The 144,179-nt window shown below is 42.9% G+C and overlaps 1 protein-coding gene and 1 long non-coding RNA gene across 2 annotated transcripts; both read right to left on the bottom strand.

The window, feature by feature from the left end:
• Window positions 1-14,268: 14,268 nt before the first annotated feature.
• LOC122466270 lies at window positions 14,269-36,597 on the bottom strand. Its single transcript, XR_006291661.1, has 3 exons — window positions 36,288-36,597; window positions 16,342-16,346; window positions 14,269-14,279 (listed from the first exon to the last, which is right to left on the bottom strand). It is a non-coding gene; the product is annotated as an uncharacterized LOC122466270 (long non-coding RNA).
• Window positions 36,598-76,915: 40,318 nt separating this feature from the next.
• LOC102931633 (mucin-5B) lies at window positions 76,916-143,720 on the bottom strand. Its single transcript, XM_043549058.1, has 48 exons — window positions 143,619-143,720; window positions 141,713-141,968; window positions 138,612-138,726; window positions 136,070-136,157; window positions 132,270-132,412; window positions 131,568-131,796; window positions 130,884-131,009; window positions 129,738-129,855; window positions 126,472-126,610; window positions 125,775-125,876; window positions 124,217-124,286; window positions 123,868-124,005; window positions 123,019-123,183; window positions 119,336-119,430; window positions 113,761-113,887; window positions 109,876-110,125; window positions 108,592-108,644; window positions 106,603-106,703; window positions 106,013-106,164; window positions 104,041-104,179; window positions 102,080-102,190; window positions 101,174-101,353; window positions 100,370-100,606; window positions 99,473-99,629; window positions 99,161-99,289; window positions 98,591-98,675; window positions 98,332-98,369; window positions 97,122-97,292; window positions 96,113-96,178; window positions 95,782-95,883; window positions 94,674-94,933; window positions 94,055-94,232; window positions 93,104-93,354; window positions 91,684-91,867; window positions 89,533-89,737; window positions 88,304-88,482; window positions 87,154-87,223; window positions 86,849-86,961; window positions 86,335-86,366; window positions 84,909-85,086; window positions 83,180-83,284; window positions 82,642-82,682; window positions 81,641-81,763; window positions 80,025-80,120; window positions 78,931-79,059; window positions 78,706-78,745; window positions 77,873-77,996; window positions 76,916-77,281 (listed from the first exon to the last, which is right to left on the bottom strand). Exons 1-48 carry the CDS (start codon window positions 143,698-143,700, stop codon window positions 77,107-77,109), a joined length of 6,447 nt encoding a protein of 2,148 aa, XP_043404993.1. The 5' UTR covers window positions 143,701-143,720; the 3' UTR covers window positions 76,916-77,106.
• Window positions 143,721-144,179: the final 459 nt, after the last annotated feature.

Below are 144,179 nucleotides of genomic sequence, written 5' to 3'. Positions count from 1 at the left end.
CCACGCAAGAGGAAACATTCCCGAACACACCACCCAGCCCATTGTCAGAAGGGCCCAACCAGCCATCCTATACACAGCAACTATAGCATGACCCGGCTACCATCAATGCTGCTGCTGGTCATATTGACTGCCAGTTAGCAGAGCTACCTAGAGGAGCCTCAGAGAGTTTCTAAGAGAGGGAGACATGGTGAGTTAAGAGGTACTGGACCAGGAGTGAGGGTGGAAGAATAATCAGGAGGACAAATCTGTTTAGGAGAAAGTGGTGGAAAGATTAATGAATTTGAGGTGGAGTGATGGAAAGAATGATGGATTTGCTGGGCGGACATATATGGAATTGATGGATTTTAGGGGTGAGATGGAAGGATGGTTGTCACATGTATCGCTGACTGGGGCAGAACATTGTTTAAGAAACCCTTGTTAAAATTTTGGTAGCACATCCTTCATTGTCTCTCTTCTAATAGTGTCAAATCCAAGTGACTGGTTTGAAGGCAAGGCTGGTCATCCTCTCTCATTCTCAGCACCTATGGAGCCTGACAGCAAATTAGTTAAATACAACCATTCAAAACTGAACACGTTTGTGAGAATCCTTCCAGATTTCTGACCAAGAGGTTCTCAGTAGAACCTGTCAGGAAATGGATTACCCATCCCTTCAAAAATTTCAAAAAACCAAAAATTTGACATTTTTTGCAAACCAAAAATCCTAAAAAAATTGTTTTGTGTCAGTTGTAATGGTTTGTTTGGATAAATGTTAAACATTCTGTTTCTACATCAGCCTTTTAATTTTTTCCAGTATTTTTCAATGTAAATGCCATAAATTTAAAAACAAAGGCAATTATAAACAGAAAATCAAAATGTTTTGATTCACCAATGCTACTACGTGCACACATAGTACCAAAGAGTCTTTGCAAAAATGGCTCTGGCCCCCACTTGGAGTGCTGTTGGCAGGACCCTCTCCTCTCCCAGATCCAAAAATGTCCAAACAAAACATTTCAACATTTTCAAAACTTCTTTTCCAATATTTTTCTGAAACAACAAAACTGTGGAAATGGACATGTTCCCATGGGAAATTTCAGTTTCAATGAGTCAGCATTCGCCGATGGAAAAACATTTAATAATAATAAAAAAATTCTTCACCAACTCAAGTTCCAAGTCTTGTTAGAACGTCACTAGATCCAGTTATCTCTGTATGACCCTTAACAATGGGAACCATAATGGACTCTAGGCATGTAATCAAATCTCTGAGCTGCCCTGTGGCTGTATACAAACATGTTAGGTCAAATGCATCTGTATGTTAGTGTAAATGGGCTTTTATCAGTTTGTTTAAATGCTGGCTCTTAGCTTGTGAACTCTTTTATTTTTTATATAATAAGTTTGGCTTTGAGAAACTACATGTAATTGTAAATATACATTTCTGGTGATTCAGATAAGCGTCAAAGCCGCAGACCACTCTTATTTCCATATCAAATCCAGTGGCCTAAAGAGAGAACTGATTAGCAAAAGAGGTAATTGTTCTTTACAAATAAGAGTTTCCTTTAACATTTAGTAGTACACGAATGTCTGAGATAAATGCTGATAGCTTCTGATACCTGCTATAAAGCACCAGAGAAAATGGAACGGTAAGTGCAAAGCCCCGTGTTGCCTTGTCTCACTGGATTAAAAGTAAGTGTTATTCCTTTCAGAACTGACTGTAGAATCTAGAAGCCCTTGTTTCTTTGTCTGTAGCTGGAAGAGCCATGGTAATGGCTTGGCAAATCCTGTTCTTTCCCACCTCATTAATGCAGAAGGTCCAAAAGCAGAAAGAACCAGTGCATTTCTACTGCACCAGGAGGCAAGCTGGGGATGAGGGAGCAAGCCATTGGGAGTTATGATTGCTCTGTGCACTACAAGGGGATTTAAGGGGCAAGGCAGGGATAGACCTGGGAGGGGGCTGTCACTCTGCCCTCATGCCTACCCACCATAAGCCCTCTCCTTCTTATATCTCCTTCCATCTTATCCCCATGCCATCTTATCACCCTCTGCTACCAGACAGGCAATGATTTTAGTGGGTGCTGAGGAGCATCTTAGTGGTTTAGAAGGAGGAGACAAGAAAGTTCCTCCCTTTGTCCACCTGCCAAATCTCTTGTGCTTCACAGTCTGATCAGCCACAGGACATTCATGTGCCAGTGTGTCACCCCTACCATCCCAGACTGCCCAGCCCCCAGAATTCCTTAACTCACCCATGTTTTGACCATTTAAAAACAACCACTGCACCCTGCCCCTGCACCCTGCACCAAAGCACTGTTCAGGTAAAATTAAAGTTGTGGGCACCTATCAGTCATTTGGGTACATGTCACTAGATCTTGGTAGGAAGTGGATTTTTCATTTTGTGGGAGATTCATGATTTTGAATTTTTTCCCATAGTGAAGCAGAACAAAACAAAACAAAAATTGAAATTTCTCACAAAACAAATATCCAGAAAAAATAGTGTTGGATCAGTTGAAAGGCTTCATTTTGATAAAATCGAAATGTTTCATTCCGATTGGATCGATTTAAGATTTTTGTATTTAATAGATAAGTTAAAAAATGAACTGAAAAGTCATTTTAAAACAGAACATTGAAATGTTCCATTCTGACACAAAGTGTCTTTGACCTTATTGAAACGCGTCTTTTCCAATTTTTCTTTCGAAATTACCTTCCATCAAAATGGACACATTTTCTCAAAACATTTCGCTTTTGATGAAGCAGCCCCTCCAGCCCCAAGGAACACAATAAAATATAAAGCCTTATCCATCCATAAGAGACAGCTCCATGTCACCAGTAAGCAAACAAACTAGAGTGCATTGATTTTAATCATATAGTTGTTGGCCTGCTTCACACCTTTCTTTACATAGAACTGTACAAAATAATTTTTCAAATTCCTAATTACACAAATAGTGCAAGTAAGTCAGTCATTCCCAAATCTGCAGAGCTCTTAGCACCGGAGCTGCTCAACAGTATACAGGATTGGGTCCTATGATTCCAAGTGACATCAAATTATCTCAGTTTCATTAGACACAGAGCTACTTTGTCTCCATATAGACAGCCAGATTAGAGCTACTCCAATTTTCACCAGCTCAGGAGCCAACCCATAAGCCTCAGCTGTCATGCTACTAGAACAATTGCACGAAAAGCCCAAAGTTAATGTAGTGTGATATCATTTGACATACTATTGAAGATATTACATATGAAACATTAATAAAACCAATGTTTGGTGGTCCATGTTTTCATCATGTCACCTGCACGGCTGGGCCGATGGTAGGCTTAGGCTGGCATCTCTAATAGGTCAGAAATAAAGCAGTTTGGGTGCCCTGTTTGAGAAATGCAACTTTAATTCTACAATTCCTGGATTTAGTAACATTTGAAGCTTTTTTTGAAGTCTAATATTCTTGAAGGGTCAAGTGCTTTGAAACCATGATATGCGCCTTCAATCTTAGTTTCACCTTAAAAAAATTAATTTGTGTGGGTATTCTATTCATAATTGCATTATTTTTGCATATACAGGTTATACTGTACATTTAACAATGAATGAATAACAATTTTTAAAAGTTTGTATTCTAACAAGCCATTGTCATGAAAACTGTAGACCTCTCAACTTTATAGTCCTGGAAGCACAGGTTTTACTGTTTTAACCTTTCACATATTGTGTGTGCGTTGTTTTCAAGTTAGCAAGAGTGGGAAAAGAATGCTCCCCAGTGCTGTCATCACAAGCATGGTAGAAAATATCCAAAGCAATATGTGGAAATTGCAAAAGAATATTGGGCCAGAGGGTCAGTAATGGTATTGGTTAGAGCCTCCTTTTCTTGCCTGTGTCTCCTCCATTCCTGTTACTAAAATAGGAACATGCAGCAAGGTCCTGAGCTGGTGTAAACTGGGATAGCTACAGTGGAGTCCATGGAGGTACACTGAATAACACTAACGGAGGAGCTGCCCTGTGATGTTTATAATCCCATAAGTACGGCAAGCAGTGACTTGTTTCTTCTTTTATTTGTAGTCTGGTAGCAGCTGCAGTTCAAGCTTTACTTTAGTTATATTTGTTGAAAAGTACAGAAAAGCTGTAAAACGAGAAACAATTTCACTGTAAACTGCATAAATGTTTCACCCATAAATGGACAGAAATATCTAAATGATCAAGTCATATTTTATCAGGCTTTGTCTTGATCCTTTCTTTGAGGTCCTCCCTGACTGCCACTCTGAGAGTTCTGTCGCTCAAAAAATATTGCCCTTTACCTCATGATTTTGTTTTCTGTAATTCTTGGTGGAGAGGAATCACACCAAAGGTTTGATCAGAACTGTAGCAATGACCACCTGGCTTGGGTGAGGTTCATTCTTAACATTGGCAAAGTGACCATTTAGAGTGTTTAAAATGCTTTCACTAAAGGAAAAAATTGCTGCTTGCCGATTGTGTGGTGATACACAATTTGGCTAGGGCATTATAGAGTGTTTTTTATTGACTAAAAATTCCCCGTCTCTCCATTTTTAGTAACTATATTTATACTATCCAGCAATGTCTCTGTAGCTAAGAGGTACCACGTCTATGCAGTATATTAAGTTAGATCCTCAGATGCAGCTGAGTTTATTGAAGCCTAGGACCCAAAGTGAGAGGGTGGCAAAGGTAGCTTTACAGCATCTTTATACCTCCACTTCCTAGGGCTAGTCATTAGCAGTTGAGTCCCCAGTGCAAATTAGAGAAGCCTTGTGTATGAAAGAGATTAACCTCGAAGAACCCAGGTTCAAAGGTTGGTCTGTATCAGGGTTTCAGTAACTGAAGTCTGCCAGGGGATAGGTGAAAGTGGCACAAAGTGGTGCTCAGATACTAGGATGATGAGTATTGTATAAGAATACAGATAGCCTGATTACTTTAATTAGTGGGTGGGTATAACCCAGCATGTGGATGGTGCTGTCTGGGAAAGAGGTGTGGCAAGAGGATGCACTGAATTAGCATATCTCCACAGTGGTCTGCAGTGACAGTGCTCCAGTGGTAGACTAAAGTTGCCCCCACTTTGGCAGAAACTCTTAGAGAATGTAGAGATGGTGGCCCAGATGAGAGTTAGGTGCCTAAATATCTTGGAGGATCTGGATCAGTAACACCATCAGCTCTACTGGGATGACTCTCCTGAGATTTAGCAGGCCTAATCATTTAAAATATTACTTTCAGTAGGATTGGACAAGGGTAACTGAGGGCAGAATTAGGCCACTTATCTGTCATTTTCTGCAGCTGTTCATTTGTCTACACTCAAGAAATTTTCAGCAGATTTAACTAATATGGTGATGTAAACACTGGAAGCCATCAGAGCCTTCTCCCTGGACTGCAGGAGTGGAGTTTTTGTAAATTTTCCCAATACACATATGGCCTTAGTTAGCTGCTGCCCATTTTGGGTACTTTCCTCCAACAGTTCCTAAGTATTTCAGTGACTACTACAACCTGTTCCACAGCAAACTGCAAGATGGTTCATCTATCACTCTAGGGAAGTGGGTTAATTGTCAGGGCCGGCCCACAACATTTTGGCACCTGAGGCAGGGAGCTCAAATGACGCCCCGATGCCCCCTCGCTTGGGCCAGAACTTCGAAAGGTCTCAATTCTGCCTTCTTCCTGTTCTACTCCTCTCATGGTACTGCTCTGCTACCTACCCCAATAAAGGAGAACTAACAACTTCTCCTCCTGAGGTCCCTTCCAACCCTGATATTCTATGATTCTAACTTAAAATGTCTTGTTCAAAAATTTTAAGTAACACCTAGCTTTCAAATGCCTGAAGAGCAAATGTAACTTTTCTTGTCTGCATAGTAAACACTGGCATTTGTATTTGTTTGAATAATCAAAGCGGTGCTTTCCGTGCCTTCTTGGTTGCAAAGATTTGAACTGCTTCCTGAAGGTCCACAGTCTGGGCCAGCTCATGCTCTATTAACATGATTGCAAGGCCGACCAGCCTCTCCTGTGTCATTGTGGTGCATAGATGTGTTTTTATTAACTTCAGCTTGGAGAAGCTGTGTTCTCCACTAGCAACTGTTACAGGAAGTGTTAGAAGCATGTGCAGAGCAACAAAAGGATTTGGAAAGAGGGTGGTCATCTTATTTGTGTACATATATTCCAGAACAGCCTTTGGGGTTGATCCTGCTGAAATGTATCCTGAAAGGGCTTTCAGTTCATCACCTAAATCACTCGCATCAATATTGCACATGTCATCATGTGTCACCACTGTCTCTAGTGCCCTGCATTGCTGGTGTAGGTCTTCTTCAGGTATAGTGAGGAGTTTTGGAATATCATACAACATCCCAAATATACTGCTGTGTTCTTTGAGCTGCATGAAACGTTCTTCAACTGACTGTATTGCACAATCTAGCACCTGGTTAAAGAATTCAACTTGGAATTTTTGTTTGGGGTCTCTTATGGGATTATCTCATGCCTCGTAATCAAAATGTCTTCATCTTCAGTGACTCTTGTATTCTTGAATGGGTGGGAAAAATAGCTTCAGTGTGAAGTTCCTCTGCCAACTTCTGTGCACTCTTCAGAACGTTTTGAAATCCCTCATCTGACCGGTAAGACTGTAGGTATGACTTTGCTTTGTCTAATTGTTCCATTGCTCCAGATATATCAAGGCCAACACCTTGGAGTCTCTTGCTTACAACATTTATTTCAAACAGTATGTCATGCCACAACACTAAGCCACACAGAAATTTGAGGTTATGTATGTTTCTGGTGATTTCATTTTCCTCTGCCCTGTTCTCCCACAAACAGTTCCTGTCATAGCATTATCCTCCATAATGGCAACTATGGCTTCATCTATCTTCCCAATTTGGTGTTTGATAGGCTTTATCGCCTCCATTCGACTTTCCCATCATGTGGCACTCAGTGGTTTCAGTGTCTGAGAGGATGTTCCCAGATGTTGCTTCAAAATTTGCCATTGATGAGTTGATGCAGAGAAAAATACATAGATGCTTTGAATTACATTAAAAAATTCAGCAGCCTCAGTCGAAGCTGATGCTGTGTCATTGACCACCAAGTTCAATGAATGAGAACTGCATGGGACAAAAAAAGCTTGAGGGTTTAACTCTCGGATCCATGTCTGCACTCCTCTGTTCTTTCCTTTCATGTTGGCACCATTATCGTAGCCCTGATCTCTCATGTCAGCTATTGTAATTCCTGTATCTTCCAGCTTTTTAAGAAGCACATTTGTCATACCAGCTCCTGTAGTATCATCAATGTCAATAAATTCTAGAAAATGCTCTCTGGCAGTCACCATTGCAGGGACATTTTCACTAGGTTCTGTTGTTACAAAACGCACCATTAAAATCATTTGTTCCATATGGCTGATGTCAGGTGTGCAGTCCAGAATAACAGAGTAATATCTTGCTGACTTCAGATCTGCCACAATCTTCTGTTTGACTTTTGTTGCCAGTAACTGTATGATCTCATTTTGAATACTTTCCCCAAGTTAGTGGTGTGTGTACTGTGACAAAGTTCCTGCTCTACCTTGGTGGATCTTATGCTTATTGGCAGATTTGCTCGCCTTGGAGCTTCATGGCAGCCCTCAGCCTGGCTGTTTTTCTGAACCCACAGTCCAGGTCGACGACTCCTGTGTCTGATCAGGAGTTGGGAGGATTTGGGGGGAACCCTCTACTCCAGGTTCCAGCCCAGGACCCTGTGGAATGCAGCTGTCTAGAGTGCCTCCTGGAACAGCTGTGTGACAGCTACAACTCCCTGGGCTACTTCCCCATGGCCTCTTCCCAACACCTTCTTTATCCTCACGATAGGACCTTCCTTCTGGTGTCTGATAATGCTTGTACACCTCAGTCCTCCAACAGTCCGCATTCTCACTCTCAGCTCCTAGTGCCTCTTGCTCCCAGCTCCTCACACGTGCACCACAAACTGAAGTGAGCTCCTTTTTAAAACCCAGGTGCCCTGATTAGCCTGCCTTAATTGATTCTAGCAGCTTCTTGACTGGCTGCAGGTGTTCTAATCAGCCTGTCTTAATTGTCTCCAGAAGGTTCCTGATTGTTCTGGAACATTCCCTGATCCCTTACCCAGGGAAAAGGGACCTCCTTCGCTTGCTTCTCAGCTATCTGCTTTCTATGCTCTCCTAAAGCCCCCTGGCCTGGGCTTTTCTTACTTTTTGACCCTGCTTCAGTCCTCCCCCCCCGCCCCCGATCGGGCCAGATGCCTTTTCTTCGTTTTGTTTTTTTTGTAGTTTTTTTGCTGCCGTTTGAGTGCTGGTCGGCTGCCAACTTGCTGCCAAGCCCCCCCATGCCTGCCCTCGGACGCTGCAATTGCTTCAGCTGAAACCCCCGGAGGAGGGGGGGAGGACTGGTGACCCGCTCCCCGGAGGAGGGAAGTGGATGCCCCCAGACCCAACCGTTCTGCTGTTTGTTTGTGGACCCGTAATTAACCGACAAGTTATTTTTTTTTCTTCTTATCTGCTTGGCACTTTTGCAATGCTCCACAAAGCCCGGGAGAGAAGACAGCTGACAGAGAAATCGCCCAGGAAAGCTACAAATCATCGTGGAGGGGGCCGTAAGACTGAGTAACTTTTGAACTGTACTCTCGTGTGGGGGGAATTTGACTGTGTCTTAACTGCGTTTGTAGCGGCACAGGGGCTGTGGCACAGAGCTGCTCCCCGATCCATCAGTGCCCCCCCCAACACTACTTCAACCGTCACAGCCACCCCACCGTCCGTCCCTGCTGGCAACTTGCCATCTGTCTCTGGATTCAGCTGCTTACTCTGAATTTCGTCATCTGGACCAGACACAACAGCCGACCAAACGAGACTCTTTGGACAAATGCATGTGGGTCCATGTTCCCGCCCCCGGACTGCCCACCCCACAGTTTGCCCCTACTACCTGACCCCAACTCCTGTTTCCTCCCCTGTCCAGTCCGACCCATTTGGCCCCCCTTCCCCTGCCTGCAGCCCAGCAGGAGAAGTGGTTAATCTGCTTCCCCCTCCCCCCTCCTCCTTCTGGTGTCTCCCCGCCTCTTCCTGCTCACGATGGTGGGGAATGAGAGGGGTGAGGCCCCTCTCACAACCTCAGCTGCCCCCCCCCACCTACCCCCTGCCCAACCCCCAAGCCTCCCCCCCCCACTGCTGCCAAAACACCTGCCACCTCCCCCTCTGGGGCATCGGCAGCAGGCTCTCCAGCTATGGGGGGACTTTGATCAACTCCTCCAGGCCACAAGGGTCCTTATAAAGGAGGGTAGAGGGAAAGGAAGGCACGGTGCCGCAGCCTACGGGCGGGCCCACAGCTTCCGTGATGATTTACTCACTTACGGGATTGGTCACGGATTGTTGCGCAACCCGCCGGGGGCCGCAAACACCCCCGCCAACAAGGAACCCCCACCCCCCCAGCCCTCTGCATGACGCCTCTCATTATCGCAACTTTGAACACCTGGGGCTGTAGGATGGCTCTCCGCAGGTCCCAGGTGCTCTCTTTCCTTCGGGGAGGGTACTCTGTGGTTTTCCTGCAGGAGACCCATACGGATCTGACTGCCGAGGAGAGCTGATGGCTGGAGTCGGGGGACGGGATCTACTTTAGCCATTTCACGATTCGACAGGCTGGAGTGACGACCCTGTTCTCCCCTGACCTACAGCCTGAGGTACTAAGGGTCACTGAGGCCGTGCCAGGCCACCTGCTGCATCTCCAGGTCCGTATGGAGGGGCTCGTGATCAACCTCGTTAACATCTATGCCCCTACAACGAGCCCAAAGCGGCCGCAATTAAAGGTATTTAGCCTCGGCTAGCCCTATAGCACACTTGGCTGGGTTGGCTGTGAGGCCAGCCTGTCTTAGCGTGTCCAGAACCGCTTCCACCTTTCCTAAGTGGGTTTCCCAGTCGTGGGTGTGAATAATCACATCATCCAGGTATGCCGCTACATAACTGGTATGGGGCCATAGGAGCTTGTCCATAAGAAGCTGGAAGGTGGCAGGTGCCCCATGCAGTCCAAAAGGAAGAACAGTATATTGAAACAGACCCTCTGGTGTAGAGAATGCCGTCTTTTCTTTCTCATCTTTGGCAAGGGGAATCTGCCAGTATCCCTTTGTTAAATCAAGGGTGGTCAAAAATCGGGCATTGCCCAGGCGGTCAACTAACTCATCGATACGGGGTATGGGGTATGCATCGAATTTGGATATCTCATTCAGCCGGTGAAAGTCATTACAAAACCTAGCGGTGCAATCGGGTTTGGGCACCAACACAATTGGCCTTGACCACTGACTGTGGGACTCTTCGATGACTTCCAGCTCCAACATCCTTTTTACCTCTACCTTGATCTCCTCCCTTTTTGCTGCTGGGACCCGATAGGGCCTTAAAGTTACCTTTGCCCCAGGGTCTGTGATAATGTGGTGATATGCTTCGGTGGTGCGGCCTGGTTTGGTTGAAAACACGTCCTGGTATTGGTTGATCATCTCAGTTACCGCCTTCTTCTGGTTTGATGTCAGATCAGTGGATATCCTGATCTGCTCCTACATATTATTTCCCTGGATCGGGGTCTCTTGGGCCACTACACATGCCTCTCGTTGGTGCCAAGGCTTTAAGACGTTAATGTAATAAATTTGTTCTTGTTTCCGGCGTCCTTGCGGGTTCAACCACCTCATAGGGCCCCTGCCATTGGGCCAAAAGCTTGCTTTCTGCCGTGGGTACCAACACCATCACCCGATCCCCTGGTTGGAACTGTCGGACTTTTGCCTGGCGATTGTAATGAGTTTGCTGGGCCTCCTGCGCCTTTTCCAAATGTTCCCGTACAATAGGAGTGACCCGGGATATCCGTTCTCGCATCTGCAACACATGGTCAATTATATTTCTCCCCTCATTGGGTTCCTCTTCCCAGATTTCTTTTGCAATATCTAGTATGCCACGGGGGTGGCGTCCGTAAAATAATTCAAAGGGGGAAAACCCAGTTGAGGCCAGAGGTACCTACCGGATTGCAAACATAAGTTAGGGTAGTAGGGTGTCCCAATCCTTCCCATCTCGACTTACCACTTTCCTTATCATTGCCTTGAGGGTTCGGTTAAACCTTTCTACCAGCCCATCGGTCTGCGGATGATAGACTGAAGTTGTCAGGGTATGTATATGAAGCAGCATACAGAGGTCCTTCATTAGCTTCAACATAAATAGGGTACCTGTTAATATCTCCTTTGGTAGCCCCACTCGGGCAAAGATCCCCACCAACTCTTTAGCTGTCACTTTAAGGGCCGTGTTCCGCAGGGGGACGGCTTCTGGGTAGCGAGTAACATAATCCAGAACAACAGGTATATATTGGTGGCCCCGGGCTGTCTTCTCCAGGGGTCCCACTAGATACATGGCTATTCGCTCAAAGGGGACCTGTATGATGGGAAGGGGTACTAAAGGTGCCCTCAAGTGGGGATGGGGACTGTGCAGCTGACACTCCGGGCAGGACGCACAGTACCTCTGCACTTCTTCATGTACTCCGGGCCAGAAGAATCGTTGCAGGACCCATGCCAGGGTATTCTCTACCCCTGTCATAAATATAAAGGGAAGGGTAAACACCTTTAAAATCCCTCCTGGCCAGACGAAAAAACCCTTTCACCTGTAAAGGGTTAAGAAGCTAGGATAACCTTGCTGGCACCTCACCACAATGACCAATGAGGAGACAATATACTTTCAAAGCTGGAGGGGGGAGAAACAAAGGGTCTGGGTCTGTCTGTGTGATGCTTTTGCCGGGGACAGAACAGGAATGGAGTCTTAGAACTTAGTAAGTTATCTAGCTAGATATGCGTTAGATTATGATTTCTTTAAAGGCTGAGAAAATAAGCTGTGCTGAATGGAATGGATATTCCTGTTTTTGTGTCTTTTTGTAACTTAAAGTTTTGCCTAGAGGGATTCTCTATGTTTTGAATCTAATTACCCTGTAAGATATTTACCATCCTGATTTTACAGAGGTGATTCTTTTTACTTTTTCTTCTATTAAAATTCTTCTTTTAAGAAAGGGAATGCTTTTTTCATTGTTCTTAAGATCCAAGGGTTTGGGTCTGTGGTCACCTATGCAAATTGGTGAGGATTTTTATCAAATCTTCCCCAGGAAGGGGGGTGCAAGATTTTGGTGAGGATTTTGGGGGGAAAGATGTTTCCAAACGGGCTCTTTCCCAATAAAATAAACCCGGTTAGATGTTTGGTGGTGGCAGCGAAAGTCCAAGGGCAAAAGGTAAAATAGTTTGTACCTTGGGGAAGTTTTAACCTAAGCTGGTAAAAGTAAGCTTAGGAGGTTTTCATGCAGGTCCCCACATCTGTACCCTAGAGTTCAGAGTGAGAAAGGAACCTTGACCATCCCCAAATGCCCCCCAAAAAGATGCAGGGGCAGACAATGGGACAGACTTAATACAGCATTCTGGTGTTTTTGAGGTACTAGGATCTGCTGTACCTTCTGCCCCTGTACTGGTGCAACCTGGTATAAAAGATTCTTCTTCATTATGAAGTAGGGTCCTGGTCCCTGGGTTTTCCCTTCCATGGGGATCCCATCTATTTCGGTCACCTCCTTCCTAATGTTGTCATATCTTGGGTCTTCTGCCTGGTCCCATCCAAAATTTCCTCTCCTGGGGATAATCTGCCTGAGATCTAGGGGGCCAGTCTCTGTTGCCTCTACTGGTTCAGAGGCATTAGGGTGTGGGTCCGACTCGGGTGCTTCTCCCTCCTGGGTAGCCTCCTTTTCAGCTGCTCAGGTCCACCTACCTACGAGAGTGACTCTCTGGCTTTGGGCCAGTAGTTGGGTTCCCAAGGCCTTAGCTGCCCTTCTTTCCCTTTTCGTCTTTCTACGCTGTCTGGGAGTGGAGAACAAATCTGGGGATATTTCAAGAAGGTTGGGGGTTGACAGTCTACTGTGGATGCCTCACTACTTTCAGGGCTTCCCCCTTTCTCCAATTCCCCTACCGGAGTAAGTCTCCAAACCCTGGGAAGTCCCTCCCTATGAGCACTGGGTATGGGAGTTTAGGGACTACACCTGCTGCTACCTCAGTAGTGTTCCCCTGAATCTCGATTTTTACTGGGATGGAGGGGTAATAACCAACTGTCCCATGGATGCATGTTATCCCCATACGCTTAGCCCACAGCAGCTGACTACGCTTCACGAGCTTCCCTGAGACAAGCGTGATAGCACTCCCTGAATCAACCAGTGCTATGGTCTCTACCCCATTTAGCTTCACTGGTCTAGTGTACATATGTGGGGTTAGTCAGACTCCCACAAGGTGGATTAGGGAGCATGGGTCTGCCCAGTTCCCCAGGTTACACTGCATAGGCTCCTCGGCATTGGGACACTGTGCAGCTATGTGTCCCCACTCCCCGCAGGCATAACATCTGTATGCAGCCCTAGGCATTCCCCGGTCTCTTGGCTTCGGTAGTCTAACATCATGATCCTCTTCCCCCTCAGTGCTCCGACTCTTTGTGGCTTCTGGTGGGCCTTCAGCCCCTCTCTTTTTCCACCTGGGTTCTCCTGGTGGCCCAGTCACACGAGGTCTAGGGCTTGGTGCTCCTAGTTTAACCTGGGGTGCTTCTTCCTTAACTGGTCGGGTCAGCTCCCTCGCCGTCCTTCACCTTCCTACCAGCGCGACAACCTCGTCGTAGGTGGAGGGTTCGTTCTGGCTTGCCCAGGCGCGAAGGTGTGGCGGTAGTCCTCTCATGTACCGGTCGATGACCAGAACCTCTAGTATCTCCTCTGGACTCCGGGACTCAGTTTGTAACCATTTTCGTGCGAGATGGATGAGGTCATATAATTGGGACCGTGGGGTTTTGTTTTCCTGGTACCTCCACTCATGATATCGCTGGGCCCGCACTGAGGTCATTACCCCAGATCTGGCCAGGATCTCTGCTTTCAGCTGGGGGTAGTCTGCTGCACCCTCTTCAGGCAAATCATAGTAGGCCTTCTGGGCCTCCCCACACAGGAATGGAGCGAGGATGCCAGACCACTGTTCTCGGGGCCAAGCCTCCCGCAGGGCTGTCCTCTGAAAGGCCGGGAGGTATGCCTCTACATCATCCTTCCGCGTCATTTTCTGCAGCCAATTGCTGACCCGCATGATCTGCGTCCCATCATGGCCGCGGTTCACCTCTGTAAGGGCCTTTACCTGGTTTACCAGTTCCCGCAACATAGCCTGGTCTTGAGCAGCCTGGTCCATCAGCCGGCGATTAGTTTCTTGCTGCAGCCGCACTGCCTCCTGTTGGGCAGCTGCCTGGACACGAGTAGCCTCCTGCTGGGCAGCCATGGCTTGTGTCAGTGCCTGCACTACCTCCTCCATTGTGGTGAAAAAAAATAAAAATAGACCCTCTTCCCTTTTTTTTTCCCCCTTTCCAAACACCCTCCTTCTTCCGCCGCACTGTGGACACCAGATCCCACTTCGGACACCAGTTGTGACAAAATTCCTGCTCTACCTTGGTGGGTCTTGCGCTTATTGGTGGATTTGCTCACCTTGGAGCTTCACGGCAGCCCTCAGCTTGGCTGTTTTTCTGAACCCACAGTCCAGGTCGACTCCTCCTGTGTCTGACCAGGAGTTGGGAGGATTTGGGGGGAACCCAGGCCCGCCCTCTACTCCGGGTTCCAGCCCAGGGCCCTGTGGAATGCAGCTGTCTAGAGTGCCTTCTGGAACAGCTGTGCGACAGCTACAACTCCCTGGGCTACTTCCCCATGGCCTCCTCCCAACACCTTCTTTATCCTCACCACAGGACCTTCCTCCTGGTGTCTGATAATGCTTGTATACCTCAGTCCTCCAACAGTCCGCGTTCTGACTCTCAGCTCCTAGTGCCTCTTGCTCCCAGCTCCTCACACGCACACCACAAACTGAAGTGAAGTGAGCTCCTTTTTAAAACCCAGGTGCCCTGATTAGCCTTCCTTAATTGATTCTAGCAGCTTCTTGATTGGCTGCAGGTGTTCTAATCAGCCTGTCTTAATTGTCTCCGGAAGGTTCCTGATTGTTCTGGAACCTTTCCTGTTACCTTACCCAGGGAAAAGGGCCCTACTTAGCCTGGGGCTAATATATCTGCCTTCTATTACTCTCCTATAGCCATCTGGCCCGACCCTGTCACAGTACATTTTTTGGGTGGTGACTCTTCTTAGATGCTCCTAGAGGACAGCATCAAACTCAGCCATCAGCTCCGCAATTTTAAGGAAGTTTCGATTGTTTGGCACATACAGCTGATCTGAAGTGCCACACAGTGCTAGGTTTTGGGTAGCAAGCATTCTCACAATGGCAATGAGCCTTTTCAGAACATTTTGCCAGTAAAGAGACTGATGCAATCTTCTCTTGATGCTGATCATCTATGGTGGCCTTTAACCTTAGTCTCATCTCAAGCTCTTTCCACCTATGGAATGCTCTCTGGTGATTTGCTGCCTTTTCATGGCATGCCAGATTTCTAGCCAGATTTTCCAGTCTTTTGTTCCTGTAGAACCCAATGTGCCTGGAATATTAGACTGGAAGAGTTTGCAACAAAAACAGTATGCAGCATTTTGGGTTTTTGAATACGTAAGCCATGGCCTCTCCACTTTGTTACCATTGGGGATTTCATGCCAGTAATGTGTTGGATGGAAACTTCTATTTTCATTGTCTTTGGGGAACATGAAGTTTTCACTTGCTGTGGCCCATGCAGTACAAGGAAGTCCCTCAGGCTACTGCTCAAGTGGGTCCTACAATCTTGGATCATCTAGACTTAAGGAACTAAGCTCAGCAGCGGCTGTTTCTTGCACCTCCACCACACTCTGATCTACACTTTTCTTCAGGAATGTGCATGGTTACATCCATTTGAGATGGATATATGGATGCTGTAGTAGCTGTCAGGTCACCTGCACTCTGACTAACTGGAAGATCAGGCATCTTCTCACCACTCACATCCTCACTGGGGCCGGAAGGCTCACCATGAACATTTGTGTCTATGTATCTCAGGAGAGCTCCTTCCTACTTAGATAGAAAAGCTTACTTTGTTTTCTTTCTTTTTCTGAATGCTGCCCCAGAGGGGCATTTTCTTCTTTCACTCATGATTGCTGTTCTGTGCCAGCTATAGTGGCTCTCAATACTCAGTTGAAGGGGCCAAATAAGCAGGCTGGTAGCAGGGCCTGAGTGAGGGAAGATATCAGCGTCTTAGGGGCCTAACTGGCTCCTACTACTTCAGTTCACTGCCTGTTCTCCTCAAATGGGTCCAGGGAAGCAGCAGAAACAGGAAGCTCCCTGAGAAGCTGGGGTTAATCAGTCTAGGCTCCTGGGGGTGCCAGAGAGGTACATAAGAGGCTCCTCCTTCTCTTTCTCCCTGCAGCTCCTGCTGCTTTTTGTTTTTCCCTCTCACCTTTTCTCCTGCCTGCCTGTTATGTCTCTTGTGCCCTCCTTCCTCCAGCACAGCACTCCACCATCTCTGTGCATCTAGAGCAGAGAGAATACATATGCACCAGCAGCAGACACAATTTTCTACACTCTGGGTCCTAGAGCGCCCCCCTCTCCCCCAGTCTGGCACCTGAGGCGGCCGCCTCAGTTTGCCTCATAGTAAGGCCAGCCCTGTTAAATGTCCAGTGGGCCACAGGAACTGAAAGAACCTTGTCCCTATGCAGTAAGGCAAAAAAGGAAAACTCCAGTAGCCTGCAGCTACCTTCCCACTCTTGGTGAATATGTCTGAAAAGTTACTATAGGCATACGTGCAGCATACATAGTGTTAATTGCTTGCCTCTGTACTGTAAAGAGATAGCAAACATTGGCAGACTGAGGCATTTTTTTAAACTATCCAAACACTTGTAAATCAGTGGTAACTAAAATGTTTCCAGGTGGATTAGCAGAAAACAATATAGCCTGGCTGTTTACCTTACAGCTACCACGCTGAATGGGGTTGTCCTTTCCCATGTCTTCAAGCTGGAGGAAAGTAGCAATTTGTTTGTTCAGGGTGTGTTGAAAGAAACTCGTATATCTTGGGTCCGGCTGATTCCACTTAGCATAAAACCCAATGGGAGGCCCTGAGAGAAATGCGGTTTCACACCGGCTTGACTCGCACGCACACACCAGTACTCGGGCTTACTGGGGACCAGTTCAATCCTCAGTGCAGTGTTGCTTTCACTTGTGCTGGCTGATAATGATCTCTGCTGAGTCATTACGCCAGCCACTGTCTGCCACAGTTCATGCCAATCATGTTCTTGTCATGACCCCACCACACAGACAAGCTCCCTATAGCAGGTGCCACAATGGTGGGTCGCACAGAGCTAGCTACAAAGGTTCTATGCTCCCAGGGATACCTTCATGTTGAGGGATTCCTCAGCTGGCCAGCAGGGGCTGTATAACTAGCTGTTTGTGACACACAGTAGTGTAAAATGGTCATTGCTTTGCAGGGACCCCTTTGACGTGCGGCCCCGGCCAAATGCCCTGTTTGCTACCCAGTAATGCCGGCCCCGGCAACAATCTTCCAGAACTCGTGGACATCTCTTAAAATCACAGAGTCCATGAACTCCTTGACAGAGTCATGGCGTTAGTCATTGTCCCTGGCCAAGCAGTTCACTAATAGTGTGTGGTATGCAGAGACTTAGGCCCACAGTGCAAAAATTATTCAAGTCTTTCACCAGCAACTTGATACAGTGCTGCCTTTCTGCCACAGCAGCCATAGCTTTGCACTCACCCTGGAGCTAGGAAGGCAGACAGTTTTTATAGGGAAACCAGATTGCCCATCAGCTTCCAGGGTTGTTCAGGTGAAATGCACCCTTCCTTCTCTCATCCCTGTGGAAGATTAACAGTGGTTAGTGGATTATTTCAGCCCCAACCGGCTAGAACAATGATGGTCCTGAGTCTGTTATTGAGCGCCTTGTGCACTAGCTCTATCCCATGTCACAGTGCAGGCGAGAACTTATTCTAAAAGGACAAAATTCAGCCCTGCACAGAGAACAATTTTGTAGTTTAAGTGGGACTTCAGTGGTCCTGACTGCACAGGGAGACGTCACATATCTTTTTATTCCATATTTCTTCTCCATCACTGATTGCCATATCAGATATGCTCACTTTATCAGTCTCAACTAAATTTCCCTTGCTGCTACCACTAGCAGCCTCAAGCATGTACCTGAGAATCAAATTGCATTCTTTGCACTTCATCACCCACCTGTAAATAATCTGGAATGATCAATTATGCTAATTGTGCATAAAGCAGACGAGTATCCAGCTCACTTTGGCTCATAGCGGTGACAATAGTAAAACTTGCACCACTGCTACTCTGGAGCTTTAATTGTGGTGAGGCACTCTGAGCAGTTCGGCATCGCTACCTGCAAATGTCATGGATCACTTGCAATTGTCTGTTTTGTTCATTCCCTCTGAAGCAACTGGGTTTGGCCACTGCTGGAAGACAGGATACTGGGCTAGATGGACCACTGGTCTGACCCAATATGACTATTCTTATGTTCTTGTTGATGTGTTTTAATGTATTTGCCCCCTCTTCACCCCAAATTTAAAATGCTCTATCTTGCTTGAGTACCAAAGAGCAGTAGGACTGCAAAATGCCGTGCACTGAAAGTATAACGGTGGGCACACTAGGGGTTGTGTCAGTATAGCTGTACCAATTAAAGAAAAATCACACCTCTAACCAACATAGTCTTCCTTCAGAATGAGTGTGTCCACAAATTACTTTCAATCTTCTTTAATTGATAAAAGAGTGATTGTGATGCTTAGGCTCCTTTTCCCTTGAATGAGACTCCAGGACACAAGCAGCACAGTAGGCTGGAGGTGTGGGACTAGTGAATCTATCTTAATGAACTGTGAAATGTCAGGGTTATTCCTCAGATCTCATGCAGAATGTGAGGAGGGGCTACTGAATTGCCCCACTTATGAACAGTGAATTCTCCAATTATCCCAGGGATGCAATGCAGTGGGCTTGGGAAAATGTTGGGGCTAGCAAATCACAAACATGCACCCCTCCCACCCAATGAGGCACACAAGCTGGGCACTGGGTTAAAGCATATTCAATATTTATAACTTATTGAGAAATGTATTTTGCGTAATTGTGTTAGAGTGCTCTTTCCTTAGAATCTCTTTTACAGCACTTTATCACTATGGTTTATCCATCTGCTTATAAATGATAAAGTTATAAAATCATTGCATGGGTTTGTGGATACCGCCCAGGAATCCATCCTTGCAGAGTGGTTTAATAGGACGTATACGCCCGTGGTATTTCATGTTGTTCCAAACAAGTTTAGTGCGGTTCAAGCCTGGTGGTCTGTTGAGACAGAATGCAGATGATAACAAGGGTTGTTACTGACTTCTGATTGGTGCTGTGATTACTCATCGTACTTAGATCACACAGTGGGTGCAATCTCACTGTGATGCACTCTTTACCCAGTTGATTTGGTTGTATCTGGAGATGCTACACTGATGGGTGGCAGTACAAAACCCTCAGACAGAAAGATATTCATTTTTCCTCAATAAAGGCAGTGGCAGATGGTGTGCTTCAGGACGTACTAGACATGCTAAGCGCCCCTATAGTCTACTGTATTACATGTTTTTTACAATAAATATATTAAAAAAGTGAGCATGGGATAATGGAAAACCTCCCAGGAAATCTGCGTCATGGGAATAGTAGTTTTACAGATATGTCATTTGAAGAATATGAGAAAGATCAGAGAAAAGAAGCAAAGAGACTTGGGAAATACAGATGTTTTGGATTCCTGTAAAATGCTTTGAGTTTTAGGCTAAAAATACATGGAATTGAAAGAACCGATGGATGTTAAACTTCTGCTCCTATATCAGCTCTTACTGCAAAAACTGATTGTGTCTTCTAAAAGTCTGTAAAATATAAAGTTTACTGATTATATTTAATATTCATCTTGGAAAAACCTGTGAGAGCCACACTTATTTTCCTTCCACCCTATGAACAGGACCTCAATTTCTATACGCTTAACTACCATGCTGGATCAAGACCTCTGGATGGGGAAAGAGATACTGTGTAGGCAGTACAGTGCTTTTGGAAACATTAGAAGCCTATGTGAGTTCATTCACCTTCTGTTCTTCGGGATCTTCTGTGCTTACCTTACTTGTAATACCGGAAGTAGCTAAAAAGCTAGCAAAAGAAACAACAGCTGAGGATACCATCACGTAGAGTATGCAATTGTTGGGCTAGTTCTGGTGACGTTTTTGGTTGTTCTGCAGGATTGTGGTGGTTGTTTAAGGGTCTGCAAAAAAGTAGGGGCTTCAATGGAGGAAGATCTCATCCCCTGGCTGTGAGCAACCTTATACCTGGCCAGGAACTGTAGGAAAACTGATGACTGTTGCCTTAACTTCTTTATAATATTTTGAAATGCTTTCCCTTTCCTATAGGTCGCTGGCCCAGTGTCAACCAAGAATTAAAATTACCTATTGTTTGAATTTATCTTATGGTTTCTTCTTGAAGTTTCTAGGATTTTGATAAAGGCAATAATGACCCTAAGTCTGACCTCATGAGGAGTGGAGGCCATGCTCATTCTCCAAAGGGGCTGGAAAGGCCAGGTCTTCAAGCAAATCTGTTAGCTTTGGTTCGGGTGCTTGTCACGTGTAGGCCTTCTTCATCCTCCAGGATTTCAATTAGTCAAAAGTTAGATTTTGATTAGGGCTTGGTAAAATTGGCAGCTCTGAAAATTTAATTCTGCTTCAGGCTTCAGTAACTTTTCTGCAGAAACTTGGGCCTCAATTTGTACTCCCTACCAGATCCCTGAGGCACAGTGGATCATCTGTGCATGGATTTAAGGGGCACAGTATGGTACACTGTGACTCACTTTGTTATAACCACACATTAAGGGCACTCACACATTAGTGCAGAGGCAGCTAGGAAACAAAAAGAGGTGATCCTAAGCTCACTGAAGTCAATGGAAAGAGTCTCACCATTGATTTCAGTGAGCTTTGAATCAGGCTCCAAATGAGGGGGACCCAAGCTCAGTCCTTCACTTCAGAACAAACAGTGTCTGGAATTGCTGTGTAAGTTGACTGAAGGAACAGCATTGACAGGGCTCTGAAGAAGGCTGCATCAAGTTTGTTTTCAACAGAAGGGTTGACATGGTATGGGACAGGAAAAAATTAAAGGATCGTCTGGACTCAAAAAAGAGATTGGAGTACCACTTACTGTGTGTGACAGAGAAATAAAGCAAATAACAGAGGAATTCATAGTGACTGGCCAGTTTTTGTAAAATGTTTCCAAACTAGAAGCTGAACTGTCTTTCTGGACGGAACTTTGACAAGGATGTCGTAATAAATCAAAGGCACAAAGGACTATAATACATATCTATCAAACTTGCTGAGCTACTTTAGTACACGCAGGTGTGTCAAGTTTACTGTTCCTTACCTGTGGCTGGTTTATGATACATGGATTTTAGCCTCAATCTTGTTGTCTGGGAGAAAACAATTGGCCTGCATGGCATAACTAATGTTTATGGAGACTATATGCCAAACTGTATTGATTAAACTGAATGACAATAACATTGTGCAGCAGCGAAATTTCAATAGAGAAACATTTGCATTGGACATCCATCACTGTAATACCTTTGCCCAAGCAGCTATATTTTCAGGGCAGTAGCAGCTACACACAGGAGAGGGTTTGGTATTAAAACAAACAAGAAAATTAAAATATGGTGCAAGCCATTTTGGATTAATCATTTAGTGATCTCAACTAAAAAGTCAATAATTAACAACAGTGACCAACCCAGCATATCTGGGCTAGCGGAGGAATTTGTTATTCTTAGTACAGGGAAATACTGCAAAATCTTAGATACATTGGAGCCCGAGGGAAAGCCTCTTGACTTCATTGGGCTTTGAATCAGAGCTATGGTGATAGTAACTGTTGGCAAATGCAGACTTATTAAAGGGAAGCTGTAGGAAAAAATGTTTGGGGTATGTGCACATTTTTTGCATTTCTATGATTGATAAAAGGTGGCCTGAAAGGCTTTTTGCTTTGATTTGGGGTTTTTTGCATCACCTCTCTTCTGGTCTTTCCTCTGCTCTATCTGGGTCGAAAGAGGACAATCAGAAAGATGAAATAAAATGAAGTATTATAAGGAGAATATTCATGTTATGCATTTGGCTTTCAATCTGCAAAGGACCTAACAAAATTGAGCTACCATCTTGCATTATTTAATTTTCCTAAAAGGGAGATATCTCAGCATTCACTATTACTGATAGCCCTTGAATATTGTAATGCGACATGTCATTGGCAGTAATCCAATGACCATAATCTCCTTACTTCTCTTTATCACTGATAAATGGATTGGAAAAATTCTGCCCCTTCCTTTTAAAGACAGGCATTTGTTTTTTAAACTATTTATTTTTAAATTCTTCATTGTGTTGGTGAGGCAGTCACGTACCGAAAGTTCGGTAGTACATACTGGTAGCATTGTAAATCAGCCAGAGAAATGAATCCAAACTTTAAAAAATGCCTAAGTGGAGCCAGGGCACTGAGGTGATTAGACCTGATTAAAAAACTGTATTAGTGGGAAGATTTTATTTTTCTTATGGTCAAAGAAGAGGAGATTATTTTCTGGCAAAAGAGACATAATTACACCCTCCAGGAAAGCAATGCCCAAGAACAGCTGCACAACCCACTGAGTGAAGATTTTCATTATCCTGATATTTTATATATAAAAATGGTGGCTAGAACTAATGTATATGACTTCTTTGCTGTGACGGTTAGCTTTCACAATTTAAGACCAATCAGGACAGGTTATACTTGAATAGCAGCCTCTGTGGAAAATACAAGGTGATGTAGTTAATGGTATAGGTGATTCAGCAGGGGACACTAACCTTTGCCTCATGATTGATAAGAAGGGCTTTAGCCTAGGAGGTGAGGGGAGAAGGTTGGGAGAGACTTGTGAAATCTCCACACCACGCCCCAACACATAGGTGCAGGAAAACCAGCTAAATTAAAATATAATAAGGGATAATGGAACATGACAAGCTTGAAAACTGGGTGATGTCTGAGAGAAATAACAGAAATGCTTATACACTAATGCAAGCAGTCTGGGCCTTGAACCCTATGACTCAGTACTGGACTAAAGCCCTCATCATAGTGCTACAGGGCACTGCATTTTATAATGTGTCCTTCTTCAGCTAAGGTGTGAAATGGAGATCCCAATTGCTTGCTGTCCCTTAAAGATGGCATGTGAGTTGCCTAAATGAAAAGGATGTTAACCCGGTGCCAGGGCCAGATTCCAATTTGAGTAATTGTATTTATCCTTACCTAAATTTGCCGTTTATTTTCAGTTGCACAATTTTTTTTTCTTTTCTTCTGCTAAACTAAACCATAGTAATTTCTGCGTTATGTGTCTGTATTTCAGTGGTGGAGGGAGTGATCCCTGGATATAGTTTGTAAATCAGTTTGTAAAGCACTTTGGGATGAAAGGCACTATATAAATGTAAAGTATTGTTATTATACAATCACTTGTGGGTTTGGGGAGTAGAAGCATTTATTTATATTTCTATTCCCCTCCTAGTTTGTCTTGGCCCTGACTGTACTAATTTCGTGGGTAGGTAGGCTCAGGAGGACTGTAATTATTTTATTGACCAGCCTTCTGTCCCAACTGTGTCAATAACATATGTTTTTATTGGAGAAGGCATTTTATAATGAAGCCAGCTACCAAAAGACCTTTTCCAAAGCATAAATAATTGAAGAGGGTGGTTGATGTTCTCAAATGGTTAAGCTGCCCATGTTACTAAACTGGCTTTGCAAATAATTTTGCTGCGATGGTAAGTGAGCATGGCTCCCTTGGCAGTAGTTGAAAGTGTGTTAATCAGAGACAGATTGAAGACTACCCCCATAGAGGGTACCGAATGTGGTTCTGGAATACAGATTGTGTTGTGTGGGTGCAAATCATGCTACTTATTTTTAGAGCAGGTAGAGTTTCTTAAGCTGGTTTACAAATACTAATGTGGCCAGGTGGGTTGTAATAATGTATGCGGACCCTTTAAGGCAGGATACAGGACGAGCACTCTCTCCTGTCTTGATTTTAGTCCAGAATGAATGGAGTTCTGGGAGTTGTAGTCCCCAGTGATGGGAGTTAGAGGCTGTCGCAGCAAGGAATGCTGGGAAGGAGTGTGAGGAGATACAGGGCCTGAACCAAAGCCCTCTGAAATCTGTGGAAAGACTCCCAGTGATTTTATTTGGCTTTAAATTAAGGCATTAGACAGCTCCTTTCCTGGTCTCTCCATGTTTTGAAAGACGGGGATACTGATAGTAGTTGGCAGTCCTTCCCAGCATTCCCTGCTTTTAACTCCTATCAGCCCTGGGAACTACAACACCCAGAATTCCACTCATTCTAGGCCACCACTAGGAATATGGTTGAGCTGGCCCTACAGTCTGCCTTAAAAGGCAAGCACATGCTATTACACTTGGCTTTTCTACCATCTGTTTACAAAGTTAGCAGTGTCGGATGAAAAGTGATGTAGAAAATAACTTCCATTTAGATAATGCCTTTCCACCGAAAGGATCTCACAATGCTTCACCAGTGATATACACTGAAATGCAGCCAGACAGTGCCTCAGGTAGTTTCTCACTCCTTGGGCAGAAATATGCAGAAATTTAAATTGCGTATCATTGGCCTCTACGGAATTTTCATCTCTGACATTTCATAGCAGGGGAGAGAACATAAAAAAGGCACATGCCAAAGTGGAATGTAGAGGAATGTAAGGGCTTCATGGAGACCTGAGTGTTGATGAGTCATGTCCACATCAAGCTTAACCATCTGTAGTTGTCCAGCATTAATCTTATAAATGAGTTAGGGTCTTATCCGACTGACCACAGAGATTAACCAAACTTCTTCCTTGGTCTGATATGTTTCCAAGACAATGTAGCAAATGATTTCTAGAGACTGACCATTTTGGAGGGGGTAATACTGGTAGAAGAGAAAAGAGAAATCAGCCTGGGTGCAGTGCACAACTTGATTATGGCTATCCAGAATTTACCAACAAACCAGAAATAGGCCCTCTTTGCATAAACCCTCCTCATGTCAAAGATGATAGGAATCATACAAATCAGTGCAGGCAACTCTTGTGATTTTATCATGTGTCTCACGATATTTTGGTGCTTATTTTAAAAAGACAGCTTCTGGAGTTAAGAGTCTGCCTGAGAACCTCAACTTTTCATTCAATACACTGGAAGCAAGATAAAGCTCTATGTAAAATCAGTGGCATAAGAGGATGTATATGTTACAGGAGAGTTCAGGAAAGATCTAACACATGGACTTTACTGCTTATGTAAAAGAGATATATACATATTTAAAACAAATTATGGATTTTATGCAAGGAACTATCCCCATCCCTTTTTATTATATATTAATTATGTAGCATCCTAATTGCAAATAAGAATAAAAGTACTTGCCCTGAGGAGTTTACAATCTAGGATCTTAAAATATAACACCCTGTTCCTGCAAAGACTTCAACACATGCATAATTTTAGGCACATGCATAAGTGTTTGCAGGATCATGGCAAAAATCTCAATTACCCCTTGATAAATTCTGTTTGGTCAAGAGCCAATCCTCAAGGACTTTTCTTTTTCATTTGTAGCAAAAGTAACTGCACTGGGGAAGTGTAATATCGTCTGTCTTTCGACAAAACCAGTGAAAAAGGTTGTGGGCCAGATCCTCAGCTGGTGACTCAAATTAAATGACATTGATTTACACCTCTTGATGATCTGGACCCATTTTTTTTCTTATTGTGTTTTCAGTATAAACTGCCTTTGCAGCTCTAGAAGTAGAGAAACCAAATCTCAAGTGTAAGGTGTTTGAAATTCAAACTTAGATCCTCTGTCTGGTTTTTGACCATGGCCCATGCCTTTATAATAAGCTGAGTTAAACCAAACAACCCCCACCCCCCCAAATTTTGAAATATTTGAAATCCAGATCTGAATTATTTTATGGCTTGAGTCCATTCCTGCCTGGAAGTCACTAGCAGCTGTGTGAGTTAACTAACAGGTGAGACACTATGGGATAAACTCTGTACCTTGCCAAAAGGAACCATTATGATCATCTAGTCTGACCACCTGTATAACACAGGTTGTAGAACTTCCTCAAAATAATTACTAGAGTATATCTTTTAGAAAACGTCCAATCTTGATTTAAAAATTACCACTGACAGAGAATCCACCATGAGGCTTGGTAAATTGTTCCAATGGTTAATTATTCTCACTGTTAAAATTCTTTGCCTTATTTCCAGTCTGAATTTGTCTAGCTTCAACCTCCAGCCATTGGACTGTGTTATACCGGATACAGTATCAGTATTCCAATCATGGATTTCAATAAGTCAACACACAGTTTGGCTAGTAGTGCATGAAAAGACCTGATAATATTTTAATTTTACAGAGTTTATGTACATTGCTTGAATATATTTATTTGATGCTGATAGCTGTTCAGGTGGCTGCTTGGGAATTGCAGTCAACTTCCTCCATGGCAATCAAGAGCCAAACAAGATGCTGTGTTAGGCAAGGTTTTCAACTGACATTAGGGAATTTTGGGTTAGATCCCAAGACAGCAGGACATTTTCACCATCTGCCAGACGCCTAATCAGACCCATGAAATAGGTTTATTTTAAATGTTACAATTTTACTGAAATTTTAATAAATATGAGTAAGCTTTGTGAAGAGATAAAACACCCTTGTTTCATTAAGAAATAACAAAGCACATTTTGACTTTTAGTTTTTACAAGCTAATGTTTTTGATGTTTTATTAGGCACTTAGAGCAGACACAGTTGCTCTTTGACTCAAACACTCTTAGCTTAATGAGTGCTTTGGGTTTCTTTGAGCGCATATCCCTTTTACCTGTACACTATCATGTTAATCCAGCCTATTGGGCAAACATTCTCCTACAGTATGTGACAAATTGCTCAAAGCACATAAACTAGAGCTGGTTGAAACATTTGCAACAAAACAATTTTTCATTGAATAATGCAGTTTCATTTACATTTATATGTTTCACAGGAACATGTCAATTTTGACAGGAAAAAGTCATTTCTTTGAGGTAAAAACATTTCTTTTTTACTTTATCTTTTTGATTAATTTAGTTTGGACTTTTATATTAAAGTGGTAATATTAATATTCAAATTATATGTAAATTATTGTATTTAATATTTGAATTTAATATAAAAATCAAAACAAAATCAATCAAAATGTCTAGACAATATATTGTACCTTATTGAAACAACATGCTTTTACCTTATTGCAGTGAAACATTTCAACTTTATCAAAATAAAACTTACTGATGGTTCCAAATAGAAAATTTTTTTAAATTTCAGTGAGCAGGAAGTGTTGATATTTTGGCAACTTGTTCTGATTCAGAACAAATTATTTTTCAAAGGTCAGAATTTCCTATGGAATGGAAATTCCGGTTTCTGACCAGGTCTAGTACCTACACAATTTCAGTACATACAATGAACTAAGAAGTAAATATGACTGCTACAAATATAGTAGGTGGTTACCAAAAAATAAAGGGTTGCTTTGTCACTGACACTGCCTAGATGGGCAAAGGGTTGGGGAGAGTGTGAAAGAGTCCTCACCACTGTGAGCTGTTGACCAGGACCAGCCATTATGTGGAAGAGGAAGTGGAAGCGTTGTTCCATGATGGTGCTGCTGGCCACACTCGACCCTGATTCTCCAAGGTACTTATGAATGTGCCTGTCTTTACACACATCAGTAACCCCAGTGAAGTCAGCCGGACTAAATGCGTGCTTAAAGTTAGGCACATATTTTAATTCTTTACTGCACGGAGGCCCAAGTGAGGTGATGTAAAGACATGCCTATTGCCTCAATTCCTTCCCTCCACACCACTCAACAGAGCTGAATGGGAGCAGGGAAAGAGCACATGGTGGTTCAGGCCCAAAGGTAGCAGAGCTGAAACTGCAGCACCATCTCCCTGGAAGAATTCTGGCTGCATGTACAAGCATTCCTCCTGCAGTTCCCGCTGCAGTGATACCACTCCTCCCTCTTAGGCCCGCCACATCCATCCAGGGCCTTGCCTTAAAAGAGCAGTTTTGCTTCCGATCTCAAGTTAGGTTTAGGTTATACAAAACTCAAACAACCAAACTTGAGTGATCTGTGCTACTCCCAGTATTGCTCCTTCAGAATGACCACACAAGGGAAACATATTTGGTCAGGCAAGGACTGTATCCATTCGTTGGGAAAGGGCTCCGGCCTAATGTAGCTCTCTCCAGAAAGTTTTCAGGAATGTGCAGAAGGGAAGAATGGGTAGGACTGAATGGCACTGGCAAGCTCCTTCTACCAAAACTGTCTCTGGATATTATTTGTCATAGCAGCCCCGTTATTAATTAGAGTTTAATACCAGCATATGGCCTTTAGTTAAGGAATGACATTTATTAAGGAGTTAAATAAGATGGACTTATCTTCTCTTTCCATTAGGATGTCAATATTTTTGAGTTCTTTATACTGTGTAGACTTTCGTTATTATACTTTTAAAGTGACACTTGTTTGCTCTTTGCTATCAACATAAAGTGATAAGAAATCATTACGGTAACCTGTGGCTTGTTAAAATGTCTTATCTTTTATTTACCTTTTATCTTGTTATGCTACCCTCGTATCTCTTCTGGAATTTGTTTGTTGATGGGATTCCATTTAATTATCTATGTTTGCAAATAATATAACAATTTGCATCCTGTTAGAAACGTTGGAGAAAGCTTTCAGATGCTGGTCTCACTATAAGGATAAACTCCTGTACTCTTTGTTATTTTAAATTCATTTGTGCAGTATCTAATACAATGTGGGTCCTGATCCATAACTAGGGCTTCCAGGTGCTATGGTAATGCAAATAAAATAATAATTAATAATAATAATTAATAATAAATATAATTCCTAAACTACAAGAGTTATCAATTTCCTTGTTAGTATCACCCTTTCATTAGCCCCCATTTGAACAGTGGATCAGATCCTTAGCTGATGTAAATTGGCATATGTCTATTGAAATCAAAGGGGCTCTTCCCATGCTTGAAAGTAAGCATATTCACGACTATTTGCAAGATTGGGGATTTCATGTGCATTTTAGTTGAAATTAATCCATTGACTGCAGATTACTTTAAGGATAAACTGGTCCGGTATATTTAGCTCTTTTTTGCATTGTCTTATAAGCTTGTATACAAATGAACAGGAAATAGATTGACAGGATTATGCCTGTTATCTAAGCAGAAAGAGTGGGATCCTTTGGATGAAATTGTTAGCCACTGTGTAAACAGGCTTTATACAGAGGTCCAAATCAGAGGTAGATTCCCTCCCTGAACCTGAAGCCAGGACACCTCTCCAGCGTGTCTGCAGCCTACTCTTTCCCCTGAAGGCAAAGTGTATGTCAAGTGGATTCATGCTATTCACAGACCCACTGGCCATGTTCTCAGCCTTTGTCTTGCCAGACAAAAGCACCCCTATACACTCTCATGGAAGGGGCCATTGTGGAATCCCCTCTGTGCACCTCTGTGCACTCTGGCCCTGCCATGCAGCAATAGTATGGCTGCTCCACCACAAGCCAGGAGGAGTTTCTGCTAGTGCAGAATAATGGACATTTGGGATATGTAAAAGTTATAAAATCAATGGGAAAAATTCATTTTGAGAGCCAATGTTAATTAATTTTTTTTCATCAAACACTCTTGATCCACTCTATTTAATTCATCATTAGTAATATTGGTACTGAGTCTGAAATGGCTAATCTAGTCTGGTCACATTTATCTCTGAACTGAATTGCCTTGTATATGGGGGGAAAGACAGACACTCATTAAATCCGCAGATTATATACTGGAGGCGTAGCATTTTTGCAGAAACCTGACTGTAGTAGATATTGAAGAGTCCTAATTAGAGAATTTGGGATTTATATACTTTGACCCAGAAAGCTGTTGAGTAAGTACCTATAGTGAGAGCAAAAATATATTTGCTAGACTATATAGTTACAAGGAACACGCTGTGCCACTTTAGGTTGCTGGGGGCCCTGGAATAAAGAAATGTTCCTCACCAGGCAAGGTACTGAGAGGGAAACGTATCTGTGTGTGCTCATACAGCCATCAGCCTGCGTAGATCCCATGGCTCCTGCACTTCTGGTTCATTAGAGGCAACGGCTGGTGGATTTGTGCATAGTGACTAATCCACTGTCCTCACACAAAGTCCTGGATTCTCCCCTCTGGCGGAGTCACTTTGAGGTGCATCAGCAGCCCAAAGTGGCCATAAGTCAATGGAGATAGCTAGTGGAGAATTACCCTTGTGCAAGGTAACTTGCTGGTAGTGAAAATCTGGCAGAGGTGGCTAATCCAGTCACCACCCCCATTATTCCCTGTGTAAGGGCAGGAAGGGCATGTCAGGGGTGAGGAGTAGTAGGAGTCGGGTGAGGGTGGGGCAGTGAGGGGAGTGGGCTTAGTGGAACAGTGTCCTGCTAAGTCTGATCTTCTACTGGTGTAAGTCAGGGCTGCCCTTGTACAGCTCTAACTTGTGCCAGGGCTGGGCAGCCCTGAGTCAGGGTGCCCAAACCAGGTCCCCGATCTTCAATCTATCCAAAAAGGGGCCTACATATTTAGCACTGCCCCACTCGCCTTTTTTGCCTTTAAACTGCTACCAGTGACCTCACAGCACATACGTATTGTGCTGAGCACAGTTGTACAAACACAGGGTCATTTATTTGCTATCCTGGAATGTTTATTAGTTTGTTCCCTTTTGTTAACATATGAAATTTCACAAAAGCAAATACACTGGTAAAGTGGGGAGCACTAAACCAACTCACATGTGTTTCACTGCTCCCAGTCCTCGAGAATCCAAAACAATAAGGTGGAGCAAGTTGGATGGGAAAAGTAAGAGAGACAGCATTCAACAAAAGGTTCCCTGTTCTTAGTTACTCAATTGGTAAATCATAGATTCCAGCTCAGATTCTGTCTTGTGCTGAGATCTGTTTGGTTCAGGAGAGGGTAGAGGATTGTAAGGAAACCAGTTATGGCTCCCTGATTCTGGGAGAGAATCTGCACCTCCCATGGCTGCTCTAACTTATGCCAACTTGGTACGGCCCCAGTTGCTGCCATGGTGGATGGTGTGGGAGTTGGTCTGAGCGTTCTCCCCACCCACACATTGAGGGAACTCTCAGATGGCTAAATACAATCAGATTTGGACTTCTTTGCACAGTCAGATTGGAGTAGAAAATCTGGCCCTCTGATTTGAGACTCCTTAGATAAAAATTCTCTTCCCACATAGATAACATTCATAAAAGCCCCATGCAACCTTAGCCTCTGAGAACTCCTTTCCCAGTATGTCTAAACATATGCATCTAGATAGATTAAAACTTGGACCTAATAATCCTCTCACAGTAGTTTTTCACTGGTGTAACTCCTTTGATATTGATGGAGAGACTTCTGATTTACACCAGTGTAGCAAGAGAATCATTGCCAACATGTCTCTGTAAGTCTCCTTTTCTGTTACAAAATGAGTTAGTGTTCCCGATTAAGCCGAAACAAAGATATTTTCCCCACAGTTAAAAATAATAGAACCATTTTCCTTTAGAATATTTAATGCAAAGTGTCACTCAAATTCCAGGATTTAAACTAGGGGAATTTGCAATAACCTTTTATAGTCTTTCCATGTCATAATGATTCTACCTATCTAAAAATCCTGCCCTGATCACAAATTCTATGCAAGGAACAACTGAGAAACAAATTAAGTTTAAAGTCAGTGGGTGGCTACAGCCAACTCAGTAATCTCAGAGACCTGTTTTTTTGACATGAGCCAAGCAAGTTACGGCTGCTGAGCAAAAGAACTCACAAAGGGCTTTGCCTTGGCATCATTCTAGCAAGCCAGAGGAGCTGAACCAGAGACCTCATAGAAATTTGTACCTTCTTATAAGTGCACCACTGGAGCTACTGATCCAATGACTCCCGAGATCTGTACCTTAACAAGCTACAGGTTTTGAGCCAGCAATCTCATGGAGATCTGTGCCTTCATCAGACTAGCAAACTAGAGATTTTAAGCCTGTCCCTTGACATGAGACCAGAAAGAAAGATGTTCTGAACCAGACACCTTTCAGAAGTCTCAACCTTCACAAAAGCTCAAGAAAACTCCAGCTGTTTACCTAATGCCCTGTCAAAAGGCCTGTACTTGGACATAAGTCCAGACCAAGGAGCTCTGCCAGTAACTTCACAAAAGCTTGTGTCTTGGTTTCAGCTCACCAAGCTAGAGATACCGAGCAAGAGATGTCACAAAGACTTGTGCTTTGACATCAGTCAAGCATGCTAAAGCTGCTGGGCAAGAGAGCTCACAACGATCCTTGACTTAACAACACCTCAACAAGCTAGAAAAGATGACTCAGAGACCTCTTTTGAGAAAACTTTCCTGGTAATCAGACCTGCAAGCTAGAGATGATGAGCCAGTAATGTACACAGCCTGTGCCTTGACAACAGGCCATCATCAGCCCATAAGTGCACAGGGCTTGACCAAAGCTGAAAAGCAACCTCTTGGATCAGGAAATCAGGCTGAATATTTCCCGAGACCAGGTTCTCACCACATTTAAATATTTTCTGTCAGCAGTCAAGCACTAAATGCCTAAAGAATGTTTTCACAGGATTTTGGTACTTCTGGTGAATCCAGGAATCCCATACAAATGTGGAAACAAGTGTTACATTTTTTAAAAAGGAACTCAGAGTGTTTTTAAGCTCAAACAATGTTTGGATCAGATTCTGTTCAAGGTTTTGATAAATATTCAGGTATTTTTAGCTGAATCAGATCACTCATCTGTCACTTCTGCTAGGAACTTTGTATTGAGGGTTTGATCCTGCAAGGCACTGAGAACTGATACCTCGCAGGAGAGCTCAGAACATTGCAGGCTCAAGACCTGAGTTAGGAAAGTGAATAAGCACTAACTTGGCATAGTCTTAAAGTGTTCAAAGAAAGAGAGATTTAATACAGCATCCTATTTAGAGTCTGGCATCAATACATATTCTGAGTGCAGGGAGGGAAGACTGGGTTGATATTCAAGAGGTATTCTTGGTGTTCTTGGACCCCTTTATGTCTGGTCTTCATGCACAGAATCCAAGTGCAGCCTGTGATGAGAACCATCAGTTGATTTACAACCAATGAACTGATACTGTGATCATGTGTTAGAAATTTCTGCCTGGATGCTTTCAATGCAGAGAGTCTAAGAAATGATGGATGCATTGTAAAGGATAAAGAGAATTGTGATCCCTTTCGTAAACAACTCTGTCAAAACAGAGATTAGGTCAGTGTATTTTTCTACCATCAACCCGACTGGGAGATCATCATTAATCCTTTTGGTATTGTGTCTATAAAAGCTACAGAAAGGGAAGAACACAGAAAATATTGTAGGCAGAAGTGTTGTAGGCAGAAGTATGGATGTGCAGTACAGCCTATTACCCATGAGGATGGCTGGTCTGGAAAGACCAGACACACCCTGGCCACAGCTTCCATAAATTTAATATTAAGTGTGATATTTTTCTGAGTTGATAAGACCTAATCTAAGGACAATTGTTTAGTTTTCCTGGGTTGCATGTAGCTCTTGGCTTCCCCTCCACCACCACTGTCCTAGTTTAATGGCATTTGTCCAAGGGTGGTAATTAAAGATAGGGCAAAATGGAGATAATAGTTAACTGGACTAAACAGGAAGAGCTGCACTTTTAAAACAATTTATTGACTTTATCATTAAAAGATGCATTTAAAAATAAAGAATAGCGTTATGGGCAGTACTGGGGTTTCATCAAAGGATTCTCGGTGTTCTGGCAACAGTGGATACAAAAATATTCTAATAACTATGAGTATAATGGGGAAAAAACAGATTAATGTTTCCCACTAAGTCAAACATAAGCAGCATGAAAGCTTTCCAAATAAGGTGCTATTTATACTATGTTCTTAATAAGAGGTACCATATTAAATTAGGCTAATAACAGCTGAGTATAGATGTGTGTTGAGAGAATAAAGAACTTTAGAATTTATACTGTCTGTTTTATTTATGTCATAGGAACATTCTCCACACACTGTTTCATCTATTCAAGATGGCTGTCTCTATTGCATTCAGTGGATGGTAGTAGTAGCTGAGGCAGTACAGAGGTGTTTAGGCCTGGATATGTAGTGATGAATAAACTGGCCCTCCCCTGGCTCAGCCCTGCCACACCTCTGAAGATGCTTCTCTGATCTGCTGTCAAGTCCTCCCTGTGTTCGCTCACAACTTGGCCCTACATTTTGCTCCCACTGCATTTGAGGGACCTTGGGTTGGTGAGTTATAAATACCAGCAGCCTTCTAGAGGCTCTTTTCCTTTTATGATTAAGCTAGACAGAGAGATGGCAACAAAGAGATGCCAAAGCTGAGGAATTGAAAATTTGGGGCTTGACCCAAAGCTCCTTAAAGTCTTTCCATTGACTTCAGCGGCCTTTGGATCTGGCCCTATGTCACCAACTTGACCACTTGACACAAAGAGCTGAAGCCATTTTCTACCAGTGCAATGTTATGCCTCACAGAAGTTTGTTGATTCTAGCTTAGTCCTAATAATGCCACCCAGTCACAAGGCTAGATGTGAAAATGGTGGTGCTAGAAAAAGGCAGGTGTGCATGTCAGGAAGGAATCAGTGACTGCCATCAGAGATCAGAAGTAATATTTAACTTGGCATTTGCTGACAATTTAGTTGACGTCTGTTCTGAAAAGTTATGGAAAATTTCCTTAATCGTGCCTTTTAAGTATGGTATCTAGGCTAACCCTTTTTCAGTTTTAAAACAGTTAGATTCTGTATTCCAGCAACACATGAGCACACCTAAGGCACTGAAATATAAATAAGAGGAAGTCAAATTTGGGGCTTACCCTTGACACAGTCCTTCAGTGTAAGAGGCCCATGAAAGCTTTATTTGTCACATGATGGGCTAATGTACACCTAGAGAGGCTGAGAAAGGTTTTGTAACATACATGTAAATCAAGTCAGCTGGCAGAGCTGTCAAGTATCTTTAAATGATTTGTCAGAATAAGCTAATTCTAATTAAATCCCAACCCCCCACTGTTAGGATATAGATATTCAGGCCTGCCTGTAAAGGCCTATACTTTAAGAATTTAGGTGTTTATCATTTAGCTAGATGATCATTTAATACCTCTATCATTATTGTATCATTAATACATTATATACCTCTATCATTTAATAGAGGTATATAAGAAAGAATGTGTGTAAGGGCCTTCTCTCACTGTGACAGTCTGAGGCCCTGTTCTGAGGCCAATGCCTTTGGCTAAGCAGCAGAGGCAGCCATAAGCTGGGAAGCGAATGGTCACATCCTCACATTCCAAACTAGTCAATATGGGGCTGTTAGCAAGGTGATCCAATCTATCACCTCCAGAGAAAGGGAGGAGCCTAGAAGATGTAAAAGGAAATTTAGTTTGATAGTTTTGTGTCTGGTAAGAACTCACTTATCAATAGACACAGCTGGGAAACCCTTATGTCTTTATAGATGTAGTTGTGAAATCCTCACTTCTGTATTGTTTTGTCATTATAGTTCCCATTTTGCTATTGTTTATTTGCATGGTCTCTGTCTGGTTCTGTGATTGTTTCTATCTGCTGTATAATTAATTTTGCTGGGTGTAAACTAATTAAGGTGGTGGGATATAATTGGTTAGCTAATCATGTTACAATATGTTAGGATTGGTTAGGTAAATGTTAGTAGAATGATCGGTTAAGGTATAGCTAATAATATTATAATATAAATTAGGGGCAAACAGGAAGTAAATTGGGATTCGAAAATGAGGAAAAAGGAACTTGGATTTAAGTTTGCTGGAAGTTCGAATTGTGTGCACCTTTGGACTTTGGGTATTGTTGCTCTCTGTTCATGCGAGAAGGACCAGGGAAGTGGGAGAGCGAAGGAATAAGCTCTCTAACACCCACCCCACAAACTCAGTTGTGAATATATCCCTGAAAGCTGTTCAAGATTTAACTTAATCTGCATGTGTCTTATACAGTAGTAGTACAGTAGGCTAGTAGTAGGTCTATATAGCTTATATAGCCATATAATACTGTGCAGTACAAACACGTGCATATGTCTTATACAGTAGAGAAGGTTAGTAGTAGATCTTTATAGCCTATAGAGCCATATAATGCCAAGCACCTCCAGGGATGCAGCACTGCAGATAAAAGTAAGCCTATCAGACAGTCTGTAGCGAGGTGGTTACCCACTCCGGCCCTGAGGGGCTTAAAACAGCCCAGGAGAGAGCTGTGGCTGGGGGCAAGTAGTTCCCAGGCTCATTGGGGAAGCAGGCACAGCTGGGGCCATGCCCCAGACAGACCACAGCTGGCCCTTATAAAAGGGCTGTGAGCCAGACGCTCAGACAGAGCCTCTTCTAGTTGTGGAGGGAGATGGGCCTGGCTGCTGGGGAGTGTACCTGATGTGAAGTAGGGCTGGGGAAGGCCAGAGGAGCTGGGAGGCTCCAGGCTGGAAAAGCCCCAGCCTGCAGGTCTGGCAAATGGCCTAAGACAGGGCACTGGGGTTGCAACAGGGCAGGCCAAGGGTAGGTGAAGGCAGCAGGTCCAAATCCCCCTTGCCTGTGATGAGTGGCTTATACACTGCAGTCCACCCCAGTGAACAGGGGCTAGGTGGTGGCTGGCAGTAGCCATATACTGAGGTGAGGTGGGGATAGGGGGTTGGGGGTTCCCTGGGGAGGGGAGACCCAGAGACTGTGGGGGTACTGCCAGGGGGCAGGACCCAAGGGACAGGGAGCACTGGGGTCCAAGAGGGACATGGGGGGCCAGTGACAGGCGAGATACCGGCCGATAGAGGGTGCTCCAGAGGCTGGCGAGCTAATTCCCTGGACGACCAGCAGGGGGTGCTGCTGTGTGAGTCTCGCAACACTACACAGTCTCCTTTCCAGTTCCCTAGCTGCAACTCCAATGGCAGAGCCAGTGCTAGCCCACTGGGGCCTAAGCAGGAATATCTCGCCCCTTGCAATACTAAAACAGGCAAGTTCTTATAATAAAAAGTGAATAGGTGGCCACCTTGAGCTGCTTGGGTCCCTAAGCAATTGCTTAGTCTGCTTGTGCCTAGATCTGGCTATGTCCACCTGATTCTGGTACCACTGGGCTATGGCAGAGATTAAATTTCCTAACTGCCCTCCCATGCTCCCCATATGGAAAAGTTATGCTTCAGCTCTACTTCTTGGATTCCTGGCCCATGTAGTGGGAAGAACCCAGTGGTACATGTGTATGGAGCTGGGACCCAACAAATACAGAGTTTCACAAGATCTGTGGCCAGCTCTGATCATGTGCAAACATACATTTGTGCAAGATAGGTCAAGCAACAGGTAGAATGTATGCAGGCTTGTATTTGTTCATGGACTGAGATTATGCCCAGATTTTCATGGAACTGAACTGTGCAGAACATATAGTAAGAATGCAAGTACATATCAGAACAGTGTAATGATCACAGAGGATTGTGGGGAGGGAGAAGAAAAGAAAAATAAAAACTATTGGTCAACCAGAGTGTGTACACGATCTTGTTATATGTTGGCTGCTGCTGAAGAGTATGGAGGGCATCATCTTTCAGTGTATTTCTCCTAGCTATTTTCATTGCTGCAGGTGAGTTTCTCTCTCAAGACAGATCTATGCAACTTTTCAAGCCTTTCCATGCTATGGTAGCCATTCTGATTTTAGATGTTGTTAACATAGTGAACTGCCATTTTCAGTGAGCTATATAAGACTGAGCTGTCTAACTGAACATGCAGGATACAGTTGGGATTCAAATGGAACATACAGTTTGTCACAGATATTAAACTTATATCCATAGAGTTTATCCCCACACAGTACATATGTGCCGTATTATAGGCATGGTATGCCAGAAGGAAGTTGTGTCATGGAAAGTCTTTGATTTCTTGAAATGTCAGGAGGAAATTATTAAGAATTTTCCCAAGGGTGAGATCAGCTTGATCAGATTTTGTGCCAACCCCAATCACCTATAACAATAAAAGTTTTGACCTTCCCTTTGGTGTACAAACCATTAAACTAATAATGCACCATGTCTTGACAGTTCTATTTTCTTGCTGGACTGGTTGCAACATCTCTGAATCTTTACAATTTGTCAATAGCCACTTTATGCCCTGTTAACCCTTCCCGCTCTAGAAGTGGTATGGACTCGGGGACAATGATGTTTCTCATGCTGCCTAGTGCGTATTACAGATTTCTCTGGAATGTGAGGTCACGTGCTGCTTCTGCAGATGCATCACAAACTCACCATACACAGGGTATGAAAATGGTAATATTAGAGTGGGGGAATATAGTTCATTTATGCTTTTTGCAGTTTCCAACAAAGGAGCCATCAGATTTTATTTTCTCTCTTTTGGTGTATGAAATCGAGAGAAATGTAAATCAGGGTCCAGAATCTAAACATTCCAAAGTTTGGTTTGTTTGATCCCAGGATTTGGTTCAAGCACATTAGAAACTTTTCTATTTTTAGTGGCGGGAGGTGAACTCTGGTCTCAGTCACAGGAGCAGAATATGTGTAAATGGACCTTTATTTATCTATGTATAGTAACTCAAGATGATGCCTATTGCAAGCAGAGACAACCATAATAAATTCAGTCTAAAGCACCACATTTTACAAAAAATCCCCCCCCCCTCATTTTGGTTGAGGGCTAAACTTTAGCACCCGGGGAGGAATTAGATTAAGGGCCAGGAAGGTGATTTTTCAGTCCAGTTCTGTGCCACCTCAGAGGTATAAAGGGACCCAATCAATGGCAGAAATGGCCCCTGGAGAATGCCACTGGCATAAGGGGATTCCCTGGGGAGTGTAGAACTTCCCAGTGTAGGGGATGTGTCAGGAATGTGTCCAGCGAAGGAGTTGCTCCCTTGGGGGCTACTGCATTAGAGATAAAGTTAGAGCAGCTCTGAGGTTGCTTACTTACAGCAGGGAGGAGCATGCTTAAAGTTAAGCAGATGCTTAAGTGATTTCCTGAACAGCTATGGACTTAATCACATGCTTACATTCTGTCCTGAATCAGGGCCTAAAGATGGTTTTCCAGAATTTGTTTCTCGTATGTCAGTTATCGTATTCAACACAATTATCACAGCACAAACACAGTCCTAGCTATTTGCAAAAAACTGAGATGATAAAGGTTACTTGAGTTCAAAGCAATGCCTTTGACTTGTAAAAAAAACAACTATATTTCTGTGATTTTTTTGCCCTTTTCACTAGGATCAACTTATGACTTTTTATTTAAAAAATGCAGTCACAAAACAATAGCCCTAGTTATCAGTTATAATTGCAAATCACTTGGCAGTGAATGTGGGGAGAAAAGGAAATTCTAGCAATAAAATTCCTAGTATTTTTGGCATAAGACACACTGAAGTGAACAAGACTTAAGAGGAAAACTTGTTATAAAGCCACTGGGAGTATTTGTTTAAGTCCAACCCACCATGACTCTTAAATAAACAGCACACAAGGGGATTGGCTGATACAGAACAGCTTCTCTTTTTAAGGGAAAAGTGTCATAAAAATGGTAGTGCTGACAAACTAAGGAGTTTTCATTATTAATCTAGCCATAGTCCATCAAACATTTTCCACTCCATATTTCTGATCTGAATGTGACTTCATGGCATTGCAAGCATTCAGTCAAACCTGGAAATTAAACATTTTGCTTCTTTTTACCTGCAGCAAATTGAAAAATTAACCATGTATTGTAGATTCAGGAAATTTTCTTCCAGCCTTCGGGTTTCTAAATTCTAGAAATGCCTTTGAGGGCCATAGACTATCACAGCATCATGGCATAAAACAAGTATTTTTTACCATATATTCCAGGAACATTATTTGATTATATTTTGTCATAAATGTGGTGCTCTACTAGCATTCAAAATGGTGCGCATCTCTGAGAGCGGATGAGCTGTATGCTACAAAAAAGGGCCTTGTATAGGAACGTCATGCAAATTGAGCAAAATACAAACATTCTACACTTCCAAAATTATCTCTTTTCCTGCTGTTAATGCATTATAAATGGAATTCAGTTGGACTTTGACATTGTTATGGATTGGATTCAATCCCATTAATATTGTACTTAGATATTGATTGTGGTTAAAGCAATATTGATTGAGCAAATAGTTCAACTCCTTTAAAACTGTTCTTGTTAACATATTAACAGCGATAATAACACATTGCATTTATAACAGTGCCTTTTTTCATGAAGGATTCAGAAGTTCTCTGTGTAACAAACTCTATGCTTTAACTGCAAATGCATATGTTAATTTACCATTAAGGTGATGCATTTAAAATGTGTATATTTTAACAGTGAGAAAATGGCAATGCTCAGCCTTCTATACTAATATTAGCCTTGTTATTTTGCAAATACATAGGATTTTCCATTTCTGTTTTTCATGTTAAATATGTAACAGTACTTCTGTTTAAGTTATAAAAATAAACACAAATTAAATATGCAGGATACATGCATCATAAGTAAATTCCTACAAAAACATTGTTCATTTTCCAACTTTTTCTTTTTTAACTGTGCCAACTGGTTTTTGTATTTGATTGTCTTGGTTTTTTCAATACAAGAGGCCCAGGGCAGAAGAAATTACCCATATTTTAAAAAATAGCCTTTAAATGGTCCCAACTTTTTTTTTAATTTGACACCTCATTGAGGAGAATGGGATAAAGACTGAAGAAGTGCATCCATCTCATTGAAATGATGAGGGGTGAATGAATCAACACTTCTGGCTGATTATGTTGCTTTCCCAGAGGGACTTTTCTGCAAGGCTGGGAGAGTTGGGCAGCAGAACAACAGTTTAGTTTCTGATGGTGATATTGTGGCCACTGAAAGGATGGAAAGTTGGGCCTTCTCTACATGCAGAGTTGCACCAGTGTAACTAAGGAGATGCCTTCAGGGCTATAAAAGGTCTGTTTTTACATCAAGATTCCTAACTCAAGATAGATATCTCAATGTCAAATCTTAATGGAGACAAAGCCCAGGTAGTTTTAACCTCAGTGCAGCTGGCTGAGGTAAACCCCAGATAGGGGGTGTAGAAATGACCTCAACTAGCTACACTGGGGTAAGAACTACCTGTGTCTTGTCCCCACTAGGACTTTACATTGAGAGAGCAATCTTGAGTTATGTATCTTGAGCAGGGTGAAAGTAGCACAGACGACTTACCAGTATGGATCCCGGCGACAGGGCCTCGGACAGAAGAGGTGGGGCTGGGGGGTCAGCCTCCCCAGCCAGCCCGTCCACGCTGCATGGCCCGCACTGCCTGGCGCTCCAACGGCGATTTAAAAGGGCCCAGGGCTCTGGCCGCTGCCGCAGTGGCGGCAACCAGGAGCCACAAGCCCTTTTAAATCACCAGGCCCCAGGGCAGCTGCCCCTTTTACGCCCTCCCCACATCGGCGGCCCTGGGCGGGGGGGGGGGGGGGGCAAAAGGGGTAGGGGCCGTGGCAGCGCTTTAACATCGACTGCGTACAAGCCGGTACCGGCGGCCACTTCTTACCGGTATGCCATACCGGCCCCTACCAGCCTACCTTCACTCCTGATCTTGAGGTGGTAACACCATTTTATTTATTTATTTATTTTACAGTGAAGACAGCCTAACAGTGAGATTTTTAAACTGTTTAGTTAAACTGGTATGGAAGTCTGTGTGGACACTCTTATTTGGATATAAACCAGGCTTATTTTGGTTTAGCTTAAATCAGTTAGGAGCAGGTTTAAGCTAAACCAAAATAAGCTACTCTTAAACCTAAAGGAAAGTACTCACACAGGGATTTGTACCAATTTACAAATTTGGTGCAAATTTGTGCGTAAACAACCCTTTTGACCCCATGATTATGTAACAACCGAGGGTATCTCTACAGAGAGGGGAAAAAACCCAACAACCCACAGCAGTGAGTCTCCAAGTCTCGGTCAAATGACTTGGACTCATGGGGGTTACACTTCTGGGGCTAAAAATATCAGTGTAGACATTCAGGCTTGGGCTGGAGCCTGGCTCTGAGACCCACCTACTCCTTACTGGGTTTTTCCAGTCTGAGCCCAAATGTTAACACTGCTGTTTTTAGCCTTGTATGAGTTTGAGTCAGTTGAACTGGGCTCTGGGACTTCTTGTTGTTGTGGGTTTTTTTCCTGCTGTGTAGATGTACCCCTAGGTACATTCTTATTAACCCAGATAGACTCATTGAGTTCAATGGGACTGTTCACACAAGGAAGTAAAGCACATGCATAACTGTTTGGAGGATAGGGGCCTTCATGTGTATTTAAATGGGGGAAAAAATAGAGTTTTCAGAGCACACCAAACACAGAGGACAGTCCCTGACTGTATGGGATCCACGTAGGGTTGCCAACTGTCTAATCACAGCCCAAACACCCCCACCCCCTTCCCCGAGGCCCTGCCCCTGTCCTGCCCCTTCTCTGAGGTCCCGCCCCCGCCCCCCCCGTGCACTCCATTCCCTCCTCCTTCTGTCGCTTGTTCTCCCCCCACCCTCACTCACTTTCACCAGGCTGGGGCGGGTGGTTCGGGTGCGGGAAGGGGTACAGGCTGTGGACTGGGGGGTGGGGCCCAGGGTTTGGAGTGTGGGAGGGGGCTCCGGGCTGAGACCTGGGGCAGGGGTTTGGGGTGCAGAAGGAGGTGCAGGGTGCAGACTCTGGGAGGGATCTTGGGTGCAGGAGGGGCTCAGGGCTGGGACAGGGGGTTGAGGTGCAGGAGGGGGTGCAGGGTGTGAGCTCTGGGAGGGAATTTGGTTCCCCGAGCACCAACTCCACAACTCCCATTGGCTGGAAACTGTGGCCAGTGGGGGCGGTGCCTGCAGGCAGGGACAGCGCGCAGAGCCATCTGGCCGCGCCTAGGAGCCAAAGGGATGGTGCTGGTTGCTTCTGGGAGCCGCACAGAGCCAGGGTAGGTAGGGAGCCTGCCTTAGCCCTGCTTTGACACTGACAGGACTTTTAGTGGCCTATTAAATTCTCCTGGATTGCTTTCAATAGCCACTGGGAGATTGAGTCTGATTGCAGGAGACTCCCAGACAATCCAGCAGAGTTGGCAGCCCTAGACCCACAGCTTTCTCTTGTCCCTGAAGTTAAGACAGGATTTTCTTTGAGATGTTTGCTATGAGTAGTTCAATGAGAGAACTTCCGTCATGCATGTTCTGTTTACGTATTTATGTGGCTCCCATTACCAAGGTATTTAAGGATGTAAGGTATCACAATCTTTAATTTATTTATACTCACAACATCCCTAGGAAGTAGAGAAGAACCATTATCCCAATTTTAAAGTTGGGGAATGGAGGCACAGAGATACTAAGGCCTGGTCTACGCTTAAAACATTGATCACCTAGCTACTTTGCTCAAGGCTGTGAAAAATTCACACCCCTGAGAGACAGAGTTCATGAAATAAACCCCACCTAGACACCACTAGGTCGAAGGAAGAATTCATCCATTAACATAACTACCACCTCTCTAGAGGATGGATTTACTACAGTGATAATAAAAATCCTTCCATTGCCATAACAAATGCCTCTATTATTGTGGCACAGCTGTGGCTGCTTGTATGGACTATGATACAGCATGGCCAGAAGGCAGCAGGAGAGTGATAGAGGAGAGATATGTAAGTCCCAAGATGAGCAGAAGCCTTATTCCCTGTAGAGGGAAGAAAGGTTTCCATAGATTAATTAAAAGCACCTGAATCCAATTAGAGCATCTGAAGCTCGTCACCTGATAAAAACCCCCTGCTTCAATCAGCCAGGGGAAGGAGTTGGAGCAGAGGAGAGTTTAGAGAAGTGCTATGGCTGGCTAGAAGACCAAGACCCTAGGTAAAGAGACACCTGGCTCGTGCAGAGAGAGGGCAGGAAGTCCCACAAGCTGAAGAGCAGGAGAGGGAAGTAGCCCAGGGGAAGGAAGCACTAGTTCAAGTGGTTTACCACTATCCCAAGGGCCCCTGGGCTGGGACCCGGAGTAGAGGGCAAGCCTGGGTCCCTCCCTCTCCACTACCCTTCTCTGAGTTACTAGTGGGACAGTAAATACCTTGGTTCAGGGTCAGGAAACTGTGCCCTGAACCTCCCACAAGAGGAAGTGTGGGACCCATCATAATCATACCGGCAATTTGCCACAAGATATATCGTAAATGGCTTACCAAAGGTAACAGAGTCCTTATGGTAGAGCAGGAAATAACCCCCCCAAGTCCCAACACAGTGTTCTAACTGCTGGGGTTCCTTCTTTTACAGCTAGAACATTTGGGTTGGGCAATGAGGATGTGCACTGTGATGTCACAAACAGGATGGAGCTTCCTTAAACCTTTTTGCTAAAAAAAAAAAAAAAAAAAAATTCAGCCAATGTCCATTGAGCATGCTCAGAAGTGATTTTGATTCACATAATACTATCGAAAGTAGATAGCAGATGTAACACAAAATGGGCACTGTTTACATGCCAAGTTTCAAGGTCCTTCCATTCTATTTCTTTCTTGACATAGAGTTTTATTGGTTTTCTTATCGTTATTACAACAATAATATCTATCTGACCCCCTTTAGCATGATATCTCCCTGCCTAAAATAAGGATACTTTACAAGAGCTAGAAAAGAAAGATGGTAGGGGGGTCGATCACAAGGACAAACAATGTTAGATGAAAAATACACACTGAATTGCTGGATAAAATGTGTGGTAATTTTTTCTAGCAGGAAAAAATCATATTTGGCTGAGCCTAAGCATGGAAAATATCTGCTTCAATGGAATCTTTTTGGATAGTAACATGAACAAAAGAAAAAAGGTGGTTTCAAGGTAAACTGCTTTGCAGTCTTGATACTGTGTTCTTTACCTAGCAAGCAGCATTATAATAGGGAACGGCGTACCCATCACTGAAATGCAAGGCATTTCTGGGGCAGTTGTTTGAGATCACATAACACTGGCAACAGCTTAGGATAGGAAAAGAATACCTTAATTACAGCAGCTGAAAGTACAGGGCAAATTTAAGTAGGCAGAGTGGAATTACCCAAACTGGAATTTGGCCAAGACTCCAGAGCTACATGCTACTCCTGGGAATTTTAATGGCCACAATTTAGAAATAAATAGTGAACGCTGTTTGAGATCCCAAATCATTAACAGAATGTATGTATAGACTTTTAAAATTACACATTTAGCCAGGTTCCTTGAATAATAACCTGATCCTGAATAAGTAATGTACGATGAAGTATGTTAACATTTTATTGTAACTTTGCCTTTATCAAATGGTTTAAAACCAAAACAACAAAAAACAGATAAATTCAGCTTTTCTTCATTATGACTCTTGGTTTTTATGGTCTTTGAAAAAGACCGTCTGGAAGCCTTTGAATAGAGATGGTTGTACAATTTGTACAATGGTGATAGTTATTTATTATTTGTATTGCACTAGCATAAGGGTATGTCTACACTGCAATTAAAAACCCATGGTTGGCCGGTGCCAGCGGACTCAAGGTCTTGGGGCTTGGGCTGAGCGGCTGGTTAATTACAGTGTAGACATTTGGGCTCAGGCTTCAGCCGGGACTCTAGGACCCTGTGAGGCAGCAGAGTCCCAGAGCTTGGGCTGCACCCTGAGCCGGAACATAGTTTAACTACCTCGCAGCCGAAGCCCCATGAGCCTGAGTCAGCGGGCATGGGCCAGCTGTGGGTATTTAATTGCAGTGCAGACGTACCCTTAGAAGCCCCAACACATATTGGGGGCTTATCCTGCTTGGTGCTGTACATACACACAGTGAGAGCGAGTCCCTTCCCTGAACAGCTTACAGACAATATAAAGGGTGAGAGACAAGAAATAGTATCCCCACTTTACAGATGGGGAAACTGAGGAATGGAGAGGTTGAGGGCCTGGATCGTAAGACGCACTGAGCATTCCCAATGCCCGCTGAAGTCAGCGGGAGCCATGGATGCTCAGCACCTTTTAAAAAATCATGTGCTAAATGTCTTCCAAGGTCACACAGGAGGTTTGTGTCACAGCTGAGCACTGAACCACAAATCTCCTAAATTCCAGTCCAGTACGGTAACCACAAACCATCCTTCCTCCCTAACCTGGGCAGTTGTTGCCCTAAGCAATTTCAGACACACCCATGTTGGCATGGAGGGGCACCTCAGTGGGCCAGAATTCCCCTTTGAGGGGTCAGGCCCTGGGACACACATGTTGTAGGGGTAGCTCTGCCATCCTTGGAGGAGGTACAGCGTGAGCTGGGTAATTATAGGCCTGTCAGTCTGACATGGATCCCTGGCAAGATAATGGAATAGTTGATACATGACTTGATTGATAAAGAATTAAAGGCGGGTAATATAATTAATGCCAATCAATGTGGGTTGATGGAAAATAGCTCCTGTCACGCTAACTTGATATCTTTTTTTTTTATGCGATTACACGTTTGGCTGATAAAGGTAATGGTGTTGATGTAATATCCTCAGACATCTGTAAGGCGTTTGACTTGGCAATGCATGACATTTTGATTAAAAAAATGAGCTCAATATGAAATTATCATGGCAGACAGCAAATAGATTAAAAGATGGCTGATAGGTCTCCAAAGGCAACTGTAAACAGGGAATCATCTTCAAGAGGGTGTGTTTTTAGTGGAGTCCCTCAGGGGCTGGGTTTTGGCCCTATACTCTTTAACATGTTTATCAATGACCTGGAAGAAAACAAAATCCTCACTGATAAAATTTGCAGGTGACACAAAAATTGAGGGAGTGATAAGTAATGAAGAGGACAGGTCACTGATGCAGAGCTATCTGGATCTCTTGATAAACTGGGCACAAGCAGACAGCATGTGTTTTAATACGGGTAAATGTATATAACTAGCAACAAAGAATACAGGCCATACTTACAGGATTGGGAACTCTGTCCTGGGAAGTGACTCTGAAAAAGACTTGGAGGTGGTGGTGGATAATGGCCTGAACACGCGTTCCCAGTGCGACACTGTGGCCAGAAGGACTAATGTGATCCTTGAATGCGTAAACAGAGGAATCTTGAGTAGGAATAGAGAGGTTATTTTACCTCTGTGTTTGGCCCTGGTGTGATCACTTCTGGAATACTGTGTCCCAGTTCTGGTGCCCACAATTCAAGAAGTATATTGATACATTGGAGAGTGTTCAGAGAAGAGCACAACAATGATTAAAGGATTAGAAAACATGCCTTTTAGTGTTAGCCTCAAGGAGTTAAATCTATTTCGCTTAAAAAGAGAAGATTAAGGGGTGACTTGATTATAGTCTATAAGTACCTACATGGGGAACAAATATTTGATAATGTGCTCTTCAGTCTAGCAGAGAAATGTATAGCATGAGCCAATGACTGAAAGTTGAAACCAGACAAATTCAGACTGGAAATAAGGTGTACATTTTTAACAGTGAGGGTAATTAACCATTGGAACAGTTTACCAAGTGTTCTTGTGGATTCTACATCACTGACAATTTTTAAAATCAAGATGGGATGTTTTTTATAAAAGATATACTCTAGTAATTGTTTGGGGGAAGTTCTATGGCCTGTGTTTTACAGGAGATCAGACTAGATAATCACAACAGTCCCTTCTGGCCTTGGACTGTATGAATCTATGAGGATGCACCATACCCAGCCAACCTCAGTGGCCAATGTTGAGGGGACAGAAGCCTTGCCTTCTCTCAAACCTTCCCTGCTGTGTTTGACAGCTGGTCCGTGGCAGAGTACTAGAAGGGAGCAGGCACTACGCTACCTGATGATATTGTAACAGGCCGTTCTACAGAGTACAAGGGGCAGGGGAAGCTCCTTGTACCCATATGCAAGGATCAGCCCAAATCTATTCCTAAATAAGTGTGTTTTGATCTAACTCCAAAGAGAAGGTGGCTTCCCTGTATTGAAAAAGTTGTGAAGCACTGTCTTCTCTGTTGAAAACATGTCAGTAATATAATCCCCTTAATAAATCAGAAGTCTGGACAGACACCCCTGAAAGTAACAAAGGCAGCAATCAAGGGCATTTAGCGGAAGTGTGTTTACATAATCTTGCTGAAAATCTTGAGTTTAAGATACAAAGATTAGCCTTTCATAGATTAATGAGAATCGAGAAGTTCTAGTAATATTATTCATGGAAAAAGGGCTCCAAGTTGTGAACAGGTTGTATAAAGAAGAGTTTTTCCAAGGTATTGGTCTGATGCCAAACTTCACAGATAAGTTCAGGCAGATTGTACTTTGCTGCTCTAGTGCCCCATCATGCAAAGCACTGAACATTTCCTGTTAAAGTCAATGGTACCCGAGAGAGTTGTCCTGTCTTACAATTAAATCCTGCTCTCCACAGAGTTGACATTTTCTGCTGAGTATTTTATAAGAAATGGAGTAAGATCACTAAAAAAGATTTGTTGGGAGGGCCTGTAGGTATGGTTTAATTCACTAGTCAGTTTCTTCTCCAGGATTCAAATGTATTTTAGGTCACAAGTGAAATGGGCCTGTTTGTTTTACCTAGCCACTGCACCTGGTAGTTTGATGGAATGAATTCCACTCAGAGAGATCCAAGGCCTAAAAATGAGTCACCACTGTAGCAGTGGCAAAATGCGATGGACTGAAAACAAGAAAGGAACCTGCACTGCATAGCAAATGAGATTGTAACTGACCCCACCTCAGGGTGTTAATGTTTGTAAATATACACCATCCTTTCTGGATATTTGGTGATTAGCTCTGTGGACCACAAGCTCAGAGGCTTCCTTGGGTTCGGTAACCAAGTTGCCTCTTTACTGCTTTCTCAGAGGTGGATAGAGTCGTCCTAAGCCCGTGGTGTAACAGGCCTGCTCTTATTGTGTCATTGGGGTTCTAGGCCTCTCCCTGTGGTCACATTTGGGGTCTTTGTGCCAACACTTTGCTGTATATGTCCTGTTCTGCTGGATGGGTTCTGTTGCTGTGTATTTCACACTACATGAACTCGTCCAGCCAGTGATGAGCTGCCAAAATCTTAACAACAGGTTCCCTCCTCACCACATGAGGGGGTCATTGCCCTCCCCTGTCCCCTAACTGCCCCCAGAACCGGGCAGGAGGGTCTCGTGAGGCACCGTAGTGGATGCCCACGCCACCCCTAAGAGCCAGAGGCACCTGCCAGGGGGCGAGGTGGGGTGTCCCGGTGGTGCTTACCTGGGGCAGCTCCCAGGAAGCATCTGGCAGGTCCCTCTGGCTCCTAGGGGCAGGGGAGCATAGCTAGGGGGGAGCAGCGGGAGTGGCGGCTCCCCCACTGATCACATCAAAAGTGGTGCCTTAGGCGCCTACTCTCTGGATGCTCTGGGGCTGGAGCACCCACGGGGAAAATTTCATGGGTGCAGAGCACCCACCGGCAGCTCCACGCCTGGCCCCAGCTCACCTCTGCTCCGTCTCCTCCGGTGAACGCGCTGCCCTGCTCTGGTTCTCTGTGCCCGCCCCACCCCAGCTTCCCGTGAATCAGCTGTTCGGCAGGAAGCCTGGGAGGGCTGAGAAGCAAGCAGCGGCTTCACACTCAGGCCGAGGGTGGTGGAGGTGAGCTGGGGCGGGGAGCCGTTCCCCTGCACGCCCCCCTCCCAGGTTACCTGCTGCGGCGTGGGCAGCCCTCCTCGTCCCAGCTCACCTCCGCCTCCCTGGGCCTGAGTGGGAAGCCGCGGCCTGCTTCTCAGCCCGCCCCGGCTTCCCACGCGAACAGCTGATTCGCAGGAAGCCTGAGGAGGCGGAGAAGCAGAGCGGGGCGGCGTGTTCAGGGGAGGAGGTGGAGTGGAGGTGAGCTGGGGCCGGGGGTGGGGCGGGGAGCTGCCGGTGGGTGCTCTGCACCCACCAAACTTTTCCCTTGGGTGCTCCAGGGCTGGAGCGCCCATGGAGTCAGTGCCTAAGGCGCCACTTTCGGCCAGTTAAATTTAGAAGCCCTTTTAGAACCGGTTGTCCCTCGTGGAACAACCGGTTCTAAAAGGGCTTCTAAATTTAACAACCAGTTCTAGTGAACCGGTACGAACCGGCTCCAGCTCACCACTGCCTCCAGCCACTCAAGCCCATTCCCTAGTATTGCTCAGCTGCTGCCGGCTCAGCTCCCTGGCTCACTTCTCAGACTGCTATTTCCACTAGAATTAGCACGACTAGCTACTGCACCCACTCCTCGGTGGTTCCCCTGAGCCTCTTCCAGCCTCACCGTACACATGTCTCTATTAGGCAACTCGCCACTCCTCAGCCCAGCTCTAAACTGGTTTCTTCCCCACTTTGGTAGAGGCCACCGTCTCCTGAACCCAGTTCTTCTGGGCTCTGTCTGTGGCCAGCCATGCTACCCTGCTTCCTGGACTTTTCTGCAGCCAGATCCCCACCCACTGGCTCCAGCCTTCTGATCTCTCACACATCAGCCCTTTGTTCGAGTTCTCAGTGCCCTAAGCCCCCATTTCTCTCTCCATTGTTCTGAATCACACAGTGCACTCTACGGGCTAGATAATGATCTTGGTCCCTGAACCTTCAGGAAGAACTGTCGCTCAATCCTTTTCCCCTCTACCTCACAGTAAAGAGAGTGCCCAGGTGCTCACTAATGAACCAGCAGTTTCCTTACACTGTGGGCTAGATTCACAAAGATACATAGGTGCCTAGAAAACCACTGGGATTCACAACCCCTGCATTTGTCACCTAGGGTCCCTATACAATGAATAGGGAGAGAGAACCATCTCTGAATGGGATTCACAAAAGCCAGCACACTAGGCCACTCCTCACCTAACCTAGCCATTGGGAGATGCCAAGCCTAGGGGTGTGTGCTAAGCCCTGCCCTTCTCTTGGAGAACGGCAGGGCTTAGCACACATATGCCTAAATCCTACCCCTCTTTTGGAGATAGACACCTAAATCCAGGCTGGAGGGAGGCATCTCCCTCTGCTTGGGTTTCTCAGTTGTAAACTCCCTCTTGGCATTAGATGCCTATGCTGTTTTAGCAAGAAGCCAGGAAGGGCCGGGGGAGGAGAACTTCCCTTATAACTTGTAGGCAAATGGTTAGGGCACTCACCTGTGACGGGAGAGACCTCTGGTTCAAGCCCCCGCCCCCCCCAACCCAATCGTCTGATGGAGCTCTCCCTTAGTCTCTGCTGTTGAAGCTGTGAATGAATAATGAAAGACTCACTGGGCCTGAGAGAGAGCGCATAAGAATGACTCTGTAGCCTGGTGCTTAGAGTACTCACGTGGGCGACTTAGGAGCCAGTCCCTCTGCTTCAGTGTTTTTTGTTTGTAAATAATTGTTTTTATTTATGATCCAAAGTGGAGCAGCTTCAATAGGTGATAATGAGAGACCCCATGCACCATCAGAATATCCCCTAGCCTAGTGTTAGGGCACTCACCGAAGAGGTGCCATATCCCTCTTCAAATCCCTCCCCCCTCAGATGGAGGGGGTATTTGAACTGAGGGTCTCTCACATCCCAGCTGAGGACCCTAATCAGTCGGCTACAAGTTATGAGGGCTGTGGGCACGGCACCCCTCCATTTTGTGTAAGCTTGTCGAGTGGGGCCGGAGCTGGTAGGTGAGCTCTGAGCACGCTTACTAGATAGAGCCCTGCAGGTGAGCTAGGCAGCCAACACCTATCTTCCCCAGGTTCATGCATTGCTCTGAGGCTCAGGTGACTGGATACCTGCTGTGGGACCCCAGTGCAGAAACATAGGCACCTAGGGAAATGCAGAAATTTAGGCTCTGAGTGATTTTAGGCAACTACAGGGTTTGTGGGTAGCTGAGTGTGTTTTTTTGTGAATCCCAGTGGGGCCTGATTCTGGGATTTAGGTGCCTAAAGTGGCAGTTAAGCACCTAAGTCCTTTTGTGAATCCAGCCCTATGTGTTTGCATATGTAAAACTCACTGTACTCACCCCAAGTTTGGGTTTTGAACTGGGGCCCAATGACAGATAAGTGAAAATATTCAGAAAGATGAGAACACAAGAGAGAACTCAACCATTTCATTCTTGTAATGCCTTAAAGTCTATTAAGGAAATCCTTCTGTATAATGAGAAAGATAAGAACTCGGAAAACAGAGTTTTGTTTGCCTTAGTAATCTTTCAGTTTTTTTTAATCAATAACATTAAATTAAATATATCTGTTTCTTTGTAATGAATTGAACACAGTAATCAAGCCCGTGGAGATGATATAACAAACATTGTTGCTTGATGGAATTTTGCAAGGAACACTTCCTAAAACTCAATCGGAACAAAAAATACCCTATTATTAGGGTGATTCATTTGTGCTTACTTTAGAATTTGAAAAAAGTAAAGGCTTTTAACAACATAAAAGCTTTGACTCACCCCTGCACATAAGTCTGAGAATTTTCTCAACTCTCCATATTGAATTTTTACTAAATTCTGTGTGGTCAGTGAAGCAGGAAGTTATCGATGCTTCAAAGGAGATGCAAAAATGCTTGATATATTAACTCTATTGAGCATGAGTTTTCAAAAACAAATGTTATCAAATGCATCCAACAACAAACATTAGTGATATACAGTAGTTCACTTCATTAATGCCTGTCATGCCAGCGACCCAAAGCATGTCACAATATAGTAAGATTATGGCCTAGTATGCAAGATATGCTACATGGAAAACCATCACACTAAGCTTAGATTAAAGTGATTAAAAAATGTTCGTACCACAAGTAAAATAGGGGAGAGGCTCTGAAACCCATGATTATGGCAACTACAATAGCTGAATGTAAGATGACAACAACTAAAAAGGGAAGCCTCATGAGATCTCAAAGCATGGCATGGAGCATAAGAAATAACAAGGCGCAGCTAGATAAAATTCCATGGCGTGTGTTATAGAGGTCAGACTCGAATGAATGGGCATGTCTGATCCAATCACCTATGAATCTGTAGAAATGAAAGGTCACTGAAAAGACCAGACCAAATTAATGCAATGGCATTATCACAAATTAGGATAGAAGAAAACATAACTGGAGATATGTGCTATGAAGAATGCTTGCTATGACTCAGAGCCCGGGCAGTAGCATTCTACTTAGTCTGTAATCTGTGCACACTCATTGAAGTCAGGCAAGAGGATAGAGTTCAACTCTGATTTTTCACAGAAAACATGCCCTTGTCCAGGAAGACAATGTTCAAGCAAGTAAGCAATACTGCCTCCATTCATAACTTGTTGTACTAATCCTATGTCTCATTTCTACAAATTAAAATTATTCAGAGACCAATTTCTCAGGTGTGTTTTGCCTGTTTTGCAATGCTAAAGCATTCCTGTAAACCTGGCCTCACCTTCATTGTTGTAAAGTTACAGGAAGGATCACATAGTAAAAGTGTGTGGGAGGAGGATTCGGGGGTATATTTGTTTGTTTTAAATAGGGAATACCTTTACTCTGTTACTCACTTTTCTTTTATCCTTTGGGCAGGGCTGGGTTAGTCATTGACCCAGGTGTAGGGCCTAAGTTTCTGAAGTCATAGGATAAGATCAGAATCTCAGCTTCCATTAAAAAAATATAGGTGGGAATCACAAGAAGGGTTCATGTTGCAGCACCTAACTTTTAGATGTCCTGCTGCCAAATGGAAGTCATAACCCTCAATTAGGTGCCCAGTCTCCCTACACAATTCCTGGGCAAAGTCAGGCACGTAAGAATGTGATTCACAAAAACCAGCACACTCAGCAAGGAGCCACCTAAACTAACCAATAGGAAATGCCACCTCAAGGACTGTGGCCAAAGCTCCACCCCTCGAAAGGGTTAGGTGTCTAAATCCAGACCAGAGGGAGGCACCTCTCTCCACTTGGGAGTCACAGCTGTGACTTTTCTCTCTCAAGAAAAGGAGGAGGGGGTCTCCTTTATAACCTTTAGCCCAGTGATTAGAGCACTCACTCAGCTGGATTCGAATCTCTGTTCTATGGAAAGTATAGAATAGCCCCACTGGCTTCAGAGGAGTTACTCTGGAGTCACTCACCATGTAACTGAGGCTGAGAATCCATCCAGATTAAAATCATGTAGCCATCATTTATTGGAATGAACAAAACTATTTGACAGGTTTCAGAGTAGTAGCTGTGTTAGTCTGTATCCGCAGAAAGAAAAGGAGGACTTGTGGCACCTTAGAAACTAACCAATTTATTTGAGCATAAGCTTTTGTGAGCTACAGCTCACTTCATTGGATGCATTCAGTGGAAAATACAGTGGGAAGATTTATATACTCAGAGAACATGAAACAATGGGTGTTACCATACACACTGTAATGAGTGATCAGGTAAGATGAGCTATTACCAGCAGGAGAGTGGGGGGTTGAGGGGGCGGGGGCGAACCTTTTGTAGTGATAATCAAGGTGGGCCATTTCCAGCAGTTGACAAGCACATCTGAGGAACAGTGGGGGGGGGGGGGGCGGGGAATAAACCTGGGGAAATAGTTTTACTTTGTGTAATGACCCATCCACTCCTAGTCTTTATTCAAGCCTAAATTAATTGTATCCAGTTTGCAAATTAATTCCAATTCAGCAGTCTCTCATTGACTGCTTGTTGACTGTTGTTTTTGAAGTTTTTTTGTTGAAGAATTGCCACTTTTAGGTCTGTTATTGAGTGACCAAAGAGATTGAAGTGTTCTCTGTGTGGTTTTTGAATGTTATAGTTCTTGAAGTCTGATTTGTGTCCCTTTATTCTTTTACGTAGAGACTGTCCAGTTTGGCCAATGTACATGGCAGAGGGGCATTGCTGGCACATGATGGCATATATCTCATTGGTAGATGTGCAGGTGAACGAGCCTCTGATAGTGTGGCTGATGTGATTAGGCCCTATGATGGTGTCCCCTGAATAGATATGTGGACACAGTTGGCACAGTTGGCAAGGATAGGTTTGGTGCAAGGATAGGTTCCTGGGTTAGTGGTTCTGTTGTGTGGTTGCTGGTGAGTATTTGCTTCAGGTTGGGGGGCTATCTGTAAGCAAGGACTGGCCTGTCTCCCAAGAACTGTGAGAGTGATGGGTCATCCTTCAGGATAGGTTGTAGATGCTTGATGATGCGCTGGAGAGGTTTTAGTTGGGGGCTGAAGGTGATGGCTAGTGGCGTTCTGTTATTTTCTTTGTTGGACCTGTCCTGTAGTAGGTGACTTCTAGGCTCTTCTGGCTCTGTCAATCTGTTTCTTCACCTCAGCAGGTGGGTACTGTAGTTGTAAGAACGCTTGATAGAGATCTTGTAGGTGTTTGTCTCTGTCTGAGGGGTTGGAGCAAATGCGGTTGTATCACAGAGCTTGGCTGTAGACAATGGATCATATGGTGTGGTCTGGATGAAAGCTGGAGGCATGTAGGTAAGCATAGCAGTCAGTAGGTTTCCGGTATAGGGTGGTGTTTATGTGACCATTGTTTATTAGCACTGTAGTGTCCAGGAAGTGGATCTTTTGTGTAGACTGGCTCAGGCTGAGGTTGATGGTGGGATGGAAATTGTTGAAATCATGGTGGAATTCCTCAAGGGCTTCTTTTCCATGGAGACAGATGATGAAGATGTCATCAATGTAGTGCAAGTAGAGTAGGGGCATTAGGTGACAAGAGCTGAGGAAGCATTGTTCTAAGTCAGCCATAAAAATGTTGGCATAGTGTTGTTGCCGGCAGCCAGTGCCAGAGGCGAACAACAGCAGGGGGTTCGTTACCTGGTGTGCGTCACTTAATAATCACAATGGGGTGGAGAAGCAGAAAAGTTTATTTGCAGCTGCAAACAAGGTACAGGGAGAATAGAATCTCAAATCCTGCACATCAGAGCAGGTCATTACACACACTTTTATATTCTTTAATGCTACTGCACTACACATTAACCAATCAAAACTTTGCACAAATACTCTGCCTTCCTTATATGGGTTACAACAATGTTTATTTCCTGCAACCTCTAACAAGCATTCCTAGCAACTTAAACAACCAGCACATCCCGCCTGGCCTTGTAGCTGCCTCTCCTGTTATCTTTAACTTGGCGTCAGCAAACCTTACACTATAAGGCATTATTTACAACTGCAACACTGTTTTAAGAGCAAAAGAGCTTACTCAAACTAGCCAGGCCTAAATTCTATTAAGGGGGATTAAGAAAAAGCCCTTAGGCCTTCAGCAGGGAGACCTCCTCGACCCTTATGGCCTTCCATCCCCTCAACTTAACTAGTGGCCATGCCCTGGGGTCTCCAACAGTGTGGGGCCATGCGGGTACCCATAGCAGTGCCGCTGATTTGAAGGTATACATTTTCCCCAAATGTGAAATAGTTATGGATGAGGACAAAGTCACAAAGTTCAGTCACCAGGTTTGCCGTGACATTATTGGGGACACTGTTCCTGATGGCTTGTAGTCCATCTTTGTGTGGAATGTTGGTGTAGAGGGCTTCTACATCCATAGTGGCTAGGATGGTGTTTTCAGGAAGATCATCAATGGATTGTAGTTTCCTCAGGAAGTCAGTGGTGTCTCGAAGATAGCTGGGAGTGCTGGTAGCGTAGGGCCTGAGGAGGGAGTCTACATAGCCAGACAATCCTGCTGTCAGGGTGCCAATGCCTGAGATGATGGGACGTGCAGGATTTCCAGGTTTATGGATCTTGGGTAGCAGATAGAATACCCCTGGTCGGGATTCCAGGGGTGTGTCTGTATGGATTTGTTCTTGTGCTTTTTCAGGGAGTTTCTTGAGCAAATGCTGTAATTTCTTTTGGTAACCCTCAGTGGGATCAGAGGGTAAGGGCTTGTAGAAAGTGGTGTTGGAGAGCTGCCTAGCAGCCTCTTGTTCATATTCCGACCTATTCATGATGACGACAGCACCTCCTTTGTCAGCCTTTTTGATTATGATGTCAGAGTTGTTTCTGAGGCTGTGGATGGCATTGTGTTCTGCACGGCTGAGGTTAAGGGGCAAACGATGCTGCTTTTCTACAATTTCAGCCCGTGCACATCAGTGGAAGCACTCTATGTAGAAGTCCAGTCTGTTGTTTTGACCTTCAGGAGGAGTCCACCCAGAATCCTTCTTTTTGTAGTGTTGGTAGGAAGGTCTCTGTGGGTTAGTATGTTGTTCAGAGGTGTGTTGGAAATATTCCTTGAGTTGGAGACGTCGAAAATAGGATTCTAGGTCACCACAGAACTGTATCATATTTGTGGGGGTGGAGGGGCAGAAGGAGAGGCCCCGAGATAGGACAGATTCTTCTGCTGGGCTAAGAGTATAGTTGGATAGATTAACAATATTGCTGGGTGGGTTAAGGGAACCACTGGTGTGGCCCCTTGTGGCATGTAGTAGTTTAGATAGTTTAGTGTCCTTTTTCTTTTGTAGAGAAGCAAAGTGTGTGTTGTAAATGGCTTGTCTAGTTTTTGTAAAGTCCAGCCATGAGGAAGTTTGTGTGGAAGGTTGGTTTTTTATGAGAGTATCCAGTTTTGAGAGCTCATTCTTAATCTTTCCCTGTTGGCTGTAGAGGATGTTGATCAGGTGGTTCCGCCGTTTCTTTCAGAGCGTGTGGCACAAGCTGTCAGCATAGTCTGTGTGGTATGTAGATTGTAATGGATTTTTTACCTTCAGTCCTCTTGGTATGATGTCGATCTGTTTGCATTTGGAAAGGAAGATGATGTCTGTCTGTAACTGTACGAGTTTTTTCATGAAGTTGATGGATTTCCACTCCATACGGCTAAATGCAGTGCCTTGCATGGTGACAGGTTTCAGAGGAGCAGCCATAACCTCTCCGTCTGTGTGCCCCTCTCAACCCCAATCATTTTTTTTATATTCTTTCCTGATTTCTAATGTCCCTAGCAAATGCTGAATATATTGACAGTCAGCAGTTGTATTTGCAGTTTAAGACTACAAATAAAACTTGTCCTCCTAAGGAGGACATAGACTGAAACACAAATGTTTTTCAAAACAATTGCCTTTGCTAAATCTGCTGATCTTTCCACCCTTCCTGTGTTGACTCCGAGTGTATATGAAGGCAACCAAGGCAGTAAGCAAAGTGATCCTAAACCCTTCACTTAAATAGTTCGAACAGCTTAGTTTCTCAGCAAACACTGATTATTTTCAGAAGTATCATGGACATAAGTGGGAATTAGGACTTATTGAGAAATAAAAGATCTACTATTTAAAATTCTAGAAGTGCTGTGTCAAAAGGATCAGTGTGCAAGCAAATGGGTATATGATTAATGTAGTTAGTATCTTATACTAACCACAAGGTGACTAACTCTCATTCACACTGATTTTTATCCCAGTGCAAGTCTATTGACACTGAGAAATAAAGATTGAGAAATAAAGATCTTCTACTAATTCCCACTTGTGTCCAGGATACTTCTGAAAATAATCATCACTGTTTGCTGAGAAACTAAGGGATTTAGAGCTGTTTGAACTGTTTAAGTGAAGCGTGTAGGATCACTTTGCTTATTGCCTGGCATGCCAGCATATACACCCAGAGGGTCAACAGAAGAAGGGTGGAAAGATCAACAGATTTAGCAAAGGCAATTGCTTTGAAAAAACATTTGTTTCAAGAACCCATTTCTCCTCCTTTATTGCTAGTGTAAACAAAAGGAGAATTGGGTCCAATAGGCATGGAAAGTGGATGAATCAGACCTGACACTCCACTGCCTTATATTTTGTGTCATTGTTTTCACAACGGGTTTAAATGCTAACCCATCAGAATGGCAGTGTTTTATATCTGGTTTGCCCTCCCTTTGCACAGGTGTAAATGACCGCACCAGGCACACAAAGTGGCTGACCAGGCCCACCATATTGAGTTATTAACAATGAGCTCTTGGGTTGGGACATAATGTAACAGAGTGTTATCAAAGCACCAGAAAGGTCCTTGGAGCTACTAATGGCAGTAACATGTTATGTTGTCCTGTTAACGGCAGCACTGTCTTCTATGGTGCCGTGTAGGAACAATCAAACCTTGATGTATGGAATAACTGGTTGATTTTGTAATGTGGGATATTTTTTTATTGAATTTATTTGCTAATGCTGAAAAAGGGAACCTATCTGTCGGCTCTAAACACACTTTTGAATGCCTCGATGGACCTCAGAGCTAAGCTATTTCAGACCAAAGGGGCTGGGGCGTGAATTCCAAAGCCGTCGGACTCTCACAAAGAATACCCTGACAGAAGCCCCTACACCCCTTTTTTTTTATATACCAACAGAAAACCATCTTGAGCACCTCTGCTAATCTGAACTGTGACCATATGGCGTGAGGAATGATAAGGCCAAAAATTCATAATCTGTGCAACAAAAAAGACCAAGGTTTTGCTTTCTTATGAAGGACCGAATCATGTCATCAGATACAGCCTGAGCAGCTAGCCTGTGTGGTGACACTCTCCTTAGGAGCTGAATGTGGGGGATTAGGGGGCAAGGCACTGGAATAACTTCCACTGCACCTGGTCCCCTTTCTTTGTGGTGAAACACTTGGTAGATCCGTATAGCCATGAAGTCATCAGCCCTTTCCACCCCACATACTGCCAATGTGCAGCAAAACTTAGTAAACTTCCATGGAGCTGAGCTGTGAAAGAGGGGCCAAATTTTCATGCCAGTAAAATCAGTGGCAAAACTACCCTTGGCTTCATTGATATACAAGATTCCCCACATCCTACCCATTCCCCATGTACTGGAACCACTCTGGTTGTACTGTAGGTGGGCTGGGCCAAGCCCCTGGAAATGGAAATTCCAGGTAACGCCATCTGACTTTTTGAAAAGAATGAAAAGAATGCTCAGAATGTAAAGATGTATTATCCACAGCATGTATCCACTACCCCAAAGGACGAAAGGGATAGTAGAACCAAATACTCTCGTATATATGTTGTATTGCATTGTCTGTCTTTGGGATGTGTGATATATCATTATCTTTACAATTGTCAGAACCAGATTTAGGAGTAGGCTAAATAAGTGGCCACCTAATTTCTAGACTCCTACTAGCCACTCCACTCCCTCACCAGCCGGGACAACTTGAGTGGGGATCTGCCCCTTTAAGGCCCCTCCACTTTGCCCTGCCCCCTATATTACTGTGAGCTATTTCAGAGCCCAGGAGCCACCACACTCTCATGGCTGTGGTCCAGCCCAAATCTGCCCACCCTCACCACAAAAGCCAGGGATAGCACAACGTGTATGTGAGACTTTCCTTTAAGGTTGCTGCATGCGCGCGCGCGCGCACACACACACACACACACTAGTCAGCAGAGCCCTGTGGCAGTTGAACGTAAGACTTGAAATTTGTTTAAAGAACATCCCTTTAAGAGAGTTAATAATTTCTAGTCCGTTGAATTTTAAAATATTTGAACAATTCACTTCCCAAAGTAGGGGCATACGGCTGAAAAATGTATTGCACCTCTAACTCTGATGCTGTTGCTGTGGTTCTGTAATATAAAATTGCTTAAAACATCAATTGTCGTTTGTGGTCATGATAGGGTGACACGCGTATGGGTTATTTACAGACTAAATGGATGCTAGTGGAAATGACACATAAAGGTGTTGGGAAAGTACAGTCAGACATTTCAGAAGGCATCAGCATATATTATTCACACCAAAGAACAACAGAATTCATTGAGTCATTTTATTAAACAGATGTAATATGAATTAAATAAACAACCATTTTGTATTTCCTCCAAAACAAGCTGTGCAGATGAGCCAACACCTTTCTGTACATTCAAAATCCTCTCATAAGCCAAGATTAAATATTTTAGTGTTTGCTCTGGGATTCTTGACCACTGAAGGAGGGAAAAAAACAATTCTATTTTCTGAATTAGTAGCAATCCCTTATACTTACATTAATATAACCAATTTTATCTAAATAACCAGAGCTTAAGGTGTTTTGCAGACTGTATATACCAGGGGAGGGCAAACTACGTCCCGCGAGCCTGATCTGGCCCTTCAGGGCTTTCAAACCAGCCCATGGGATTGCTAGCCCCATGGTGCAGGGGGCTAAGGCAGGCTCCCTGCCTGCCCTGGCCTTGCTCTGCTCCCAGAAGCAGCCAGCCCCACGTCCCTGCGGCCCCTGGGGGAGTGGGGAGCACAGGGCTCCGTGCGCTGCCCTCACCTGCAGGCACTACCCCCCGCAGGTCCCATTGGCCGGGAATGGGGAATCACAGACAATGGGAGCTTTGGGGGTGATACCCGCAGGCGAGGGCAGTGCGCGGCAGAGCCACCTGCCCCACTCCACCCCCAGGAGCCATTGCCGGACATGCTGGCCCCTTCCAGGAGCGGCGCGGGGCCAGGGCAGGCAGGGACCATGGCTTAGCCCCCCTGCACGTCGCTGTCACCCCAGAGCCGCTTGAAGTAAGCGGCACTGGGCCAGAGCCTGCACCCCAAACCCCTCCTGCACCCCGCACCCCAACCCCCTGCCCTGAGCCCACTCCTGAACCCCACACCCCCTCCCACACTCTGCACTCCCTGCTGCACCCCAACCCCTTGCCCTGAGCCCCTTCCTGCACACTGCACCCCTTTCCTCACCCCACACTCCCTCTCGTACCCCAACCCCCTACCCCAGCCCTACATTCATGGCCCTGCATACAATTTCCCCACCCAGATGTGGCCCTCGGGCCAAAAAGTTTTCCCACCCCTGGTATATACACACTATCCATCCAACCACCCATCCATCCATACCAATGAACTAATTGAGTAAACCACTACCATAGGCCCTATTTATTACTAATTTATTTTTATTGTAAGGCTCCTAGGAGCTCAATTCATCATTTAGAAACCCACTTTGTTCTACACCATACACCCACAGAACAAAAATGTAATCCAATTTTACACTAGTGTAACTCAGCTGATTTATACAAATGTAAATTAGAAGAGAATCATGTCTGTAGGTCTCATATACTGTAGAATTCAGATTATTTCACCACCAATGCAGTGCAACTAAACTATTACTTCTGGAGTGAAATGCAACACATCTGCCCGTGACAGTAATATTACACCAGCAGCTTAGCACCAGATGTGAAGAATAACCCTATTCAAATTATAAGGGAATTTAGCCATGTTAGATAATGGCTTCTGAGCTTCTGGTTTTGTCAGGACAGAAAAGGTCTTGTGAGCCATGCTAACTAGTGACTCGATACTAATTTTAGTGACTATACCATCCAGAGCATTGGTTATATTTTTCATCTGACAGCTGACACCTCCAGTAGTACAGGGCCAAATTAGCAGGATGCTGTGGAATTGTTTCAATAATGACTTAACAGGGAAGGCACCAATTACTGAGTAACCAGAACTAATTCTTGCTGCACCTGGCATCTCATCGCAGTACTGATCCTACTCAAGTTACAGGATCTGATAAGGTAACAATGCAAAGTGGTATGCCTGGAAATTTTTCTGTTACCCTGTGACTCAGTCATCTCCTCTCAAAAACAGGCAAGTAGATTTGTGGCCCCATGTTTTTGACTGAACCACGCATGTTTAGTTTTAATTTGTCCTTAAATAGAAGCCTCAAAGACTACCAAATTTCTTCCTGCCTTCTATAGTTTCTTTCACTTTTCCAAGTTCATAGACTCTTCACTCAATTAAAATCCAAATATTCATCATCACATTGGCAGATGGTGACCATATTGACTATGATTTAGGCCAAAATTTTCAAACTTAGGCAGCTAGATCGATATATAGGCCCCTAAGTGGCCTGATATTCAGAGCTTCAAGCTACCTGTATCAAACTTATTGTAAAGTGTTTCTGAATATAGTGAGTGTGAAAGCTGCTGTGCAAAGACCAACTCTTTCCCATTCCCGGGGAATAAAATATCAGGGGTTCTACACCCAATGCCAGACATTTGTTAACTATCTCACTAACCTTACCAGCTGAAACAATACCCAAAAATGCACTATCACAAACTCAGAGTCTCAGGCTCCTGCTACGGAAGCTCAGTGATCAATATAGTCAGTGTAATCTATTACCTGATCGTAGATGAAGCTCACAATCTGGCAGGACTCCTCACCCAGACGTCAGTGGATGGGATGATTAATCCAGTGCTTAAGCACAGAGGTGAATCGCCAGAAGGCCCTATAAGAAAGACAAAGGTCCAGCTACAAAAGCAAGATATCAATGGTATTTTAGAATAGTACAAGCAGCTGCTGGAATGGTAACTCCATGGCTTCTCCCCTATTCCTGATCATCCTGGTTCATCAATGAGCTATGATAAATGAAGGAGAAAATCAGACAGATGGGATTCTTATGGTGCAGCACCCACTTAGCTCTAGTTCAGCAAAAGCTCAAGGCCTGCTACCTGCAGACATATGCTAGTCACGTGAAAGAAGCAAAAAGAACCCTCTTTTTCAGCTGCAGTCGAGGTCTCCAAGTCACGACCAGCAAAACTGTTTCTTAGAGTAACCTGACTAATTGACTTGGAATTCTTCTACTTTACTTTGTTGATATAATCAACAGAATCAGAGACAGTGTCACTGATTACACTTTTCTGGGTATGGTTAAAAGGTTTTAGTGGTAACTAAATGCCAGCAACCCCCCGTGTTAATATTCTGGTTCCTTCTTAATTGGGCTTTAGACATGGATACAACACAGAGATAGCCCTGATTTAAATGACCTTCTTTTGGTATGGATTGAAAACAAACCTCCATGCTTATGCTAGTTCTCTCAACTGCCTTCAGCCCCATTAACCATATGGTATTTATGCAAACAAGGCCTACTAGAAGTAAACAGAGTACCATTTCAATGAATTCATTCATTCCTTTCAGACTGATGCTAGAAAGTCATGATGGGATTGGCATCTGCTCCTCTTTATCAAGACATCTCACTCGTGAAGTCCTGCAAGGATCAATACTTTCACCTATCCTCTTCAACATACATATTAGACGGGTTGGGAAAAGTTTGAGATGACTTTATTGTCACCAGTATGAGGATGACATCCAACTGTATGTCTCCTTTTCAACCTTGATAATCTATGCCATCATCAAAATATCCTGATGCCTGGAAGAAAGAAGCCAATGGAGGAAGAGCAGCAGCCTGCTCATCTGTTTCTGTATTTATGTATGCTTTCAAAGCTTGCAGGACTAGGCTTGAGTTGAATGTTGTTTGACACAATGACAGTGAATTGATGTATATCAGTAAATGGCTGCTAATAAGTGATGTGCTAGCAGTATTCACAGGTGGAAAGAGTCATGGAGAACAATTCTCTGAGGAACGGTGTTGCCTTTCTTTTAACTCACCATTTGTGCGGACTTTTGTGACATGGCCAAGCACCTGTATTCAAACAGCCCAGAGCAGGATCTGGGCAGAGTTGTTAGAAGTGTAGTAATCAGATACACTTATCAGAAATCTCCAGGGACTTTAAATCCTGTTTACAAAAGTGGTGGAGCCGTTTGCTGAAGGATTTCTATTCTTTTTGGTGTTTTCTTTAAAAATAGATAAATGCATTGCAAATAAATAGCTTATGAGAGAGGAATGATGGTTGTGTGAATAAGGCACTGGACCCAGGAGAGCTAGGTTCAATTCCCAGGTTTGTCAGCGACTCCCTATGTGACCCTGGGCAATTCAATATCATTCTGCCTCAGTTCCTCATCTATATAATAGGGATTATAATAAATATTTTCTCCCACTGTCTTCTCTCTGTCTCTTACTATGTGTATGTATAGCATGCACAATGGGGTACTAATATCCTTTAAGGCTGCTATATGCTACTGTAATGTTTCAGAGGAGCAAAGAAAGAGAAGCTTCCTAGATTGTACCCTGGCTTCAGTTCTCACAACAAAGTGAAAAACACCAGCATTTGAAAGATATTAAATTAATTCATTGTTGATAAACACATTGCAGGGAGTACAAGCAACCTCTCCAGGGCTGGTCAAAAAATAAAACATCATGCTGTAGGGAGGGGAACAATTATCATTCTTTTCTTCCCATTCTTCATTGTATGAATTTCAGCCAACAGGAGGTGAAGGGTGGAATTAATGGGCATAGTTCCCATTTTCAAGTGAGATCTTTGTATGATCGGCCTGTCCGTACTGGGACATCTAATTATCCAATTCAGAAAGTATGGGTAACATTGACTATTGACCTGAGACAATCAGATTACTAGTCCGTCATAGATTTTTTAAGGCCAGAGGAACTATTATGATAGGCTAGTGTCCCCTTGAGAGTTCTTTCAGGTTTTAATCACAGACCACAACCACGCCACGTCCTCATCAACACCATACTTTATTATATTTGTTCCGCAGGTCACAGCCTATAGTGTAATTTACAGGTATCTACATTCCACAGCCAGCTTCCTCATTTGCTTTTAGGGACAGGAACAATGCCAGCCTGCCTGCCTATCTCTCTGTTCATCCTTCCTCTGCCTTTCTTCAGGCTCTCTCCTCTCCAGCACTTTCTTCCTGTCAATTTATATAATTCCACCTGCTGAGGTTGGTTCCCCTTCAATAAGCCCTTCACCTGTAGTTTTTCTCAGCTAATTGACACCTTCTGTCAACTACCCATCTTCCCATTAGGTCCTGATTAATATATACTGATGGGTATCAGAGTGACAGGATGTTGAGTTAGCTGCTGTCTCAGTATACCCAGTTACATTGGGTGACTGGCATAAGACGGGACATAGAATTAACCTGATTAGTCCTGTATCTAGCCCAGAACCATATCTGGTTATCTTTTTTGGACTTTACAGAGGAAGCAGGCATACAAAGAGCACACAAAGGCCATTTGTCAATCAGCAGAGGCGGAATTTGTCACATAAAGCTGAAAGGAAGAGTGACTTGACAGTGACTATAAACATCTTCGAATGTCCTCATGAAAACTAGCTATTCAGGAAGGGCCTGGCGGAGAGTCTAACTGGTCATGCAAATTTTCATGATGTGGTCAGAAAGAGAGAGCTGGATTTACATCACTCTTTCCATGACGATTTGGCACATTTCCCATGCTAATACCCCAAAATGAGATGAATCGATCTGAAAAAGCTGTGGAACCTTATCATGAGCAAACAGACAGAGGCATTCATAAAATTGACAGGGCTTGTGGAGAGGTGAGGTTGGGGTGGTGAGAAGCAGCTGCAATATCCTCCCTTCTTGCATAAGCTGAGAGAGGCAACGCGGCACAAAAGATGGAGAGAGGATCATGAAAGGGTCAGGGCTAGAAAAGCTGGTCTATATGCTAATCCAGTGTATTCCCTTAGCAGGCTTCAGGAACTAAAGCTGCACCTTGGCCCCCCCAGTGGAAAACTCTGGGGGATGGCAGAGAAATCCTTAGCTGCCCATTTAATGTAGCTTTAAGCCCACTTGGAGTTGCCAGAGTGATGAAAAGGGGCCTTAGGTTAAAATCTGCCACACATTTTTGTCATGGGTGCAGAATGAAATCAATGATCTGTACTACAATGCAAAAACAAAAGACAAAATAATAGCCTATCACAAATAATGAACAGAATAAGGTTCCCAGCACCAGTCCTGTTTAAAGTCAGGATGGAGGGGTCAATTGCTCAGAGTCCTGAGATTGGATGAATTTTGATACGTGATCGCTGTAGCCTCCAAGTTCTTCCAAAGCCTGTTCTTGAAAACCTGGCAATACATGTGTTCATTGTTACACCCTTAAGGGAGAGAGGGGTTTTGAGTGAAGTCTCGTTGATACAGGTGTAGATAATATTTCGTTAGTGTCTTTGTGAAGCTTACAGATCTAATGTCCCATCTGAAGTGCCTCAGGGAGTCTTTTTAAAAAAAGTGCAGTCAGTATTTGAGTGTGCAGGGCTAGCTCAAAATTACTTTTGGCTTGCGCTTTTAATGTGTAAAGTTGTAAATATGTTTGTCCTCTGTATTATCTGTTTTTTTTAAAGATAACGTCCTGTTGGTGACAAGTTGCAGAATGAATACATTGCAGAATAAAGTCCTCTGTTAAATCGCAAGGGGTACATCACAGTAAACAGCACAGCTTCCCCCATAGTACCTCTCAACAATGCTCCACAGGTATCTCCTTTAGGAAAAGGAGGGAAATCCAGTTGCTCATCTCACTTCAAACAGCTCAGAATGCTAACAAGAATGCCAATGGTGGGTTTTGTGTTGTAGACACTTGGCAACAAGAAGTGGAGTAAGAACAATAAGTCATTTCTGTTCTAAGAAGGCAGATTTTTTCAATTCAGGATTTAGCTGCCCTCACCATCAATTGTTACCAACACCACCACACATTAAACAATTGTGTCAGTGTGTAGATCTTACACTGGTTCTGACAGAAGGCTTATTATACTGGCACCAGCCCTTTTATGAATGGGTAGAGGCTGATACAAAACCCAGTGACGTCAACTGAAGGGCTCCATTTTGTTGAGTGGGCTTTTATCAAAGCTAAGGAGACTATCTGTGAATTTTCCGATATAAGTCTGATGGATTGGATCTGCAGACCAGAAAAGACCCAAAATTCGTGAGAGAGACAAGCATCCATGAGAGAGACTTTTCCATGCATCTGTGATCAAACCATAGGCTGCCCCAATACATATACCTATATAGTTGATGTCACTGGACACACAGGCTGCTGATTGTCTTTCCCAGGGAGGGAGTATTGTTGAGAAACAGTTTAAATGAATGGGGAAATGAATGTATAGTGGGTAAACCTAGAGGGTCCCAGTTCAGAATTAAGCCCAACTGTTGTCCAAAAGAGTCTGAATAACCAGATTATTTTGGCATACAAATCAGAAAGATTGTATAAACAGATACACAGATAAAAGTATCTCTGTAAAAGTTACTGAACTTTCTATAAGCGATGCCCTGAGACATTTGTCAGAGGTAATAACAACACTGAAATCCTCAGATGGGAAATTCTATGTAAGTGCAAAGTGCTTTATGAACATTAATGGATTAACCCTCAGATAGGCTGGTGGGATAGCTAGCTATACTTATCCTCATTTTACATATGGAAAAAGGGAAGTTCAAATAAGTTAAGTGACTTGCCTAAGATCTCATAGGAAATTTGCGGAAAAGTTGAACATAGATCCCAGATCTCTTAACTCTTGGTTCTGTGCCTTAACCACATGATGATCCTTACTGCCTTGCAGGCTAGTTTTTGTACTAGTTTAATGCCACTAAAATAACTTTACTGTTTAATACTCAAACAAAATATTTCATGTTTACATTGGCTTAACAATTAGAATGATAAAGTTGCAATGTTAAAACTGTGCTGAGCCAAAATGGGTGCAGTGTTCTTTTAAACAATTCCTTCTGTATTTGCTGGATATTTACAGTCTACAGCCTTTGTTTTTAGTTCAAGATTATAGATATCAGAACAGATTTATATCAATCCAGCATACTGTAGCTGATACTAGAAGTCCCAGGAGCTGATTCCTCAGTAGGCTGCCCTGCTCAATGGAAAGCCGTATAAGACAATAGAACCTCTCCCCAAATTAAAAAAAAAATGAAGATTAGAGGCAAGGAATGATGTTAATGCAACCTTAGGGCTAAGATTTTAAGGCCACGAAAGATGGGGAAGTTGGCATTACGGTTCCCATGGCAGTCCCTTTGCAGTGTAAGTATTCTGATGTCTTCAGGACATAGCTATATGATGCTGGGCACCATGATGTATTATTAAGCAAGTATTTATTTTACTTATAGGGGTTAGCCAAAGGGCAGCACTTCCTGGAGTATCGGCTCAAGGCAGTCCAGTCAGATCACTTTTAAGATATACAAAGAATGGCTTCTGGATGAAACTAGCTTAGCACAGCTCCTACTAGCTTGTCTGAAAGGTGGTGTTCCCTCGGTGACTTCAGTGAAGCTGATGCTTCTGGATGCTGAGGGTCCTGAGTTAATGGATGTACACAAAATCAGCCCCCGGGATAACTCCACTGACTTCCATAGCATTGCACCATGGATACATTTCACTCACAGTGACTAGTCATTCGTTGGATGGGACAAAGTGGGTCAGTCTGTGAATGTAAAACAGAGCAGCCCACGCTGTGTATATGTAGGGGTTATGATGTGTGTGAAGAAGCTGAGAAGTGGCCATGCAGTAGCAATGTCCCCCACAGAGGTCCTACCTTCAGGAGGTCGGGGGATCTTGTACAGGAGCTATTTGCAATCCCTTTCCCTGATCTCACTTCACACTCCCCTCACCCTGTTTCTCCCCAGTCAATGTGGGTGAACTAGCATTACAAGGGGGACAGATGGGGCCCAGACAGGGCCATGCCTCCTCAACACCCAAACCTGTGCAGGAAAGAATACCTCTTCTTCTGGGGACACTAGAACCCAGGAGCTGCCTCCTCTCCCCTCCATCCGCATGTGGCCTTGGCGGGAAAATAGCAGGAAGGAGTCAGCCAAAGTCTCCAGCTGGTAGGAGCAACTGCAGAAGCAGCCAAAGCAGGGACCTTCAGACATCCTGAGAACTTCCTACAGTTTTCATCAAACTTCCTCTGCCCTGTGCTGATTGGCTGCTTGCTCCAACCCTCTCTCACCTCCCAACCTCTTCACCCCAGGTTCATGCTCCAGCTGCACCTCTTCTCCCCGGCCCTGCCTTCCTCACTCCTCTTCCCTGCAACATTCCCACTCTCATTTTCCCCACTCCTCGGCCTCTTGCAAAAAAATGCCTTAGGCTTCTAACTCCACAGAGGGCTCACTGCTAAGAATCGCTAGCAAAGATAGACACCTCCCTGCAGCCCGGACGTCAGTGCCTATCTCTGTGAGAGGGGAAGGTCTTAGCACACACTCCTCTTGTCAGCATCTCTCATTGGCTAGCTTAGGCGACTCCCTGCCTAGCCTGCTGGCTTTTGTGAATTGCAGTCTAATGTGCCTATCTCTCCCCATTCATTGTATAGGGAGCTTGGGCATCTAACTCAGACTTTGTGAATTGCAGTGTGTTCCTATGATTTTCTAGGCACTTGAAAGTTAGGTGTTGGGATGCTGAGTATTGCAATGCCTAATTACCTTTGTGAATCTAGGCCTTTCTCCCTGCTGTTGCCCCTTATGCTTTTGTAAGTAGCAATCATAACCTCTTCCCTGGGTCTTCTTTGCTTCTGACAAAATACGACCAGTTGTCTTAACCTTTCTTCTTCAGATCCAGAGTCTATGCTAATATCCTTTTGTACTACCAGATCAATTCAAAAGGCAGGGAGACATTTGTCGCATCGCCTGCTCCTGAGTTGAGGGAGGAGAAAGGTAGCATGGAGCCAGCTACATTTTCACTGCCCTTCTACAAAGTGTTTTGCTCCAGTGCAACTAATATGCCATCTAAAGCTCAACAAGTCCACTTCAGTGTTGGGCGAAGAGACGTCATCGTTTATGAGATGTTGCATTGTATGGCTGTTGTTCAACATGGCAGATTGGAGCTGGATTGATGAAACAAAATGTCATGCCTACCCCCGAGGTTTGCAGGTGCACCCGACATTCAGAAGGACAGCACCGTGCAGACTGGAATTAGCCATCTCTAAGCTAAAATCATTTTACCCAGCTGAAAACCACCTTGCACGCTAAAGATAAATGAGAAAATATACCTTTAAGTAAAAATATCGTTATAAAAATGTCTCATTGTGTGTAAAAGACAGAAAGAAACCAGTTTTAAGAGCATGCCTTGTGAGATTAGTGGTTGTTTTTCCCCCAACACAATGTAGGGGTGGTGAGAGTTTTTCACTAATGCCCTTGTTAAGCTCTCCTAGTGGGAATGATTGATTTACAGAGTTCATATGCATGTGTCTCTGACTGCCAACAAAACCTATTTGCCCTGCTCATGGCAAAAACAATTTAATGCCGGATTCCTCACCAAAGGGAGATGGGTAAAAGAAATGTCTCTTTTAGATTTTTGTTGCAAAGTGTGTGTTATTTGATCAATACCAGCAGGAACACAATCCTTGACAATGTGAAATTTACAGAGAAGCCTCGTTAACAGAGAATTACCACATGCCCTTTCCCAGGGTCAAACTTATTATTAAACAAAGAAGGGTATTCAGTATATTATATTTTTTCTTCTTGCATTTCAGACTAATATTTTAAATCAGTGATGTACCAAATGTCGTTCTTAACCTGGCTACCAGGTGCATTCAGCCCATGTTGCTACAGCTGAGGTTTTTTTTTTTTAAATTTAAACTTTGATGAATGAATATAATGAAATGAGAGAACATGGGTAAGTTCCTCAGCTGGTGTAAATTCCCATTGATTCTACTTCTCCATCTTCATACCTGCCAGTGTATGAAACCAGCAATCAAATGTGTGATGAATGACTGAAATTTGGAACACGTCTATTTTGTTGCATGCCCTGCACATTTTACAGAATATAATGTTTTAAACTAGTTTTAAAGGATGTTTAATTAAATAAACCACTTTTGAAAAAGAAAGCTGAAAGAACAAATTCTATCACATGCAAGCGGAGGATTTAAACCCCGGCCTTTCATATCCTCAGTAGAGACAGCGATCACTTGAGTTTAAGGAATACCAACAAATCTCTCCTTGGATCAGCCATTGGAGGAAACTTGGTACATGTGTTCCTCATGGGTTATACGACTCTTTGCTAGGGTGCCGTAAAATACCAAAGATCAGGAATCCTGGTTTCTATCAGGCCATGAAAGCCTGAGTGGATAAGACTTGGGTCTGCCACGTTAGAAACTAGTTTAGTCCTAGCTCTGAACTGACTTTATGCAAATGCTCATTAAATTATTTATGCAATAGGAAGCTAATACTAGATGCCTTTTAGGGTTGGGATAAGAGGCCTTGTAATAAGAGCTGCGAGGCACATAGAAATATCTACAGTAGAGATGAGATTGGAGCTCAAGGTCTCCTGGCTAACAGCTCAGCATGCTTTTCCCTCAGACACTTGGAAGGGACTCTCTTTGGGGTGTGTTTGCAATGCCTTTGCAGTGTAACATGACAGGCAGCACGATTCAGTCAAAACGTGGGCCATCCTGCATAACCTGCCACACTTACAACTGTTATTGCTCTTAATGGGCTTACACCAATTTAGACCAGCTAAGGATCTGGCAACTAGACAATGTAGAGAGTTTCTTCAGCTTGCTTCAGTAACATGATTTCTTAAAAAAAGAAAAAAAGAAAAGAAATTAGTGAATTTCGTGCTTATGACAAGGGACAGTTCAACTCCTTCAGAGAATGACATCCTCTGTCTCAGTGGTTCTCAACCAGAGATACACATACCCCTGGGGATATGCAGGTCTTCCAGGGGGGTACATCCACTCATCTAGATATTTGCCTAAGGTTTATAAGAGGCTACATAAAAAGCACTTGTGAAGTCAGTACAAAGTTAAATTTCATACAGTGACTTGTTTATACCACAGTTGCCAACTTTAAATAAGCACCCCAACTTTCACAATAAGCCAAAAATCAAGCTAATCCCAAAACAAGGCCAAAACAAGCCAATACCTAAGAACCCCAACGATCTATGTGACTAGATCTCCCCAGCGTGCAGTTTGGGACTGTGGTGGGCCCACTGTGCACCGTTGCCCCTGCTTGTCCCTCCTGCTTGCCGGGAGCCAATCAAAAAAAAGACGCAACAAGCTGCAACAAGCTACAAGCCCAACAAGCCAAAAACTAGCCAATGAGCAACTCACAAGCCAATTAAGCCAAAATCAAGCCCGATTTCGGTGTTTTTTCATGGGTTTGGCATGTCTGGTTTATACTGCTCTATATACAGTACACTGAAATGTAAATACAATATTTATTTTCCCATTGATTTATTCTATAATTATATGGTAAAAATAAGAAAGTCAGCAATTTTTCAGTAATAGTGTGCTGTGACATGTTTGTATTTTTATGTCTAAGCAAGTAGTATTTTTAAGGGAGGTGAAACTTGAAGGTAGGCAAGACAAATCAGACTCCTGAAAGGGGTGTAGTAGTCTGGAAAGGTTGAGAGCCACTGCTCTATCTAACCCCACATGTTTTAATTCCTTCTACTGTTCATTGCATTTGATTATTCTTTGTTTGTGTCACTCAGCCATGTGACAAGTGGTCAGCTTACTTAGTTAGTGGCTAGTTCCATGTGGACAGCCACATCATCCCGGCCCTTATTTGCAGTGTTAAGCAGGGAGGCCCAGAACTGAATAATTCATCCATACCAGAAATGGGTCCTCCACAGTAGGATGAATGGGATATTGGTAGAACCTTGTAGGGAAGCTTGCAGTAATGAAGTCCTCCCAATCAGCCATATCACAATAATACTTATTGGCTCCCATGTGGTCAATCTAAATGAGGAGGCCAAGGGTTGAGTAGGCCCAGAGACTGAGCTACCTTCTTCCCCCCACCCTTGAGGGGTTCATAAAGAACAGGAATAAAGTAGTATTGGTGGAGCAGCGTGGGGGAGCTTTGCTGGCCTGAGACAGCTCACCCGGCTGTTTGCTAGAGCCAGGGCTGAGGGAAACAGAGAGTATAATTAGATACAATAAAAAAAGGAGGATCAGAAATGCTTCTGCCAGTACTGTAGCTAAATGGAGGACATTGGTCTGCAACACTGGCCCCCTTCTGTAAGCGATACGTTCACTAAACTAAAATAATTTTAAAGAAAATACGTTGCTGCAGAAAAGTGCTTAAGTGGTATATTTTAAAAATAGGGGCTTTCACTTTCTAAATTGTATCCAACCACAAAAGTTAAATTAAAACTTTTTAATTTAACGAGAAGCTGGATATGGGTCAGCAGTGTGCCCTCATTGCCAAGAAGGCCAATGGCGTATTGGGCTGTATTAGTAGGAGCATTGCCAGCAGATTGACGGAAGTGCTTATTCCCCTCTATTCGGCAGTGGTGAGGCCACACCTGGAGTATTGCGTCCAGTTTTGGTCCCCCGACTCCAGAAGGGATGTGGACAAACTGGAGAGAGTCCAGCAGAGGGCAATGAAAATGATCGGGGGCTGGGGCACATGACTTATGAAGAGAGGCTGAGGGAACTGGGGTTATTTAGTCTGCAGAAGAGAAGAATGAGGGGGGATTTGATAGCAGCCTTCAACTACCTGAAGGGGGGTTCCAAAGAGGATGGAGCTCAGCTGAACTCAGTGGTGGCAGATGACAGAACAAGGAGCAATGGTCTCCAGTTGCAGTGGGGGAGGTCTAGGTTGGATATTAGGATACACTATTTCACTAGGAGGGTGGTGACGCACTGGAACGGGTTACCTCGGGAGTTGGTGGAATCTCCATCCTTAGAGGTTTTTAAGGCCCAGCTTGACAAAGCTCTGGCTGGGATGATTTAGTTGGGGATTGGTCCTGCTTTGAGCAGGGGGTTGGACTAGATGCCCTCCTGAGGTCTCTTCCAACCCTGATCTTCTAGGATTCTAAAAGTTCTTTTAAAAAAAAATATTTCTCAGCTGTAGTGATACGGGCTGCCTGCAGGTAGCAGCCAGGCTAAGAGGAGAATGAATACATTCGTAATTTCGAATTAGAATGTAATTTTCCTTCTTCTTACATTTCAAAACTGTCATGGGCTGAATGTCCTTCTCTGCATGATTATTAGGAACATTCGGCATCTCTTGCCACCACAGAGGTGACAGAGTAAGAGCAACGTGCAGACTATTGAAGTGGTTGTGTAAGCTTCCCTACACTGTCCCACTGACATGCCTCGCTCCAGGGTGAGCCATTCTGGGCAGAGTAGAGGGAGAAGGTCATTCATGTGATGTGCCCATTCAAATCCTGGGCCTGCCTGGGTAGACTGACAACCAGGGTGCCAATAAATATCAGTTTAGTATGTCTGTCCATGTGGTACTGCCCTGAGACCAGTTAAAACATTTACAAAAACAGCATTAAATTACAGTTAAGGCTACTTAGCAGTCCACACTCTCACTGCTTTAAAATAAAGGAAATTAAAAGTTAAGTTTCTTCATATCTACATCATTAGTCACTTTAAAAACATAGGCACATACCTTTTGAATAAACATTCCAAGGAGTGAAGTAATGCTATAATCATATTTATCCATTTTAAAATGCATATTATTATTCCTGAAGGAGAATCCTAAATAGTTCTTAATCTTAACTACAACTATGACCACTGCTGGAATACTGTGTCCAGTTCTGGTGTCCACAGGTCAAGAAGGATGTTGATAAATTGGAGAGGGTTCAGAGAAGAGCCAAGAGAATGATTAAATGATGAGAAAACGTGCTTTATCGTGATAGACAAAAGGAGCTCAATCTATTTCTTTTAACAAAGAGAAGGCTAAAGGGTGACTTGATTGCAGTCTATAAGAAGCTACATCGGGCATGAGTATTTGATAATGGGATCTTCAGTCTAGCAGGGAAAGATATAACATGATCCAACGTATGGAAGTTGAAACTAGACAAATTCAGACTGGAAATTATGAGTAAATTTTTAATAGTAACAGTGAGTCATGGTGGATTCTCCATCACTGGCAATTTTTAAATCATGAGTCGATGTTTTTCTAGAAGGTCTTTTGGGGAAGTTCTGTGCCATGTGTTACACAGGGGGCCAGACTAGATGATCACAATGCTCCCTTCTGGCCTTGTAATCTATGAATCTATTTGTTGAAAGGCAAAACAAATGTAGTCACTATGTAACAGATTTTCCGCAATCTTAACCTATTTGTTTCTACAATAAATTATTTTTATCTATTATCTATGGTTCTAGTTAAAGTTATGAAGCACAATTTTTAAAAACATTATACATTTTTACAGTGGATAAATGAGATTGTATCATATTATTTAATGCTTTGGAATCTTTACTGAGAAGAGACAGGCAGGTTGTGGTTTTCAAACTATTGATTATGTAGAGAAACTAGAGGGTAAGTGACTTGACATTTCCACTCTTCTCTTGATAGACCCTGATCCTGTGATGTGATGGGGCTTCCTCTGGACGCTGCTGTCAGCCTACATGCATCAAATTGCAGGATTGGGCCATAGATGGGATTAGTAATTCACAACTTCTAGATCTCGTGTGGAAACTAGGATAGCAGCAAACTCCAGGATGCACCTAAAAAGTGTACTGGTCTGACTTGCTTGTATACTTTACATATGTAACAGTGGTGACATCTAGTGGTCAGCTTTTGACCATGGTCAACATCACATTGTCTTAATTCCTCTGTCCCATGGGAGATGCTAGAATAGTAGTTGATTGTTTATAATGTAGCTAATAGTCACTGCATGATAGGATGTAATGAACAATATTGTTTGGATGTCAGTCTCTCATAGGGTACCAATGAAGCCAGTCTGCCAGTGTCACCTTAGTTCCATTTAGATATTAGTCTATATAATAACCAAAAAGCCAGACAAGAACAGAAGGGTGTATGAATAAACACTTATCTGCATTTATACGAAAGGTGTGTTTTTAGAACTGCATTGGGAAAGCCATTATTGTAATGCTCAGGATGCAATAGAAAATGACCCCTCGCTTCATGTCTTTTTGACCAGGATCCTCAGCCAAGTTGTGCACAGCGCAGGTGGCTAGTGCAAAGGTGGTTTTAAGTCATTTTGTGTACCCCTGGCTTGGCTCTGTACTAGGCTGGTCTGTGTATATAAGATAGGGAAGTTGTTTGACTGCTCTAAATCACACCAGCCGCTAACGGCCAGAAGAGTCAGTCCGTGATTGTCAGGGTGCAGAGAAACTTCAGCCACACCCCCTTTCTCCCTGGCAATGTCACCTATACCGGATGCAGGGACCAGACTAATGCTGGCGCTATTATGCTGGCTTTATGATACCACAGAATCCACTAGGGCCATCTAAACCAAAGCAGCCCAGACACAGGAGATCTCCTGAAAACCTGGGTGCTATCTGAAGCCATGTTGGTGATTTGGTAGGTGTCATTCTTCTCTGCAGCTTAGCATGAATGCATTACCGCCGGAGAATGCTAGGGGATTCTTGGTGCTGCAGGGATTTGGCTGAGATGTACAGCAGAGATCCACAGTATGCCTCCGATGAAGTGAGCTGTAGCTCACGAAAGCTTATGCTCAAATAAATTGGTTAGTCTCTAAGGTGCCACAAGTACTCCTTTTCTTTTAGCAGAGATCCTGACCACTCATAGCAATAAGAGATCCCCTTATGCTTATTCATAAGAGTAGGAGTTCCAGGCATGGTGCTAGACAAATTACAACCTGTCACTCTGAATTCCTCCTTACAGTTTCAGCTGGTTATGGTATTCATCGCTGCTTTTTCAGCTGAATGAGTGCTGTGAAAAAGTTGCTGTGTTTTACTGCCGAGGGGAATCAAGTATAGGTTGCACATGTATAGTTCTTTCCGGCAGGGACTAAGTCTTGTGTTTGCACAGCACCACGTTTCCCTGGAATTGCATATAAATAGCTTATAAAGTACTTTGGAATGAAAGACGCTAGCATACATATCAGTTGAGAGTATAAATGCCACAGCAGAATATAACAGCTTTGAAACGTAGTTTATTCTACAAACATTTAGAGCAGCATCCTTTAGTGAATTTCCACAATTGCACAGATTACTGGAAGGAACAGCAGAGGAGGGACAGAATCTCATTGAAAGGTCAGTGGACACTCACAGCTATGTTCTACACTATTCACAGGTGAAGCGTTAAAAATCGATGTTTCTCCATTCTCTTTATGGTTTTTTCTCTTGGCATTTTGTCTCCACGCAGTCACACTCATCTACCTGAACATACGTGTATTCAATTTTCTTCCTCTTAGAGCAAATCAGTTCCACCGTCATCACGTGGCTCTTTGTTTCATGGCAGCAAGTGCATTTGTGTTTCATTTCACTGTCGCCAAAGGCATACCTGGCAGAACAAAACTAATAGATCAATCCATTAGCTATTGCTTTCCTGCTCTTCATTAACCTTAGCTTCCCCTGGAACTGTGAGTGGGGAAGGAAAGCTTTAGGGTTTCTTCTGCTTGTAAGCAGCGGGCAGGGGGACGACAATATCAGTAACAGCCTATTCTCAGGACATTGGTGGGCCTGATCCAAAGACCTCTGAAGCTGATGGAAAAACTCCCACCTGAAGTAAGGGGGAGGTTTTCCATAGACTTAAATGAGCCATGGACTAGGCCCAAAATGACCCCACAGAAATGAAGAATGAGCCTAATGCAGAGCCCAAACTGCAAGTAAAAAAAAATAAAATAAAAATGTGTAAGTAAAAATGTGTTAGTCAACCTGTTAAACATGACCTATTTATCTAGCCTAGATACGGCAATCCTAGTGACAAAACAGTAAAGCATCATGGCTAAAAGGCTGGTGCTCTGCTCATCCAGCTTCCTTTGAAGAGGCTCAAGGAAAAGGGTTAATGGAGATAGTAGCTGTGATCCTGCAGGGGCAAGAACAGGTGAGGACAAGACATCACATAAGCATGGAGAAGCAGTTTCTTGCTTACACAGAGTATGTACTGCAGGACCCTTCACATGAAGGCACTAGGACAGGAGCTGCTGATTTACAGTTCTTGTGAGTGATGTATTCTTTTTTCAGCTTCAGTTTGCAGACATGTGACAATGGGATACCTAAGAGGGAAGGATCCTATTAGCCTTACTCAGATTTGAGTTAAAGCACTGAGAGATATCTGCTAAGCAACCAAGCTCTGTCTCTGTCTCATTAAGAACAGTTAGAGTTCAAATAGCCAAGGAGAGTTTAAAGGCCCAAGGTGAGCAAAGCACTTACACATTTGCATAAGTATTTTGCTGATTAAGGATGGTCTTAAACATGGGCTTAAAAGCACATGCTTAACTGCTTTGCTGGATCAGGGCCGAAAGCAGATGCAATTGTATATTTTTTCTACAGCCTACATTTCTGTAACGACATTTGTTAGCTAATTGTCACTTTTATGGCTTTACAGCAGCCAACACTGTTTACAGTAACAGAACCATGCTTTCTATGCAGTTCCTAGATGCCAGCATCCAAAACACATTCTCTACCAGGTTACATCATTCTTTCATCAGGAATTTAGTCTAATCTATAAATAATTCACTTCTTTATAAAACCAAGTAAGGGAGAGCATGAAGATTTTTCCAGTGGCACCTCTGGAAGAGGTAGGCTGGTTTTGAGCCTTATAAAATGAAGTACTGAGCACCTCCCGAGAAGTGATAACTGCCCTCACATCCCACTGACTTCGCTGGGAGTTGAGGGCATTCATTACCTTGCAGGATCACAGCCCTAATAAATGGAGAGCCTGACAATGTTTGATTAATGAATCACTGGATTGGCCATACTCACATGTCTTACAACATCCATCTGAAGTTGTCGCAACAGTTCCCTATATTGAAAGCAAACAGAACCAGAATTGCTCAGACTCTAATCTTAGATGTGCACATTACAGATTGAACAGCAGCAATAAGAGATTTCTAATAATGAGACACAGTGCCCAATCAGTCCACTGGTCCACTATCACAAAGCTGCTCGTATCATTCACTTATCCCATTTCAGCTATAAAATACTCACTGGGACACAGTTTGATGGATCAAACTCTGGGCAGGATATTATTGTGCTAGTCAAGACAAACTGGCCTGATGACTGAGTGCAATTATACAGAGCACAGTTATCTTCCAGAACTTTATAGGTCTTCCCAACCTCAATAAAGCAGAAAAAATAAAGTTATTCTGAGACAACATATAATCTAGCATAGGGACAGGATTCTTCTTCTGGCTTGAAAGGTATTAGCAACTCCCAAAATCTCATCCTGCATTCACTCCCTTAGGCTGCTTTGACAATCCCATCTGTAACTGTTACCTGGGTTGAAATAATCAAAGGCTCACAACAGTAGGGATATTAAGAGACATACCAAGGCCCACAGTTATGCACTGATGTGTGTGGTGTTACTATTTATGGGAGAAGATAAGCATGGAGGAAAATCCTTTTTTTCCTCTAGATTTTCTCCTATTTTCTTTTTTCAGGAGGTGGGGGGGGAGGGGGAAGAGCAAAAGACAGTAAAATAGGAAGTTGGCCTTTATAACAGAGGTCAAAAGATTAATAACAAAATATAGGTACCTTTGGACAAAATTAACTTTTTGGAGTTGGTGAAAGTAGTATACAATATCAGTGACCAGGGAATACAAAAAATCAGATAAAGCAGATGCTGGATGCGGGAGCTAACATATAAGCCACTAGATCACAGACTGGTCAAGGTTTTCACCTGTTCGAAACAGATACACTTTGCAATGCAGCAGAGAGAAAGACACTAGTCTAAGACTCCCGAGACTTCATGTGGCCTTGGTCAGGTCTGTCAGTCTCTGTCCGCGCTGCCCATCTGTGAAATGGGGATCAACATTTCCTCACCTCACAGAGATACTGCATGGATAACTCAATAATGATTGAGGTGCTCAGATACAGTGACGGGGGGCATATAAATACCTAGGTAGATTCACTTCAGAGATACTTTATTTGATAAAGGCACTAACTTCCTAATGCTGCAACACATAGTGGGACTCAGTTTTTAAGCAGAACACTCCACTGAAGTTGACGGGAAGCTGTATTTCTAAAACGACGACCCCGTGTCATACGGCAATTCCTTGTCGAGCAAGGGAACACACACACACCTCGACGGTCACAATGCCAGATGGAAGCTTCGCCACACAGGCCACCTGCACACACTGGCCGCAACACCTGCCTTCTTCTCTGATGTAGCGGAAACCCTGCGGGGCACAAATGCACCATCATTTAGCCACATTACTTGTGGCTTACCTGTGAAGAGCATTCAGACAAAAGGCACATTCCCCTTCTTCATGCAATGGGGGGAAACCCAACAGCCCTTGACTATACTTCTGGGTTTTTAGAAGGACTTTTGAACCCCATTGTTTGATGGAATCTAGGTATTTCAAACCTGATGCTTAGACCCACACAGTTGTCATATTAGCTTTTAATACTTTCCTAAATAGCAACCCTTTTGTCAGTGGCATCATCCTGGGTAATCTGCCATTTCCTATCCTTATCTGAGCTGATATTCAAATCAGGCCAAAATAACTAACTCACCATGTGTTACTTGCAAGATCCAAAGACAGCCCTTTGTCTGGTACATTTTTCCACAGCTATGGTCGCTATTTCAGATGTGCTGAGAAGACTGAAGGTAAGGTGTATTTACAACTACTTTCACCTATTCCTCCTGTGTGGACTTCAGTCCTAGAATGAGGCATGTGTGTGGCTCCATCTGCATCATCTAGCGAGGAGCTAGAATGTTGCCGTATGCCTGGCCTTATGTGAGCAGGGGCGGGGTAGAAGATTTTCTCTACTTTTCTCTACTTGCATTCAAGTTATATATTCAAGATTTTAAATACAGAGAGCTAGATTCAGCAAAACTATTGCAGAGAGATACAAGCTACACCTCTCAGTGCCAGGAGAACCTTGTCCACTGAAGGAGCAAATCATCCCTGTGGATGGTAGCCGGCGTTTGCACCATTGCGCTCCCCGGTGGTTCTACCAGAGAGGTTTAAGATTTAGCAGTGCACCATAAGAACTCCACCAGCAAGAGCTGCCTCAGAAATCCATGAAATCAGCAAACTCAACAGTCATGGAATTAGCCCTTTGTCAACAGCTAGCACCATCCACTTTTTGAGCAAATTTGGCATCTTTTAAATACATCCTCTGTGCTGTTAAGTGGAGTTGAAAACCCTTTTGTACCACCAAAACAAACTCTCCTACCAGAACTCACTAGTAGATCTGGCTCAAGGACTTTTAAAAGTCTTAACATACAGTATGTATATTGCCTACAAACAACTAATCCATTTAATTTTAGAACATTTAGTTTCATAGGGACCTTTTCATTTGAACCAAATCAGAATAGTTTTTCTAACATTTTTACCATATAGTGGTGATGGACATCACCAAGGCAACCATGCAAACACCATCTTTCAGTGACTTTATCTTCCCCATTAACCAGCTTGTGGGTGGAGTTGCCATTTTATAGAAAACATTTTTCCCATCATGCCTTTCTGGGGCAGGCCCCTTAAATTTGTCAGAGACAAACAGCGACAGCTCTAAAGAAGTCATTTTGTAACTAGCAGCTTGCTGCATCTTCCTCTCTTTAAGCAGGTTATTTTATGTTTCATCTTTTTGATTGCTGAGATGGCACATCCCCAACCAACCATTGCTCTTCACCTGGACACACCTGAACTAGTTTTAGTTTAGCAGAGAGAACTACAGCGTAGAAGTTACTTACCTGCTGGCAACCAGTTGAGCATTTTACTGGAGTGCACTGAATTTGGTTGGTTTGTGTAGCAGGGTCCTGCTTTTCAGTGCACAAGCAATCTTCACAAGAGTTTTTAGGCACCACTGTCCCTGGCTTAAAATAAGGAGGAAAGGAGAGGGGAGAGGGAGAGTTCATTAGCCTTTAAAACACATGTGCATTTCTCTGTAAAATACTTATAAATTACTATTTTTGGCTTTTATTTTTGGCACAAGCTTTTGACACAAACACCTTCCAATCTCGAATTAACATACCATCAATATCACAAAATTAATACTCTACTAGAATAACATTCCAACAGAATCAAATATACTAAATGTAGCTATTACTTCAACATCTGAGAACTTCCCTATTCCATTTCCTTCTACAGTTTGACCAATTAGCTACTCCTAAAACTTCCATTGATACTTGAACATTTTGTATTCAGTTATTGCCTTTGGCTACATTTCTGACATCTTAGTCCTGAAATACAGGGGAATATCTCTGTTATGATAGAAACTGTTGCCCTAGCGATCACTATTAGGTAATTTCTCTAGTAACACATACCACCTAACTCTTATATAGCACTTTTCCATCAGTAGCTCTCAAAGTACTTTACAAAGGAGATCCATATCATTATTCCTATTATTATTATTATTTATTATATGTCTTACTGTAGCACCTTGGAACCCCAATCATGGACCTGTTGTGCTATATGCTGTACAAACACTGGAACAAAGGAAAGTGAAGCACAGAATCGTGAAGGGACTTGCCCAAGGTCACCCAGCAGGCCAGTAAGAGAGCCAGGACTAGAACCCAGGCCTTCTGAAGCCCAGTCCATTATTCACTAGGCCACAATAAGAAATGATAGGTCATTTTAGTCTGGGGCTTTATGTTAATTGAATGAAACCTTTAGGTGAATTTGGATAATTATGGGTTAATAGTATCTCGAAGTCACGACATGCCAGCCCACTGAAAGAAGTGGCAAGTCCTACCTTATATTCAACTCCTTCAGAAACACATACACTTTTTGGTACTATAAGAAAAATGGAACAAAAAGGATGCTGTAAGAATGATGTCGTCAGCATGTATTAGTTTCACATTTCTTAACTGTCTGTTGAACAAGTTGTAGAAGACAACTGTACAAATCTAGTAGCCCTAATACTCAACATAGGAAGTGCAGAATGGCTGGGATGTGTTGCTAATTTCCACCCCCTTGCCCATGTTTAGTGCATGAGCGGTAAATTTCACCTACCAGTATTTCCCATCTGGCAAACACTGTTTTCCCCCCGTGTTTCTAATTGCACTTGAAATTAGCAGAGATTCGCTTCTTTACTGTATTGTTTGTGACAGCATCATCAACGTGGACCAAAGACCAAATGGGGGTTTGGGTCACACTCATGATAGTGTAGTTGTGCATTACAGTTCTGTGACTAAAAACTAGCAGATGGGGTACATTTTGGGACTAAAGTCCTAGATGAAGTCCCCTTTGAAATAATGAAAGCCAGCATATAGTAAGGAAACTATACTTACTACAGGAAAAAATAGGACAGCAGCCACCCTCAGAAATAGCTACCACTGGCTGGAAGCCTAAATCACATTGTCTTCTGATGAGAGAACAGGACTTTACATCACATTCTGTAAATAGAAGATGTAGACAAATTGAGTCAAAGCCCCTGTAATGGGGTGTATCAGCCCTGCACTGGACAAGAAGGGGTTAACCCCTTGTGGGCAGAGGAAGCCATGCCCCCTCACCACTGCTGAGCATGCTCCAACTGGAGCTTCAGTATAAAAGGGAGCAGCCCAACTCAGTCAGGGCTGACTGCTGAAGGGGAAGGATGCACATTGCAAGCTCCCTTCTGGGAGCTGCTGGAGCCTGAGATCACAGAGGTCAAGCACACCTAGACCTTGGTAGATACCCAGCCACCCGCGGAAGCCTGAGAGGGGATGGAGTTACTGGGAGCTTTGCAAGCTGACAACCCCAGAGCTCCAGTTTCATTGGCCTCTTTGGAGCTTGTGATGTTATGCCCCCATATTCTTCATAGAAATATTGTTATGATGTGATTTTGGCATAACTAAGATATGTTTTATGCAAGATGGGTCATGTGATGTATCACTGGAAAGGTAGTAATTTACTGAATGTAATTATCCAATTTGTGTGCATGTATCATTTCTGTATCTGAAGTTAGGAATATTGACTATGTAATAATTACAACTGTGTGTGTACTTGGGGAATGCCCACCAGACAGTAGGCAATCAGCCTGGATGGGCCATTAGGAAGAACAATAAGGCTTTGAAGATACTAATCTCCCACTTTCCTCAGAAGCTTTCTGGGTTGCTGCTTTGACACTGCAGGATCATGTGATCATGTCACCTGGTACAAGCCCCCTGTCTTGGGTTTTCAGTGTTTTTCCATTAAAAGAGGGGGTGGGGGTCAGATTGGGAAAGAAAAGGTTCCCACCATATGTAAATCCTATTTAAGCCCCATCCAAGAAGGAAGACTGCTGAAAACACCTGAAGAAACAAAGGAACTAAGATGGGGGCAGTGGGCTGAGTCCAGGAGTAACAGATCGTCTTGTAAAAGGAATCCTTGGAGATTTAAGCAGCAAGCAGTGCAGTTTACCTTCAAGACACTCTGCAACCTGCTTGAAACAACACTTAGGGTGAGAAATTATTATTTGTAGCCAGTATTCCTTAGTGTATTAAGCTTAGTTTGTGCATTTTGGTTTATTTGCTCAGTAATCTGCTTTGTTCTGTTTGCTATCTCTTATAGTCACTTAAAATTTACCTTTTGTAGTTAATAAACTTGTTCTTGTTTATTACAAAATCCAGTTTGTGCAATTCATAGCTTGGGGGGAGGGGAGGGCAAATAGCTGTGCATATCTTCCTCCACATTCAGGGAGGAGGTGAATTTCATGAGCTTATGCTGTATGCGTCTATACAGCGCAAGACACTATAATTTTGGGTTTATACTCCAGAGGGGGTGTGCACCAAAGTGCTGAGCAATTTCCCGGCTGAGCCCTCCCACACAGAGCTGATTGAAGACTCTGTGTGATTCTACAGCTGGGCATGTCCCTACCTGTGTATGTGTGTGCTGAAGGGGGCTGGAGTGTGGGGAGACCCAGGCTGGTGGGACAGGTGGGATCAGTGGGACCCCAGCACATCAGATGGCACCCTGGAAGGGGGTCCAACCCGTCAAAGAACTATCATTCCAAGAATGACCATCCTTTCTGTAAACAAGTCAATGTCACCGATCTCTTACCACACACTGTCTCTGGACAGCAGGGATCTTCTGAATGTGGTCGTATTTTAGGAACAAATCCTTCTTTAGTGCAGTTGACTGGCAGAGACTTAACACAAGAGTGGGGTGAACAAGAGATATTCAAGGTTGCCTCATTGCAAGTGCAGTACTGACAATCATGTTCCCATATCTCTCCAGGCTGTGCAAATAAAAAATTGACAGTTCAACCACTGAACGGAACCTAGAAGTAATAAATTAATGAGAAACGAGGGTCTGCAACAAGCCAAAGTTTCTTATCCTAAGGTATGGTGTTGGGCTGTTTATATGGAACCCTGGAGACTCTTAATTCCAAAGGGAACTGAAAAGATCTGCATGATAAACCAGAGGTGGGCAAACTATGGCCCCCGGGCCACATCTGGCACGCAGGACTGTCCTGCCCAGCCCCTGAGCTCCCGGCTGGGGAGTCTCACCTCCGGCCCCTCCCCCACTGTCCCCCCTCCCTCGTAGTTACACCACCGTGCGGGCAGCGTGGCTTGTACCCGCCCACCTCCCAGGCTTTCCAACAAGCCGGTCCTGCTGCTCTGAGTGGCATGGTAAGGGGGCAGGAGGTCCCGGGGGGCAGTCAGGGGACAGGGGGCAGTTGGATGGGGCGGAAATTCAGGGAGGGGGGCGGTCAGGAGACAGGGAGAAGGGGGCTTGGATAGGGGGTGGAGTCCTAGGGGAGCAGTTAGGGCCGGGGGTCCTGGGAGGGGGCGGTCAGGGGATAAGAAGTGGGGGCAGGGGTGGATGGGTCACGGGTGCTAGGGGGCCTGTCAGGGGGTGGGGTATGGATAGCGGTCGGGGCAATCAGGGGACAAGGAGCAGGGGGGCTTAGGTGGGGAGTGGGGTGCGGGGCATGGTTGGGGCAGGGGGGTCCCGGGAGGGGGTGGTCAGGGGACAAGGAGCAGAGGGGGTTGGATGGGTGGGGGATTCTGAGGGGGGCAGTCAGGGGGCAGGAAGTGGGAGAGGGCGGATAGGGGGCAGGGGCCAGGCTATTTGGGGAGGCACAGCCTTTCCTACCTGGCCCTCCATACCGTTTCGCAACCCCAGTGTGGCCCTCAGGCCAAAAAGTTTGCCCACCCCTGTGATAAACCATGCTGTAGCCTCTTCCCTTTCTCGGCAGGTGTGTGTGTTGGGAGAGAAACCTGAAGGGTCTACCAAAAAACAGTGATTTTCATAGGCTGCCAATTTTGCGTCAGTATCTCAGATGAGGAGTGGAGTGATGAAGCATAGCCAAAAGTCAGAAGGCCCATTGTTTTCCCCCACTATCTCTACTGTACATTGCTATTGAGTTCAGCATTAAAAGAATGAACAATTCTTGCATTCATATTTACAATAGGTGAAGGCATCTGGCTATTTGTGTAAACAGTTATTCAAAGAGCACTTCTTCTTAGATCCTATTCCTTACCTGTTTCACTAATCCATCAGGTCCAATACAGCCTACAAAATAGAACAATTGTACAATTATGAAGGTCAGTTCAAGAATATAATAGAGCTGGAGAGAGTGGCAGAAGCAGAGAGAGAGAGAGAGACATACATCAAAACCAGGATCTGGGAGGCTTTGAAAAGGGGACCTGAAAAGAATGAGCCATGGCTGAAAAGCACAGGTCATCCATCCAAAAGATCTTGAAGATTTTCTATTTATTACTTCCTGACTCAAAGGCGCATCCTTCTGCATAAAAAGAGGGGGGGACATTCCCCCTTCAGAATTTACCAGAATAATTTCTGAGCTGGCCAGAAAAGGTTACCTAAAGGCTACATTAGACACTTTCTTTACTTTTTCCCAGAGCTAAGCATACTGTTTCTACAGTACACACAGCCCCTGGCTGCAAAAGACCAGACTGGCGAATTGCATTATGGATCCCTAAAGTGGTAGTTTTAAACTGGTGTTTCATCTTTTCCCACCTTTCACATTTTCTTACCACAGACAGAAACACAAAGGCCATCAAGATTATTCAGCAGGATCTTTCCTTCAGGGCAGTAGCACCCTTCCACAAGGGCTGGATCCTTATCTTGCAAGGGGATGGTGGTTTTCCTGCATGTACATAGGGAAAGAAGAGTGGCACTGAGATATTTTCATCTACTTTTTAGGGCTGATGTCACACAGAATTTTGAGTAGAAATTTGGCCTAGGGGAGTTAGGCACCCAAATCCCATTGGAATTCTGACTCCCTTCAGCTTTTTCGAAAATATCAGCCTTTGCCCTTGGTACTTAGTAAATGACCCACCTGCTGGAACACGTGCTTCTTTCTACTCCCCCGCACGGCTTGTAGATCTGGTCCTGAGAACATCTGGCTTCTGTGGAACATTTACAATATGGAGATTAGAGTGCCAGCTCTGTCTAACGCTCGTGGATTCAAATTATAATGTATTAGGTAAAATATCCCACCCAGATGAAAACACAAAGGAGGCTGTTTCCACTGAGGGGTTCTGTTGTGTTTGCAATCGCGTAGGCTAATTATTCTAGTAATCTAGAATAAATGGTTCTGACAACAAGAGGCAAAACAAGCAGAGGGAAACCAAATGTATTAAGCAATATTGCCATCTAGTGATTAAATTGTAGTTAATATTTTAACAAGCTAAAAACCATTTATGAAACACTGAAATATAGCTAAGTTCTGATCTATTTTCCCGCCCATGATAAACCCTTGAATAAAAGCATTACGACAGTGCCTTAACTAGAATGTTACGAATGATGGGGCTGAATTATTAAGCCAAATTCTTCTCTGTTACACTGGCATAAGTTCAGGGTAACTCCACTTAAGTCAGTGGGGTTGCTTTTTATTTATGTTAGTGTAACAAAGCAGAATCTGGCCTGCCAGCTTTCTTAATGCAATGGATTGTCTAGGACTCCGGAGCTGCTACTCTAACTGATTAGAGAGTGTGTGAGAATGCAGACCTACCTGGGGTGTGTGCTGAATAGGGCTGGTCAAAATTTTTCTGTGGAAACTTTGACAGCAATTTTTTTTTAACCCAAGGGGAAAAAAATCACAGAAAGCATCCGCTTTCCTCAAATATGTTTGATTTTTTTGGTCAGAAAGCCAAATATCTGTAAATCAAAGAAAATATTTCTGGTTTTGTCAGTTTTCAGTTTTTTGACAAAAAGTTTAAATTTTCAGCGGGGACAGACATTTTTAAACCTACTCTGGTGCTGAACCATTCAGAAGACACTATGAGCCCCCATTCTCCCCTCATTTACATTAGTTCCGCACTGGCATAACTCCACTGATTTCAATGGTGCTAGTCCTGATTTGCTCCAGTGCACGTGCAAGAAGACACAAGCCCTGAGTATCTTCCCGAATAGGAGTATACACATTTAAACAGAAAGAGGAATAGAATAAAATAGCTTCCACTCCAGCAAAGTCTTCCCCAACTCACCACATTGCCCATTAGTTTTGCTTCTCCAGTCAACACAGATCCCATGGAATCCACACAAGGCCGCATAGGTCTCAAGGCTTTGGCATTCAGCCTTCTGGCGTTGAGCTGAGCAGCCATCCACAACACAAGCCTCATAGTAAGGATGAGGGGGAATTGCACTGTGACAGCCTGTCAAATTCCTTATTAAAGAAAAAACATGGGACTTGTTTTTCACAGTGAGTGTTGGCAATTTCATAACAAGAATTTTACTCAGAAAAAAGCATCCACCAAGAAAAACTGTCAAGCTGAAGACCAAACTTTAAATCTGATGGGAAATGTTCCCTCTATACCAAATATCCAGCATAACTTTCAATGGAAACAAATCAGACTTTCATCTCAATTAATGATAACTTCTGTCTGAATATTATTTATAGCATCTTGTATTCCCAGGGTATGTCTACACTGTGGCTGGGAGGCTCGCTGCCAGGTAGACCAACTTGTGCAAACTCTGCTTGAGGTCACATGCTAAAAATCGCAGTGTGGATACTGCAGCTCGGGTGGGAGCTCAGGCTCTCAAGCCCACCTGACCCCCTTGGTCTGAGCTCGGGTGGCTAGCCTGAGTCACCACGGCAGCCGCAGCTTCCACATGTGTATTTTAAGCACAGTAGCTCAAGCAAAGCTAGTGTGAGTCTCTCTGTCTGGGTGAGGTGGCTCACTCCCAGCTGCAGCATAGAGATACCCCCAGCGAGCTATCTGCTAATAGACTGAAACATGACATTAAGGCTCCTTTGCAGACATAGTGCTGTAATTCTAAGTACAAATATTTTTCCATGGGTGTGCTGTTTCATTTTGGTAATCTTATTTTTAGTAACAAAATTATTTTAAAAAACTAACTATTTGAACATATTTGACAGTGCCCATTTAAATTCACAGTTCACAGGCAACTAATCAAGATACCCAAAAACGTTGGCCTAAGTTTTCCAAAGATGACTACTTATATCGGATGCCAAACTTTAGACATCTTAAATCCCCTCCTCAGAAATCAACACTCGAGTATCCAGTCTCTGAAAATCAGAGTCCTAACCCACTAGCCACTGTTTAAAATCTGTGCCCTCGATGCCTGGCTAAATTTACCATTCTTTAATTTACTTTATATTTTAAAGAAAATTCACCCAGTCACCTTGTGAAGTACAGAGCTGCCTTCTTGTAGAACTGATTATGTACGTAACACACCCGGGAGTGTGTCTTACCAGATGAGTTTACAAAGAGCACTGGGTGCACAAGCTCCCACTTTGGATAATGAGGTCTCTGTCTGAGCTGGCGCCAGGGTATTTAATTCACAATGTCTGTTGGTAGGATCTGGCACTCTCCAGTCTAAAGCCATCTCCTTGAAGGAGTCTGCAATCTCACCATTCCTCTTCATAGCATCATCAGACTTTTGGTTGGTGCATGTACCTGACAGCAATATAAAGGCAAGTTGTGTACTGGCTACAGAACACAGAGTGCTTCTATAAGAGAGGAAAGGGGTATCCACACAAAAGGAACAGGGAAAGTTTTAACTTCTGTTGGAAAGATGTCAGGCACAGGGCCTTGCTTGAGTTCACAGGAAGAATCATAGAATCATAGAATCATAGAATCATAGAATATCAGGGTTGGAAGGGACCCCAGAAGGTCATTTAGTCCAACCCCCTGCTCGAAGCAGGACCAAGTCCCAGTTAAATCATCCCAGCCAGGGCTTTGTCAAGCCTGACCTTAAAAACCTCTAAGGAAGGAGATGCTACCACCTCCCTAGGTAACGCATTCCAGTGTTTCACCACCCTCTTAGTGAAAAAGTTTTTCCTAATATCCAATCTAAACCTCCCCCATTGCAACTTGAGACCATTACTCCTCGTTCTGTCATCTGCTACCATTGAGAACAGTCTAGAGCCATCCTCTTTGGAACCCCCTTTCAGGTAGTTGAAAGCAGCTATCAAATCCCCCCTCATTCTTCTCTTCTGCAGACTAAACAATCCCAGCTCCCTCAGCCTCTCCTCATAAGTCATGTGCTCTAGACCCCTAATCATTTTTGTTGCCCTTCACTGGACTCTCTCTAATTTATCCACATCCTTCTTGTAGTGTGGGGCCCAAAACTGGACACAGTACTCCAGATGAGGACTCACCAGTGTCGAATAGAGGGGAACGATCACGTCCCTCGATCTGCTCGCTATGCCCCTACTTATACATCCCAAAATGCCATTGGCCTTCTTGGCAACAAGGGCACACTGCTGACTCATATCCAGCTTCTCGTCCACTGTCACCCCTAGGTCCTTTTCCGCAGAACTGCTGCCTAGCCATTCGGTCCCTAGTCTGTAGCAGTGCATTGGATTCTTCCATCCTAAGTGCAGGACCCTGCACTTATCCTTATTGAACCTCATCAGATTTCTTTTGGCCCAATCCTCCAATTTGTCTAGGTCCTTCTGTATCCTATCCCTCCCCTCCAGCGTATCTACCACTCCTCCCAGTTTAGTATCATCCGCAAATTTGCTGAGAGTGCAATCCACACCATCCTCCAGATCATTTATGAAGATATTGAACAAAACCGGCCCCAGGACCGACCCCTGGGGCACTCCACTTGACACCGGCTGCCAACTAGACATGGAGCCATTGATCACTACCCGTTGAGCCCGACAATCTAGCCAACTTTCTATCCACCTTATAGTGCATTCATCCAGCCCATACTTCCTTAACTTGCCGACAAGAATACTGTGGGAGACCGTGTCAAAAGCTTTGCTAAAGTCAAGAAACAATACATCCACTGCTTTCCCTTCATCCACAGAACCAGTAATCTCATCATAAAAGGCGATTAGATTAGTCAGGCATGACCTTCCCTTGGTGAATCCATGCTGACTGTTCCTGATCACTTTCCTCTCATGTAAGTGCTTCAGGATTGATTCTTTGAGGACCTGCTCCATGAAAGTGTCTGGAGGAGGAGAAGGCTAATATAGCTAGCTTGGCATTTACCTGTGACAAGTGCAATTAAAGTGACAGCTAATGAATTCTTCCAGGTGGCTTAAGTGATTGAGACAGTTCTGCCGAACACAGGGCTCCCCAAGTTCTCCTAAAATGGACTTCATGAACATTCTTGAGCAGATATGATCAAGAGATGGGGTAAAGAGTGAAGGAACACACACACACTCTCTCTCTCTCACACACACACACACAAACCCCTCCAGCCACCACCAAATGGGAAAAGGTAAAAGGAGGTGACTTGAGACTCTCTTCCCACCCTGACCCAAATGAACAGCAAGAAACACGTAAAACTGTAGTGCTAAATAATCGTATCCTGAGGTAACAGAACTCTGATACATATAAGGGAGGAACAGTTAGTATATCTGTTAATTAAAACTGAATGTAACACTTACCGCATTGCCCCATGGTATTGTTATAAAAGGTGCTGAAAGGGAGTTTTATGTAAAACGTACGGCGTCCATAGGAGACATACAGTTTTTGTTCAGGTATTTCAACCACAACGTAGAGGCCAGAACTGGTTATCCTGATACCATTCTTGAAAACATTTGGCACAACCTTCTTATTGTTAAACAGAACCTAAAGGGGCAAGTCAAAAATCCCACCATGAACATCCTTATTATGTTGCTTAGTGTATAAATTTTATATTTCTGGAAGGCCTGGCGTAAATTCTGCTCTCAGAGAATTCTGCAATCCCTTCAGGGCTAGACTGCTGGTCGTTTGTTGCCTTTCAAGCATAAATATTTGTGTTACTGACTTCAGGGAAAATATTAGCAGCAAAAAAAAAAAGACATGGTGGTGATTTGCAACAAGTGTGATCAATTGTCATCAGACTGTTTTTCTGGATTACTCACTGTTTCGTTTATGGTCATTTCCTTACAATCAGAAATTGTATAGATAATATCAAAAAACCCACAAATGATTTACAGTATATGGCTTATATCATCAAGGGGCTATTGCTTTCGGGCAAGAGACAAATCATGGGCCTGATCCAAAGCTGAAGTCCCACTGGAAAGAATCCCACTGACATCAGCGTCTTTGGATCAGATTTCATAACAGCAAAGCCAAAATGGCATTATTTGTTATTGAGGAACAAATATATACACGAGACACAAATATTCACTAATATATGGAGTAATATCAGGCTCTGGAAATAGGCTGGATAGCGAGCCCTTCAGTCTGACACCCTCCAACAAACCACAGGGCAGGTAAGGGCCTGCAGTGCAAACTTCCCTGTGTTGCTCTGCTAACATGCCTTAGCCCTAACCTAGAGGGACCACCTCTAGGTGTAAAAGAATAATGTAGCTTCCAGACCTTTTCAATTGGCTTTTCTGTTGAAACTCCCAATCTGCTACCAAAATGTCCCTGCTGTAAGAAACTGGGTAACCCCACCAAATCTTTAATGGGACTTATTTGTATTTCACCATAGGAGAATAAGATCCCACAATGCTAGTTAGTACCAATTGTGGTGATTGTTTTTGTGATGTAGGTGCTTATCACTGGGAACTGGACAGAGAGCACCAAACAAGTTTGACAGGAGGCACTGAGCAGCCAGAGAGGATCAAATAATAAAAGGGGATTACATTTCAGTGAATTTCCCACACACACACCTCCCATTTCATAGCCCTTCTCTACAGTCGAAATTTTAGAATCTGAAAAATTTCACTGACATTTCCCCAGACTAAAAAGGAGAGCAAATATTTCACAGAACTGTTTGTGAATTCCCTCAATTGTGATTAGCTATATCCTTGATCCTGATTGGGCTCACTAGGCAGTAGCATAATAATAATACCCAGATACTGAAAAATACATTACCAAGTTAGTTTCTTTCCTATGGTCTACTGCTTGTGTCAGAATCACCATGGAATTCTTATAAAAAATGACAAGGGACTTCGAGCAAATTGCTCCATCAGTTGTACCACAGTAGTAGTTGTCCATGTGAATCCAGAAGCTCTGAGAGTCAGGCTGGATTGGCTTCACCAGGAGATAGGTGCAATTCCCCTGGAAATTATAATATGTTCCATCGAAAGTCACGTAATGTTCATTTCCCCACCCACTGCAAACACCTAGAAAGTAGAGACAGGCTTAAAGTTTGGTTTACTTTGGGCTTTCCGAATGTACGTTTTGTCAGTGACATTTGAACTCTGTGATATCTGATAGAGTTGCATCTTGTCACACAATGTTTCTTTGGCCAGTCTGATAGTATGACTTTTTCTTTGTGACATTTCATCTCCACTGATATACTCATTTTAGTGGTCTGGTTTTGGTAGTTCTACCAGATTCCCCATGCTATAACAAAGATGAAGTGTCCCCTAAGAGAGGGCCACAAGAAAAGTTGTATAATAAGATATAACACGTTTCAGTGTCCTACATATCCCTGATCTGATACAAATGCTTTCTTTCCTTAGCCTCTTCTTTCCATACTCACTCACATATGGTCCTTTCCCATCCATTCTACTTTCTATTCTAAAACCCCTACTGTGCCATATCCCTGCTCCCTTCGGCTTCCCATCTCCCCTACTTATTGTATTTACTCCCTTACAATTCCTTCCTAATATTAATTATAGAAAGCTACACAATAAAAATGACTGGTTTAAGTACTCAAACTAGTTTGCTTCTGCCACAGTGATATGCACATTTAAGTATGAAGCAATCCCATTGAACCGAGTATAATGCAGAGCACAATTTGAACACATGGATATACGTCACTTGAGACTCAATTCAAAAACCTTATGAAAGTCAGAATCTAACTGCAATATTACTTACACTGACACTCAAACACTTCACAGCAGCCAGTTTCATCATAGTGTTTTGTGAGTGGGAAACCATTGACACAGAGGTTTAATAGCTGAGGAGGGCAATTCACTTTGGACAGTTTAATATCGTTTCCACCTCCCAAGCAAGTGGCAATTTGACAGTTTCCGAAGTCCCATGATTCATTAAACTGTTGACATTTTAAAAGAAAGAGGAAGGGAGGGATATGCATGAGAAATTAGTGTAATTCACAGAGATTTAATACATGTAGGGAACAGGCCACTCAATTAAACACCTAGCATGAAGAATTTACTGTTTCATTCATTATTTAACTCTGGGGCTCTTAAAACATACTATATGTAATAATCAATGAAGACTTCATACCTATTTCTATGCAATACAATATTTTGTATAAGACCAAGTATTGCGATCATGACCACTTCTGATCTTTAAGGACCAATTTGAAAGAGTAGTTTCCTAGCTTACTTTACACTTCTTGCAGGGAGGGCACAAATATGATCCACCTTTGCATTGCCCAGATGTTCTGGTGCCAGGTGCAAGACAGAGAAGCTTCATGGATCATATTGTTGTGTGCTATGCATAGCTTAGTATGTTATTTTTGTTCACTCACCTTTCTAGGAGGACTGAGATATGAACAGTCTCTCATAGGAGTTACTTTGGGAGCAGATGTGTTTGCTGCACTTGGAAGAGTGTTTTCACAACGTCCATTCTGTAAAGCTGAATGACAGTGGTTGCTGGGCTGCTCAGGAGCTGTGCTCAGTCTTGGAGTGGTTGCACATTCTCCCTGGATTAATTCACTGTGGCATGAGGCATTACATACGGAGTAAAAACACCGACCCAAACCATCAGTTGTCTGAGATATGATACTCCCTGCGAGACCAGAAAGTAAATTACTAGAATTGAATTGCCCATGAGTTTCACATACTTTACCAGTAATGTTGTCATGAATTATCAGTCTCCATGTGGCACAGTATCACTTTGAATAGGAAAATTCCTCTTCTCCCACACTGGCTACAATCTGAGCAGTAAATTTTACTGGCTTGGAACAACTATCTACAGTACAGCTGATGGCCATAACCAATTGTGATAGTCAGTCTACAGTTCTCTGAATCCAGCATAGCTGGCAGAGACTGGGAGAACCTCTCATTCATTCAATACACAACTCTTCTGTCCATAGATAAGTACATTAGTCGGAGTTGTACATGTATACCAAAGAGAAGCATTAGGCCATAAGGTAATGTTTGTTAGCTCCATTGTGTGCAGTGTTCACAAAACAAAGTCAAGGGGATGGATGGCTCAGGATGCTGGCAACAGAAATAGCAGGGCCTTTCATCAACCATCTTTGGGAGAAAGTTCATATTCCATTGTCGATTTTGAGCCCTACATTCTAGAGAATTTGGGTTCAGGGTTTGTAATGTAGCCCACTGAAGACTGGATCTGGATGAATGGATCAGATCCAGGTGCATTACAATGGAAAAATATAAGAAGAGTATCTGGCTATGGTATTGTGAGTATGACCAGTTTAAGGATATTTTAGCCAGTTCAGAGATCTGACTGACTGAAGAACAATGACTGTTTTATAATTAGAGAACTGACGGCTCCAGCAGCAGGAATGTATATTTGCTCAAAAGCAAGTATTTTACTGAACAGTCAAACATTTCTACCCCTATACAAAAGTGACACAGATGAAAGAAAGATTCAATTAGACTGCTACTCACCCTGAGATATCAGGTGTCCATTTACATTGCAGTAGCATGGGGATGCCCTTGTTATGGCTAGTGCTGATGTGGAAGAAGGTGCTTCTATAATGTTCTCTACTCCTACAATAATTAAAAGCAGGTGACATTCTAATCCTGTATCATGAACCAGAAGATGCTAAATTTAATCCCCCCCTCATCTATAGTAACCTATGTAACTGCAACACATGGAAAAAACAGAAGACAATAGAAAGAAGAAAAGTCAAATTCAGTGGTCTTCCATTCCTCAAATCCCCCTTTTATCTCTCTTAAGTAAACCCTCTTTGCCCTTTCCAATCCTCCAGGACCTCACCTGACCTCCGTGACTTTGGGGAAGTGATTTCTGATTCTTCATCTGCCCTTTCCTTGGGCTTGGGCCCTGTTGATTTGGAGACATGCAGGTTATTCAGGTAGTGTTTAACCAGCCCACTTCATTTTGCCTTTGACTGCTCTCTTCTTTTAAGCTGTTATTCCATTACATGTCCTCTTACTGATATCTCTGCAGTGACAGGGCTACTGAGCACTTTGCTCTATCCCTTGTCATTTGTTCTCCCACCCAGTTGACTAGAGCAGCTATACTCTCTTTTCCCTTGTCCAAACTTATATCTCTGCTCTTTGTGCAAGAAGCGGTACATTGGGTCATTTTACTCTTTGATTTTGCTTTCTTTACTATATTAATGCTATGTAATTTCTCCTTCTTTCCATTTATTTGTTTTTGGTTGATTCCTGGTTTCAGTTTCAGGTCCTTAAAAAGCCCTGGGTGCAACTACATTGATCTTTCACTCCCTCCCTGCCATGTTTTCTTTGCAATGGGAGTATTTTTTAGTTTGTCTTAAATATGGGGTCTTCCAGAAACAATCAGCTGGCTGGAGGTGCTTTTCTTTGCAAATGATGAGCCATGCGGATTGGCTGACTTCTGGCTGCAAGGCAAGTGTAGCAAGGACAGTGCTGTGAGGAATGAGATGGGGCCAGGAAAAAAGGTTTAGAATAAAAAGTTGGCATTAGAGCTATATGATATTGGTACTGTTGGCAGCTGGATGCAAATTAGAGCAGCCCTGACGCTGCTACAACAGATGTACTGGGAATCTGCAAAAATGGCATAAAACCATCTTTGCCCCCATCTGTCTGGTCCTTCAGCTCAAACAGACTAAAGAATGTGTCTCCATCTCTGTGAGGCTTGTACAGTCTTGAATTATACGCAGCTCTTACATGTACACTGTATTATACACATAAATTTTTTCAAGGACTAGGAATATTGGCACAATTGCAAACTTTGATATCAACTAAAATACACCAAAACTTATATAAACAAACTCTAGTACCTGGCTCCTCTATAGCAGGCACCATTGTAGGAGATGTTCCACAAGGAATGAATGTTCTAATGATATTCCCATTAGGGCCACAGACAGCCTTCCAGCAGCTGACCCCATCTGTTTGACTGTATATACTTTCATTTAAGGTGTAGGTCTTTTCCTGGTAGCAGCAGAGGCAATCTGAGGCAGTGAGAGGGTAAATGCCATGGCAGCAGATAACATCACACCACAAACCGATATAAACAAAGACAAAATAACCCAGATTTGCCATAATCCACCCCAGACCATCAACTGTAAAGTAAAAGGTGCTCATGGCTGCAGCGTTCACTCTGTCTTTTGGTGCAAATATGTGCTTTAGAATCTAAATTTCATTTTAAACAAATGGATCCCATTTTTGCACCACTGGTGGCCAGAAAGCTGGCTTGACTAGCTCCCTTGTGTAAAGGGAAATACTGAATAGCATAGATTCATTAGGTTTCAGAGTAGCAGCCATGTTAGTCTGTATTTGAAAAAAGAAAAGGAGTACTTGTGGCACCTTAGAGACTAATAAATTTATTTGAGCATAAGCTTTCATGAGCTACAGCTCACGTCATGCAGCCGATGAAGTGAGCTGTAGCTCACGAAAGCTTATGCTCAAATAAATTTGTTAGTCTCTAAGGTGCCACAAGTACTCCTTTTCTTTTTATAGAGTCATTAGTAGCATAGAACTGCTATTTTAAGCCAGCCCAGTGCATAACAGGCATTCCCATAAGAAAGTGGATGTGGATGGGATGCATTGGCGAGACCCTCTATGGCACAGTGGCTTTCCAGGAAGCTACTGGACACCAACATTCACCAGCTAATGGGGCAGGTAACCACTATCAAAAACTTTAAATACATGAAAAGCCTCTCAGATCTCCAGGGAATGTGTGCTGAAGGTAGTAAAGGGGAAGCTGTGTAGTCCAATGAATAGAGCATCATACTGGCATTACAGACAGCTGGTTTCTACTTCTAGCTCTACCGCTGACCTGCTGTGTGTCCATGACCAAGTCACTTAACTGCTGTTTCCCCACCCACTCTTTGTCTGTCTTGTCTATCTAGGTAGCAGGCTCTTTAGAACAGAGGCGGCCTTGCACAATGTGTTATGTACAATACCCATCACAGCGGGCCCCATATCTGTTGGGGCTTCTTTGTGCTAACAGAAAACAATTATTAATCATCAAGCTGATGGGGAGGTTACCCTTGGAGTCCTCTGTGCACAGTTTTTCTTTAGGGTTGCTGTGGACAAACAACAAACAAATGTGATTAATGCTTTATTGCCTTAAATCCTTACAGAGTAGCAAAATAAATTCACAGCTGTATCCAATTAAAAAGAGAACCACCTTCTGTTAAGAAGCTGAGGAGAGCTGAACTGCAGAGATTTCCTACTAGCAGAGCCCACGTAATGCCTGGCTAATAGGTGAGCTCTATCCAAACCTCTTACCATCCCACTGACCTACCACGACACGCAGTCGAGCAGCGAGACACACTCCCTTCGTTCCTCATCGTAATATGGCTTCTCAGTGCTGCATTCTGGGTAACAGCCTGGAAAGTGAACAAAGAGCATGGAGACTTTTGTCTGAGTAGTAAAGACCCAAATGCAAACACACACACTGGAACAGCTGTAAAAGATATGTATTTATCTTCACAGACAGAGCTGGACTTCTTCATGAACAGATCACCTGTCCCCTCTTTTTTCTCTCCCTATAACCAGCAACTATTCGTTAACTATAGATGACCAATAATACTCTTATAAATCCAGCATTAATGACCCTCTAACTCTGCAAGACTTTGAAGGCATCAGGCCAAGTTTGCCCTGACTTACGCCCCTTGATGTCAATACAGTCACATGGGGAGTAAGGCAGGGAAGAATTTGGCCAGCGGTGCTCTGGGGAAGTTTGATTAGTCTTCCAAGGAAAGACAAAGCGACCCCATTGCTTAAGACATTCAAAACAAGATTGGACTAGTTTAGGCCCCTATAGGAAAGCACTTAAACATGTTAAGACCCATCAAAGGCAAACAAGAATTACCTTCTAAACTATACAGCAGGTTACCACATTTTCCCTGTGGATTCCTGCAGGTCTTTAGACAGGGGGCTCCACAAGGCCTGTAGAACCATTCGTGTTTGTCAGGTGGATTGTAGTAATCGCAGAACACAGCTGGAAGAGAAAAAATGCCAAATCTCAGATAATGGATAAGGTCCATGTTCTAATTCTTTAAAGCAAGAGGGCTCGTTAGTCATGCACCTGCACAGAAGTTAGGATTTTATCCTTCTTATCTTGAGTATGACTCACTGTATGGAGAGTACTTCTTAACGTGCATTTCTGTCTGTGAGTACTTACGACAAATGCTAGGTCTCCTCCAGTCAATACAGACACCGACTCTATTACAGCTCCTTGAATAAGCAGCTACTGAGGTACAGAAGCACTCACAGTCTCCCACACTGTCACAGCCACAGAAGTCAGACACACAAGACTCATAATATGGCATCGGGTTGATCTAACAAAATAACAAAAACTCTGTTATAACATGTATTCCTTCTCAGTACTTTGTCTTCAGAGGAGACAAAGGGCTCTAAAAATCTGCCATTCAGTGTCAGTTTCTTTGGCAGAATCTGGATGGGCCTATGAGGGAAGTTGATATTTAAAGGGATTGGGCTATTTGACTAGCATTTTAAGCTGCCTTGTTTTCATTTGCTTGGATTGTTTTGGTAGAGCTGGACCTTATAAATTTTGTGATTCAAATGTATAAAATGATGAAACCTGCACTGAAGGTACCTTTAGAACATATGCTCTGTAGCATAGGACTAGAGCTGTTTAGAACAGCTATCTATTGTGAGACCTTTCTAATAGGCAGGTATCACTACAAAGTAGCTAGGATAAAATCCTGGGTCCACTGAATTCAACTGGGCCAGGATTTCACTTGTCTTTGGCAACCATATGCTATATTATCCCAAAGGTTTCCAGCCAGTTCTTAGATATTACCCTCTTCTAGCCAAGCATTATCTTTTGGGTCTTTGGTCATTTAAAACAAGTTTCACTCTATATTTCCTTGAGAAGAATACAATGGGATTTCACTGGTGTAACAGTGAAAGGGTGGTCTGTGTAGCTCTTCTGCTCTTGTGTATGTATAAAGCTCTCTTCAGTAGTAATAGGATTTGTGTATGTAAATCTGCTGCACAGAGAAGATAGAAAATGCCTCTGAAGTGTCAAGAGTATTGAGAAAATGAGAGAGATCACCTTACTGTGGCAGGTTCCGAAGACATTGCTCTTGATAATGCTGCAATGCTTTTGCCCCAGTACAGATTTGAAAGGCTGATCAGCACACAGGTCAGTCATGTTTATGTTTGAGCAGCTACTGGTGACTTTCCAGCTGTTCCCAAACTCCTGCACTCTCATCTCCACTGACTGCCCTCTGGTGGTAAAGTCATTCTTTGAACGGCCATCAAAATCACCACAAAGGCCACAGACTTTGCCCTGAAGAATTTATACAGATTATAAGAAGTGCTTTCTAAAAACAAAATGAGATCTGCTTTTGCACGGAAAATGAACTAACAAACTGCTAGTAAAAGCCTAGTAAAAATATTTGCAAATTCCAAACATTCCCGAAAACACACCAACCTGCAGAATACTTCTTGGAAAGAACTGAGATATAAGTAACAAGATGTAGCCATTAAAGGCCTATATAGCCCTGTACTCTGTCCTGGCTTTACATCTAGCTTCAATAATTTGAATATTTCATACTGATGTGATCATGAAATAATTTAATTATGGCAATAAATTAGTGCCCTCTTACCCATTAGAGTGAATTCATTTTCATGCCAGGATTTTAAACACGGGCTCCATTTTTGCAGGCATAATTTTGAGAAGAACCCTCCCCCCCCAAAAAAAACAAAAAAAACAAAAAACCAACAACCCACCTCTGACAATTCATTACTGAAAGAAAAGTTGAGAGCACTATTAGTCATTGGCACATAATTGGCCACCCCAGAAATGGAGGCACAGTTTGAAAATCAGTCCCTCAGTTGCTGCAGTTGTACCCACCTGGAAAGAGGGTGCCACCAGAACCATTACTGTGGTCTTTTGGTCCCACATGAAGGTCATTCCCAAGGAAGTTTCAATCACAATATAAACCCCCCTGAGATCCAGCTTGTAATTCTTTACAGCATCTGGCTCAGTGGTTATCTCCTGAATTTTTCCTTCCAAGAGTCTGATTTCAATGTTCTAGAATAAGGAATTAAATTGCACTGAAGGAAACAAGGATGGAGTCACAACTGACTAGGAAACATGTCATTACAGACAGAAAAACTTTTATCCCATTCTGTGCAGGGGTCTCATTCAGATCATTGCATCACACCCCATCCTATTTCTTCTACCCTTGAACCTCTGCATCTTGGCCAAGGTCCCACTGGGACAATTTACACCCATGCACCATCACTGAAGTCAACAGGGCAGAATTTGGTCCCATGACTCCATGGCCACAGAATCTTTCAGGGTAGCTTCCTCAGAAAGCCTCTTCTTGGTCACAGAAATCCACTTCTGCTGGAAATTCAGCTGCCATCTTGAGTTCTGCCTCATCAGCTCCCTATAGCACACACTCAGACGTGCTGGAATTCTCTTATTATGCCTGCCTGTCTCTTCCTCTTCCCATCCCTTAAATGTCCACACTCCCTTCACACATTCATCTGTTGCTGTCTTCCCTGCTTCCCTCCCATCCCCATCTTAAATGCCCAGTCCCCCCGGCACCCACTGATCTACTCTGTATGCCCATCCCTTCCTACCCTCACCTACCACTTCTTCTTTTTTGGCCATAGGGCTTCATTAGGGACATTTCTAATATTAGCTGCATCACAGTGTTAGGGTATAGTAAATTCATTACTCACAAAATTAACTCAGATATCCCATTCTATCAGCTACTCCCACATAATCCAAAGTTAAGGCTGGACTCACCTCCAAAATCAATGTGATCTTCAAGGAACAGATGGACAGTGATTTCCCACACGCATTGTTCTGAGTTACAATTCGGAAGGTGCCATCATTGGGGTTATTGGGGCAAAAGTCCTTGTACAAATAAAGAAAACCATATCTGATCTTGTTATCTGACTAGCACATGTCTTAGAAATGTCCACGAGGGAGTAGTAAATGATCTATATTTCTAATATTTGACTCCACATTTCTTGTCTTTTTTTTTTTGTTCAGAAAAAGTTACAGGTGGGATTTTCAGAAGCGCCCAGCATTAGCCTATCTCTTCTCATGCTGAAGTCAAGGGGAATTTTAATAGGGAGAAGAGGTAGGCGAATGCTGAACACTTTTATAAGACCCCACCTGACATATCCAAAAATATACAGGAAAACCATTCTGTAATGCGTTTTTCACTCTGCACAGGCTCTTCACTATGAGCAGAACTGCAACCTCTACATTTCAAAACACTGAAATAATAGAGGCCTTGATTTCTACCTCCCTGCAAAAAGAGTTTCACTGCATCTAAGGTCACTAACATGCAGATTTAACCTTCAGATGTTTCATTCACAAAAAGGCGTTGTCACTTTAGGACTGCCTGGGCTGTAGAAGCATTTGGTTTTTCACGTGGACTCAGAATTAGCCTACTCTACAAAGCCGTGCTGTTACTGAAGTCAGTAGTGTTACACCAAGGATAAACCTGGCCCTCAATTATGTTTGCCATCTAATAGCACACACTCAACAAACAGAATACACTAGAATCAGGCTGGCATTATTTGGATGTGGGTTGGGAGGGCCAAATGCAAAAGGAAGTGTAAAGAAATCTAAACTGGTTAAACATACAGATTACACTACTTTAAGACCAGATCTCTTTTTTGCTGAATGATCACATAGAAGCCAATGGTCCAACACAAGGAGTAAGGCCAGGCCGAGACTAGGAAAACAGGTCATGTTTTAAAAGGTTAGCTATCACCAATACAGACAGGGTTTTACACCTTTAAACACATGCTTGATGGTTGTGGTTAACCCTAAGATTTCACCTAGTATTTTTCTAGTCGAGATATGGCCCATTCATATCAAAATCTGGCCCTTAGAATCTCCACCACTTCTCCAAGGATACATTGCAGCCCCTTCACATCACCTCTGAACTGGGCCCTGAAGTCTAGCTGTGTTATGGAAGTCTAAATTAGGGTAAATTGGTGGAAGGAAGGAAGGTATTTATCAGGAAAAGTAATATGATGGCGTGGGCTGGTGACACCAACTGTGCTACCTACACTCAACTCTGAACTTGGCCCTGAGTCAGCCTCCACACCTTTCTCCCCAATATCACAGGACAGAGAGTACCCCCAATTTCATTATTATCTCCTCTCAGATTTACTTTTTCAGTTAGCTTGGCAGTCTTAGCAAGGAGACCAGGGAGAGTGAGCCATGCTACTCAGCTGTCAGGCAGAACCTTCTCTTCGAGATACCAATGCATTAGTCACTCAGCTCAAAATCCTGTGCCCTGTGCCCAGCTCCCTGTGCTTCAGCTCTCTCTGGAGAGAATGCCTCCTGCTCTGTTGCTCCTACTTCAAACCAGAGACTGAAGTAGAGTTTATAGTCTTAGTGTCTCAATTCTACCGGGGCAATGACTAGTGCATCTACATGGCACAGGATTCATCAGTCTTACTCTACCCCTAAAATCTCTCTGTGTGATAACTTAGAGGGAGATGCCAAGGAAACAAGTGCCCCTTGTGTGGGTGTTGATATCCTGATTGCCCTGCCCTTGTGTGGTGGAACATCACCAGGTCTGATATAGTTTGGGATCTTCTATACCCATGCAGCGGTGGAGGGGCAGGCTCTTATCAGTGCCTATTATCTTGCATGTGATAGCCATCTAGTTACTCAAACAGCACTGCAACTTGAGCCTGTGAAGAGCAACAGCTCTCAGACAGGTAATGATGCTTTGTTACCTGAGCTAGAATATAATCGCAATCTCCCATGAAATCAAACTTTTCTCCATCGAAGCTCAAGTAATGTCCATTTCCGTACACAGTGCACGTTCCCTGGCAAGGGTTCTCTGTGCAGTTCCACTGTCTGTTGTTACATGTGCTAAGAGATGGAAGGCAAAATATTACAATCTTTACATCAAAGATGGTTTTACATAACTCTGGATAGTTACGGAATTACTGAACATTTAAATTAATCCCTTTTAGTAGATCACAGAACACAGTGGCCTCTCATACTAGCAGTGTTGGACTGTACGGTACTTTGAGGCCTTGCTTTAATATTGTCTTAACAATCACAAAAAGAACACGAATGCTTAATATTGAATGTCAAAGCTGGGCTTCAGGCAGCCAGAATAGTAGTTAGAGCCAGAATCCACAGTCACAAGACAGGACTCAAAAGTCAGCAGGATCAGGATAGCAGGAGGTCAGAAGCAAACAACAAACTGGAGACCAGAAACAAAGTTGGGAACCTGGGTCAGGATGCCAGGGAGATCAGAGGCAGGAGATAAACTGGAGGTCAGGAACCATAAGTCAGATCGGAGGAATCAAGCCAGGTCAGGACACTAGGAAAGCAGGCTCAGAGAGTAGGATGCATACAGTGTAGCAGGGTGAGCCCAGTTGTTCAGACAGCTTCCTGATCCTGCTGCTGGCTTCAGTAGAGCCAATCAGCCCTGGGAGTGCACCAACTGGACATCAGGGGTGGAGCCTCATAATGAAGCTGCACTTCATTGATCCTAACTAAGCTGCTGCTAAGTGGAAGGTTGGAATATAGCGGCTCTTGTAGGCCTGGGTTCAAGACTGTGGATTGTGTCATTAAGACACGTATTTGACTTTTACATTTTGTTCTTTTGGTTGTTTAAATTGCATTAAAACAACTAATTAATTTTCCCAGTGTCACCCACATAAAGACCTGGAACCTGATAGTGAGGATTTTGGGGGTAGGTCACTTTGGAGAAAGCCATTTCAACATTAATGAAGCATCATGGGAAAAAATCAGCTCTTAGTTACACAGGTGTGTAGTCCATGTAATTCCGGTGACTTCCCTGGAATTATACCAGATTCAGATCAGTGTGACCAAGGGCAGAGTAGTTAGCCTGTGACCTCTTCAAGGCAGGGACTTTAGTTTTTTCCTATGTGTGTACAGAGCACCTAGCACAATAGGGCATTGATCTTGATGGGGCATCTAGGTGCGTCTGTAACATAAATAATTAATAACGGTGGTTTGGCAGCACAGATTAATACTTAATGCGCATACAAAATGGTGATCTACTGCCCACAGGCCAAACAGTCTTATGGCTTTTGGCTCTCCCTTAGTCTTTGTGTCCCACTGAAATGCTTGTGAGGAGATGCATATGCCATTGTCACCTAGATAGCCAAACATTTATTTACTCTTCCTGACAGATCTACAAGATGTTTCTGGATGTCTCCTCCTTGTTGAGGTGATCCTTCAAAGATATCAGTCCACCATGCTCAGCCACAAACTGCAGGCTCTGCATAAACTATAGCAGCAGCTGGAGAAAGGTTGGTAAGGACGGAAACCATCACCAGCCTCACCCCTGTACAGCTGTGTAATGAGAGGCCACAGTCTTGCTTTGAACCAGGCAGGGATTTTCATGTTTCATGCTTCAGGCAGGTATGTGCATGACAGTTCACAGAAGAGGTCAAAGGTAATTTAAGGCGGGGATGATACCTGTTGTTGCTATATATGCATATGAATTGGTGCAATGTGGTGCAGACAGGAAAGAGTAACACCTTTTATTCCCAGTGGAAAAGTGGGGTACTGAAATGAAGCTTCCACAATGGATGGGAAGATCCTGCACAGATCTCAAAATACATCCTGTTTCTGGGCATTAACTCTCATTTTTTTACTGGCCTGCATTTTACAAGTTATTACCTTATGAAGAAACAAGTTATAAGACATTGTGGAATATCATACCATGTGTTACAGCGGACTGTGATATTTTCCCCAGGGTTATAGAAATTTCCTCCATGGACACAAGGGCACTGGTCCTCAGCAATGCAGACCCCTTTACCATCAGATATAAGCCCATTGGGGCACATGCAGCCAGAGACACATTCTGTGACATACTGGGAACATACAAATACAATGCAAGGTGATGTATTAATCATCCAGGAAGGAGAAAGAGAAAGTGGAGACAATTTAGCTCTGGTTGCTACATTGCAGCTGCCAAATCAGAAGTCAAGCTGGGAGCTTTCTAAGAATCAGGCCCATGATATTCATTTGGAACCCAACCGGTTTACAGATCTATGGTTTTCTGTGCATTAATTTATTCTATACCAGTGGGAAATAAGATTTTAAAAATCATCAAATCAGACTGCTGCATATTCATTAACATGACAATGATAGGCATGGTGACAACGTGGGTAGCTATCGCTTCTCTACTCTTATCAGTGGAAAAGGTGGTTTGTGAGCAGTGCAATATTAGCATTTGTTATGCATGATCATGCATGCAAAATAATAAATAAGCCATGCATGTTCTTATTGATATGAGTTTAGCCCCTTACACACTGCATGTCCTGTGTCTTACAACTTTTCTGACACTCAGATCCAGTTGCTCCTGGGCCGGCAGAGCTGCAGTCAAAGTAAAACATAGGAGCAGGACAATCTACAAGAGGGAAAAGCCATTACAGAAGGGTCAGTTGGTGAAACTGGAATGGATGCCATCAAACAATTTGTGCCAACGTAGACATTTCCCAAAATACATGACTGAGTATGTCAGCTAGGATTGGGGGAGTTTCTTTTATACAATTTTGAGCTGTTGGCTGAATTAAAAAAGTGAAACTGACAGACATTTTTTGTCTTTTCAGACATTTTCCCCATTGAGGAACTTTACAAAGAGTAAATATTTTTCTTTTCTATAAAATGTAAGACTAACACTCCACTGATTTTCCTTATGAAGATCAGTCTCTGGAGGTCTCAACTGTACTTATTCAAATTTAATATTTTTTCTCAAAATAATTTTCCAATATAAACAAAAATGTTCCCAGAAAATTTTCATTTTGGTTGAATTTTTTTTCATTTTGAGGAAAAACCAGAAAAAAACATTGTTCAGTAAAATGTTTGGGTTTTGGTAACATTTTTCAGTTTTTTGGTTTTTAAAAACTGATCATTTTAAAATTTGAAGTGAAAATGGTTTTGGAAAACAAAAAAATTGTTAAGTTTTCTGTTTAGTTATTTGTTAAAAACAAAAATTCAAATCAGATGGCGTACGGGAAACTCCTGTCCCTTTCCCCTCATGGGAAAAGGGTTTCTTATACTGGGATATGTGTCAGATACAGCCTGGAAATCCTGTGGAGCAGCCATGCTGTAACGCCCAATCCCACAGTTGTAGTGTTGAGAGACCTCACATTTAGAATCCTCCACCCCCTTGCCATTGGTTATCCCCATATCTGTGCCCTCCCACTTTGGTATAGAAAGGGAGATGCCAGGCTTAGACAGGAGCATGCTGCAGACAGCAGCTGCTCCCCCCTTCCTCTTGATCCAATGCACCTTGCTTCCACTTTATGGTTTGAATAGACTTGAGGGACAGGGAAGCATGGATCCCCCATCCTTTCACACATGTCAGTTTCCACTGGCTTTAGCTTCTCTCCACTGAAGGATTGAGTACCCAACCCTGGACATAGGAATCCTTTGAGTCAGGAGCTGGCTTAAACCAGAGAACCAACTCTGTCAGGAGCAGAGCCAGTACGAAGCTACTGATACCACTTGTACCTCATATGACTGATTTTTTGTCAGCCTATTAAGGATCCAGGGAAGAAGCAGAAATTATTGGATGACTAAATCGCCCAGCCTTTGAAAGCAGAGCCAGCACTTCACATTGATAGTCATCGCTGAAAAAAAAAAACTGCTTCCACACCATTAGGATGCAAAAGACCAAGTTCCTCCCTGAGAGGTCTTCTGAGAGATCAGTAACCAAGCAGTATTAAAAGGCCTTGATATTTTCTATCTATATCAGATCAATGGCATTATATAGAATTGCTTGTGAGAGAACTCATTCATACATATTCATTTGTACACATCCGTACACATATCTCTGTTTCTACCCTGTCAGAGATTGGAATTATTTGTGATATTGGAAAGAATGCCCTTTTTGGAAAAGAAGAAACACAGAGGTGATAGACACCTCACAAATTCTAGATGTGTGTACATTTGAGATGATGTGTTCAAAAGGACAGAGTCCGAATGAACCATCTTTCCATCTTTGAAGGACTAGTTATTAAAATGACCTGAAGCATCTAGAAGTGAAAATTACCCTTTTCTCATCTCATGAACTTTGAGAGATATATCTATTTTTGAAGAGTTCAGCAAGTTTGATGACATTTTTATAAAGAAAGTTATCAATAGGCTAATACTCACCTCTATAATTAACACATTTCAGGGAGAAGCAAGACATGCATACAACACAGCTATCTGTTAAAAAAACTGACAAATACATTGAAAACTACTTTAAATTCTAAATTACAGCTCAATGGTAGAATTTAGCAAAATCTCACCTTTTTTCATTATAGCTTCTCCAATGCAGTCTAATCTTCCTCGAATACATTTGCTAAAGATATTTCATAAATGAGAAACATCAGCTCTTCTCACATGTAAACGAGAAAGCAAACATTATCTAAAAGCTCCACCACACAGGAGAATATCAGCCACACCACAGTGAGTGGTTCATGTAATCACCCATACGCCAAGATGGAATTATCACCTCAGAGAGAGAGGCAGAGAAGGGCATACAACTTTTAGTGTTCTCTCACTTGCAACAGACTTTTTTTTTTTTATCTTTAGGCAGTTCACTTCAGCTTTCTGCAACCGTTTCTCCATGGTACTTAACTTCTTAAGAGGGGTCTTGCAATGCTAAATTAATTAGTGTTTATAAAATACTTTAAGATCCTCCAGTGAAAGGTTCTGTATAAATGCACATTATTATAATTAGCGATTCTCTGTTATTCAGTGTAATATACTGAGCTGGTTGAAAATGCCAGTTATTTTTCATGGAAAATTAAATGCTTTTATTGTTTTAGTTTCTGTCAATTTCTTGATTATTCAATGCTGGAAAATTTTGATTCTCGAAGACCATTTTTGGCTCCAAAGTATTCTGTTTTTGAAAAATGTAAAATATGTTCTGATTTCCTCTCTCATTTTTCATTTCAAAAAGAAGAAACTTTCAGTGAAAATAAAAATTTTCCGCAACAAGTTGTAATACTGGCAAAAAGCCATTTTTCACAAAATTACAAAAAAGTGAAATTTCAGTCAGTCCTAATACTGCATGAGGAGGACTCCTGAGGCCAGGCCATTCATAAATCTACCATTGTGTCCCACATTTGCTTCCACCCCTACCATTCTTTTTTCTTTTTCTGCAGCTCATTATTCCTTCCCCACTTCTCCACTGCCCTCCTATCTCCCTGCTAATGTCCCTTCTACTCTGCTAGCCCCTCTGACCTCCCTCCTCCTGAGTTCTGATCAACTCTCCATTTCTTTTCCCTTTCCATGCACTCCACCCCTGCCCATTGCAGCTAATCTCTCCTCGTGCTCCTACCAACTATGTGTGCCTCTCACCACCCATGTTATAGAAACCTTTTGTTCACTCTTAGAGCACTTGGATTAACCACTTTGGGGTTTGTCCATTGGACCATGGTGGAGCCAGTACTGTCAAATAGAAAATCTCATCATTCCTTGGTATGATATGAATTTGTTCAGAGATTATTACTCGCATAGACTGCAGTGTATGTTTAACATGGCAGTCCATCTACCATACATTCTTCGGTTCATCTGAAACAACTTACCACATGAGTTTGTCCTCTTGGAACGATTTCCCAGCTTGAATCGTCTTGTCTTTATAGTAACATGGACAGTCTTCTGGAGACACGCATTCATCAGCATTTAGATAGGTCTCCTTGGGACAACCACAGCCCTCTACAGGAGTGCTCTGGACATTACACAGCAGATCAGGCTCGCCCAGGGAGCGGCAGGAGTGGTTACAGAACTTCACATCATAGCTGAATACCATTGTTTCAGGACAATCCTTAGAGACATCTTTGCAAGACAAATAAAACAAGGACTGAAATGGGCTTGTGACCTGCAGTGTTAAATTTCACCTCTTGATGTAGGTGATAATTACATATACCGATAACTACATATACTGAAGGCTCTTCTCCAAAGGAAAGTGTTGTATCCCTCCTTGCCTAAGGTATTTAGAATTAATTAGCCAAAACACTGAAATATATACAATGCTATCACATATCAGGGCCCAAAAACTACATACTTCTAACATGTCCTTATGTTTAAAAATAAACAGCAGGACCCCCAGCATCTGTAGTTCCAGCACTTACGCTGACTGAGGTTTTTCCAGGCTGCACAGTTCCCTGTGTTGTTCCCCAGCAGGTCAGACTGCCAAAGCAGACCTGCTTTGCTTTTTCTCTAGATGTTAGAAACAGCATAATTGCCCACCATTAAGTTACCACACTGCTCTTTCTGAGCAAGAATATTTATTCTTAAAGCAAAAGCATGAAAGAAAACATATCAAAAATAATAAAAGAACCTACACACATGCTAATGAAGCTTACCAGAGATCACCCTCCCCTGTCCAACCCCAACAAGGGCTCTGACAGGAGTCAGTCCTTCAAACCCCACACAGGGGCTTCTCTGTGGCTACAAGTTTGTAACTCCTTTTGCTCAGAACAAGAGCCCTCATGAATAGGTCAAGTCCTTCCAGTTCTTCCCAGGAAAAACTGGGGCCTCCCTTGGATAGAAGGACCTGTCTGTTTGCTGGATCAGAAAGCAGGGCCTGAGTCAGTTTTAACTCACACTATTTTAGCCAAAAGTCCTTTCTTTGTCTGTTGGTATCTAAAGAATCCAGTTTGAACCAGTATATGCAAGCCTCTTCAGGTGGTGGCACCCCTCTGGAGGTGTTATAACCTGAGAGAATTTGCCTAATTTACACACACACACACACACACACACACACTGTTCTTTGCTCCTGGAGGAGCTGTGGTCACCCTCTCCCATGAAATTACATACAGTCCCTGGCCCACAATGATACATAAACTTAGTACAGTAAGATCTACCGAAGATATGAGACTCTCCAATTAGGAGTAATTTGAAAAAAAACAACAACAACACTATTATTGTAAGCGCTGGGCAGCTGCCAGAGAACTCTCTGCTGATGACATGCTGTTGCCAAGGAAACGACATGTAGGTTCTAGAAGCTCTCTGGAGAAGAACAGAAAGATGGAATCACTCATGGAGCATCCTTTGGGAAAAAGAAAAGCAAAGTCTTTCGGCTTCTCTGTGTGGACTGAAAGGCGAAGTATCAAGTCTAACAGGCCTCAGTTATCCTTCTGAGCAAGGCTGATCAAACTGCATGGGCTACTGAGGAGTGGCATCTTCAAATCTCTGCACCAAGTATGTGGTAAAATAACCTTGGCTTACCCTGAGGGGTAAGTGGCTCATGCCATTTTAGCTGGTGCCAGATTACAGGGAAGAGCCAGAATGGTGGATATAACCATAAGGAGGGGCAGGGCAGCGCAGTGTCCTCTACGGCTATTGGCCAATCCAAAGGCCTCTAAAAGGGAGTGAGACTTGGTGGTGTTTGGCAGTGCAGGTCTAAATCTGATGGAGGGCTGAGCCAAATTTTGGAGCCATCAGAGGGACAAACGCTGCTCCATCATTCTGCCTTTGCTGCATAGGTAACTAGTTCAAGGATGAGAGCTCTACTGTGGGGTTTTCTGAGAAGAAGATGTTTGATTACACTATTCACTGTTAAAGATGTGTAACCTTTGAGGTTTGAACTGCCTTGCATCTGGCTGCAGGCCTGTCCTTTTTTAATGTCTCTGCAGTATCTGAAAGAGCCTTGGAAATCAAAGCAGTGTGAAACACCAGTGAAATGGAGCACACTCTGGCCTATTTACTCATTCTCTCATGAATAATGCTGCACAACAGATTTTATTCTTAGCACTGGTATGTTCCCAAAAGGGTACTTATTCTTCTTTACACAAGTCTGAAGGCAAAGAAGTATTGTGAAGGTTGAACAATCAGTATTTTTTTCCCAGCATTAGAGGGTAATTTGGGTATTGTTTGAAGCTGATATTACCAACTTCATCATGAGTGAATGGAAGTTTTGTTTCTTAAACCAATGCTACAGCCCTCTCCTGCTTTTCATAATGTAGTTCCTAACTTTTGGCACACACTGGAGTGCATCTTGTTCCACAATTCTTCACCTGTCAGGAAAGCTTTCAATAGACAGACACTGTATATAATACATACAGCTGTATGTTTCTACTCCAATCAGCTGTAGAATACACTGTGTTCCTTTTGAATTACTGTACCAAAAGTTTGTTAAATTGCTCGTACTGTCATTTTAAATTCTTTCTACTACTCACTACTCTAATTACATTGTTTACCTCATCTGGAAAATTCAAGTAACCTCAAAGGCATGTAATTAACCAATAGATAGACAAACTAGCAGATGCAAGGGGAATCTAAATTGCATATATACCATTATCTTATGTCTTTATATTCAGATTGGTTTCCAGTCATAAAATCATTCATAGGAAAAGTGAGATCTTCCAAAACTGCTGTCAACGAGAAGCTATTCTCATACCAATCACTTGGGAATTATTGCAAACAAACCGCACTTATGATAGCAAGAGTTAATCAGGTGAATCCACTGATCATCAATGGAAGCATGACAACGCAGAAATAAAAATGAAGGTAATGGAGAAAACTTAGTCCCCAGGTGTTGATCCTCATCCAGTACCAAGCGAGGTCAGTGGAAGGTCTACCATTAACTTCAACAGTGAATTGAACAGCCCCAAAGAAGTAACTCCATTTAGCAAAAAGAAGTCTATGATGTAATATATACCCATTTATAAGCATAAATGCATTTATCCATATATACCCCAAAGACTATTGAAACGGTCTATAGGAGACACAGATATCTAGTAGTAAGATCAGAACGCTGAAAGCTAGACTCCTATATTATTCCTGTCTATTCTACTGACTTGCTATGTGGCCTTCTGAGAGTCATTTAATCGCTTCGTGCCAGAGACTACCCAACTATACAATGCGGATATTAGTACTTAAATTACAGGAGAGTTTGTGGGCTGAATTCATTAATACTTATGAAGTATGTTATGATCCTCAGATGATATGTGCAAATACACTTTATGCAAGAAACGAATACTTTAATGTAACATAAAAAAATCAGTTTAAAATTAAAATGGTGCAAGTTTGTATAGAGGTAAGGACTGTAATGGTAGATGTTGTCGGTCGGAAACTGAGCAGAAATGGATCCTATGGCAGCCAAGACTAAAATATATTGGGAGTCCTTTGTATTCAGAGTTTGCCTAATTCCTGACCATGCTATGCCTTGATTTAGCTAAGGATATTAATCCCTCATTTTCATGAATGCTAAATTCATCCATTATTCCCATAGAAAGAACACACAAGGTCAGACCCTCAGCTGGTTTCAATCAGTGTAGCTATCTTGACTTCAATGGGGCAACATCAATTTACAACAAGCTGAGGATCTGGCCGAGAGTATGCTTCTATCCTAGTTCTAAGATACCTATCACCTTGGCATGTGAGCACAGAACTTAGTTGTTTCAACAGCGTCAAAGCTCCAAAATGTGTTCTCTATGCACATACACATGTTAATATGTTACACATACCACAGACCCCATGCCTCCAGCCCTTCAGGTGTACTCCTCTTGCAGCACAATCTCTGGAGTATGTAGAGAGCACGCTACACAGGGCTGCTTCACTCTTCTCAGCATTACAAGTGTCATAAACACAGTTCTAGGCAATACACAAGGAAACGGATATTATGATGAGACCCCGAGCAGCAGAAACAAAGAGCCATCTTAAATATTTATAGGATCATAAGCTCGTTGCCAGGGAGACTTAACCCTCAATATTGGAAAGCCAAATAATGTTCCTTTTTTGGATTACAAAGCGAATAAATTCAACTTTATTATGGGACAGTGTTTGCAACTTTTAAGGTACACGGGTTATTGCCTCCTCCTAATGACACACATTTGGTTAGCTGAGACTGAAACCCTGATCCTCAGTCCTCCCTGACATCAGTGGGAGGACTGGGCCAATAAATCTCACTGAAATCAACAGGAGCAGCAAAATTATCCACAACAAAATTCATTCCTGGTTTTGGTTAATTGCAACCTATTTTAAACATAGCTGGCACATGAGTTTTCAATGAGCTTTAATAATTTGGAACATTTGAAAGGTAACTTACAAGCCATTTTTTAAATGGACCCAAAGGCACATTGGACAAGTCAAAGTTAAAATCCCAGGTGATTTCTAAGTGACTTGTATCAAAAAAACACTGGATTTTTTTTTCAAATTTTTTGGAAACTTCTTTACCTTCAGAATAAACATGGCCATTTTCAGGCCAAGTCAGTTTTTCCGTATCATAATTACAGAGGTGCAAAATCAGGGCTTTCTAAGGACAGTTTGTTGCCATTTTAATAGGGAGTAACTAATGTCTCTTCACCGCAAACAGTATGATATAAAAGCCGCTGATGTTGAATATATTTTTTTTAACATTTGAATTTTAAATGAAGCTAAGTGTGAAGCCAAGATGTTTCAGAAGCACTGATCTGTATTATAACATCTTTCTTAGAAGATTCCTTAAGTAACATGTTAGATTACCTTCTAGGTATAAACAAAGTGCACAGAAAGCTAGTGTCTTACCTAAACATCTATTCTGTTTCTTTTATTCAGACCTTAAGACCTAAAAGTCTTATCATTTCACAATGAAAATGAGCTAGCACCATTTGTGGCAAGATATCAAACTAGTTAGTTTAAATGCCTTGCTGGTTACGAAAGCCCCAGTCCAGCAAAACACTTAGGCCTATGCTTCACTTTAGACATATGAGCAGCCCATTGACTACAATGGGGCTATGCATTGGAGCTCATCAACCTTTTTTTCTTTGGAATCTTTTTGGTGAAAATGGGTCTGTGATGTTGTCTAATTAAAATATAATCACGCAAATCATTATTTCTACCACTGTTATATAATTGCAATGAATCTTATATAAAATGTAACTCATGGCCAGAAAGGGTTAAACAGCTTGCAGGCTGAATGACCCAATGCCAACATTTAAAGTCATGTTAGAAAGGTATGTGAATGGTAATTAGGGCCATTCATGGTAAATAGGCTAGAACTTTGAAATGCAAACCTATATTGTTAGAAGTTAGAAGCAATACTGATTGTGTGTATCTTAAATGCTAGCCAGGTAAACAGACTGTTCCTGTCTGTCACTATAACTATTAATTCAGAGATCAAAAGGGAATATTAACATTTAGATAAATCTTGGGTGAAATAATGTCATTGTCTATATGTCTCTTTAAAGTTTGTGATGATAGTGGTGTTTAGGAAACAGAAGGTTACATCAAAAGCCTATTGTTTACCCAGGACTGCATGGTCAAGTGGAGGCTAGAAAACTGTATAAAAGACCATTGGGTCCTGATTCTGTCATCTCAGATCTGCTTGAGGCTTTGTACAGGGGAAGCTTAGGTCACAAGGACTGAGATCCCAGTTCTCATTGCTCGAACACCCTGCAATGACATTTGACTATAACCTATGGACTATTTGTGAAAGAACTCTTTGCAACTACAAAATTCAAAGCTCACCATCTATGCTTTGAATCTGAACCTCAATGAATTGAACCCATGTCTGTATGTATATTGATCTTTTACACATACTCTCTCTCTCTCTCTTTTCTTTTTTAATAAATTTTAGTTTAGCTAATAAGAATTGGCATAAGTGTGTATTTCGGTTACATCAGGAATATTCAATAACCTGCGAGGTAATGTGTCCAATCCTTTGGGATTGGTAGAACCTTTTCTTTTATATGATGAAATTAGATTTTCAGAAATCGTCATCATATTTGACGTGGGTACATGGATGGAGGCCTGAGGCTGGATTACTTTAAGGGAACTGTGTTGTTTGAACTTCTGAGTAACCAGTAAGGTATAACAGAAGCTGTTTAATGCTGGCTTGATAAATCTAAATATTGAATTATCCACCAGCTTTGAGTTTTGTCTCCCCCATTCTTTGTAGCTCACCCTAATTGAGTGATCCCAGCTGGCCCCCACTAGGACCCAGGTCACAGTGGCATAGTTGTGCTAGGATACACATTACCACAGGTTAATTGGGTTTTTGGATCAGAACCACATGCTTGTCAAAAATTAATTTTGATATTGGAGAGTTTAAAGGTTACAAATCAGTTACAATGAGTGATCCATGATCAAGCTCCTGACAGAAAAAGCCTGGAAGAGTTGTGCTCACAGAGGGAGTTGTCTTTTAAGAAAAAGCCCCAGAGCAGGAACTGAAAGATCTGTTAATTGCCAGTGATAAGGAAGTAGACCCAGCGAAAATGCTTGCAGTGAGAAACCAGCAGCTGTTTGAACATGCACAAAAAATAGCTGATATGAAAAGAGAAGCTGCTGAAAGAAAGCAAGAAAGAAAGCAAGCAAGAAAGAAGCCCATGCAAGGCACATGGAATGGCTGGCCGCTGAGGAGAGGGTTGTCAGACTTAAGATCCAAATCAAAAAAGCAATGGAAGAACAGCAGAAACTGTATCATCCTGAAAAGCCAGCTCCTCTCAACAACAAAGATGGGGATAGAATCTATCCAGTTTATAACAATATTGTTGCAGTTGTCTGTGTGTAAACAACTATAACCCAACACTGCCACCTTTTATGTAAATGCTTTTAGTGTGAGCTCGGATAAAGATAACCCTATAACTTGTGCAGAGAATGTAAAAATCACTGGTAAAAGCTGTTTAGGGCAAATTACAGCTTCTAATATCACTCTTGTTAAAGCAGATCTTGTCAAAAAGGAAGATTACTTACCAGATAAGAGTGTGAATATTGTAATCCTCTATGAGTTTACTGTAAGTGTGCCTTTAGCCAAAATCCACCTTGAGTGGAATGGTGTTAAACAGGAAGCTATAGCTGGTGTAAGGAAGTTATTGCCTAAGGATCTTTTGATTGAGGATGATATTAAAGCTTTGTTCAGTCAGGTTGACATAAACCAGTCACAGGAAAGAAATAATCCTAAACCTGTGTCTATTAAGAGCAAGGACTTGCCTATGGAGCGTTTCTCCGAATGTTTGTCTGAGAAAGATAGCTGTTTATCTGTGCAAAAAAGCAGTTTGTCTGCAAATGAAGTTTCTGAATGCCTGTCTAGTATCTCAGAAATGAATCTGGAATTAAATAAAGCACAGAGAAAACTCTTTGGTCAGGAAAATGTTTCTCTAGAGCAGATTAAAGTTGATGGTCAGGTTAAAGCCCTAACCGAGGAAGAAAAGGGTACATTCTTGGTGAGTAATGCATTGTTGGCTAGTAAAGCTTGTAAAAGTGAGTCTAGCCAATGTAAAAGTGAGTTACTTAAAGTAGCTCAGTATGAGCCACTGTCTGTGGAAAGTAGAAGTTTGTCTGTTGGAAGTGGCAACTTGCCTGTTAAGGAAGCTGTCCCACTATCCAAGCATTTGTCTGTGAACAGCCATAAGTGCTGGGACAAGGGAAATGATATCCCAAGCTGTTTGTCTGTTAAAGGGGAATGTTTCTCCAGCTCTTTTCTGTCTGTAAAGCAGACAGAAGAAGCCTGTCAGCCTGTGATGGTTGAAAATTTATCAAATGACTCAGAATTGATTCTGGATACAACTAAAGCCCAGGAAGGAAGTGCTCCTAAATTTGTGTCTGCTAGAAATAATGACATTGTAACCAGGTTGCTTTCAGTTAATGTCAGAAATCGCTCCCAGAGACCAAGCAATTCTGATGCTTCTATTTTGCCTGTTGCTAGTGTGTTGCTGGGTAAAGATATGACAACCTCATCTTATCAGGTTGCTATCATAGCCAGGACACAAGGAAATCATAAAGGTGATTTGACTATGTTGCCCACTGACAATGTGGAAACTTGTGACAAGGAAGAAATGGTTCCTAAGCTTGTACCTGTTGTCAGCAAAGAGAGCCACAGGGGAGAAAACACTTCTAACCCTTTGACTATGAAGTTTAGCAGCTTGCCTGAAAGGATGTTGTGTAAAAATCCTCCTAATGTGCCAGAGGTGATTCTGGATGTAAATGAAACTCAGCAGGTGTTTGGTGATTTGTCTGTTGTGCCAAAGTCAGTTCTGGACATAACTAAAGCTCAGAAAGAATCTGTTGCCATGCATGATATTGCAGAAGGAAAGGAATTTCTGGGTGAAATCTTTGAAGTCTGTGAGAAGTCAATAGCTGTGCCTAGACAGGGTGAAAAGGAATTGCTTCCTTTGATTGTTAATGGGCCACTGTTGATAGTAAACAGTCTCTCTTCTGAGGAAAGTGTGTTGGTGCCTAACGGCCAAAGTCTTTCAAGTAAAAATGAATCCACTGAATTTGCTTTGGAAAAAGCTAGAGTGGATAGCTTAAAGGAGGTTTCATTAGCTAATATTGGAAGTGAACAGTCTGTGTCTCAGGTTCAAGGAAAAGGCTGGATTCCTGGCTTTACACAGCAAAGCAGCCTTATGAATAGGCCCATAGAACTTTGGATTTGTCATGTGATTTCTTAGTAAGCTCTAATGCATATGATGCCTTGTGGGTGCAGAAATTGGTAGCTGAAAAGCAGGAGAACTGTAATTCAGACATAATGATAGAAGGCTGTGTCTCTTTAAGGAATGGTGTCTGTGCAAACTGCCTAGCTGACAAGGGAAAAAGGAAAGGCAAGCTAACTCTTAAAAAGCAAAAATGCTTTCCTGTATCAGGGCTTCAGTGGCACCATTTAAAGAGCCACCTTTTAATGAGTTTTAACTATAATTTTTATTTTCCATAATTTAGCACTGCATCTTAAAAACTTGACAATAAAGCATCTTTCTCTACAAATTTTATCCAGAGCAGCAAGGCTGACAAATAACATTGGTATATTTCTACTGTAATTCCCCCTATGTTTCTCACGTAGCATGGCAAAAACATGTTATTTCAATTTACTTCCTTGTTCATACAATAGCAGCTTCGATGATGTCAGCACTGCAGCTCTGGGAAGAGGGTTTGTTAATTAATTTGTGCTACCCCAGCTGGTTCCACAAACCCTTGCAGAACATTCTTAAACTCTTGTTTTATTACTTCCTCATTGGCACCAGTGCATTTATTTTTAAATAGTAAGTAGAATACAACAAGTAATCCCCACCTGATAAGAATACATTTATGGCAGGTCAAGTTTTGGACTAGACTAAAACAATTCCTTACCTTGACATATAAAGAGGGATCTACAACAGAATGACAGGCAGCAAATACACCACTTGTATTAGACAGAAGTTCACACCAGTGCTGCCCAAATTTTTCTGAAAGACAAAATAGGGATAAACTGCCCAAAGTCACATATGCAAATTTATAATCTCCCTCTTTCTCAATGGGCTTTACAAATCTCTAAAATGTTTTTCATCTTGAAGATATTTTAAGACAGTCAGGTAAGAGTGGAAGGAAACAGTAGACAATCAGAAACCCTGGTGATGAGTGTGATTAGATTGACAGATATAGTGGACAGACAGTTAGCTATACCCCTGTCTGAACATTTCCATTTGCTACTAATATCAGTTCTCTGGTTTAGGTTTGCAGAACAGATGTTAGAATGCATTTTCCTTATTTCAATCAATTTTTTCCAGTCGCTTCCAAAGACATGATAGAATTAGCCATGTGATCATCAGCAAACTGTAGATTTCATAACACATGGTGGCACTTACCAGGGCAGATCTTGCACTGAAGCCAAACTGGGAGTTTTGGGTGCACATAGGTATAGCTTGTTCAGAAAGGACAGGCAGGGAAAAAGAGAGAATGTGTTGCCCTGTATATCAAAGATGTATACACTTGCACTGAGGTTGAGATAGAAATGAGCGGCAGCCCTGTTGAAAGTCTCCAGGTAAGGAAATAAGGAATAAAAACCAAGGGTGACATTATGGCAGGGGCCTACTGTAGACCACCTAACCAGGAAGAAAAGGTGGATGAGGATTTTTTGAAACAACTAATAAAATAATTGAAAGCACAGGACTTGATGGTGACGGGGGATTTCAAATACCCACACATCTGTTGGGAAAATAATACAGCAGGGCACAGATTATCCAACAAGTTCTTGGAATGATTGAAGACAATTTTTATTACAGAAGGTGAAGAAAGCAACTAGAGGAGAGTCTGTTCTAGACTTGATTCTGACAAATGGGGAGGCACGGGTTGAGAATTTGAAGGTGAAAGGCAGATTGGGTGAAAGTGATCATAAAATGATAGAGATCATGAGTCTAAGGAATCATAGGAGGAAAAATAGCAGAATAAAGACAATGGACTACAAGAAGGCAAACTTTAACTATCTCACAGAACTGGCAGGTAAGATTTGATGGGGAGCTAGTCTAAGGGAAAAAAGAATTCAGGAGAATTCGCAGTTTTTTAAGGAATCATTATTAAGAGCACAAAAGCAAACTATCCCAATGAGTAGGAAAGATAGAAAGTTTGGTTGGAGACCACCCTGGCTTAACCAGGAGATCTTCAATGACCTGAAACTCAAAAAAGAGTGATACAAAAAGTAGAAACTAGGTCAAATTATGAAGAATGAATATAAAAAAAACCACACACAAGCATGTAGGGATAAAATTAGAAAGGCCAAGGCACAAAATGAGATTAAACTAGCTATGGACATAAAGGGTAACAAGAAAACATTGTGCAAGTACATTAGAAGCAAGAGGAAGACCAATAAAAGGGTAGGCCCGTTACTTAATGAGGAGGGAAAGACAATAGCAGAAAATGCAGCAATGGTCAAAGTGTCAAATGTCTCTTTTGTTTCATTTTTTACCAAAAAGGCTACCACTGTTTGGATAACTAACATAGTAAATGTCAGTGTAAATGGGTAGAATCTGAGGCTAAAATTGGGAAAGAACAAGTTAAAAATTACTTAGACAAGTTAGATATCTTCAAGTCAGCAGGGCCTAACAAAATACATCCTAGAATACTTAAGGAACTGGCTGAACAGATCTCTGAGCTATTAGTGATCATCTTTGAGAACTCATGGAGGACAGGAGAGATCCCATAGGAGTGGAAAAGGGCAAATATAGTGTCTACCTATAAAATGGGAATAAGGAGAACCCAGGGTATTATCGACCAGTAGGCTGAACTTCCATACCCAGAAAGATAAAGGAGCAAATATTCAAACAATCTGTTTGTAAGCACCAAGAAGATAATAAGGTGATAACAGTCAACATGGATTTGTCAAGAACAATCATGTGAAAACAACCTGACATCCCTCTTTGACAGGGTAACACGCCTTTTGGATGGGGGGAAAGCACTGGATGTGATATATCTCAACTTTAGTAAGGCTTCTAATATTGTCTCATATGACCATCTCATGAGCAACCTAGGGAAATATAGCCTAGATGAACCTACTGTATAAGGTGGATGCATAACCGGTTGGACTGAATGGTTTCCAGTCAAATTGGAAGGTCATATCATCTGGGGTCCTGCCTGGATCTGTCCTGTGTCTGGTTCTGTTCAATATCTTCATAAATTATATGGTTAATGCCATAGAGAGTACACTTATAAAGTTTGCAGATGATTCCAAGCTAGAAGGGGTTACAAATGCTTCAGAGAACAGGATTAGAATTCAAAATGATCTTGGCAAATTGAAGAAATGGTCTAACTAAATAGGATGAAATTCAGTAAGAACAAATGAAAAGTTCTACACTTAGGAAGGAATAATCAATTTCACAAATACAAAATGGGAAATGACCACCTAGGAAGAAATACTGCAGAAAAGGATCTGTGTGTTACAGTGGATCACAAACTAAATACGAGTCAACAATGAAATATTGTTGCAAAAAAAGCCAACATCATTCTGGGATGTATTAGGAGGAGTGTTGAAAGCAAGACATGAGAAATAAATCTTCCACTCTGCTCAGCACTGATAAAGCCTCAACTGGAGTATAGTGTCCAGTTCTGGGCGCCACATTTCAGGAAAGATGTGGACAAATTGGAAAGTCCAGAGGAGAGCAACAGAAATTATAAAATGTCTAGAAAACATGAGCTACGAGGAAAGACTGAAACAAATGGTTTGCTTAGTCTGGAAAGGGAAGACTGCAAGGGGATATGATAAAAGCCTTCAAGCACTTAACGGGTTATTATAAAGAGGAGGGTGATACATTTTTTTCCTTACCCCCTGAGGACAGCACAAGAAGTAACAGGCTGAAATTGCAGCAAGGGAAATTTAGGTTAGACATTAGGGAAAGCTTCCTAACTGTAAGGGTAGTTGAGCCTGAAACAAATTATCTAGGGAGATTGTGGAATCTCCATCAGTGAAGGTTTTAAAGAACAAGTTAGATAAACTCCTCTCAGGGATGGTCTGGATAATACTTAGAACTGCCTCAGTGCAGGGGACTGGACTAGATGACTTATAAAGTTCCCTTCCAGTCTTACACTTCTATGATTCTGTGATTCTATGGAATGCAGGCTTATCGGGCCGGATCCTCAACTAGTGTAGTATGGTGGAGTTCCACTGATTTCAGTGGAGCTATGCCAATTTATATCAGCAGAAGATATGGAGCATAATGTTAATAACAATATATTTTTAGTCTTTAATGTTCTTTATTCTAATACATCTTCTTTGGGGTTCAAATTAATCAGTGATCAAATCAAATGGAAAGTGCCACATCTTTCTGCATTAGTGTATATGTTCTGTTTTAAAAACAAAACTACCACCTTTTAAACATGGAAGAACAAACTTTTTAGGTTATATCCACTTCCAGAAGAAACCATTGTGTTCTCTCTTCTAATAGCACTGGAAGACAGGAAGCTCTTGCAACCATAAACTCCCTGGTTAAAAGTTTTCTAAAGCATTATAGGCTACCCAAAATACAACAGACATTTAGCTCTGGAGCATCAGTGAGGATAAGTACCTTTGTCCACACTGTTTGCACAAGGGTCCTCAAAGTTGTCTTCAACATCAGGACAGCTGCCCCTAGTCTTCCATGAGTTACCAAAGGCTGAAGCTGAATCCTCCACAACTCCACTAATTGTTCGAAAGTCATCAATCTGGATGTTGTTGAAATTGCCACAAAGACCTGGGTGGGGGATAAATCACAATCAAATGGTATAAATAGGGTTTTGAGATTTAGAGGGATGAGCTTAGCTCTCTGGTGCTCTACGTTTCCATCCAGGAAGTAGGAGACTTGTCTTGCTTGGCATATTTAATGTTCACACAGTACACTTTTTTAAAGGTATAATTTTTATTATCTATACTACAGTAGCACCAAGGAGTCCCAACAGAGACTGGTGTTGTACATACACATAGTGAGAGACTGTCCCTGTCTCAAAGAGCTTACAAACTAAAGAAATGGCAAAAAAGTTGCAGAAACAGAATATTACCCCATTTTACAGGCAGGAAACAGAGGCACCGAGAGGTCAAATGACTTTTCCAGGGTGTAACAGAAAGTCTGTGAAAAATGTAGGAATCTAATCCACATCCCTTGAGTCCTGGCCCAATATCTTAACCAGTTTTCCTTTATAGTCTAATAATTCAAAAGATTCTCACATACCACACAATATGAAATTCAATTTCCACTCAGCAGAGTGGAAGGATTTAGTCAATTCTACCTAGACTTTAAGTTTTTATTGGAGGGATGCAAGGTATTTCAATACAGCTCTCAATTCATTAAGGTCAAAATGGAAGCAAGTAATTTGGACAGGAAGGGTGGTGAATGTACCATTATAACATGGGTAGACATCAAAAGCATAATATACTGTACCAGATGTATGATTTTGATAAGAGTCATCCACTGTTATGAAGAGCTGCATAATGGGTTTTATTTGCACTTGAATCTGTACTCCCAATGAGGTCAAGATGTTGATGTAGAATGTAGAGGGTCTGAAGATAGTGATGCCATCTATAAATACATAAATATATTTTTACCAAGAAAATATGCACAAATCTGCATATATGTGAAGAGTGGACTACAAATGTACACCTCCATTTGCTTGCTCACTGAACAGACAGTGGCCAGAAACAGATGCTTCAGAGGAAGGTGCAAGAACCTTGCAGCAGGCAGCTGTGGGATAACCTGGGGCAGATGTGAACACTGAAGAAGGAACACTTACCTCTAGTTATTGGCAGCACCGCAATGAAATTATTGATATAGACATTTCCACAGGAACAGAGTCGGATATTCTGCAAATGGAAAATGAAATATGCCACAATGACAATCAAATATCAAAGAAAGGGATGGAATTGGTGTCACATTCTGACATGCCTCAGCCTTCGAAACTTGCTTACAGAAGGGAGGGTCTTTAATAAATCAATACCATTGAAGACTCCTCCGCCCCATAACACAGTCTGATATTATCTGGCGAATGATGTGGTCCAGCGATCTGTGCAGCAACACTGAAAAATTCTGAGAGCTGTACTAGAAAAAAAGAGAACCCATACCCTAAGCAATATCCTCGACAGCATGTGTCTCACTTAACTTTTTTGAGGACAATAGAGGAAATTTACTTAGGGGAAATTTACATCTTCAGAGCACTGTGCAGACATCAGGCCTGATTCTGTTCCCAGAGGAGTCAATTGGAATTTTGCCATAGGCTAAAGGGGGAGCGGGATCAGGCCTTCCATCTGGAAAACGATGTGCTGTTATGGTGACTGTACTCCGCAAAGGAGATTAGAGCAGATACAGCACAAGGTAACAAAGGTACTGTCAGGTCTCAAGAATCTTATTGATAAGAAAGATATAAGGGACCTGGGCTTCTTTTTATTTCTTGGAAAAGAGGAGATGTTTTTGAAGTAGAAATACTCAAAATTATGAAAAGGACTGCAAAGGCTGATAGAGATCCTTTTTGAACCTCTTACCACTGTGAAAAATGCAAGAGGCAGAATCTCAAAAGTTAGGAACCTAGGAGAAAACAGAGGATTTCTGTAGAACTAAGCTGGTAAACATATGGACCAGATCCTTAGCTGGTGTAAAGTGGTGTAACACCATGAATTTCAATGGAGCTAGGCTGATTTACATTACCAGAGGAGAACCCTAAAACCAAATTCAAGCCCCTTTCCCTTTTCCCTTCAAAACAGTCAAGAAGGAATGCTGCAAGGGTGGTGATACTTCAGATTTGTTTTTGGTGGCTCTGCCTTACCCCCACCCCATATATGTATATAAGAGTTGCCTGACTTAGTTTGGAGGAAGTTCCCAGGAAACATAATTGAAGCAAAAAGTACAAATGAATTCAATAATTCCCCAATGATTTGTTCCTGGAGTAGGAGAGTATGTGGATTATCAAAAAGCATGCGGGTTAGAGAAAGAATGGTCTTGTGATCAAGGCACCCGACAGAGACTCATGAGATCTATGTCTGGTTCCTGTCTCTCCCACAGACTTGCTGTGTGGCTTTGAGTTAACTCAGTCTCTGTGTTCCACAGTTATCTATCAAATCGGACAATACTACATCCCCTCTCCCAACCTTCATCAGTCTGGTCTGTTTAGACTGTAAAATCTTTGGGGCAAGGACTGCCTCTTCCTATGTTTTTATACAGAGCCTAGCACAATGGAGCTCTGATCTTGTAGGGGAATATTACAAACATTTAACCGAAAAAGTGCACGCATGGTGGGCCAGATGATCTTTCCTGGTCCTTACATTTCTTTTTAACCTAAGTAGTTACCAATGACTTACAAGGGCTCTTAATGTGACTAATACATTCTTCAAGCAAGTCATAGTGCTTGATATCCCACACTGAATGATCTCTCCAACAACCACAAAGCTGCTGCCAATGTCCTGAAAAGAAGCCAGAAAAACAGGTATGTGAACCATTTTCTATCATATAATTAAGAAGCAAGCAGTGGGGAGAATAGATCCCTAAAACATTTACAGGGAAATAGGAAAGGACCCAGGCATGCCAACTACAATTGCAAAATGTTATCTTTCACTCCCACTTTCAAAATCATGCCCATTAACCTTTCCCTTATGGTCCATTCCTTCAATATCTGCTACTAATCTATTTTTCAAGGGCTACTTGGAGGTGGGTCTTTGGAGAAGAAGGGGCCAGCTCATCCACCTTCCTTTGCCAGACAATTGTCCACCAGGACAAAGTGAGGAAATCTAGGCTAATAGGTCCACTAGAAAAATAAGTATTTTTTTAAAACATATTTAAAATGTGTTGATGCAGAAAGGACCCACTGATAAGCACAGAGCAGATGGGATCCAGAGTTATGAGGTAACAAATAGGACCACTCATGCTTAAAAGTTAAGCACATGCTGAAGTGCTTTGTTAGATTAGGAGCCATCTGAGCAAATTAGGCAATAAAGCTCTAACATAGCTTAACTTTTTATCCTAAATAGATTGAGAAATTAAAGAAGCTATTTTTCATACCTTAGCTAAGACATAATGACAATTGCCATGAAAAATGAACTCTTTGTTATCAAACGTAGTAATGTGGAATCCTCCCTTCACGTTGCAATTTCCAGAAAGAGGCAGAGATACACAAACCCATTGGCCCCCAGCACAGGTACTATAAAAAACAAACAGGAACAGTTATAACCGGAATACATGTAAGGAGATATCATCTGTGTCCAAAACTTCAGATGTCTGTATAAATCAGTCACATCTTCTTCCTCTTGTTAGTAGAGCTGGCTGAAACTTAGAATTTCCATTTCATCGGAAATTTCAACATTTTGAAATTTGTATCCATTCTGAATCAGAACAAAAACAAGTATTTTCAAAATTTCCTGCCAAACAGAAATTCCAAATTGGAAAAATTTCATTTTGGAATTCTGAAATTTTGTTTTGAATTTTATTTTATTTTATAATATTTTTTATTTTTACATTACTTCATAACATGCACTAGTGTAAAACTCACACATCATAATGTGACAGACTATAATGATTGAAATAGTCTATTACTTTTATTTCATTTCATTTTTAAAATAATCAGTTGCAGCTGGTACTTAATACTTATTGACTGATTGATTATCTTCCTTTCTAGATCAAATAGTTTTCTTGTCATGTTGTAATGAAACAGTTTGAATAAAATTTCAGAATTCCCTGAAACAAAGCTTTGGAATTCCCCAAACAAAAATTTCAGAAACAATATTTTTTTAAATTTAAAAATATTATTTTGCCACTGGAATGTCAGAGACAATTGACACATTTTTTAAACAATGTGTCAGTTTCTATCCACAATGGCATATTCGGTTGGAAAAACATTTCAATGCATAGTTTCAGACCAGCTCTAGTTAGTTTGTTACTCAGCTACCAATTCAATGCAATGCTCCTCCCAAATGTATAAGGCTTTGCATCATCAGGCCCTGAAAGAATAAAAGCTTACTGAAATTAATAGAAAGAAATTCACTTTGGGTACTTAAAGAACTAGTTGAAGCAATCTTGGAATCATTAACCATTATCTTCAAGTGCTATTTGGAGGATAAGTGAGATCCCAGAGGACAGGACAAGGGCAAACATAGCACCTATCTTTCACAGGGGGGGACAAAGATGACCTATGAAATTACAGACTAGTCAGCCTAACTTCTATACCTGGAAAGATACTGGAACAAATGATTAAACAATCAATTTGTAAGCACTTGAAGGATAATAGGCTGAATAAATAATAGCCCACATGGATTTGTCAAGAACAAATCATGCCAAACTAACCTACGTTCCTTCTTTGACAGTGTTATTGGGCTAGTGCATAGGGAGGAAGCAGTAGACATGATACATCTTGATTTTGATGAAGTCTCTCATGACTGTCTCATAAGCAAACTAAGAAAATATAGCTAGATGAACCTACTGTATATGGTGGGTTCATAACTGCTTGGAAAATGGTATTCAGAGAGTAGTTATCAACAGTTCCCAGTCAAGCTGGAAGAAAATATCTGCAGGGATCCGTCCTCTGCCTGGTTTTAGTCAATATCTTCATAAATGATTTGGATAATAGCATAGAGCGCGCACACAAAGTTTGCAGACAATACCAAGCTGGAATTCAATAACAAGTGCAAAGTACTATATTTAGGATTAAAAAATCAAATGCACAAATACAAAATGGAGAATAAGTGGCTAGGTGGTAGTACTGCAGAAAAAGGTTTGGGGGTAATAGCGGATCACAAATTGAATATGAGCCAACAATGTAATGCAGTTGTGGAAAAGGTTAATGTCATTCTGGGGTGTCATATATAAGAAATGAGAGGTAATTGTTTTGCTCTACTTGGCACTGGTGAGGCCTCCTCTGGAGTATTCTGTCCAGTTCTGGGCACCGCACTTTAAGAAAGATGTGGACACACTGGAGACATGTTTAATTTGAGAAAAGTAGCCTGAGGGGGGACCTGATAACAGTCTTCAAATATGTGAATTAACGGGCTGCTATAAAGAGGTCAGTGACTAATTGTGCTCCATGTCTACTGAAGTTAGGACAAGAAGTAATCGGCTTAATATGCAGCAAGGGAGATGTAGGTTAGATATTAGGAAAAACTTTGTAACTATAAAGATAGTTAAATAGCAGAATAGGTTGCCCAGGGAGGTTGTGGAATTACTACCATTGGAGGCTTTTAAGAACAGGTTAGACAAACACCTGCCAGGGATAATCTAGGTATACATGGTCCTGCCTCTGTGCACACGGATGTACTAGATGATCTCTTGAGGTCCCTTCCAGCCCAACACTGCTATGATTCCTTTAATTCAATGGGCTTTGATTCAGGCCCTTGAAAGGGACACTGACTATTTCAAAACCCAGGATGTTATAATTAGTTGAGAAATATCTTACAGATTCTAAATCAATAGCTTTCTTTCCCCAGCGTTGCAGAGAACATAAAAGAGTCTGTATGCAGGACCTACACTACTTTGTGCTGCAGATGCAGCTGTTCAGCAGGTATGGAGAACTCAAGATAACAGGCAATCTTCATTCTTAAAGCTATGCACATATAAGGAAACCAGCAAAACATGGGCATATTGCTTGGACTTCATGAGGAACTAAGGATAAAGGGAAATTTTGCAAATAGGAAAAGACAATGCCAGCAGGAAAAACAAGCATGTTTGTTGAGCTTCTCAATGGACTCTAGAATGATGAATAAAAGAGTAAAATGAAAACTGGCCAACAGCATACATGACAGGTCTCTTCAGTGAAAACCTTCTATAGGTGAAGACTAGAGATTGGCTCAAGCTGCAAAGTTTGGACCCAGATCAACACATTCTCAACATTCAGGGGGGTTTAGATCCAGGGTTTTGAAGCAGACCATTATTTCTATAGGAACTAATTGTGAATGCAACCCACACTAACACAGTGTAACTGTCCCACCATAGTGACTAGACCACATAGAAGTTTGAGTCAGCTAATGCCTCCAAGCTAACAGACCTGATCCTTGATCTCAGACAGGGGAGGCTCATGCTTTCAGATTCTGAAGTCTCGGGTTCAGTATCTGCAAATGACTCCCAACTAAGGTCAAAACTACATGATGTTCAGATCTCACTCTGACAGTGGGTGGTGGTGATCAGTGTGTGGTGGTGATCAGATCCTAAGTTTTGTATCAGTACTATCTTTAGTTAAGACAAATATTAGGACCAGGGTGTGGAGACAATGACATTTAACTCATCAGTGCTTTCTAATAAATGCATTTGCTACATGAATATAATTAGGATTGTAACAATACCAGTTTTGCGAAGGAGTAGAGTAGGACCCTCCGCTTGCATAGACTTTGCCTTGAAACATGCATGGACAGGTGTCAATGGGGATGCATTTGTTGCCACTCATGTCATCAAGAATAGTCCCTGTTCAGAAACACTGGCTAATTAATAGTTCTTAAGTGGGGAAAGACACTGAAGAAAATTGAAAAAGTAAGAAAACACAGTACATCATACTTGGACATTTCTGCAGGTCTGGCTTGGGGTGAATATGTTTTAAAGGAAAATAATGTCTTTTTGCTCATTGTCTGTAGCATTCTGAAAGTTCATCTGTTAGCTGATAGGAGGCATTTCTCACCATGGCTAAAGTGCAAATGGTTTTAATTGCAATGTGCATTTCTGATCCCATGGGGCTGTGTATTGTCACCTTGCTGAAAAGTGACACCATGTGTGGCACTATTGTAAAGGGCCAAATGCAAGATTATGATCCAGTCTCCATCCATTTCTAATACTGGTTCAGAAATCAGAAAAGAACTTCAGGGCCGCAAGCCAGCCTCCAGTTATCTATGTGCAAGCCTGCATCTGCACACACATTTTTTGTATTTGACTTCAGGAAGAGTAAATTCCCAGTGATTTGGACACATATCGAAATCTTAACTGAAACCATGGAGGTGCCTGACTACCCATCCAGGCTCACACAACATTTCTCTGCCTATATTCTCCCCATTGAGACAGCTTTTCCTTCCATGCTCCTTCCCCAACCAGACCTGTGCCTTTTTCTCTGGTTCAACACCAGTGATCCTCCTGGCTTCCTTTCCATTTTAATGAACCTGATCCTTTAGAGGACTGGACCAGGAGAAAGAGATGTAATTCAAACCAGTCTTTACATTAATCCATTCTTCTGTTATAAGAAACTGTTGGTTCATCCCTACTCGTCAGTCAATACTGGATATTCCATGACTGCCTGGGATAATTCATGCAAACTTGTAAGACACAAACTATTATCTATCTACTTACAAGTTTTCCAGACATAGGAATGTAAAATTCTGTCTACAGTTTTATTTAAGTAGGTTCACATTTTAATGAAGAAAAATGCCTTTCACTGAACAACAAGAGGTATCGCCTCATTAGTCCCTTGATAAGCATGGCCTGTTATAAGAAGGATGCTACTTTACCAGCAGGGCAGAAGCAACCATCAGTACATGGGGCTTTACAAATCTTGCTCCTCTCTGGATTGGCACATGTGTCGGCACAGGGGTTTCCACATTCCATATATTCCAGGTTATTTGGACATTCTTGGACTGCAAACCCAAATGAAGCAGTTGTAGAGGGTAATGTACTAAATCAATGTTCTAAATGTGGTTTATCATTTTCCAAAGGAAACTAACAATCTTGGTTATAAAATGTTCTATCCAGAGCATTAGTATAATTTTATCCACCTTAGGAACCAGTTAAGTATATGGTTACTTTGGTTTTATGAGCCAACAGCTCTCGCAGTTTTTAAATTGGAGGGCATTATAGACTGTAATGTTATTTACACTAATGGTTGACTGTTTACTCACTCTCAAATGAAGTAGTCACTGTTGTACCATGCTCTGTCAGGCAGATGATCATCACACACACTCAGAAGCTTGGACTAAATACCTGCATTATTAACCTTTATTTAACTTGCTCGATTCTTGGAATAATCATTCTAAGCAGAGAATTTTATGAAAGCACATAATTTCAGAAGCTCTTATAAAACACATTAAAAGGAACACTGCAGTTTCCTTTCCTGATAAATACTGCTAAGGATATATACATTTTTTCTTGGATGCCAACTGAATTGGTTACTGAATTCAAATTCTGTAGTTACTTACAACAAAAATCTTTGGTTCTCCATTTCCCAGGGATTCCCCCATTCAGGACACAGTCTCGGGAATACTGGCTAAGGGTACTGCATATGCAGCTGGAAACCAAAGCAGAATCAGAAGAAGAATTCTTTGCACAGATGCACATGTCTCCAGTGCAGGTGGCTACATAGTCATCAAAAGCAACCACTCTGGAACAGTTCCCAAGATGGGCTAGGAGTTTCTTGCATTTTGATATCTATAATGAAAGAAAAAGGAATAATCCACATCTTAACTTGGGGCCTGATCTTCAGCGTAGCTCCATTGACTTACAGAGTCTGAGAGTTTAAGGCCAGAAGGGACCATCATATCATTTAGCTTCAATGAACTCTCCAGAGCTATGCTGATTTACACCAGCTGAGGATCTATCCCATGATCACTAAGCCCACAGAAAAGGCCTGCCAGACATCTGATGTGCTCATTTGCTGTTCTTCTTGGACTGGAGGCTGTAATTCACTCATGTGCGTTTTTCCACTATAAACATCTGTAATGCTATAACAGCAGATTCTTACAACTTCATTTTGGGCTCTGATTCATGTTTGGATTCCTGAAGAATTTTAATTCTTTGAACATTGTTTATATAATATTTGCCTCAGGATAACCTCTGGAATTGTACTTTATTGTATTTCAGGGAAGTTTATACTTACTGTGACACTGGCTGCACACACTTACATATTTACTACATTTATTTTTTTGTTGATGAGCGTGACCTTTATGGTTTTTGGCATCTTCATCTTCAGCTACATCAGGGCACTTTTCTGTAGGCTCCTCTACTTTGTGAAGGTTTCCAAACTGCCTCGGGAGTAGTTTATAACCTGGAAAATTCCCAAGTTCATCCTGAATACCAATAAGATGCAGAACCAATCTTCAGCTCTGCTTCTGTATTGTGAAGACATATTTAATTATTGTGCTCTAGGGCAACATGTTCTTTACCCAAATTATTTAATATAACCCAGACACTTGAAATATAGGGACTGACAGACTTACATCATTCCTATTGAGTTAGAATCCTGAAATAAGGAACACTTTTATTAGGAACTGGTAAGTCTTTTTTTTTTTAAAGTGAACTTTGACCTTTCACTTAAAGGTCATCAGGCTTAAGGGATTTCAACTGTTTAAGTGCCTATTTGAACTAAATGGTAAAACTGTCAAAAGTATTTAAGTGGCTTAGGCGCCTAAGTCCCATTGACTTTCAGTGAGACTTATGGTGAAATTTTCAAAATGGTCCTACATGACTGAGTCCCATTGAAAAGTAATGTAAATTTGGTCCCTAAATCACGTAGGCCATTGTGAACCTTTTGTCTTTAGGCTCCTAAGGCAATTCTGAAAATGGAATTGAGGTGCTGTTGAAAGTTTTACCCAGAATCCTGAAGTTCCCCACATCAGCCTGATAGGGTTATGTAAGTCTGGTAACGGGTACATGTAGGGTTCCTTTCATTTCTCCCCTTTTCAGGGACTGAATGCAGTTGAAATCCTCACATTTCTCACGTACCCAGGAGCTATCAGCAGCACAAGGTTTTGGCTGATCCAGGCTGTGAGCACTGCCGATGCTGTCAACGTGCAGTGTGGGCCCAGAATGGATTTGAAAGTAATGTTGTTTGGACATAACCCTTTATTTCCTAATTTAAAATGGTTTGGAGAACAGTGCTATGACGTAGGTATTTTGCTCAACCACTCTGGCTTTTGTGTCTAGGTAACACTCGGTTTCAACTCAGAGTTTCTGTTGAATTCCTTCAGTCAGGTGGAAGGGATGTTCCCTTCCCATGGAAGGAGATTGGGGTGTTCTAGCCCCAAAACATGCAGATCCCTCAGGATCCAATGGAGGCACAGTGCTACCACAGGGAGGGGCATTGCTTGGGGGTACCAACTGTCTAATCACACAAACCCAAACACCCTTGCCCTGCCCTCTGCCCTGCCCCTTCCCTGAGACCCCACCCCGCTCACTCCATCCCCCCTCCCTCTGTCGCTTGCTCTCCCCCACCCACACTCAATTTCACTGGGCTGGGGCAGGGGATTGGAGTGCGGGAGGGGGAGTGGGCTCTGGGCTGGGGCCGAGGGGTTCAGAGTGTAGGAGGGGGCTCCAGGCTTAGCCTGTGGCAGGGGATTGGGGTGTAGGAGGGGGTGTGGGCTCTGGGCTGGGGCTGAGGTGTTTAGAGTGTGGGAGAGGGCTCTGGGCTTAGCCTGGGGCAGGGGGTTGAGGTGCAGGAGAGGGTGGGGGTGCAAGCTCTGGGAGGGAGTTTAGGTGCCGGAGGGGATTCAGGGCTGGGGGGGGGTTGGGGTGCGAGAGGCAGTGAGGGGTGCGGGCTCCGGCTGGGTGGTCCCTAACTCGGGCGGCTCCCGGTCGGTGGTACAGCAGGACTAAGGCAGGCTCCCTGCCTGCCCTGGCCCTGCGCCCCTCCCAGAAGCAGCCAGCACATCCCTGCAGCCCCTGGGGGATGCCTCAAGGCCTGTGGGCACTGCCCCTGCCTGTGGGCACCCCGCCCCCGCAGCTCCCATTGTCCACAGTTCCTGGCCAATGAGAGCTGTGGATTCAGCACTCAGGGCAGGGTCAGAGCGCGGAGCCCCCTACCCCCTACCTCCAGGGGCTGCAGGGACGTGCTGGCCACTTCCGGGAGCAGCACGGCGCCAAGCCAGGTAGGGAGCCTGCCTTAGCCCCGCTGCGCCGCCGGACTTTTAGCAACCTAAAATCTCCTGCTTTGGCTTCAGTAGCCTCAGGGAGGTCGAGCCCGATTCCAGGAGATTCCCATCCAAACAAGGAGGGTTGGCAACCCTACCCTTGCCTCTTCAGTGCTGTTCGGTCCCATGAATAGCTGCAGGCCTCAGATAGCATGGCTCCTGCAAGAGCCATACTGCAAGGGGCTTCCCCAATCACTGTGTGCCCCTGGAACTACCACAGGGCATGAACTTTAAGTTAATGAAGACTCTATTTGCTTCCTGCAAAGATATTGGCAGAGAAAAGAATCCTCCTGGGAACTCCACCTGCAAAGCCCAAACCTGAGGAACATCCAGGAGGGGAGCATGATGCCGGGGGACGCTCCCCCTGCTGCTACCCTTCAGTACTGATCCAGGGGTGCAGGCTCCCCTTCATTTTCAGAAGCAGAGGGAGCATAAGGGCCAGAGTTGAGGGTTGCATTGGCCTCTTTCCAGCACAGTAGCTTGCACTATGGTTTTTGTAAACATTATCCTCAGCTCACTGAAGTTTCCGGAAAGTATGGATCACTGTTGATTATTTTTAACAATATACAAATGCAAAATCACACTGGTTCCCAACTGTAAGAGCATGAAAATGTGAAGACTTGTCAGGGAGGGAACATCTACCCATCCCTACTATGAAAGTGCAACTACCTTCGAACCTATTACTATCAAGGGGAAATATTTAGGGTTGCCAGGTGTCCAGTTTTCTACCGGAACACCCAGTCGAAAAGGGATCCTGGCGGCTCCGGTCAGCACCATTAAAAGTCCGGTCGGTGATGCTGCAGGTCTAATGCAGGCTAGTTCCTACCTCTCCTGGCACCACACTGTGCCCCAGAAACGACCAGCAGCAGGTCCTGCTCCTAGGCAGGGGGGCCACGGCATTCCCTGTGCTGCCCCCACACCAAGCACTGGCTCCACACTCCTATTGGCCAGGAACCATGGCCAGTGGGAGCTGGGGGGGGGGTGGTGCCTGCAGGCAAGAGAGCTGCATGGAGCCTCCTGGCCCCACTGCCTAGGAGCTGGACCTGCTGCTGGCCGTTTCTGGGGCACAGTGTGGAGCCAGGACAGTCAGGGAGCCAGCCTTAGCTCCGCTGCACCGCTGACCGGGAGCCACCCGAGGTAAGCCTGTGCCTTGACCCTGAGCCCCACCCCCCTGCCACAGCCCTGAGCCCCCCGAAATGTAGAGCCCCCTCCTGCACCCCAAACCCCTCATCCCCAGCCCCACCCCAGAGCCCGTACCCCCAGATAGAGCCCACATCCCCTCCCACACCCCAACTCCCTGCCCCAGCCTGGAGTCCCCTCCCACACCCTGAACCCCTCATTTCTGTCCTCACCCCTGAGCCCGTATCCCCAGTTAGATACCGCACCCCCTCCTACACCCCAACCCCCTGCCCCAGCCCAGTGCAAGTGAGTGAGGGTAGGGGAGAGCAAGCCACCAAGGGAGGGGGAATGAAGTGAGTGGGGGCGTGGCCTCAGGGAAGGGGTGGGGCTAGGGTGTTCCATTTTATATTATTAGAAAGTTGGCAACCCTAAATATGGTAGTGGTACAATATGAGAGGTCTGCATTTAACTTTGGTTCAATGGGGTTTTTGTGTGAATCTTTTCAGGTTTGCAACCCCCTGAGAATCATGAATCAGCCTTAGGTTTCTCAAAAGTCACCCTAGGTTTGTCAAAATGTGTATATCAGGGTACCTTTCAGCAAACCAGATGAAAATGTTTTTTAGGTTTTGTGTCATGCTTCATAAAACTCTAGGGAACACATAATATCCAATTCCTACCATTCAAATGCAAATCATTCTTCTCATTGCCATCATAGTTCCCACACAGACCACATGTTTTCCCCTTGTATGTATCTTCCAAGTCCAGCTACAAAATAAAAACAAACAGGAAGATCAGGGTTTTAAGTGGTTCAGTGTGGAAAAGCACTAAGGTGTCAAATTTCTTCTATCATGTGAAACGTTGAATGGTATGTCTGAACAAAAGGAAACTCTCTAAACAAACAGCTGAGCCACATTCCTTTAGTGTTTATCTATTAATTTTTTGGAGCATTATTTAATGTACTGTGACAAAGTTCCTGCTCTACCTTGGTGAGTCTTCTGCTTATTGGTGGATTTGCTCGCCTTGGAGCTTCACGGCAGCCCTCAGCTTGGCCGTTTTTTCTGAACCCACAGTCCAGGTCGACTCCTCCTGTGTCTGACCAGGAGTTGGGAGGATTTGGGGGGAACCCGGGCCCGCCCTCTACTCCGGGTTCCAGCCCAGGGCCCTGTGGAATGCAGCTGTCTAGAGTGCCTCCTGGAACAGCTGTGCGACAGCTACAACTCCTTGGGCTACTTCCCCATGCCTCCTCCCAACACCTTCTTTATCCTCACCATAGGACCTTCCTCCTGGTGTCTGATAATGCTTGTACACCTCAGTCCTCCAACAGTCCACGTTCTCACTCTCAGCTCCTAGTGCCTCATGCTCCCAGCTCCTCACACGCACACCACAAACTGAAGTGAGCTCCTTTTTAAAACCCAGGTGCCCTGATTAGCTTTCCTTAATTGATTCTAGCAGCTTCTTGGTTGGCTGCAGGTGTTCTAATTAGCCTGTCTTAATTGTCTCCAGAAGGTTTCTGCTTGTTCTGGAACCTTCCCTGTTACCTTACCCAGGGAAAGGGGACCTACTTAGCCTGGGGCTAATATATCTGCCTTCTATTACTCTCCTATAGCCATCTGGTCCGACCCTGTCACAGTACATAATTTCCTTCAATACCTTTAAAGTATGAAGACTCAGTTAAATATAAAATGTTGCTTTCTTCATTATATACATTTGGTCTTAACAAGTCCTTTCTCATTACACACTCTGTGGCCCAAATCCTGAGGTCCTTACTAGAAGGGGCACATCTGCCCTCAGTCACATGGTGTAAATCTGGACTATCTATAGTTACTATAGATTTATACCAAGGTGGCTGAGAGTAGTATTTGGACCTCAGTTTTCTTCAGGGATATTCCCATTGATTTCAGTGGAGAGCTACCTGAGTAAAAAGCTGAATCAGGGCTGTAGAACGGACCATATATACTTGCAGCTTAATTAGAAAAAGGGATGGACAAATCCTGAGAATTACTGAGCATAAACAGTGCTCATGAAACACCTATTGAATTAAGATCAAGAAGCCAGGAAAATAATTAGGAGTACTTTACCCAAGCTCCTCCAATTAGAAACTGTTTAGAGCAGGGATTGGCAACCTTTGGCACAAGGTCCATCAGGAAAATCCACTGGCACGCCAGGACGGTTTGTTTACCTGCAGCATCCGCAGGTTCAGCTGATGGCAGCACCCACTGGCTATGGTTCACCGCTCGAGGCCAATGGTGGCTGTGGGAAGCGGCAGACAGCACATCCCTCAGCCCACGCTGCTTCCCGCAGCTCCCATTGGCCTGGAATGGTGGACCATGGCCAGTGGGAACTGAGATCAGCCGAACCTGCAGACGCTGCAGGTAAACAAACCGTCCCATCCACTAGCAGATTTCCCTGACGGGCCACGTGCCAAAGGTTGCCGATACCTGGTTTAGATAAACTCAGCTACATCAAACAAAGGAGGGAAGGTGATCCACTCCAATAGAAGGGTGGGGGGAGAAATCAGATTACAACATATATGTAAACTTGCAAATACAAGTGAATGTATTACAAGATGTAAATATATGTTAGACAAATTTGCAACATTATTGTTTAGTAATAAACCTTTAACAGAACTTCATAGGAGACAGTCCAAATTCAAAGGAAAAATAGTTAACAATTGCTATTCCTACCAGATAAAACAGCTAATTGCAATATATTACACAGCTAGATCAATAATACAAGTATCCTATGGTAGGGCAACTTCTTCCCTCCCCATCTCAGGCACTACAGTCCCACTCTAGACAGGATGCTAAATGTTCACAGAACAGCGGAACCCTGGTGAGAATGAGCTTCTGGTCACTTGATAGTGATATTGGCTTATCCTCTTCACCACTGGATTGAAAGGCAAACTTCATAGCACTTCTACATCTTGCTGGCTGGGGCAAATAGCAGACTAAATCAGAATTTGAACTAGTATGTGACTGTAGAACCTCTTCCCATATGGATACCAAGCTGGCCTTCTATCCACATGAGCAACTTTTCAATCTTTTTCTATCTGTTCTATTCCCTTCTTTAACTCTCTGAATTGTGTTGCAGGGAATAAAAATCTCTGAAGCACCCATTATGTGGATAATTAGAGAACCACAGTCTCCAGGATTGTCAACCAGCACCTTTCAGCAACACTAAAATTCACTAAAAGAAAACCAACTAACTGGATCTTCATACTAAGAGAGTGTCAGCCCAGTTCCACTTGAGAGTCAGGCCAAGCGTGGATGTGACTTGGAAGTAAGTACAGGTGTCTTCAATCAAAATGCTCTTCAAGCTGAAGGGGAGTGGAATCCTAAAAAACAGAGCGGAAAAAACCAACAAACTAAAATAGAGCCCAAATCAAATTAAAAGAAGTCAAATTAAAGCAATGAAAGGTATAAGTATGTTCATGTAAAAGTTAGGGTTGGTCTCCATTTATGCACAATGCATTCTTTTATCTTGTCCAGTATGCCCGTTTGCCAATCCTAATCCACAAGGCAATGTATTTTGTCCATTAGCCTGTTGATACTGGGCCATATCTTCAGCTGGTGTAAACTGATTGACTCCATTCACTTCAGTGTAGCTATGCTGATTTATACCAGCTGAGGATCAGATCCATTATGATAGTAAGAGGAGCCATATCATAGTACTGGGGGGGGCGTTGCTTCTCTGCCCTGGGGGCTCCCCCATGTGAGGTACCACAGGTTTCTATTCTCTCTCCACTGTCTTTAAGGGGTATGGGAGATACAGAGGTGCTTTGGCCTGCAGTGCCATCTATATTGCTTTTGCATCTGAGCCAGATGATAGTCTCTCACTTTGCCCATGCCTGGCTGAGAAAGGAGTTTGGATAGCTAGCAAATGCTCAGCCTACGTAAGACAAAGCAGGGGTTCCTCAACCTTTTCCACAGTGTGACCCTCTCTTACATACCAGGACCATGCTGGTGCCCCATTTCATTTAGCAATACAGGAAGGGTAGGTTGTTTGGTTGGAGAAATTACTGGAAGAAATTGCAGATTTTTTTCTCCTTTGATTGAAGAGATGCACCTGCCTTTTGTCACTAAGATTTGCAATCTAATGGCTCTTTCCTATGTTCCACTACTTCTGGATGTCTGGACAGAAACAGCGGCCAATAGTACTTTTTCCATCTTTGCTTGGCAAGGAGGGTGTGAGTGTTTCTGCTAGGTGTAGCCCTTGCCCATGCTCTTGACATCTCTGTGCTGGAATACGGCAATGCACTTTACAGGGGGTTGCCCTTGAAAAATCATTCAAAAAATTCAGCTCATTCTACATGTGGCTGTCAATGTATTTAGCAGTGGTTCATGCATGGATCATACTTACCCCATGCTCCACAGAGTGCTAGCAGTTCATTTCAGGTTACCATTTAAGGTGAAATGCCATATGAATACTATATTTGTATAATTCGTAATAGGAGAAGACAGTTTCTGAATTGAGCTTTAGTTGTGGAAGAGTCTTTCAATTCTTATTCTGATCATCACCTAATTGTGGATGTGATGTTGCACCCCATAATTCTTTATGGAAATATGCTTATGAATGTATACATGATGTAACTGGAATATGTTTTATGCTACATGTGCCATGTAACATATCTCTACAAAGGTTATGATCTACTGAATATATCCATCCTATTTGTATGCATGTATCATTTTTGTATTTGAAGTTATGAATATTGGCTGTGTACTTGTTTGATTTTAAGTAGCCTTAGTAAAGCATTTGGTCAGCTTCTTGAGAAAGGAATGTGCAAATTAAGTGCCCAATCAAGAAACACTTAACTGACAATGGATCTTGGAAGACTCCAATCCACATAAGAAGTCTTCCTGGAGACATTCAAGATAGCATGTGGGCAATGGCTGCTGTCTGTAAAAACTGAGTTATGCATGGACATGTGAATTGCCCATGTGACTCCAAAACTCCATCTTGGAGCTGGATTTTGTATAGGAGAGAGGAGGGGGTCCTCCATCCACAAGAGAAAGTCTATTTAAGCCCCTCCATTTTGTCTTCAGCTGGCTCAAGAGATAGCCACTCCACCCCCAAATGATACCTGAAAGAAACTGGAACAAAGGACAGTAACCACAGGGGTGTGAGTGATTGCTGGACCCAGACTAGAAGGAGACTAGTCTGTAAAAGAAGCTTACTGGACCATCTCTGAGGGTGAGGTTTCATCTGTAATCACTTTCTTACTGTATTAGGCATAGACTTTTATTTTATTTTGCTTGGTAATTCACTTTGTTCTGTCTGTTATTACTTGGAACCACTTAAATCCTACTTTTTGTATTTAATAAAATCACTTTTTACTTATTAATACTGGGTGGGGGGGGGAACAAACAGCTGTGCATATCTCTCTATCAGTGTTATAGAGGGTGAACAATTTACGAGTTTATATAGGGTAAAAAGGATTTATTTGGGGTTTGGACCCCACTGGGAGCTGGGCATCTGAGTGTTGGAGACAGGAACACTTCTTAAGCTGTTTTCAGTTAAACCTGCAGCTGTTGGGGGACGTGGTTCAGACCTGGATCTGTGTTTGCACAAGGCAAGGTTGTGGAGTCCCGGGCTGGGAGGGAAAATGGGTTAGAAGTAGTCTCAGCACATCAGTTGGCATTTCCCAAGGGGTTTTCTGTGATCCAACCCATCACAGTGAGTCTGACCAGATAGTAAGTATTAAAAATCAGGATGGGGGGTATTAGGCACCTATATAAGCCAAAGGCCCGAATATCGGGACTGTCCCTATAAAATGGGGACATTTGGTCACCCTAGTCTAATCCCACACTGCAGTAATCATTGGATGGAAATGTGTATGTGTTATGTAGAAAATCAAAATAGATTACCATAAGGGTCCCTTTTGTCCTTACCGTCTATGAACTCTAATGGAACCCTTGCCAGGTGCTGAGTGCCTCATCTCCTATTAGGGTCAGTGGCAGCTGAGATGCGCTCACAGAAATTGTTCAGCTCCTCAAAAGCTCAGTCCCTGTATAACTTTCTAAGAGTTTTCAATGGCAGAAGGGCTTTAATTGCACTAACTAGGATACAAACTACAGTACAAGCTCTGTCAGTCCTCATCCTTTGTGGCACAAGCTGACCTACCAGATGGGTGCAGGTTGAAACCTCTCTCACCTGGTATACAGACACATTGCATAACGTGGGGTATTTTGAATGTCTTATTCCTTCCTTTGATGAATCTGCCAAGTCTAGAAGGGTCATTAATGCATTGCTAATGTACAAGAATGTACTTAAAAGGGAGAACAAACAACATAGTCCAGAGAGAAAAAAAAATGTTTACTTACTCATGTCCATTCACTGTGATGCCTGACTCTTTCACCTCTAGAAGCACTCCATCAATGGTCGCAGTGAAGCAGACTGGAAATCCATTCTTGTCACTGCGCCTGACCTGGATGTTGAAGTCCTGGTAGCTGTCATTGCAGTGCGAGGCGAAAACATAGTGGCAGATTCCGGGGAAATCGAATTTAACATGGTCAAATGTCTGAAAGTGAAAACTGCCCCAAGTAGAACATTCACTCCTGGTGACTGCAGGGCGCTGGACTGTAGAAAGAGATAGGGGGGTAATGTTATCAGTGTGTATTGCAGGCTTTTATTTACACAGTGCCTAGCACCTGCCATTGAAGTGGCACTTTAAAGATTTAAGGGGGAGATTTTCAGCCATCCATGGCACTTTGGCATCCAACTCTCATTGGCTTTCAGCTGGAGTTAGGTACCTAAGTGCTCTTGGTGCCTCTGTAAACCTCCCCTTAAACTGTATTAAAGCAGGTTGGAAACTGGTTTGCAGTCTCTTCTATCGGGCTCTCATCCAACAAGTGCCACAGATAACATCACTTTTCAGCAAGATGGCTGCCTCCAGCAGTAGACTCAGAAATGCCAGTTGTAATTAAAAACTTTTCTAAACTACGCTGCATTTCAGAGGTTACTCAAATTCAGAAGTGTGTCTAATATTGACTCAGCAAACATTTCCCTTCTTTGAGAGGGATGCCAGAAACAAACTTTTGCTGGACCTTAAATAGACCTCCAACTTCTAGTACAACTCAGGCCCATCTCAAAAACTTTGGGCCAGAACCTTGGCCCCTGTGCAGCCAATTTGTGATGCTTAGAGACACCTTTTCTTCATCCCCCACTTAGGACTGAACCCCTCGAGTTTTCAATTGCATATGCTAAAGTTACACATCAAAACTTTCTTTGACTGTGTATGAAACTACGTCTCAGAAACAACCTCAGACTGCGAAGCTAAGCAAAACTGGTGTAATTCTCCGTTAACGGAAATTACACTTTGCTGCAATATGCTTTAAGCCTCTCATTTTGCCTACCTGGCAGAATGGCAGGAGAAAATGGGACGGTTTTCCTGATTTGTTGGTGTGATGGCCTTCAGTAATATTAACCGAGCAATATACATCACAGATCAAATCAAAATCAGCCCTTAACATACTCTGTGAACTCTGAAATGTTATGAAATATTCATAACTGGGAATCAGCAGGGGTGCATTGAAAATGTATTTTATTTAAATAAGATGCATCAATAAAACAAACTAAGGTGCCAGTATGTCTTTACAGATTGCATTTGGTAATAGGTATTTGTAACACTAGAGTAGAGTGGAATAAAAGAGCACCTTTCTGCATACGAGGCAAGGGAAAATAGGTAGGTTTTACTCATTTGTTGGTGTGGAGTTGCTAGAAATACTAACCCTGCAGCAGCCATCACATGAATTCACAATCAACTTTGTGTAATAAATGAACTCAGAAAGCTATGAGACATTCAGAACCAGGAATCAGAAGGTAACAGTGCAGTAGGGGGAAAAATAGAATTCCTACTACAGTGCAGGTACCAGGCAATTAACTCTGGGGGACATCATGCAGAAAAATTGCCCCTAGAGACTATATAAAAGTCAGACAATTAAAAAGGATGTCACCATTTTCTATATTACAAACTGTGTCCAGCAAATCTGTTCTTCAAACAACTAATCTTGGAACCATGGAATGGCAGATGAATTGCTTTTTAACGCAAAGAAAAACAATTAATTACTTAAATGAGGTTCATTTGTAGTGTACATACACAGTGCTAAGCGATTTACAGCATGCACATATATCTCAGTCTAACCGAGTTTTTTTAATTTGACATTTGTATTTGTTATTTAATAGAGGTAAATAGCTAAGCAAACAACTTCAGAGTTAGATTTTTCTTACCTATCTGCACTGGTGTTTTGCTCTCGCAATAACTCCAAATTAGGCAGAATATCCATAGTGACCCTCCCTTTTTTTCCCCCATCACACCTACGAAGAGGTAACTTGAAAAACCTCCCAGGGAAATGCTTTTTTCTTGGCTTATCGGCACAGTTTTATAGTCCAGGAATTTGGCGTGAGAACAAAACATTGATGGCAGGGTCCCTGAAAGGTGGAGCTTCACTGATTATTCCCTCGCTGATTCAAGCTTAAAAGACTGAGCGCTCACATTACCTTCTGAAAAGACAACCACGTGTTTTTGTGGTATTTAATTCTTTGGGGATGAGCATGAGGGGATTCACTACAGCTTTTTCCATTCCCCTTTTAAATACTTTAAAATGGTGTTTCTTTCTTCCCTTCCAGTTTGGTCTTTTTCTTCGTGGCAAACATCTTCCTTTTAATTGTGACTTATTGGACACAAGCACTCATGGCCCTGATTCAGTCCCTTACGCCTTTGTTCAGACACCAGTGGAATTGCTCTTCCTGAGGATCAGTTTGTTGGTTATTATTACACGCTCCCTCTGC

The sequence above is a fragment of the Chelonia mydas genome, chromosome 6 (assembly GCF_015237465.2).
Source record: "Chelonia mydas isolate rCheMyd1 chromosome 6, rCheMyd1.pri.v2, whole genome shotgun sequence".
Lineage (NCBI taxonomy): Eukaryota > Metazoa > Chordata > Testudines > Cheloniidae > Chelonia > Chelonia mydas.
The sequence above is the reverse complement of the archived record's forward strand: the minus strand, read 5'-3'. Positions and strand labels throughout refer to the sequence as shown.

Coding starts and splice junctions, on each gene's coding strand:
- LOC102931633 (XM_043549058.1), bottom strand. CDS start 143,700: ATGGGGGAAAAAAAGGGAGGGTCACTATGGATATTCTGCCTAATTTGG. Junction 108,645..109,875: donor CAAGAGGACAAACTCATGTG/GTAAGTTGTTTC, acceptor AAATATCTTTAG/CAAATGTATTCGAGGAAGAT. Junction 89,738..91,683: donor CAATACCATGGGGCAATGCG/GTAAGTGTTACA, acceptor TATTGCTGTCAG/GTACATGCACCAACCAAAAG.